Source organism: Phyllobates terribilis, unplaced genomic scaffold (genome assembly GCF_046119375.1).
Source record: "Phyllobates terribilis strain yellow unplaced genomic scaffold, ASM4611937v1 Scaffold_4__5_contigs__length_816908805, whole genome shotgun sequence".
Classification (NCBI taxonomy): Eukaryota; Metazoa; Chordata; class Amphibia; order Anura; family Dendrobatidae; genus Phyllobates; species Phyllobates terribilis.
Window position 1 is genome coordinate 123,883,947 of NW_027362764.1, and position 144,179 is coordinate 124,028,125.

A 144,179-nucleotide genomic window follows, 5' to 3' on the forward strand; every position below is an offset into this window, starting at 1 on the left:
CCTGCCCCCTGTCCCTTCGGCGCCCCACCTGTTGCCACTGGCGGGCAGATGTATTCACCTCGCCTTTCCTCACTGACCCCTCAGCTCCCCTCCTGCCCCCACCTCCAGTTCTAGCAGAGGATGAACCACTGGGGATCCCCCCCACGGCTTTCCCCCGCCTGACCAGAGATGGTGTTGGAAAAGGAACGGGGGCAGCGGCTATACGGGTGACCTAGATCACCACACAGGTGACACCTAATGTCACTACAGGCCGCGGCCAGATGACCTACCCCGCACCTGTGGCAGACCTTCGGTTGCCCCTGGTAAAAGATCAGGATCCTGTCCCTCCCCAGGAATGCCGAGGAGGGGATGTGTGTGACAGTACCACCTGAAACCTTCAACTTCATCATGAAGGTCCAGCCCCCTGACCAAATGCCAAACTCGTCCCGGTTCTTTTTTGGGACCTCCGTGACTTCCCCATAGCGAGAAAGCCACGTCATAATATCAATCCCAGAGAGTGACTCGTTATTTGTTAGAACGGTCACCCTCTTTACGCCATTTTGGCGAGACACCGCCTGTACGGCAAAGTCTCGCCAGCCGGGCTGCCCCTTCACCAGTTCAAAATTCGACCAGAAAAGCTCTAAGCCCTCTGGCCGAACAAAACTGATGTCAAAGATGGAGATACCAAAAGGATGGATCAGGGCAAAGATGTCAATCGCCCTGAAGTCTATCTTCAGGAGGAGCTCCACGACCTTCGCTCTAGGCGGGCACGCTTCACTGCCCCTCCACCGAAGATGGACCACATTCCTCCCGGCCACCCCCTGCCCAGCTGTCGGGAGGGACCACACTGTTTCCCCCTCCCTTTTATCTTGGAAGGCGGCCTGGCCATGCCTGTCCAGCCAAAAGGCCAGGTCCACCTCTCTTCCCTCTACCGTGATCATCCGTTTTCCCTTCTTGAGGGCCCCCAGAAAATGGCGTCGCAAGTCACCGTCCCTAAGGTCCAGAGGTGAGGAAACCCCCCGAGAGGACCCCGAGGCCCCGGCCACTACCGGGGGCCCACGGCCGGGGGGGCAGATGGACCAGATGGACCAGACCCTCCCCGTGCTCCCCGCTACCAACAGACACACCATTCACACACCTTACCGCAGACACACCCCCATTGGTATCCTCAGCCACCAGCACATCCATACCCACACCATCCCCATTTGCATCCACAATCACCCCACTCGCCCCGCTCCCACTCCCATGCGCACTGGGGTCGATGTGTTTTGTTTTTTGGGCACACTTACTATGCACTGCTTTATTTCCACCTTCCACGTTACCAGTGCTGTTGGTATTGCCACCTGCAGGTGGCGTCTTCTCTGCCGGGGGGTTCTGTACACAGTGTGCTGCCGGCCCTTTAAGGACCACACTGCATGCCTTAAGCAGTGCAGCACCACTGCTCCCAGTATTCCTGGAGCTTCCTGCTTTACTGGCAGGAAGAGAGCTAGGTGTAGCTCCTCCCCCTGCACCTTCCAGCCCTGCTGCAGCTTTCCTGGACACCTGCACTGCCGGAGCCCCTGCCCCAGGTAAGCCCCCAGACACAGGGGACCCCAACACGCAGGCACCCGCAGCAGCCCCCACATTGGTGCTGACCGCAGACGCGGTCCGTACGGCTCCAGGAGCTAAGCCATGCCCTCCGGGCGTGGCCACGCCCACTTGGGCAGACCCGGCCCGGGAAGCCACGCCCCCATCGCCCGGCAGCACAGCTCTCAGGAGCTACTCCTATATGGGCGGGCCCCGCATACAAAGCCACCCCCCCTGCACCTGGCAGCACAGTGCGGCCCTCTGAGGCCACTCCTACATGGGCGGGGGACACCAGGGAGGCCACGCCCCCCAAAAACGGCCACGACGGGACCCCCAAAGCTGACCCGAAGCCGGGTCTACTCTCAGGGGTCCCCAGTCCAGCGGCACCAATTCCCGGAGGCACAGCACCCCCCACCATCACTCCCTTGGCCACAAAGAGCTTGGCCACAGCAACTCCAGTGGCCGGCCCCAGGCTAGGCCACTCCCCCTCGGCATCCACCAGCGGCGGAGCCCCCAGCGCCGACCCACTACTGGGCCCCTGCGCCGGGGGCCCCGACTTCGCCGCGGACCCCGCCAGGGGAGTAGGCCCCACCACCTTCTTTTTATGAGCCTGCTCTGCCGGAGTCGCCGGCCACGCACCTTTTGCCTTGCCAGATGCCTAACCGGGTGCCTGGGTTCCCAAAGGTGATCCAGTTTTTTAACGGATCCGTGAGGGGGGGGCCCAGACACCTTCCCAGCACATGCCGCCGGAGATGCAGCCCCGGCTGCCGGTGTGCCACCAGCAGTGCCGCCCCCCGCACGCCAGCAGGTACACCAGGTGCCAGGCCAGTCCCTTCCCTCACAGGGGACCCAGCCTGGGCACCACCACAGGTTTTACCCGCCGGGCCACCTTCCGTGCCATGCTCCATGTCAGACACATCCGACACACCACCTTCGTTACTACAAACAGAGGCGGTGCTCTGCATGCCATGGCCTACATTCTTCCCGCTCCCTCGCTGCGGACCCACAACAGAGCCCGGGCCCCAGAGAGGGGGACATACACAAGCTTATGTGCCACAGATGTTTTTTGCTTTTTCTTTACTTTCTTCTTCTTCGTCCCCCTCCCAGTTGCCTCGTCCTCGCAGATCTCGTCCCCGAACATCAGCTGGTTAAAACGTACCAGGGACTCGATCTGCCTGATCTGCTTCATGACGAGGCAACCCCCCTCACTGCTGCTACTACCGCCCTCCTCATCCTCCCCTTCGCTCCCGCTGCCCTCTGAAGGGAAAGAATCAGACGGGAGAGCCATCTGCTCAGGGGCTATCCCGCTATGCGATGCCTGGAGATCACTTACCAGGCCACCAGATGACGGGTAGGGCGCGACCTCCTCCTCACAGTCCTCTTCCTCCTCCTCATCCTCCGCCACCGCCACCTGGCTGGAGCTCCTTGACCCCTCCAGAGATCCACCGACCATGGCTCTGAACCGGTCATCATTCTCGAGTTTCTCCCGGAATGGCCCGCTGCCGGCCAGGATGGTACACCGCTGGCTCTCCACCTCCTGAATGATTTCCTTGATCTTCCTGACCGCGGCGGATAGCTCAGTCTTTTTGCTGCTAGAGGCCCTTTCAGACCTCTCCTGAGCTACCCTCAACTCCCCCCAGAGGGATTTTAGCTTCCTAGAGGCGTCCTCATACTCGCAGAGGTGCGCATGGATGCGGGAGCCATAGCTGACCGTGGACTCCTTCGCCACCTTGGTGCCCCAATCAAGGGGCACCGCTGCAGCATCCCTGCTCGTACTCGGCCTACCTCCGGGGGGAGGAGCCGCCGCGGCCGTGGCCTCGGGGGTCCCTCTGGCCTTCATGCCAGACCCCTTGCCTTTTCCAGGCCTGGTCCTGCTCATCCCGGCCGGGATGGTATTCCTCCCGCCCCCTGCCAGCTTGGACCGGGGGGCAGGAGCCGGGGGCCCAGCCCCGGAGGCCAATCCAAGAACAAGCCTGCTTTCCTGGGAAGGGGGCAGACAAAAAGTCACAGATGGAAAAACAAAACCTCCCTTCCCAGGAGCTCTCTCCACACCCCAAACACAGCAGCACACGGCAGGCTCCTCCTCTTCCTGCTACCGCGGCTGCTGGCATGAGACTTGCCCTCCAATAGATCCTTGTGAAAGGATTTAAAGTGTACTCATTCAAATTACAGAGCCAATTTAAATTACAGAGCTTAGACCTGCCTCCACCGCTGGGGGTCTCAACACACCAGCGGACAGGCACCAGTATTGGGAGATGGGGACTGGCCGTCAGGGTCCACCGCGGCTCTGGCACAAACCCGGCGACACGGAGGTCGCACGGGCAGGAACAGCCTGGCTGTGTCGGCTTCGCACTCCACCGTAGTCCCTCTGCCCGCTCGAGCCTGTAACCTCAAAGGGATGCGCAAGCGGCTTTTCTTCCCAGGGCTGTTCCCTGCCCTGCAGGAATGTGGGGGAGCTCAGGTCGGCCTTCTACCGTACTCCCTTACCTCCCTCGCCCTCTTTCCTTCTTCACTTCCCCATCTAACTCCTCGGCTCTGTGGTGTCCGCTCTCCCTCCAGCTCTCTCCTTCTCACAGGTGGACTACCGCGTGTATTCACACTGTGGCAAATCTTTTGGGACCAGGCATAAGAAGTTGTCGAGGTAATGGATAATATGTGCGCCCTTAGAAACGTCCATGATGACCCATTCGAGGAAGCAACTAAACGCCTCAAATAGTGAGCAGGATATGGAGCACCCCATGGGCAAACAGCGATCTATATAGTATGCTCCTTCTCAGAAGCAGCCCAATAGGCGGACACTATTCGGAGGCACAGGTAGTAAGTAACCGGAACGCCCCCTCAATGTCTGTTTTGGCCATTAGGGTGCCCCTTCCCAACTTCTTGACCCGCCTGATTGCCTTGTCAAAGGAGGTACAGTATATACTACTGTACTTGGTTCCGCGTCAATGTTGTCGTTTACGGACCTGACCCTTGGATATGACAAATGGTGGATTAGTCCGAATGTATTGGGTTCCATTTTTGGCACGACTCCCAACGGGGATACCACTACGTCTTGTAAGGAAAGTGTTCTGAATGGAACCGCCATTCTACCTAAAGATATTTCTTTTTTTAATTTTCTTGTCACGATGTCTGGGTGTTGGTAGGCTGATTTTAGATTTTTACTCCAGCCTTTCTTGATTTTAGAAGGGCATGACATGCCTATATCTGGGTCTCCTCCTCCTTTTACTCCTCCACCTCTTTTCTTTTCGCATGACTATATGTACTTGTCACTTTTCCATGTGTTAGTTGTGTCTTCTGAGCAGTTTGTCAGCTTTTGGACACCTTTGAAGGTGTTTTCTATGTGTTTTCTATGTGTTTCTATGTGTTTTTGTTTGCCCGCCATTGGTTTTAACGGTGTTCGACAGTGTTCGACGAACCATTCGACGAACCGTTCGGCAAACATGCCGGTGTTCGACGAACCGAACCCGAACACTACGGGGGTGGCTCAACACTAAGTATGAGCCCCTCTTAGCTCCCTATATACAGTATGAACCCCCAAATGGCCTCCTGTATACAGTATGAGCCCCACATAGCTCCCTATATACAGTATGAGCCCCACATAGCTCCCTATATACAGTGTGAGCCCTAAATAGCCTCCTATATACAGTATGAGCCCCCAAATAGCCTCCTATTTACAGTAAGAGCCTCCAAATAACCTCCTACATACAGTATGAGCCCCAAAATAGCCTCCTATATAGAGTATGAGCACCCGCATAGCTCCCTATATACAGTATGAGCCACCATAGCCTCCCTAGATACAGTATGAGCCCCCCATAGCCTCACTATATACAGTATGAGTCCCCCATAGCCTCCTATATACAGTATCATCCCCCCACATAGCCTCCTATATACAGTATGAGCCCGCACATAGCTCCATATACAGTATGAGCCTGCACATAGCTCCCTTCTCTGATTGACTGTCAGTTCCACAGCCAGCTCAGAGAATGGTTGAATTCCTCTCTGGGGGTGGCAAAATGTAGCGGCTTGGGAGACACCTCTGACCACGACATGAAGTGGCCCGAAGGCACCTCTCTGACGGCTGTACCCAGGTCACATGCCCCTCCTCTTCCCCTAGGTACGGCCCTATACAGTCTATATGGGAATACATGACTGGTATCTATAATATAACCAAGGATGTGTCCGTCTGTTCGAACCCTCTATAGACTGTGCACGCAATGCGCCTGCGCAGTCTTGCCAGAGATAGAAGAACACATCAGACGTTATAGGTGAGAGGGAGAAGGACGAGCATAAAGGATTGTGATGCTGGAGATCGCGGTATGCGTAAGAGCTGACCGCATACCACTATCTCCGGCGCCATTAAGACACAATCCTCGATCTCCATTTTGTTGAAGACACTGTGTGCAAATTTGTCTTCAACAAAATGCCGCAGGAGAGTGCACTATGCGCAGGAACAAACTCTAGTGCCTCACTCCTCTAGCCTCGCCAGAGATCGAGGACGCGATGCAAGGGAGAGGGGAAAAGGTGAGTCGGAGTGTTTTTTTCTTTTTTATGGATGGAGAACAGCAGAACAGGCAGGATGGGGGAGCATATACCAGTATGGGAGACCTGGATGGGGGAGAATATACCAGGATGGGAGACCTAGATGGGGGAGCATATACCAGGATGGGAGACTTGGATGGGAGAGCATATACCAGGAAGGAGGAGCATGTACTAGGATGGGAGACCTGGATGGGGGAGCATATACCATGATGGAGGAGCATGTGCCAGGATGGGAGACCTGGATGGAGGAGCATATACCAGGATGGAGACCTGGATGGGGGAGCATATACCAGGATGGAGGAGCATGTACCAGGATGGGAGACGTGGATGGGGGAGCATATTCCAGGATCGGGGACCTGGACGGGGGAGCATGGACCAGGATGGATGACCCGGATAAGGGGACCATATAACAGGATGGGGGGGTGATGTACCAGGATGGGGGGAGCATATACAAGGATGGAGGAGCATGTACCAGGATGGGAGACCATGATGGGGTAGCATATACCAGGATGGAGGAGCATATACCAGGATGGGGGACCCGGATAAGGGGACCTTATACCAGGATGGGGGGGAGCATGTACCAGGATGGGGGACCTGGCAAAGGGGACCATATACCAGGATTTGGGGCGAGCATGTACCCGGATGGGGGACCCGGATAAGGGGACAATATACCAGGATGGGGGGGGGGCATGTACCAGGATGGGGGACCTGGATAAGGGGACCGTATACCAGGATGGCGGAGCATATACCAGGATGGGGGAGCATACACCGGGATGGGGGAGCATACACTGGGAAGGGGGAGCATTCAGTTTCAGTCATGGGGTCTGGTCCGGCGCCGGTTCAGTCATTGCTTTGAGAATATAAAGCGGCCGATGTAATCCTGGCCCTGACTGACAGCCGGCCTCAATGTAGAGCCAGTGTAAGTCAGTGTAGGGGGAGCGGTTATAGGGGACGCTCTGTATACTCAGAGTGGTGACCGAACTGGCACCGTCCCGCCCCCATGACTGAAACAGAACGCTGGCGAGGAGAATAAAGTTCACACAACACAGTTAGCGGGCACAGCTTAATAATTAGATATATGAATACATGAAGGGGTGCTACAGTAAACCCACGCTTGGGATCAATTAGTATAAAGAAGAGAAAAGGACATAGGGCAAAACAAAGAGCCGTGCACTCCCAGATATAATGCAAAATATCCAAAAATCTTTCTTAATAATACACCAGCAACACACAGACAAGCAGATTTTTTAAAAAACACTTAAAACACATATCATGTACAAACAATATTCAGATACAAGAGGTATGGGCAAAATAGCCCAAAAGTGCAAAAAAAACTCTTAACTTTGTAGGCACTGTGAAAAATCCTCTATTTATTAAGTCTGGATAGAAGACAACACCTTAGATCACTGACCACAAGATCAATATCTTAGTAAACAATCAATGTGTGTGGTAACAACGTGACCTAGGCAGATGGAAGAACCATATATAAAATTAATGCATATAGTTACCTGCAATGTAAATGGACCCAACGCATGTCGCTGCTCACCAGCAGCTTCGTCAGGGGTAATGAGACAGTGCGTCGCTCATGTTTAAATACCTCAGATCAGAAGAAAATGTGACCATTGTCAGGTGTAATAGATTAGGGGGGAGGCATTTGCGGTCCTGGTACGGGTGTACGTACCAGTACACAGACTGCAAGGTGTAAATAACCCGCCGTGGAGGTAGCAGCCGGAAGTACCATGCGTTCCACCATATATCGCGGTGGAACACAACCGGAAATGACGATCCAACGTCACTTCCGGCCTCCTTGTGTCTGGAGCGCCTGCGTTCCACATACTGACCGCAGTGGAACGCAAGCAAAGAAGTGTGATGGATGACACCCACGGTTCGGTAAAGGAAGGGGGGGGAGAGAAAGGGATGGCGCGTCCACCAGGTAAGTAAAAAATGTATATTACACTTATAAAGTGGAAAATATAAACAAAATACAAATAAAAAACATGAAACAAATAAAAAAAAACAATACTAAAGATCACCAATAGTGTGAATAAAGATCAATACCCCAAGAGAGAAAAACTCAGCAAAACAACATATAACAGGTGTACCATCGGGAGCCAAAAATAAAATTACAGTATAGCTCAATCAGCTACTTAGATAAATCAGACACAAAGGAAGGGGGTTAGACTGTCAGAAAAAATAAATGTTAAACCAAAAAATTGAAAAATTCCCATTAGACAATCAGATAGACAACATACATGAAGTACATAAAGAGGGACCACTGGTCACGTCATCCAAGAGGAAAACCAGAGATCACCTAATCAAGATACCCCGTGAATGAGAGGTCCTCATTAATTCCCTTTGGGGAAACAGAATCAAGCGAAAAAATCCATCTGGACTCCTATCTCAACAGGTCATTAGTATAATTCATTTTACGAAAGGTTGAATTTTCTGCAAACATATTACATGCAGATATTTGGGATTAGCCGAATGAAAATGCAAGAAATGTGATGCTACCTTCGTGATTACTCGACCTTTCCTTAGATCCTGTTCTGCAAGATTAGAGATATGCTGTTGTACCCTTTTCCGTAGCTATTGAGAAGTTTGCCCCACATATAACTTGGGACAAGTACACCTCAAAGCATAAATAACATTCGATGTTCTGCAATTGATGTAATCCCTCAGGGGATGCTGTTGATTATCCCCTGGGTTTGTCAGGATAGGTCCTGGCAAGATACGTGGACACACAGAGCAATCGCCACATGGAAAGGTACCCCTAAGACGTGTCCCTCCAGCAGTGTTATACGTGGGGCGTGTATAATGGCTTCTTACGATCTTGTCCCTAAGACTGGACGCACGTCTAGCCGTCATAAGTGGTCGCTCGGGTATCAGACCTGATATGCATTTATCTGTTCTCAGGATATCCCAGTGCCTACAAAAAAGTTTATTAAGCTGACCCCATTGGTTGTTAAACCGTGTGATAAATCTGATTTGATTATTATCCGTTTTGGCATGAGACTGCAACAAAACTTCACGAGGTTTAGCCAAGATCTTCTGATGAGCCCTAGAGTCCACGGCCTTGGGGTAGCCCCGTTGACGGAATCTCATGGACAAGTCTCTAGCCTCACTTCTATAATCATCATAGATAGTGCAGTTCCTCTTAATCCTTGAAAATTGTCCAATAGGTATCCCATTCTTTAGGTTCCGAGGATGGAAACTATTGTAATGTAGGAGACTGTTGGTTGCCGTCACCTTTCTATTCAAAGGTGACGACTGTTGGTCGTAAGGATGTTGTCCTTTACTTTAATCTCCATATCTAAAAAATTGACTGAGACAGAGGATATTTGGTGAGTCAAATGAATATTTAAGTTATTATTGTTTAGCTCCTCAATGAATGTCAGTGCTTCCGACTCGGTACCGGTCCAGATGACAAGGATGTCATCTATGAACCGAATCCATCTAAAAATATATTTCCGAAAACCCATCAAGGGGTACACATGCTCACCCTCCCACCAACCCAAAAATAGATTGGCAAAGGAAGGTGCACAACGTGCACCCATTGCGGTACCAGAAACCTGACGGTAAAAGTTATAGTCGAAAACAAAATAGTTGTGCGTTAGTACGAAATTCAAGAGATCAACAATAAAAAGACTATGTGCATGATTACCTCCATTGGTAGATCACACTATGCGCAGGAACGAACTCTAGTGCCTCACTCCTTAGGCCTCGCAAGGGAGAGGGGAAAAGGTGAGTCGGAGTGTTTTTGGGTTTTTTTATGGATGGAGAACAGCAGAACAGGCAGGATGGGGGAGCATATACCAGGATGGGAGACCTGGATGGGGGGGTATATACCAGGATGGGAGACCTGGATGGGAGAGCATATACCAGGAAGGAGGAGCATGTACCAGGATGGGAGACCTGGATGGGGGAGTGTAAAGATCCAAGGTTGTGGGTTGTAAGTAAACACCTAGGCAGATTAACGATGCAACAATATTTTATTGATCACAGCCATGGTAATTAGCAATTCCAGGTAAATGGCTAAAAACAGTTCTCTCAGTCCTCAAATTCCCAATCTGGGTTCAGTAGTTCCACGGGCTTTGTATAAGGCCATACTCACTGTCTCCCAACTTTTGGTTGGCCCACAGATTTCGTATCTCCAGCCAGTATAGTCTGTAGCCACAGTCCATGATCCTCTTCCTTCAATCCTTCCACCCAACTCTCCTAAAACATGTCTGTCCTTTCTTCCACTGGGCTCAGTCCCTTCCCAGGTCAGAAGTGATCACACCCTCCCCCTTAAACATTCACTGTTCACTAAACAATGAAGAATATTCTAGAAGCCTTCATCTGAGACTGCATGTAAGACCCCCTGTGGTGACGGCTCCACTGTGTCTCAATCTACACTCACCTAATGAGATTATTGACTGTTGAAAAAATAGACTCCTGAGTAGTGTTGAGCATTCCGATACTGAAATATCGGGTATCGGCTGATATTCGCGGTATCGGAATTCCGATACTTAATTCCGATACTTTTACAATATCGAATACCGGAATCGGAAGTTCCCATAATGCCTGCGCTCTGCAGTGTCTCTGAACGATGACAAGATGGATGGCAGCGCTCAGCTGAGATCCAGCCTGTCATGAGAATGCCATCCCAGCATGAGAGAATTCTCCTGATTGTTTAAAAGACGGCGGGCGGTAAAAAGCCGCCGGCTTTTAAACAATCACACAGCCCCATACTGCTTCCCCGCAGCCTCCCACCCCGATCCTCCGCTCCCCTCGCCACCTCCCATCCCGATCGTAAGTTAGGACCGGGCGGGGAGCGCAGCACCAAGGAGTGGGGAGCGAAGGACCCGGGCGGGGAAGCCGGCAGTGAAAAGACTTCACCGCCGGCTTTCCCGTTCTGTGCTGCGCTTTCCCGCCGGTTATTTCAAATGAACAGCTGAGGTATCAGGTGATGCCGATCAGCTGTTCATTTGAAGTCGCCGCGGTGCCCTCAGAGGGTTCATGTGAGTTCATGCTTGACTGCATTGCATGAACTCACATGAACTTTCCCACCGTCGCACAGGTCAGCCTCACCTCCCAGACCGGTCATGATTGGTGTGTGTGGGTGTCTGTGCGATGTCTGCGGGTGTGTGTGTGCGGGTGTGCGCAGTGTCTGTGCGATGTCTGGGGGTGTGTGAGTGCAGGCAGACATAGGCCGATGTGACACTACTACTCCCATCGGCCTATGTCTGTCCCCCGTCCACTCGTGCCAGCAGGATCAGCTCGATGGGAGCAGTAGTTCCCATCAGCCTGATCCTGCTATTTAAATTGCCCTACTGTGTCCCCAATAAATTTTAAATACATGTCATTGGTGGCCAGTGGTTACCTACAATTAATTAGTTTATACATTACCTGTCCCCGCCGATCGCCACCTAAAATAAAGTAAAAAATAAAAAACTACACCTATACTCACCTAGACACCTAATTCCCCGAAGCCATCGATCTCCTGTAATAAAATATAAAATAATAAACCACAACCTTATCCTTACCCCTCCGTAGTAGTCCACGAGTGTCCCACGATGATCTCCAGTTCAGAGCAGCCACATAGAATGTGACCGCTCTGAACCGCCGCCGCCGCTAGAATGATGGGGCCGTAAGGGTTCGCCGGAGTTCAGGCAGCGCTGCTCCGGTTAGCTGCTTTACGGCCCCGCTGTATCGTGAGAAATTCCCACGGTACAGCAGTGCCGTAAAGGAGGTCTCCGGAGCTGCGCTGCCTGAATGCACTCCGGTGACCTCAGTCAGTGGCTCCCGCTGCCGGGAGCGGACGTGTTCCCGGCAGCGTGAGCTTACAGCAGCCATGCACAGCTGTCACCATCTCCAGATGTGACAGCTGTGCATGGGAGATCAGCGCAGGAACGTGGAAAGGTAACTATTTTTTTTTAGTAAACTAAGAATTAAATAAAATGGTGTGTTTTATTTCAAATAAATTATTTTTTTCTGGGTGTAGTGTGTTTTTTCTTTTTAACACTTTGTAGGTTAGTAATGGGGGTGTCTTATAGACGCCCATCATTACTAACCTGGGCTTCATGGCAGCTGGCGCTGACATGAACCCCAGCCCTATTACCCCCTGCCACCGCACCAGGGCAGCGTGGAAGAGTGAGGCTAAGTGCAAGAATTGGCGCATCCTATGGATGCGCCATTTCTGGGGCGGCTGACGGCTGGTGTTTCTAGCCTGGGAGGGGGCCAATATTCATGGCACCCTTCCTGGGCTATTAATATCAGCCCCCAGCTGTCTGCCTAGCCTTTGCTAGCTATTAAAATAGGGGGGACCCCACGTCATTTTTTTGGGGGGGTCCCCCATTTTAATAGCTAGTAAAGGCTAGGTATTCAGCTGGGGGCTGATATTAGTAGTCTGGGAAGCTCCGTGGGTATCAACCCCTTCCCAGGCTTCAAACATCTGCCCCAGCCGTCTGCTTAACCTCCGCTAGAGACTAAAATTATGGGGGATCCCACGCCAATTTTTTTTTTAAATAAATCCTTTATTTTAACACTAAATGACATTTGAGGAGTTTATAAAGATGCAGTCCCTAAATTATTATTTATTTTTTAATTAATTTTTCCCAAAAATTTTGACATGGGCTTTGCCATATTTTTGTATGCCAGCCAGGTACAGCATCCAGCTTCTATGAACGCGCCATTTTCCGGGGTGGCTGTGGACTGCAATTTGCAGCGGGGGGGGGGGGCAGAAAGCTTGGGTCTCCCTGCGCTGCAGATTCCATCCCCCAGCTGCCTAGTTGTACCTGGCTGGACACACAAATAGGGAGAAGCCCCACGTATTTTTTTTTTAAATTATTTCATGAAATTCATGAAATAATTAAGAAAAAAAGGGCTTCCCTATATTGTTGTGTCCGGCCAGGTACAAATAGGCAGCTGGTGGTTGGGGGCAGCCCGTTCCTGCCTGCTGTACCTGGCTGGACACAAATATAGTGCAAAGCCCCACGTCAATTTTTTTTTAATTATTTCAGGAAATTCATGAAATAATTTTAAAAAAATTGATGTGGGGCTTCATCCTATATGAGGAGCGCAAGCATGCCTGCGCTTCTCAGTGTCTGCGGGATGACAGGCTGGATGGCAGCATTCTGCTGCGGTCCAGCCTGTCATCTCGATGAAGCAGAGCTGGAGCCATCGTGGGAACCATTGAAAGGTAAGGATGAGGTTGCTTTATTATTTTTCTTTTATTGCAGGAAATCGTTGGCTTCAGCTGGAATGGGCGTGACGGTAAGTATGGTTTAATTTAGAACAATAAAGAATTGTGTGTTTATTTCAATTAAAGGACTTTATTCTGGGTGTTTGTGTTTTTTTTTTAACTTTCACTATGGGGTTAGTAATGGGGGTCTTATAGACGCCTCTCCATTACTAACCTGGGCTTGATGTCAGCTGGCATTATAAGCTGACATCAACCCCAGCCCTATTACCGCACTGCCACCACTACAGGGCAGTGGGAAGAGCGAGGCTAAGTGCCAGAATTGGCGCATCCTATGGATGCGCCATTTCTGGGGCGGCTGACGGCTGGTGTTTCTAGCCTGGGAGGGGGCCAATATTCATGGCTCCCTTCCTGGGCTATTAATATCAGCCCCCAGCTGTCTGCCTAGCCTTTGCTAGCTATTAAAATAGGGGGGACCCCACGTCATTTTTTGGGGGGGTCCCCCATTTTAATAGCTAGTAAGGGCTAGGTATTCAGCTGGGGGCTGACATTAGTAGCCTGGGAAGCTCCGTGGGTATTGCCCCCTTCCCCGGCTTCAAACATCTGCCCCAGCCGTCTGCTTAACCTCCGCTAGAGACTAAAATTACGGGGAACCCCACGCCAATTTTTTTTAAAATAAATCCTTTATTTTAACACTAAATGACAAGTACAGTAATCAACACTGTCACTGTACTTCATATATATGTGACTGACATGTTTCTATCTATCTTATCTATGTGTGATTCTCTATTCCTTCTATTCTAAATTGTCGGGTACCGCTGCTGAATTGCCGGCCGGCTTTCTTAAAGAGACGGTGCATGAAAACACTATTATTTTTTTAAATAAATCCTTTACACTAAATGACAAGTACAGTAACCAACACTGTCACTGTGCTTCTTATATGTGTGACTGACATGTTTCTATCTATCTAATCTATGTGTGAAGCTCTATTCTGTCTGTTATAAATTGTCGGGTACAGATGCTGAATTGCCGGCCGGCTTTTTTAAAGAGACGGTGCATGAAAACACTATTATTTTTTAAAATAAATCCTTTACACTAAATGACAAGTACAGTAAGCAACACTGTCACTGTACTTCATATATATGTGACTGACATGTTTCTATCTATCTAATCTATGTGTGAAGCTCTATTCTTTCTGTTGTAAATTGTCGGGTACCGGTTTATGCCGCTGATGAATTGCCGGCTTTTCGCATAATACATTCTACATTATTCTTAGTTGTTTTACTTCATGTAGAATTAACCTACAAGGAAAGAAAGGGTTTATTTTCATTCCGATATTAGTGTCCCATTGACTTGCATTGGTTTCCGGTATCGGAATCGGCGATATCCGATACTTTTTGAGTATCGGTCCGATCCAATCCGATACGATATTTCCTGATATCGGAAGGTATCGCTCAACACTACTCCTGAGATAAAGATGAGATTAGTGGAATACAGGACATTTTACAAGTGAATCTTACATACTGACAAGTAAGCAGAACTATATAAAACATAACAAGTAAATCACTAATAACACACAATAATAATATTGAGGAAAATGGTGGTCCATGCTGGAAAAGTATCATAGTCTTTAGTAAGTGGGCAGCTCCTCACATACCTCCCCCACTTTTTCAGCACGGACACGAATGTAAGAGGTCTCACCTTTATGAGAACCAAACTTTGTATCATCCAGTTTCCTCAAAGCATAATCCATGTCGTTCTTGCGAATATACTCTACAGTCCCCATTCCACCCTGGTATACGTCAGTGTAATAGACATCTCCAGCTTCTCTCATATGGTCTTTCAGATCCTGCCAACTTCCTGATGGAGGAAGCCCTGAGACGAGGACTCTGTATTTAGTTCGCTGGATCAGGGGTCTGTCCCTTCCACGGGGTCCTCCATATCCTCCCCCTGATCCCCAGTTTGTCCTGGGAAACTCCACATGTGCCCGATGAGAACCAAACTTGTATCCATTGCGACCAACCCCAGAGTGCTGACACCCAGTTAGGGGGATGATGACTTGGCGGCCTGGTAAAGGGAGCTCTGGGGAGACAGTATCTGGGCTGACCAGGGTGAGGGTAGATCCAGTGTCCCGAAGTCCCTGGGCCTCCTCCCTGATGTAATTTACCTCCCCCAGATTACATTCCTTCATTGTGACAGTCATGGCATTTTGTGTATTTCTCACCACAGGTGGGGGGTTAGTCTGCAGACAGTGCCGTTCCCTCTCAGATGAAGCAGTGAGAACTGGTCTTTGGCTTTGGGTTACGACATTGGCCCAGTGACACACCAATCCTCGTCCTAGGTTGTGATGTGGGCTAGAACGTTCCCAGCATTCCGTGGCAAAGTGTCCCATACGTCCACAGTTATGGCAGTTAAGCCTTCCTCTCCCCAACACGGGCCGTACTTGGGGGCTTGGGCAACCTCCCCCTCTTTGTGAAGTCTGAACTCCCTGCCGTTCCTCATCTGGCCGATCCATGGGTCTCGATGGCCTCCCTGTAAAATCCTGTTCCTGACTCACTGGGGCTGTACTTCCATGTTGCCCTGGTTGATTAGCAGACCTATCATCAGCCAATCTTGCAGCCTCATCCAGGCTCAGTGGTTTTCTATCTGCCACCCATTCTTTCAAATTACCTGCGAGCTTTGACAGAAATTGTTCCAGCATGATTATATCCATTACATGTTCTGCTTCCTGAGCCCTCAGTCCTTCTATCCACCGAATGCATGCCATAAGTAGTGTGTTGGCAAACTCCCGATGTGTGTGTGCAGCGGGCCTGTCAGTCTCCTGAAACTTCCTCCGGTAGGTTTCCGGCGTGAGTGCATACCTCTCTAGCTATGCACTGCGAATGGTAGAGTAACATCTCTGATCCACCGAAGACAAGCTATTAAAAGCTTCTCTTGCTTTTCCGGTCAGGCCAACACTCAAATATCTGGGCCAGTCACTGACTGACACCTTATGCAGCAGGCAGAGGTTCTCAAATAACCGGAGATGTTCATCAATATCCGAGGTGTCCTCATTGAACTGTGGTATATCCCGGTATCTTAAAGATGTAGGCCCCTCTGTCCTGTTATCCATTGTCCTCTGCACTGGGGAGGGTGGGGGTATCGCTACATGCACACCCAGAAATTTGTTTAACACTGCCGCCCGCTCCATCTCCGTGGCCCACTCTCCTAGCGTGTCCAGCATCCTGCTCAACTCAGTTGGTCCATCCTCCATCATCTCTTCTGCCAAGTCACTGCTCGGTAACTTTCCCTGGTATGCTCTCCAGAGATAGGTGATCTCACCGCTTTCCACCACTTGCAAAGATCCGAGGTTGTGGGTTGTAAGTAATCACCTAGGCAGATTAATGATACAACAATATTTTATTGATTACAGCCATGGTAATAAGCAATTCCAGGTAAATGGCCAAAAACAGTTCTCTCAGTCCTCAAATTCCCAATCTGGGTTCAGTAGTTGCACTGGCTTTGTATAAGGCCATACTCACTGTCTCCCAACTTTTGGTTGGCCCACAGATTTTGTATCTCCAGCCAGTATAGTCTGTAGCCACAGTCCATGATTCTCTTCGTTCAATCCTTCCACCCAACTCTCCTGAACCATGTCTGACCTTTCTTCCACTGGGCTCAGTCCCCTCCCAGGTCAGAAGTGATCACACCCTCCCCCTTAAACATTCACTGTTCGCTAAACAATGAAGAATATTCTAGAAGCCTTCATCTGAGACTGCATGTAAGACCCCCTGTGGTGACGGCTCCACTGTGTCTCAATCTACACTCACCTAATGAGATTATTGGCTGTTGAAACAATAGACTCCTGAGATAAAGATGAGATTAGTGGAATACTGGACATTTTACAAGTGAATCTTACATACTGACAAGTAAGCAGAACTATATAAAACATAACAAGTAAATCATTAATAACACACAATAGTAATATTGAGGAAAATGGTGGTCCATGCTGGAAATGTATCATAGTCTTTAGTAAGTGGGCCGATCCTCACAGGGAGCATATACCATGATGGAGGAGCATGTATCAGGATGGGAGACCTGGATGGGGGAGCATATACCAGGATGGGAGACCTGGATGGGGGGAGCATATACCAGGATGGAGGAGCATATACCAGGATGGGGACCCGGATAAGGAGACTATATACCAGGATGGGGGGGAGCATGTACCAGGATGGGGGACCTGGCAAAGGAGACCATATACCAGGATTTGGGGCGAGCATGTACCCGGATGGGAGACCCGGATAAGGGGACAATATACCAGGATGGGGGGGAGCATGTACCAGGATGGGGGACCTGGATAAGGGGACCATATACCAGGATGGCGGAGCATATACCAGGATGGGGGAGCATACACTGGGATGGGGGAGCATACACTGGGAAGGGGGAGCATTCAGTTTCAGTCATGGGGTCTGGTCCGGCATCGGTTCAGTCATTGCTTTGAGAATATAGAGCGGCCGATGTAATCCCGGCCCTGACTGACAGCCGGCCTCAATGTAGAGCCAGTGTCAGTCAGTGTTGGGGGAGCGGTTATAGGGGACGCTCTGTATACTCAGAGTGGTGACCAAACCGGCACCGTCCGCCCCCATGACTGAAACAGAATGCTAGCGAGGAGAATAAAGTTCATTTTCTCCCCTCTGCATTCAGCTGCTGGGCAGTATAATAATGCTATTAACCTGCAGGTTAATAGTGTTCTTTCTGATGAAAGGATCCCTTTAATTTTGTAGCACAATACTTCAATGAAACAGTGCCAGAGTAAGCGCATCACTTTATTGAAGACACTGCAAAGTCTATGCAAATTCAAAGACAGTGTCATAAAAAAAAATGGCGCCGGAAATGTACTAAGAAAAAAGCTCGCCACCCAGGTATAGAACGAGTTCAATAGCTAGTATGATATAGTGTGATACAGACAATAAATGTTAAATACTATACACAGTGTTATATCCCACCTGATGTCTGTACCACAGTATACCATACTTTAATCTGTACACGGGATGTGACATTTTGTACACGGGTATACACTGTACTGATCACACCTGGACCTGCCTACAGAACCTCACATATTATATATGGAGCAGTATAGTATGTGATGTCCTGTAGGTTCAGGGTTGATCAGTCAGTGTAGGATCCTGTATGCTGATGTCTGTGGCCGCTCTGCTAGGGCTCAGTGTAATTTATTGCAGGACTCTGAATTTTCCTGCAGATCTGGTGATGCTGGAGCCGATGACCGAGAGGGACCTGATCTGCAGCAAAGGTCAAACCCCTGCAATAAGTCACACAGAGCCGAAGCAGAGCGGCCACTGACCTGACAGTATGGAATCCTGTGTGCACTCATCAGGAGGGGAGCAGCATCCTGCAGCCCCCTCCTCACTTCAGACATCCTACCCCTGACCTCATTTACTGCCATCCACTGAGGTCTGATGCACGAGCTCCTCTCCAGCAGGATGAAAGTGAAGCAGCTCCAGGCGCCGCTGTGTGGCGTTACTCCTTGAGATGCAGCCATAGCGTGCAGTGGGTGCGTCTGCCTCCCTGTGATGTGACAGGCCAGCGTCTAACAGCATGTAGGTACAGTGCTGTCCCCCTGCCTCTGCCCTGGTGGAAACATTATAATGAGGGCAATCTAGCCATGGGCCTCCCCGGAGCCTCGGGCCACAGGCGGTAGCCCAGATTGCCCTCATTATAATCCGCCTATTCTCATAGGACTGATGTGACTTTTCTTGTGAAGGTGTTCTATTGACCTCATGTCACCGCTCTCAAAGGCTGTCATTATGCAGAGCAAGACAGCAATGGAGGCTGGAATGGAGGTCTATATTCTAAAGAAATGAGTCCTGAATGTCTTGAATACAATGCTAGCCGAAGATTGGTCTGGAGACCACATGGGCAATGCCATGAAGAGGAATTCACAAGGGAATGTCGCACTGGTCCTACTATTGGGATTGTGGTGTGGCATAATGTATTGTAGCCAAACCCCTCTAGTCTTCATTCTATGTACACTAACAGCTCGGCGTTACTTTGCAGTAAAGTAAAAATGCTTTAAACAATGGAAATGTTAATAGTTTATTTTTATCACTTATTAAAATGCAAAGAGAATGAGCAAGCATAAACATGTCTTCAATACAGCTTCAAAGCATCAATTCTTCTAGGTACACTTGCACACAGGTTTAGAAGGAACTTGGCAGGAAAGTTGTTCCAAACATCTTGGAGAACTAACCACAGATTTTCTGTGAATGTTGGTTTGTACAAATCTTCCTGTTCCGTCATATAATCCCAGACTATGTGGTGGCCATATCATCACTTCCAGGATTTATTGTTCTTAATGACTTATGCTGTATGTTTGGGGTCGTTGTAATATTGCAGAATAAATTTGGAAACAATAAGACGCCTCTATTAGGGTATTATATAATGGCTTGGTTTCTGCCTACATAAACAATAATTAAGGAATCATTTTTCATTTTTTACGCCATTCACCCATTTTGAGGTACATCATATTTTATGAATGCGTTTACTTTGTTTTTTAGGGAGGCAGAATGTTTTCTGTTTTTTTATGCCAATCACCAAGTGGTAGTAGTCAGTACAGTGTCAGCAATATCAGAAGTTCATAGTTTTTTTGTTTTGTTACTTTTTCCATACTAAAAGCCATTTAAGTCTCAAAAAAATGTTCCTGTGCTAAGATATTCTTATAAATGTGCCCCTGCTGTGTACTGTGTAATGGCTGTGTCTGACCATGCACAAAAATCTCAGCACAAAAACATTTCTGAACACATCGAAATGTGGAACTTATTTTTATTCCAAAATCTATTGATTAATGTGTACTTTGTTTGTGGGACAACCCCTTCAAGTAAAAATCTAAGTCTTAGTTAAGGGGGAATTTTTATTCCTGACCTCAGAACCATAATAAGTCAGAAAAAAAAACTAATTTTACCACTCAAGAAATTGGATAAAACTAGAAAGTCCCTTGACACACTCCAGCCACATGAGGTCTGGCATTGTCCTGCATTAGGAGGAACCCAGGGTCTGTCACATGTGCTCAGTGTGAACCTGCTTTCATCTGTGAAGAGCACAGGGTGCCAGTGGCAACTTTGCCAATCCTGGTGTTCTGTGGCAAATGTCAAGCGTCCTGCACGGTGTTGGGCTGTGAGCACAAGCCCCATCTGTGGACGTCGGGCCCTCATATCACCCTCATGGAGTCGGTTTCTAACCATTTGTGCAGACACATGCACATTTGTGGCCTGCTGGACGTCATTTTGCAGGGCCCTAGCACGGTTCCCCCTGTTCCTCCTTGCACAAAGGCAGAGGTAGCGGTCCTGCTGCTGGGTTGTTGCCCTCCTACGGCCACCTCCACGTCTCCTGGTGTACTGGCCTGTCTCCTGGTAGCACCTCCAGCCTCTGGACACTACTCTGACAGACACAGCAAGCCTACTTACCACAGCTCGCATTGATGTGCCATCCTGGATGAGCTGCACTACCTGAGCAACTTCTGTGGCTTGTAGAGTCCGTCTCATGCTACCACGAGTGTGAAAGCACAACCAACATTCAAAAGTGACCAAAACATCAGCCAGAAAGCATTGGTACTGAGATGTGGTCTTTGGTCCCCACCTGCAGAACTACTCCTTTATTGAGTGTGTCTTGATAATTGCCAATATTTTCCATCTATTGTCTATTCCATTTGCACAACAGCATGTGAAATTGATTGTCAATCAGTATTGCTTTCGAAGTGGACAGTTTAATTTCACAGAAGTTTGATTTACTTGGAGTTATATTCTGTTATTTAAGTGTTCCCTTTATTTTTTTGAGCAGTGTATATATACAGTACAGACCAAAAGTTTGGACACACCTTCTCATTTAAAGATTTTTCTGTATTTTCATGACTATGAAAATTGTACATTATCACTGAAGGCATCAAAACTATGAATTAACACATGTGGAATTATATACTTAACAAAAAAGTGTGAAACAACTGAAAATATGTCTTATATTCTACGTTCTTCAAAGTAGCCACCTTTTGCTTTGATGATTGCTTTTCACACTTTCGGCATTCTCTTGATGAGCTTCAAGAGGTAGTCACCGGAAATGTTCTTCCAACAATCTTGAAGGAGTTCCCAGAGATGCTTAGCACTTGTTGGCCCTTTTGCCTTCACTCTGCGGTCCAGCTCACCCCAAACCATCTCGATTGGGTTCAGGTCTGGTGACTGTGGAGGCCAGGTCATCTGGCGTAGCACCCCATCACTCTCCCTCTTGGTCAAATAGCCCTTACACAGCCTGGAGGTGTGTTTGGGGTCATTGTCCTGTTGAAAAATAAATGATTGTCCAACTAAACGCAAACCGGATGGAATAGCATGCCGCTGCAAGATGCTGTGGTAGCCATGCTGGTTCAGTATGCCTTCAATTTTGAATAAATCCCCAACAGTATCACCAGCAAAGCACCCCCACACCATCACACCTCCTCCTCCATGCTTCACGGTGGGAACCAGGCATGTAGAGTCCATCCGTTCACCTTTTCAGCATCGCACAAAGACACGGTGGTTGGAACCAAAGATCTCAAATTTGGACTCATCAGACCAAAGCACAGATTTCCACTGGTCTAATGTCCATTCCTTGTGTTCTTTAGCACAAACAAGTCTTTTCTGCTTGTTGCCTGTCCTTAGCAGTGGTTTCCTAGCAGCTATTTTACCATGAAGGCCTGCTGCACAAAGTCTCCTCTTAACAGTTGTTGAAGAGATGTGTCTGCTGCTAGAACTCTGTGTGGCATTGACCTGGTCTCTAATCTGAGCTGCTGTTAACCTGCAATTTCAGAGGCTGGTGACTCGGATAAACTTATCCTCAGAAGCAGAGTTGACTCTTGGTCTTCCTTTCCTGGGGCGGTCCTCATGTGAGCCAGTTTCTTTGTAGCGCTTGATGGTTTTTGCAACTGCACTTGGGGACACTTTCAAAGTTTTCCCAATTTTTCGCACTGACTGACCTTCATTTCTTAAAGTAATGATGGCCACTTGTTTTTCTTTACTTAGCTGCTTTTTTCTTGCCATAATACAAATTCTAACAGTCTATTCAGTAGGACTATCAGCTGTGTATCCACCAGACTTCTGCACAACACAACTGATGGTCCCAACCCCATTTATAAGGCAAGGAATCCCACTTATTAAACCTGACAGGGCACACCTGTGAAGTGAAAACCCTTTCCGGTGACTTCCTCTTGAAGCTCATCAAGAGAATGCGAAGAGTGTGCAAAGCAGTCATCCAAGCAAAAGGTGGCTACTTTGAAGAACCTAGAATATAAGACATATTTTCAGTTGTTTCACACTTTTTTGTTAAGTATATAATTCCACATGTGTTAATTCATAGTTTTGATGCCTTCAGTGTGAATGTACAATTTTCATAGTCATGAAAATACAGAAAAATCTTTAAATGAGACAGTGTGTCCAAACTTTTGGTCTGTACTGTGTGTGTGTGTGTGTATATATATATACAGTACAGACCAAAAGTTTGGACACACCTTCTCATTTAAAGATTTTTTTGTATTTTCATGACTATGAAAATTGTACATTCACACTGAAGGCATCAAAACTATGAATTAACACATGTGGAATTATATACTTAACAAAAAAGTGTGAAACAACTGAAAATATGTCTTCTATTCTAGGTTCTTCAAAGTAGCCACCTTTTGCTTTGATGACTGCTTTGTACACTCTTGGCCTTCTCTTGATGAGCTTCAAGAGGTAGTCACCGGAAATGGTTTTCACTTCACAGGTGTGCCCTGTCAGGTTTAATAAGTGGGATTTCTTGCCTTATAAATGGGGTTGGGACCATCAGTTGTGTTGTGCAGAAGTCACAGCTGATAGTCCTACTGAATAGACTGGTAGAATTTGTATTATGGCAAGAAATAAGCAGCTAAGTAAAGAAAAACAAGTGGCCATCATTACTTTAAGAAATGAAGGTCAGTCAGTCTGAAAAATTGGGCAAACTTTGAAAGTGTCCCCAAGTGTAGTTGCAAAAACCATCAAGCTCTACAAAGAAACTGGCTCACATGAGGACCACCCCAGGAAAGGAAGACCAAGAGTCACCTCTGCTTTTGAGGATAAGTTTATCCAAGTCACCAGCCTCAGAAATCGTAGGTTAACAGCAGCTCAGATTAGAGACCAGGTCAATGCCACACAGAGTTCTAGCAGCAGACACCTCTCTTCAACAACTGTTAAGAGGAGACTTTGTGCAGCAGGTCTTCATGGTAAAATAGCTGCTAGGAAACCACTGCTAAGGACAGGCAACAAGCAGAAGAGACTTGTTTGGGCTAAAGAACACAAGGAATGAACATTAGACCAGTGGAAATCTGTGCTTTGGTCTGATGAGTCCAAATTTGAGATCTTTGGTTCCAACCACCATGTCTTTGTGTGACGCAGAAAAGGTGAACGGATGGACTCTACATGCCTGGTTCCCACCGTGCAGCATGGAGGAGGAGATGTGATGGTGTGGGAGTGCTTTGCTGGTGACACTGTTGGGGATTTATTCAAAATTGAAGGCATACTGAACCAGCATGGCTACCACAGCATCTTGCAGCGGCATGCTATTCCATCCGGTTTGCGTTTAGTTGGACCATCATTTATTTTTCAACAGGACAATGACCCCAAACACACCTCCAGGCTGTGTAAGGGCTATTTGACCAAGAAGGAGAGTGATGGGGTGCTACGCCAGATGACCTGGCCTCCACAGTCACCAGACCTGAACCCAATCGAGATGGTTTGGGGTGAGCTGGACCGCAGAGTGAAGGCAAAAGGGCCAACAAGTGCTAAGCATCTCTGGGAACTCCTTCAAGATTGTTGGAAGACCATTTCCGTTGACAATCACTTGAAGCTCATCAAGAGAATGCCAAGAGTGTGCAAAGCAGTCATCAAAGCAAAAGGTGGCTACTTTGAAGAACCTAGAATATGAGACATATTTTCAGTTGTTTCACACTTTTTTGTTAAGCATATAATTCCACATGTGTTAATTCATAGTTTTGATGCCTTCAGTGTGAATGTACAATTTTCATAGTCATGAAAATACAGAAAAATCTTTAAATGAGAAGGTGTGTTCAAACTTTGGGTCTGTACTGTATATATATATATATATATATATATATATATATATACTTCAATTGCAATTGTTGATATGCATATATTATTCTATTTTTAAGTATATGCTATCAGTAGGGGTATACTACATGTTGGGAATAGGCCTGTTGTGCTGTGCATGGTTGTAGTGTGGTTCTCATTTGCTTAAAATTCACTGTCGCCCTTCCTAGTTTATAAAGCCACTAGGTGGTGCTCGTGCTCTAAACAGTTGTGTCTTCAGCCTGCAGTATGTTTGGATCTAATGTTGCAGAAAACGCTTCATAATAATGACTGGACTTTATTAGTAAACAACAAAATACATGTAAAAAAGACTAATATGGCATCACAGATCCTAAACGTACATGTTTATATACATGATATGCTTCCAATATACCATATAATATGATTTAATGTACCTCTCATTCTAATTTTTTATACACTGTATAGGTTATTTTAATTCCTTACCTTCACAGCCAATTCAATTTTAGTTTTTTCTTAAACATCTGAGCTAAGTGGTTTATTGATACAATTTTTGGGTACATATAATATTTGCCGCAATTTAGGAAGGGGTAGTGACCGAAAAACCACAATTCTGGGTTTTGATTTTTTTCTCTTTATGGCATTTACTTTCTAGGTTGATTAATGTTAGATATTGATAGAGCAGACTTTTATGGACACAGAAATACCAAATATGTTTATTTTTAATTTCTATATTTTAATGTGAAAAAAGGGCAGTAACTTGAAGTTTAATTTTTTTTTTAATTCTTTACTTTTTTAGTCCACTCAGGGGATTGGAACTTGCAATTATCTCATTGCTTGTAGTATACCACAGTATTGCAGTACCAGTATATTGGCCAGGAAAAATCAAGCCCTCAAACAGCTTTATTGATGGAAAAATTAAAAGGTTGCAGGTCCCAAAAAATGGGAGCACAAAGTGTAAATTGTGGTCTCCTATGGAGCTCAGCCATAACAGGAGTACCAGGATGGCAGTGACGGGGACCACCAGCCATGGTTATAAATCGATGTTCCATCTGACTGTCAGCAGCTTCTAAATGGTTAACAGTTTTAATCATTGCTGCTAGTGACAGATGCCATCTATGTTAAATAGCCGGCATCAACTACATGTACAAATAACTCAACTGACAAACAAGAATGGTCAATTGCAAAAAGAGGTTAATATAATTTCTACACATCAATTCATCAAGGTTTTCAAGATCTCACCTTTTTATTTTACTAGAACCCTTTATTGCATAAATACAGCATGCTGTATCAGTCACCAAGTTAAATTCTTGATAACTGGACCTAGGGACAGCAACTGTCTGCTGTACAAACCAAATGTCTAGGTTGTTGGTAAAAGTCCTGGGTACGATCAGTGACCAATAAAGTTGATCTCCACTTGTTTAAACCCTTATAGAACATGGATAAATGTGACTGTGGCATCCCTTTGTCAGCCCTCCATAATAGGATTGCAAGATCCCGATTCTAATGCTTTTGGCCCAATAGATTGCTTGTCAATTTAAAGGGAACCTGTCATCAGGTTTTTGCTATGTAATCTGAAGACAGCATGAGGTAGGAGTTAAAACACAGATTTCAGTGATGCCTCTCTTATCAAGCTCTGTAGTTTTGTTTGCTTACAATGATTGTTTTAGCACCAGTAGCTTATCATTGCTGAGACTAGCTGATCCTGTGAGCCTTGGTCTGACACGCCCCCTCCTGTGATAGGCAGCTCACTGTTTATATACATTGTACATACAGAGCCTGGTGTGGATGGTGGCAGCTTTCTTAGCTCTGCTGCATTGTGGCTGCACACAGTAAACTTAGTGATACATCATTGGATTCAGCTTCTCTTTGCCTACATCAAGCTGCTATCAAATGAGGTAGCAAAAACCTGCTGGAAGATTCCTTTTAAGGCTAGTTTCACATTTGAGAAATGCTCAGTGCTGCACTAGTGATTGCATATATAGACCTTAAAACTATATTCAGACATACCCCCTGATGTGTCCATTCACTGCAGTGACACAAAAGGAATCAGAAGGATGAAAGTTTGGATTCTGTTTCACTTCCTTTGCATTGTTGAAACTCAGTTTGCGGAAAACAATAGCGTGATAGTGGAGCGACAACACTGTGACAAGCATTAATGCTTCGAAATCCCATGTTTTATAATGAAATGCAAAACTAATAGGCTATGTGCCCACGATGCAGAAATGCTCCGGATTTTTCCTGAGCGTTTCTGCATCTCCCTGGCAGAAAAAACGCATGCGGATTGTACATGCGGATTGTACATGCGTTTTTCCTGCCAGGGACATGCGTATGTGAAGCGTTCTTCACATGCATTTCCGCATGCGGGTTGACAAGCGCTTTCCGAGCGATTTTAGCATCACTTGGAAAGTGCTTGACAACTTGGTCACACTATATAAATCCATACAACCGGCATGGATTTATATACTGTGACCGAAAGAATGTTTAAAAATAAAAAAATAAATCTATACTTACCGTCCGATGGCCCCCGCAGTCTTGCTTCGCTCCGTCCTGGCTGCCGGCAGCTCGCGGTACACTACACTGAAGGACCTGCCGTCACATGACTATGACGTCAGTGAAGGTCCTCCAGTCCATCGCGATCTGCCGGCAAGGGAGGACAAGCACACCGGGGGCCATCAGAAGGTAAGTATAATGTATATTTTTTATTTTACTCTTTTTTTACAGTTTTCTATGGTACCCGGGTCCAGAGGAGAGTCTCCTCTCCTCTAGACCAGGGTACCATCCGCACACTGAACGCATGTATTCCGCATGTGCTTATCTAGTGAAGCGGAATACATGCGTTCTAATGCAAGTCAATGGCGGCGAAAACGCAGCACTTCCGCAAAATAATTGGTGCACAGCACATGCGGATTATCATTGGGGAACATGGCAGGCCTTCTACCATGCGTTTTTTAAGCGTTTCTGCAGCATTTTTGCCGCTGCTTAACCGCTTAAAAACGCATCGTGGGCACACAGCCATAAATAGATTCTAGTTTTAAGTAGCATTATTGGTCAAAAGAGGTATGATTTAGTTTAATTTTAGTGGTAACTGTTCATTCAAGTAACTTTTCAGAATGAGCTGTCCTGTATTGTATGGTGAATATGTGGCGCCCCTGCGGGTTCAGTCACCACAGAGGTACTGCATCTCACCCAGAGGTGTAGTATCTCACTCTCAGGTAAGGATGGAGTACTGCCCGGGACCCAAACACCTGCATCCAACACTACACTACTCCAGACCAGCAAGAGGGGCAAGATGCACTGCTGCGCTGCTGAGCCCTGTCCCTGGCTGGAGTGGGGGGAACCAAGAGAGGGGGAACCATGTAGTGGGTGTGGGTGGAGGAAGAAGTTCAGGGGAGCACTTGAGAAGGAGGATATAAAAAGGGAAGCCATCTTGGGTGTGTGTGGAGTGGTGTTCAGTCAGAGGAGGACAGTGAAGGGAGCAGGAGCTCTGCTCAGGAGGAAGAGAGACTGAAGAGAGGAGAGGAGCAGGGAGGAAGGCTCCAAGAAAGAAAGAGTGGATCCTAGGGGTACGGGAAGTGCTGGAGGCCACCAGTACGCCCGAATCTACCAGGAGTGGAAGGATCAAGCTGCAGAGGGGACCGGCCCCTAACTAGTGAGAATTGCATATTCAACTAGAAACCGGAGGCTTCTGCACATTCAGGGTATAGTTGCCACAGCCACAATTAATCACCAAAAAGGTAGCTGCACAGGATCCAGGGAACTCCAGGTTGCCCGCCAAGATCTGAGGTTAATGGTTTGGGACACTGATTGTGAGGCGCAGGGCAGGAGGGTGAGAGCCAGCGCAGGAAGACGACTGAGAAAGGCACACAGAACGGGGTCCCGTTAAGTACTTCTGACGTACCTGAGGGATTGCTGAACCTCTGCCTCGGTTACCAGGAGCAACGTGATAACTGTGAGTAAACCCTGCCACTGTGACATCTCCCCTAGAAACGACCGGCCTGGCTACCGAGTACCCCATGGCCCAGGGGGCGCATCATATTTTGGCGTCACAAACAGGATATGAGCCCACCCATTATCACCGGGTATTGTGCGCCTAGAGATTGTGTTCTATACTGAATGTGGTGCCCGCCCCAGAAGAACGGGCGCCATTATGTGCGTTATCAAGGATAACAAGGAACCTCCCATCATGGGCTGGGTCCCAGAATGGCGCCAAAAGTGCAACCCGCCCCATGCGCCTGTGGCCATATACCTGGATCTGTCAATCAGTCTGAGGAAGCCGCCTCCGGGTGTGGCCGACAGCAAGCAGCGATGGGACCGCCCAAGAAAGGGGAGAGGAGAGAAGAAACCTTGGAGACAGGGCGGAGTCTCCAGCAGTCTAGACAGACCGCACCCGGCAGTATCCCTCAACCTGGAGGGAGTTGTGGCTAAACTGTCCCTGGAGGATACAGGATTCCTTCATGATGAGGTACAAGAGCTAGGCCGGCGGATGGAGGAGGCCCAGCAAGCTGCCGTTGCCATATGGAGAAACGAGTTGCTGGAGAAGTTGGTGACCCGGCAGCAGTTGGCGATGCATGTGAATGGCAGTGCCACAGCCCCGGCGGAGCTGCGTAAGGACCAGGAGGTGTCAGGCTGAGCTGAAGGGGTCGCGGGAGCAGGTAGGAGTGAAGTCCCTCTCCCGGACGCGGCTAACGCTGCTCCATCCCTGGTCCCCCTGCAGGAACCTCCGTCCCCGGGCGCTCACGCCTCAGATCTGCTCCTGGACCCAGAACCATCTATCCCGGGCACTGGTGAGGCGGACCTGCTCCTGGGCCCCCTGCAAGTGCCACCTACCCCTACACCCGAATGGGTGTACGGGCACACGCCCTGTGACTGATCCTTGGAGGTGGAAGATCAGAGCCTCCCGTTACTGCCCGCTCCTGAGTCCTCAGTCGCCCACCAGGAAGAAGGATATCAATTCCTGTGGGATAACCCGGGGGGAACCTTATGGGTTTTCCCCGGGAGACCCGTAGGGAGGCTACACGCCGGGAGGAGCATTGCCGGTGGGAACTCCTGCAGCTAGAGAAGGAGCGGCGCATCAGGCGGGTGCTCTGGGAGAGAATGGAGGCCCGTAACATGGAGGAGAAGTCCCGGGCCCACAAGGCAAAGCCGGCTACGCCCGAGCCACGTGCCGAAGGAGTGGTGGTCAAGTTCGACTTGGATGGAGGATGGGGGTTCATCCGCGAGTCCCAACTTGGCACCAACCTTTTTGTCAACCGGCGGGACGTGGAGTCCATCTCCAACAGGGACATCCCGACCGAGATTTGTACCCCGGTGACCAAGTCACTTACACCCAGCACAGAGGGGAGCGGGGCTGGTATGCTCTCTGTGTACAGAGGGTGGTGGAGGAGAGTGCAACCTTGCCATCCGAAGAAGATGACTCGGTTGGGCCATCTAGTGGTGGGTCAATGTTCCCACGGAGGGGACCCCACTACTGATTTGTTTGCTTTAAAAGTGAACTAAACTGTATATAGTTAACCGTAGGGGTAAAGCAAGAATGCTGTGTGTTTAAAAAGTTTTTGTTGTCAGTTTTGTGTGTACCTGGTAAAGGTACAAGTACACTTAGCCTGTGGACGGTGAGCAGCTAAAAACTTTCCGTTGTAAATAGTTTGCACTTCTTAAAGTGGCTCTTATTGGTTTTATATTAAAAAGACCACTGAACAAAAACCCGTTTGGCATGGCCGAAGACGTGGTTCAACAGCTGGATCACCTATGCCTTGCAGCCACGCCCAGGGCCTACGTTGAGGGTTTTCGGACGGGTCCCTCATGTTCATCAGATTGCACCTTGTTCAGTGGAATGGACACCCAGCTATAGATTTCACTGTAGTCTATTGAAAAAGTTTTATGTGTGAGGAAAAATGTTATTTAAAAAGAAGTTTTATGTAGTAACTAGTGTTGAGCGAGTATGTTCTATTAACCCTTTCACCGAGTATGCTCGGGCCGAGCTCCGAGTATTTATAGCTGCTCGGTGATAAGGTTAAATCGCTCCCGTGTGCATGATTTGCGACTGTTTGACAGTTTTATTACATGTGAGGAATGTCTATTTCTTACACATTCGTCACATGTAATAAAACTGTCAAACAGTTGCAAATCATGCATACGGGAGCGATTTAACCTTATCACCGAGCAGCTATAAATACTCGTAGCTCGGCCCGAGCATACTCGGACAGAACATACTCGCTCAACACTAATAGCAACCTGTAACATTTAAGAAATGTGCCTCCCATAAAGGGAAGAAAAAGTTTTGAATATTCTTCTATGTGAGTGCATTCTAAAAATTTGCATGTCTTTAAAATACTTTGTGTTTTTCCTTTGTTCCAGCCCGCGGACGTGCTGTGTTTTACCAGGTGCGGGTTTGTGGCGCCCCTGCGGGTTCAGTCGCCACAGAGGTACTGCATCTCACCTAGAGGTGTGGTATCTCACTCTCAGGTAAGGATGGAGTACTGACCGGGATCCAAACACCTGCATCCAACACTACACTACTCCAGACCAGCAAGAGGGGCAAGATGCACTGCTGCGCTGCTGAGCCCTGTCCCTGGCTGGAGTGGGGGGAACCAAGAGAGGGGGAACCATGTAGTGGGTGTGGGTGGAGGAAGAAGCTCAGGGGAGCACTTGAGAAGGAGGATATAAAAAGGGAAGCCATCTTGGGTGTGTGTGGAGTGGTGTTCAGTCAGAGGAGGACAGTGAAGGGAGCAGGAGCTCTGCAGGAGCTCTGCTCAGGAGGAAGAGAGACTGAAGAGAGGAGAGGAGCTGGGAGGAAGGCTCCAAGAAAGAAAGAGTGGATCCTAGGGGTACGGGAAGTGCTGGAGGCCACCCATACGCCCGAATCTACCAGGAGTGAAAAGATCAAGCCGTAGAGGGGACCGGCCCCTAACTAGTGAGAATTGCATATTCAACTAGAAACCGGAGGCTGCTGCACTTTCAGGGTGTAGTTGCCACAGCCACAATTAATCGCCAAAAAGGTAGCCGCACAGGATCCAGGGAACTCCAGGTTGCCCGTCAAGATCTGAGGTTACTGGCTTGGGACACTGATTGTGAGGCACAGGGCAGGAGGGTGAGAGTCAGCGCAGGAAGACGACTGAGAAAGGCACACACCTGAGGGATTGCTGAACCCCTGCCTCGGTGAACGCAGAACGACGTGGGTGGTGATAATTGGCCGTTGTAACAAGGAGCAACGTGATAACCGTGAGTAAACCCTGAAGACTGCACCCAACTGTCTCTGTGAATTATTGCTGCACCATCATCCCCTGCACCACACTGCACAACAACATCTACCTCATGTATAATCACCACAGCAACGCCTTGGAGCTTAGCTCTACCTGTGGAGAGCTGAACCAACTCTGCTGCATTACCAACAGCTCCAGAGGACCTGCTCCGCAGCAGAGGCTCCCTTTAGCCGCATACCACAGGTGGCGTCACGAACATTATATAAAAACTATAATCCCCTTTCAATAATCCCCCTTTAATTGACCGCCCTGGGTCACGGCCCGGGTCACCGCCACTGTGACATCTCCCCTAGAAACAACCAGCCCGGCTACCGAGTACCCCATGGCCCAGGGGGCGCGTTAAATACCACTATTTCTGGTCATAATATGACTTGTATCCTGCATTTTCACAAATTTGCCCCTCTGCTGGCTCTAGCTCTCCTTTGCAATTGGCTCTGATCTGGTGGGAAGAGACTAGCTGCTGTGATGCTCCAATACACAGCACAGTGAGTAACTCCTATACTTGACTCCTTTTTAGAACACAGAATGATGCAGCAGCAGCATGGAGGGAATTGTACCTCAGTGCTAAGCTGTGTTGATGTGAATCCAGCTCTGGGCTGAGGTAAAATACTATGTGGAAAGCTCAGCATGATCTTTCTGTGTCTCCCTCTGCTTGTTTTCTCACTATGCTCCTCATTCCTTCTCCCCTCCCTTCTCCATACAGTATAAAAGGAGGTGTAACCTGGCAGCTCACTTTGCTGGCAGTCTGTGTTACAAGATGTATTTGAGATGTTTTTCCGATTAGATGTTAGGCTATGTGCCCACGATGCAGAAATGCTGCATATTTTTTACGCTTCTCCCTGGCAGGAAAAACGCATGCGTTTTTTACATGCGTTTTTCCCGCCAGGTAGAAGCGTTTGTCAAGCGTTTTTGCATGCATTTCTGCATGCGGGTTATCAAGCTCTTTTCCAAGCGATTTTAGCATCACTTGGAAAAGTGCTTGACAACTTGTTCACACTATATAAATCCATACAGCTGGTGTTATCTCCGCTGCGTCCGGTGTGTTGGGCGGCTCGCGCTGTTGTGAAGGACCTGCGATGACGTCATTTAGCCATGTGATGGGTCACATGACTAAGTGACGTCATGGCAGGTCCTTCACAACAGCGCGAGAATTGCAAGAGACCGGACGGAGCAGACAAAACACCGGGAGGACATCAGAAGGTGAGTATAAACTTTATTTTTTATTTTAAATTATTTTTTTACAGTTTCTATGGTACCCAGGTCTGGAGGAGAGTCTCCTCTCCTCCAGACTTGGGTACCATCCGCACATAGAAACGCATAATATCCGTGTGTACAAATGTACTGACACGGATATTATGCATTTCAATGCAAGTCAATGGCGGCGATTACGCTGCGTGTCCGCAAAATTAATGGACATGCTGCGGATTTTTGAGCGCAGCATAAATGCTGCGGAAAAATCCTCAGCATGGTGTCACGCTGTCTCTGTATACTGGAGGTAGGGGGCCTAAGCTGACCCTAAGCTGGGGCCCTGACTAATCCCTCAACCTGGAGGTACTGTTAAAGGTACAGAGGTCCAGGCCGCCAGCGTAACCCCTACCTCCTGAGGATCCCTGCACCTAAGTAATCTAGTCCTGAGAAGGACCCCGATCACAACAAAAGGGGACAAGAAATAATATGCCCACACACAGTACTTAGACGAACGAGACAGTACAAGGGAAAAACCAAAACCACCTTGCATACAATAACTACACAACTACAACAGAGGGAACACCAACGGGAAAGGAGATAAATGATAAAGCGAGGAAAGGGAAACAACACTCCAAATACACTTATCTCAGAAACTCCAAACACCACGATCCGCTCTGTAAGTCTGAATGAAATGCTTTCACCGACACTTCCCAAACAGACCAGCAGGCATTTGAAGGAGTCTCACTACAGAAGTATTGATTGCAGCTGGGCGAGGCTGGACCTCATCTAGCACAGAGAGAGAGAGAATTAACTCCCTCACTGCCGAAAAACACAAAGCACCAACAAGTCAGCTGCGAGAAGTCAGGCTGTGTACTCGTGACGATCTTCGTGGCGACACACCCGTGACAGTACCCCCCCTTCTACGAGGGGCCTCCGGACCCTCAGGGCCAGGTTTATCCGGGTGAGTCATGTGGAAGGCCCGAACTAATCGGTCTGCCTTAATATCCGACGCAGGAACCCACATCCTCTCCTCAGGACCATACCCTTTCCAATGAACCAGGTACTGAAGGGACCGGCGATTAAAGCGTGAATCGATGACCCTTGATACCTGGAACTCCAAGTTACCATTGACCACCACTGGAGGGGGAGGTAAAGGTGACGGTACCCGGATGGACTGCCCCCTCCAAAAAATGGCGCCACTCCTCAAAAGCTAACTTAATGGCCAAGAGTTCCCTATTGCCGACATCGTAATTCCTCTCAGCGGACGACAATTTTTTAGAGAAAAAGGCGCACGGATGCCACTTACCAGGGGACGAACCCTGTGACAATACTGCTCCCACCCCTACCTCGGAAGCGTCTACCTCTACAATGAATGACTGTGACGCATCAGGTTGAATGAGTATGGGTGCCGAGGCAAAACATTTTTTCAAGGAGGAGAATGCTTGACAAGCCTTGTCAGACCACCTAGAAAAATCCGTCCCCTTTTTAGTCATGTCTGTGAGAGGCTTAACCATGGACGAGAAATTACGAATGAACTTCCGGTAATAATTAGCAAACCCCAGGAAACGTTGTAGTGCCTTAAGATTCTCTGGCCGATCCCACTCAAGAACTGCCCGCACTTTCCCAGGGTCCATACGAAAACCGGACGCTGAAACCAGGAAGCCTAAAAACTGGAGTTCCTGTACGGCGAACACACACTTTTCCCATTTGGCATACAGTTTATTATCCCGCAAGATCTGTAACACCTGCCTAACGTGCTCCTGATGAGACACCAGATCCGGCGAGTAAATTAAGATATCATCCAGATATATGACAACAAACTGTCCCACCAGGCGGCGAAAAATGTCATTAACAAAGTGTTGGAACACCGCCGGGGCATTAGTCAGACCGAATGGCATGACAAGGTTCTCATAATGCCCCTCCGGAGTGTTAAACGCCGTCTTCCACTCATCCCCCTCCTTCATCCTAATCAGATTGTACGCCCCCCTGAGATCCAACTTAGAGAACCATTTGGCGCCCACGATCTGATTAAAGAGATCGGGAATAAGTGGGAGCGGATACGGATCTCGGACCGTAATCCGATTAAGTTCACGGAAATCCAGGCAAGGGCGTAGGCCTCCATCTTTCTTCTTAACAAAGAAGAACCCCGCAGCCACCGGTGAAGATGAAGGTCTAATATGCCCCTTAGCCAGACTTTCTGAAATATAATCCTTCATGGCCTGCCTCTCAGGACCAGAAAGGTTATACAACCTAGCTTTAGGTAACTTGGCCTCAGGGAGCAGTTTTACAGAACAGTCATACTCGCGATGAGGAGGTAGTTCCTGACACCCTTTCTCCGAGAATACATCCTCAAAGTCCGCCAGAAATGGAGGTAAGACCCAAGGAGTAACCGCACCGATGACCGTGTTCATGCAGTTTTTATTACAGAATTTACTCCATTGGCTTATCTCTCTGGTTTGCCAATTAATAACCGGGTTATGCTTCGCTAACCAAGGAAGGCCCAACACTATAGGAGTGGGAAGACCCTCCAACACGTAGCAAGACAACAGTTCTTTATGTATCGCCCCCACTTGAAGTTTTACGTCATGCACAGCTTGCAAAAAACTTCCCTGACCGAGAGGCCTGGCATCGATCGAGAATATGGGGATGGGTTTAGCCAACTCACTCAATCGCATACCTTGAACCCGGGCAAACCGAGCATCAACCAGATTAGCCCCGGCCCCACTATCCAGAAGAACAGATATCCTCTCAGTTCTCGTACCCACCACCACCTCCGCCGGTACGAGAAACTGAGACGAACCTAGGGACAAAATACCTACTCCCAGATTGCCGTCCACCACACAACCTGGGATCAACAGTTTTCCGATGACTCTTCACTCTGCAAGGGACGGGATGGACACCCCCCAATAAAATGTCCCTTTCTCCCGCAGAAGAAACACCTTCCTGTCTTATGGCGCACCACCGGTCCCCTCCCCCGAAATGATGTCCCTCCTAATTGCATAGGCTCCTCTGGACTGACCAGGGGAACCACCATATGAGGGGACCTTGTAGGAGGTGGAGTCATCACAGGGGGTAGAGTTATCCCGCACCTCTCCCGAAGCCGTCTGTCAACGCGAATAGCAAGGGCCATAGCGGCTTCCAGTGACGCGGGAGAGTCATACTGTGGCAACACATCCTGTAATTTGTCGGATAAACCATGACAAAACTGGCTCCTAAGAGCCGGGTCATTCCACTGGGTGTCCGTGGCCCACCTACGGAACTCCGAACAGAATTCCTCCGCCGGACGATCTCCCTGCTGGATCCTACGTAATTTAGACTCAGCAAGGGAGATCCGATCTGGGTCATCATATACGAGTCCCAGAGCAGCGAAAAACCTATCCACTGACTGGAGAGCCGGGGAGCCCGGGGGAAGAGAGAACGCCCAAGATTGTGGGTCCCCTTGTAGGAGCGAGATGACAATTCCCACCCTTTGTTCTTCACTCCCCGATGACCGAGGCCGCAGCCGAAAGTACAACTTGCATGCCTCCCGGAAAACAAAAAACTTGTCCCGCCCCCCAGTGAACCTGTCAGGGAGAGCTACTTTAGGTTCTGGTCCGGCTTGCTCCTGAGGATGCAAAACCTTGGACCTAACGTCCGCCAGCTCCATGGACAAACTCTGCAACTGCCGAGCTAGACCGGCTACTGGATCCATGGTAGCTGGAGAAAAACTAAGTGGGTCGGTGAAAATGTCACGCTGTCTCTGTATACTGGAGGTAGGGGGCCTAAGCTGACCCTAAGCTGGGGCCCTGACTAATCCCTCAACCTGGAGGTACTGTTAAAGGTACAGAGGTCCAGGCCGCCAGCGTAACCCCTACCTCCTGAGGATCCCTGCACCTAAGTAATCTAGTCCTGAGAAGGACCCCGATCACAACAAAAGGGGACAAGAAATAATATGCCCACACACAGTACTTAGACGAACGAGACAGTACAAGGGAAAAACCAAAACCACCTTGCATACAATAACTACACAACTACAACAGAGGGAACACCAACGGGAAAGGAGATAAATGATAAAGCGAGGAAAGGGAAACAACACTCCAAATACACTTATCTCAGAAACTCCAAACACCACGATCCGCTCTGTAAGTCTGAATGAAATGCTTTCACCGACACTTCCCAAACAGACCAGCAGGCATTTGAAGGAGTCTCACTACAGAAGTATTGATTGCAGCTGGGCGAGGCTGGACCTCATCTAGCACAGAGAGAGAGAGAATTAACTCCCTCACTGCCGAAAAACACAAAGCACCAACAAGTCAGCTGCGAGAAGTCAGGCTGTGTACTCATGACGATCTTCGTGGCGACACACCCGTGACACATGGGCATTGACATTGCGGCTTGTCATTGGGGACCATGGGGGGCGGATTACCAAGCGTTTCCCAAGAGTTTATGCTGCGGAAATTCCGCAGCATAAACGCTTGGAAAACGCATAGTGGGCACACAGCCTAAAGTTTAGAATTCAGGGGGAGGGAAGAAAGTGATTCATAGGTAGAAAAAAAGCAGAATCCCCAGATAAGATATATTACAAAGTTTATTTTATTTTCTTGTGCTTTTTATTTATACAGTTTGTTGAAAGTACAGTTCCAAATTAAAGAGGTTTTCTAGGACTTTTATATTGATGGCCTATACTTAGGATAGATCATCAATATCGAAATTGTTGGGGGTGTGATCCCCAGAAACCACACCAATTAGCTGTACCTGGTGACAGCTGAGACTGAATGTATTTAGTTGCAGAGCTGCACAACACAGTTCTGTCAACTGGATAGTGTCCACGATTGGGTACATCCGCCCCTTAATGATTTGCCCACCAATCAGATATTGTTGACCTATTCTAAGGTCTTAAGGAAAAGCCAGCAATATATAAGTTATAGACAACTCCTTCAAGTTTGAAACCTCCCCGCCTTAAAAAAAAAATATAGAAAAATATTTTTTTCATTAATTTTACAGATACTTCAGTATAACAAAGTACACACTTAGTACTACCATAACCATGTACACATGTAGAACAAAATTAAAGTGTTATGTTTAACAATAAACAAAGATAAGAATGCAGAAATTGTTTATTTTACATATCCCCCACATATACAAAAAATATATATAAAAATCAATAAATTATATACACGCCAAAATAATACAAATAAAGAATTTAAGCTATCCAGCAAAAACTTGCCCCCATTCAGCTATACTGACAGAAAAATAAAACAGCTAGGAGTCTCATTATGTACCATAACAAGAATTGCTTAGTTTCACAAAATATGCTTTTGTAGCACAAAACTAATAATGTGTAAAAAAACGCCTAATTTGGTATTGTTATATTCAAATCGACCTATAGAATAAATGTAACGTATTTTTACTGCACAATAAAGAGGGAAGGAAAAACAGAATTTATAAAAGTAAATCCATAAATTATATGAACCCAAAAATGGTCACAATGCAAAATACAATTCATCCCACGGAAAGCAAATCTTCATACAATGATATCAGAAAAGTAAAAAGTTATGGCTCTTGAAATGCATCAATGGAAAAAAACAAAAATTATGTTTGGTCTTTAAAGAGAACCTGTCATATTAAAAATGGTATCTGATCTGCAGGCAGGATGTTATAGAGCAGAAGGTGCTGATCAGATTGATGGACATTTTTGTTGGAAAAGTTTCAGTAAAGCTCATATTTTATTAATTGAATTCCCTGGTGTCCCTGGCAAAGTGCTGGACAGGAGGTATGTGTGATATGAAACACAGAAGTTTTGCTCCATCACATTAAGTGCTGCAAGAGGTTAAGCTGCTATTTTAAGGGCTGGGTTTTTGAGAACAACCATAGAGCAGGTGGGAGGTTGTTCTCCATATCTACACCCCAGGGTGTGGTCTAGGGTTTAAATAAATGGCCTGCTGAGGCATTAGTCGTTCAGTATGTCTGGAGAGGCTAACTCCAGAGAGGTTCTGGTGTTTGTGTTGAAACTGAACCAGTGTTTATTTGCTAAACCCTGAGTGGGAGGATCCCCACTACCACAAGGTCTGTGCTTTGAGTTACCACATTGTTTTGTTTTCCTGTTTTGCCCAAATGCCGTGCTTACTTTAATGGACTCTATGTAGGTTTATGCCGCATTCTAATAAATCAACAAGAAATTAAGAGACAGTGTACCTGTGTCTACCTCCGTGTGCAGTTGAGTGTGGTGCACTACAACAGTGTATATGAGTCCAGTGTGTGGTCCGATTCAGTGATTGACAGTATTTCCTGTATGACTATGTGATAGCTGTCAATCACTAGTAGGACCACCCACTGGACTAATGCATAAAACACAAGAGATTTCAATTAATAAGATACAAATTTCACCAAATATTTTCCAACAAACCAATATATCATTCTGCTCAGCTTCTCCTTTATATCGTGCTGTCCAGAAATGGGGCTTCATATACAATATGACAGATTTCCTTTAGGGTATGTGCCCAAGATGAGGAGCCCCGTCTCATGCTGCACATAACACATCTGCATCTCTGGCTGCTATGGGCATAAAAGGGGACAAACTTATGGTGTGACCCCCATGCTCCCCTGACCTCAACCCCATTGAGAACCTCTGGAGCATCATCAAAAGGAGTGTCTATGATGGCGGGAGGCAGTTCACATCTAAGCAACAGCTCTGGGAGGGTATTCTGTCCTCATGCAAAATAATTCAAGCAGAAACCATCCAAAACCTGGCAAATTCAATGGACGAGAGAGTTCAGAAGCTCCTTTCGAACAAGGGGTCCTATGTGCAAATGTAACATCACCTAGAATAAAGTTTTGAGTTGAAAACTGTTTGATTTCAGTCTGTAATAACCTGCTAATGCTTATAATTTCAAAAATGACCATTTTTTTGTTCGTAATTAAAATGAAAAGGTTGAAAACTCTGCTGTGCATAATAATTTGGAACATGCATTTTGAGTGCAGTTTGAGTTTTTCATTTTTTTAAAAATATACTGTTGTCATAGGCAGTTTGTACAAAAACCTTTCAATTGTACTCTAATAGTTATTTGACTGGAAAATTACAATGACTGCAATTCATATAGGTAATTTGGGAAAATCTGAGAAAATATTATTTGCATAATAATTTGGAACACAGTGTAGTGGAGAACAACCAGGCTCAGCTAGATAACCGGAGACTGTTGCATTTTCAAGGTGCTGCAGCCAACAACCACAATTACATCGCCGAAAAGGTGGCCACATAGGGTCCAGGGGACTGCATGTCGCCCGACAAGACCTGAGGCTACTGGTTTGGGACACTGATTGTGAGGTGCAGGGCAGGAGGGCGAGAGCCAGTGGAGGGAAGACGACCAGGAAAGGCACATAGAACGGGGTCCCGTTTAAGTACTCCTGAGAGACTTGAGAGATTGCTGAACCCCTTCCCCGGAGGACACAGGACGACGTGGAAGGTTACACATTGGCCCTTGTAACCTGGAGTCTTGAAAAACTGTGAGTAAAACCTGAAGACTGCACCCCACTGTGTCCTTGAATTATTGCTGCGCCATCACCAGCCCTGCATTACACAGCACCAATAACATCTACCTCATAAAATCACCATCTACTGCCCTGGAGCTTAGCTCTGCCTGTGGAGAGGTGAACCAACTCTGCTGCGTCACCATCAGCTCCAGAGGATCTGCATCGCAGCGGCGGCCACATATAGCCGCATACCACAGGTGGCGTCACGAACATTATCTTTAAAAACTTTATTCCCCTTTTACTTTCCCTTTAATTGACCACCCTTGGTCACGGACCGAGTCCTTGCCACCGTGACATCCCCAGCACTGACCAGCCCGGCTACCGAGTACCCCACGGCCCAGGGGGCGCATCAGGCACATACCCTTAGGCTATGTGCCCACGTTGCTGAAATGAAGCGGAAAATTTGCGCTTCATTTCCGCATGTCCTTTCCCGGAAAAACGCATGCGGAATTTCGCAAGCGTTTTTTATTGCATTGAAAAGGCAATTGCGCATGCAGAAACGCAAAATTAATTGACATGCTGCGGAATTTTGTGCGCATCAAAAACGCTGCAAAAAAATCCGCAGCATGGGCATAGAACTTGCGGATTCTCATTGGGGACCATGGGGTGCGGATTAACAAGCGTTTTACAAGCGTTTCCGCTCGGAAATTCCGCATCAAATACGCTTGTAAAACGCTACGTGGGCGCATACCCTAAAGGTCAAAAATACTTGTGATACTATGGGTTAAGCATGATAAGCAAATGAATAATGAACTTTGCACTGTTTTCCTAGGCAGTGAGCAGTGCAGTCTAAGCTCACCTATTCAGAGGAGAGCTAGGAGTGGAGTGCAGGGAGTGTTATCTAAGTACACAAGTGTGTAAACCCAACCCTACTAATGTAAATTACATGACCTTGGGGTTCACTTATGACAAAGTGTACCATACCCTCCAATATTTGAAAATTAAAAAAAGGTAAAACATGAACTCCCAGAAAGTAAAATAAAAGTTAATAAGATGCCCCCAGTGTGCCTGTCATAGATGCCCCACTGTAGTCACAAATCACCCTATAGTTACAGTCACAGATCCCCTAGTACGCAAGCAGCGATACTTTTGATATTGCCTGCCACAGATGCAGCCATTCCAGTTGCAGGAGGCTGTCATTAATGCACCCTTGCGCAGATATGGCAACGTGTAGATCTTCACATGGGCACATGAGGATATTGTGACTTCAATAGGATTTTGTTTCCATGGCACGTCCCAAGTACACTAGAGCCACTACCAATAGACACAACAAATACTGGTTTGTGAGCAAAATCTAAGTTAGATGTTACAAGATAATAATTTATCATTTATACAAGAGTAAGGGCCCTGCTCACAAGAACTTACAATCTACGAGAAAACCCAAAAGGTAAAAGTGTGTGTTTTTTACACTGGTCTAGCCATCTATTATACACAAAATGCTGCATGAGCTGAACATTCAGTCAATATCTGTGTATGTCCAACTATGATATTGGCTTTATTAATTTTGGGAGACACTGTTGACAGAAGGGTCAAATGCTGAGAAATATTGTTCAAGGGGTTAAATGAGGAGTAGTTAAATTTAGGGAATGTGATATTCCAGACTAAAATGATATTGTTTTAGGGAACACATAAAACTGGATGTTGGGAATTATCATGATAGTTCTTGGTAGCTCATTCCGGAGAACTGTTGCAGCACAAGGAAAGTCTTGAGGATAGGAAGGGGAGGTTTAGAACATGAAGAATGATAGTCTAAAGGTGCATTTACAATGAGCGACCTGTGGCCATTAAATGACTGCTGGTCAGTTACATGTTTGCCAGTCATCACTTAAAAGCCTTCTGATGCACGTACAAGGATCGGTAATAGGTCTTTCTATGCACCTAGGAAATCATTGTTCTTGGTAGCACATGTCCTGTTACCATGCGGTACCAAGAACAATGATTTTTAAGAAAGCTTACAAATCAGTTTACCCAACGAAAGAGCGTTTTTCTAATTCATCAGGCAATTGGCAGTCTGTTTACACTGCCTGATTATTGGGAAACGAGCCTTCCTAAGAATGCTCATTTTTGATAATCGGCCAGTGTAAATGTTCTCTTAGATCATTGTATTGTGGAACAGAAATGCAGGAGAACATATAGGGTGGTACAGCACTGTGAAGAGTCTTGTGGGTGAGAATGATACGTTTAAGTTGAAATCTAAGGTGAACAGGCAACCACTTCAGTGATTGGCACAGGGTATAGACTGTAACGGACTGCGTGGTGGAACCACTGGTAAACCAGGAGGGAAGTGACTAAGTGAACAGCCGACTCTTTGCTAGAGCCCCTGATGGTGGGGTTAGACTTGGCTCCAGATGGACGCCAGGTGCTACTCCAGGACAGACCACGGATGCACAGCAGCCGACCCCCAAAGGGGCAGGTAGCTGGAACAGCAGGTAAAGGCAGGTACAGCTGGTATACAGACAGGCGTGGCAGGTGCAGACAAGTATTGCTGGTATACTGCCTGGCACAGCGGATACACAAGCAGGCAGGTGCTGATCAGTACGGCTGATATACAGGCAGGCAGGTGCTGGCAGGCACGACTGATATACAGGCAAGCAGGTGCAGTCGGGCACAGATGATATACAGTCAGGCAGGTGCAGACGGGCACATCTGATATACAGGCAGGCAAGTGCTGGTGGTCACGGCTGGAATACAGGAACACAGGGCAAGTACAAGCAGACAGGTGCGAGCAAGTATACTGGCTGGTGGGCACAGGGGGCCTGAGAACTAGCAAGCATGCAGACTACTGTCATAACACGTTGCTCCGGCACCTCCCAACAGGTGGCGGTGCCTTAAATAATAAGTGTTTCCCAGCCATTGTCTGGAGACACTTTAAGACGACGCGCGTGCTTGCTTTAAGCATAGGCACGGGGATGTGGAGCCATGAGCAGATCTTGGGCAGCAGCAAGAAGAGGAGAAGCGGGACGAGGGCCACGGCAATGAGTAAGTAAGCGTCTCTGCCGGGGGAGGGATGAAACATACTGAGACGCCAGAGCTACATAGACATTGGTGTAGGAGTTGGACAGAAAGATCTTCAGAATAAATTGAAGAAACTTTTGGATAGCAGAGTTACTTTAATGAAGACAAGAATGAATCAAAGCAACAAATAGAGTTTTGAACTTTCTACAAATATGGGCAGATTTTGTAGTTGTTCTTGTAGTGATTTTGAAATGAACATGCAAGTGATTCAGGAGAAAAAGAGACATAACATAAGTGTGCAGAATATATATTTAATTTGCAATTAACTCTGAGTTGGTGAGAAGAGATTAGCTATAGTGATGCCTGCCTTACAGAGCACATAGAGATGCCTACTCTTCATTCCTTAATTAGCACACAGCAAGAAGCAGAAAGCATGAAGGAAATTATACAGTGGTACTGAGCACTGCAGATGTGAATCCAGCTCTGGGGTGAAGCAAAAGACTTGTTATAAAGTCCAGCATGATCTTTCTGTGTCTGACTCTGCATGTTTCTCTTTCTGCTCTTAACTTTGCCTCACCCTCCGCAATGTTTATACCTCATTGCGCTTGTAGTCCTTCTTGTCTTGAGCAAGACAGAGCTGAGCTGTTTTTTCAGAGTAAACAACAACTTCGGAAGGCATGGTGGAGGATTAAAAATGCCTCATAAGTGGAGAAAAAAGCAGAACTTCCTGAAATTATATATTAAAAGTTTCTTATATTCATCTGTACCATTGATGTATGCAAACTTTATTGAAAGCACAGTTCCCATTCAAAGAGTTTCTATGAAAGCCATCACAATTCCACTGCTCTTCCTTCTCTTTTATTTTAATTGATCAGAAAAGAAGGTACCACAGCCATAAAAATCCCAAGTGTTCACATAGACATATTTTAACATCCTTAATCTATACTTTACTGTTCCTAAAGCTCTTTCTTACATTCTCTCTTCTTGACTGATGTAAGAAATACATTTGGCTTATCACTATCAACATGGGAGATGTCATGCCCTTGACTCTTAGAGACAAATCCAATTAGGGAAGCCCAATGTTAGAGACACTGCTGTCACAAAAATAACTTTGTAATTATTTTATTAATTATGAAAGTGACAGAAATGCTTCACAGGGCAAATAGAAAACCAGAGGACATTGTCTGTTGTCACTTTCTGTACCTGTACCTGATTTGACATAATGTGATCTGACTTGTTGTAATGCCTATTGTACACACTGACAATTTCATTCAGTTGTACACAATTCATGTAAATGTAAAATGCTTTACTAGATTGGGTAAAATGAAATCAAGGGTGCTTTTTGGTTTTGATGTGGATTGGGGAACTATTCTAGAAGGTATAAGAATGTGTTTTGCTGCCCATTAACCATTTCTGAATCCAATGTGTACCATAAGCTTAAAGGGGTTGTCCGGTCAAAACCGATAAGTTTGCAGTCACTCTGTGTGACTGCAGACTTATGATTTCCCCCAGCGCATGCACTGTGTGCTGCAAGGATTCGGCAGTTTCAGACACGGTAACGGAGGGTGTGTATTTTAGGCAAAAAAAAAACATATATTTTCATCTTTTACATTTTAGAAATTACAAAACCAAAAATGGCCTGATGCAAAAGTTTGGGCACCCTGCATGGTTAGTACCTAGTAGCACCCCCTTTTTAAAATATCACAGCTTGTAATCGTTTTTTGTAGAGGGATTTTCATCCATTCTTCCTTGGAAAATTCTTCTAGTTCTGTGAGATTCCTGGGTCATCTTGCATGCACTACTATTTTGCAATCTAGCCACAGATTTTCAATGATGTTCAGATCAAGGGACTGTGAGGGTCTCAATGTAAAACCTTCAGCTTGCACCTTTTGAGGTAGTCTATTGTGGATTTTGACGTGTGTTTAGGATCATTATACATTTGTAGACGGTGGACCTTGGACCCATGGAAGTGTTGTGAGCGTGAAACGGCCATAGTCCAACACCTCTCTTACCTGCACCGCCTTTCCCTGATCCTGCACGCCGCTAATATGTCCTATATGCAACAACAAAGGATGATCTTATCTTCTGGATTTTGTGAGTGCTGCCTTTCTTCCATCCTTATCCGTTAACTAAGGTCTGAAACCTTGGTAAAAGTTATCTGAGCACACAAATCTCCAAGGGTGCCCAAACTTTGGCATTGGCCCATTTTCCTTTTTGTAATTATTAAAATGTAAAAATTGCCAATATATTTTTTTTTTGCCTAAAATACAAATACAAACTTTAGGCCTTCTAGAGATCATTTTGACGCGCCCCTGGGCCTGTGTCGCGCTGCGTTGCGCACGCGGGAGCTTACCCGGAGCCGGATCTCTTGAGGGTTGTAGTCTCGTGGCGGTGATCCGGTCCGTGCCCAGGGAGTCAGACTAAGTGGCGCTGTATTAGCGGTAGATGTTGGACGACTACGCCACCCGTTGAGTACAGCTAAGGAGCTGCCGCTGCAGGGCAGACCGCTGAGGCCGGTGGTAGGATTGTGCAGCGTGATAGTATAACCCCCAACGGGAGGGGTATGGCCTCAGGGCAGCCGACGTGGATGATGGGGGTAGCAGGAACCACTCGGAGACGGTACGGTGTAGTTCAGGGTCTTTACTGGTGACAAAGATAGACCCTCCCGGAGTACTGGTTAGCGATTGGGGCCTGGTCAGTCCTTGAGCAGATGGGATCTCCCCTGGCCAGGCGGAGTTGTAGGCCTCCCAAACTAACGATACTCTTCCGGCTACCTTGCTAGAGGCGGGTATAAGTAGCCCACGTCCCTGAGTGTACCGTGTGGTGCTTACCCGTATGGCCGGTGACTCGGGGCCTTCTAGTAGCTTCCGCTCCACGACGGCGGTGCTGGTCCTACGCGTGTGACCGTGCCTTCGGGTTTCTGGGCCAGAGGACCTGCAATCCCCTGCCGGTCGGTTTCTGCTGCTGGATAGGAGTTAGTCCCCACAGCCTCGGACTCCGGGTCCGGTGATAACTTTCCAGTCAGGGCGAGCTCTGCAGCTGCCAGCCCCTGACTCCTTGTAGTACTGCTCCCACAGAGCTCCTGATGTTCTTTTCCTATATCTGCTTCTCTGTCTCTACTTCTTCTCTACTCACTAACCCTGCCTCAGCCCTAGGTTTATATAGGGGAAGTTCTTCCCCTCCCAGGACTGGGCAGGAGGTGTGGCATGCACAGGATCCCTGACCAAGAGACCTCCCACCTGCTCTCAGACATAACATTGCTTGTTACTGTGGAAACCAGACCCCTGGGGTGCCACATTCCCCCCTAGTGAAATTTAGTACTCCGGGACTAAACATATTTTTAGAAAAACATAACAAGGTATAAACAATAATAATACAATAAGAAAAACACATAAAGATGGTTACGGCGTGTCCGCAACCGGGTGCAGTCTTTGAAGAAAACAAAGGTGTCCATTTCACCAAAACAGGGAGACGTAACCAGGTAGGGGTCTGTCCTGCCCCGAGTCCTTAACAGTCTTTTAGTCCATTCCTGGGTTACGCTCCAACCAATTGTACAAGGATTCCCGGTAAATCCACCAAGGACTCCTAAAAATAACTAGAAACACATAATTATTTACAAGTAACAGACAGGTGACCACAAATAAAACAATTTAAACACTTCAAATCCTCCAACGTGCGGGTAACTGGCCTCTAGTGGCCCTAGTGGACCTACGGAGCTGACTGTCTGGCCCTGAACTACAGGGTGTAGGAGCTATCAAGGATAAACTGGGCAGCTGTCTACGGGCTCTTTGGCTCACTAGGGGTATGGCAGGCTCACTATGAGCAGAGGGTTGATCCTCCTGTTCTGCTTGTGTGGAGTCTGCTGCCTCCTGGACCGGCTGCTCTTCCAGCTCTACCTGTTGCTCCGTAGGCACTTGGGATGCTGGTTGGAGGAACGTGAGGACGGGTACCACAACTCCACCATTGACTTGAGTCCAGGATCGAGGGAAGTCTCCGAGCACAGTACTAACCATATCTTCCCTTTCCTCTACGGGTCGAGGGTCTTCTTGCTCTCCTTCTGGGTTCCGTAGCTGTTCGGGACACTTCTTCAGGTGTTCCCGGGATACAATGGCTGTGGTTTCCCCTCCGTCTTTACTGATGGTACAAACCTTTGGGTTGTCGTGGCTTGAGGGCAGTACGGTGTACGGGTCCTTCTCCCACTGGTCGTCCAACTTGTGGAGCCGTCTCTTCCTCTTCAAGACCTGCTCTCCGGGTACCAGGGGAACAGCGGGAGCATACTGGTTGTAATTTTTCTCTTGTCTTTCCCTAGCGAGACAGAGACTTCGCTCCACGCTCTCTTGTACTTTCCGGTACTGCTGCTGCCTCTCTGTGTCCCAGTCTGTTTCCGGTGAAGTGTCCTCGGGTGTCAGGACTCCCATTTCCAGGTCAACAGGTAACTTACCAGGTCTCGCCCTCATTAGGTAAGCTGGGGTACAGTTGGTGGAACCTACCGGGATGTGGTTGTATAGGTCCACCAGATCGGGCAGCTTCTCAGGCCACAGACTGCGTTCTTCCAGGGGCAACGTTTTCAGGAGATCCATTACCACCTGGTTCATTTTCTCACAAAGTCCATTAGTTTGCGGATGATAGGGTGTCGTCCTTATCTTCCGGCAGCCATACAGATTGCAGAATTCTTGGAAGATCTCCGCTTCAAAGGCAGGTCCCTGGTCCGTCAGCACTTGGTCCGGGTATCCGTGTGGACGGCAGAAGTGCTGCTGGAAGGCTCTAGCTGCTGTTTGAGCCGTTAAGTCCTTAACGGGGACGACAACCAAGAACCGGGAGTAATGATCCACAATGGTTAACGCGTAGACGTAGCCACTTCTGCTTGGGGTCAGTTTTACATGATCCAAGGCTACCAGTTCCAACGGCTGCCGGGTGACGATGGACTGCAGGGGAGTCTTCTGGCTGGCACGGTCCTTCCTTCTTAGGTTGCACGGGCCACAGTCTCTGCACCACCTCTCGATGGTTCCCCTCATGCCTACCCAGTGGAACCGCCCACGCAGCAGGAACTCCAGCTTCTTCCATCCGAAGTGTCCAGCCCCGTCGTGGTATGCTTCTATCACCATGGCTGCGTCTCTCCGTGGCACCACTACTTGCCAGATTAGTTCATGCGTCCGGGAGTTAACCATTCTGCGGCACAACTTCCCCTTGTAAAGGAACAGTCGACTCTTCTCAGCCCACAGTTGCTTGGCTTCCTCCGGAGCGTCTGGGTCAAGGCGAGCCTCTGGCTGAGTCAGCATCTCCTTCACCAGCCGGACGGCAGGGTCACTGTCTTGCGTTTCCTCCCAGTTGTAGTGAGGCAAGGGGTTAAACGTAGCGGCTTGCTTACTCCTTACCCGATGGGAATACTGGATAGTCCCATGACGGTGGAACGCGGGGAGTTCGACTTCTTCCAGTCCCTCTGGATCTTCTCCTTCGTCCGGTAGGTTTGGCATCCTGGACAGGGCGTCCGCGTTGGTATTGGAGCGTCCTGCCCGGTATTTGATTGTGAACTCGTAGTTGGACAGACGGGCCATCCATCTCTGCTCTAGGGCACCGAGTCTTGCCGTGTCCAGGTGTGTCAACGGGTTGTTATCCGTGTACACGGTGAACCGGGAAGAAGCGAGGTAGTGCTTAAAGCGTTCGGTGACTGCCCACACCACTGCCAGGAACTCTAGCTTAAATGAGCTGTAATTCTCAGGGTTTCTTTCGGTGGGTCGCAGTTTTCGGCTAGCGTAAGCGATTACTCGTTCTTTCCCCTGCTGGATCTGGGACAGTACGGCTCCTAGCCCGATGTTACTTGCGTCGGTGTAGAGGATAAAGGGCTGGCTGTAATCAGGGTACGCCAGGATTTCATCCCCCGTGAGGGCCATCTTCAGCTGGCGAAAGGACTCTTCTTCTAACTTCTCCCATTTGAAGGGCGGCTTCTGGTTCTTGGCCTTCCGGGACTGGCCTATCAGGAGGTCCTGCATAGGAGCTGCCTTTTTGGTGAAACCGGGGATGAATCTGCGGTAATAGCCTACCAACCCGAGGAACTGCCGCACTTCCTTTACACTGGAGGGACTTGGCCATTCCTTAATTGCGGTGATCTTATCAGGGTCGGGAGCCACTCCATCAGCGCTCACCACGTGTCCCAGGTACTGCACCTTTGGTTTCAGGAGGTGACACTTGGAGGGTTTCACCTTTAGGCCGTAGCTTGCAAGAGCTTCGAACACTTCCGCCAGGTGTTTCAGGTGGTCCTCATACGTCTTGGAATATACGATGACATCGTCCAGGTACAGCAGGACGTCTCGAAGTTTCTGTGGCCCAGACAGCACTCCATTAATCGTTGGAAGGTTCTTGGTGCGTTGCAGAGTCCGAACGGCATGCAGGTAAACTCGCTAAGTCCCATCGGGGTGGTGAATGCGGTCTTCTCCCGGTCCGCCTCTGCTACAGGAACCTGCCAGTACCCACTAGTGAGATCCAAGGTAGAGAAGAAGTTAGCAGATCTTAAAGCAGCCAAAGACTCCTCTATCCTTGGTAAGGGGTACGCATCCTTGTGTGTGATACGGTTGATTCTCCGGTAATCTACACACATCCTCATGGTGTTGTCTTTCTTTTTGACTAAGACTAGTGGAGCTGCCCAGGGGCTACAGCTATCCCTGATCACCCCAGCCTCCTTCATGTCTCTAAGCATCCCCTTGGCATGTTGGTAGTGTGCAGGGGGTACGGGTCGATACCTCTCTTTTATGGGAAGATGGTCTCCCGTGGGGATGTGGAGTTCTACCCCTTTGACTCGCCCGAAGTCTAACGGGTGTTTACTAAACACTCTCTCGTACTCTTGAACCACCTGATAGACTCCCTGTTTCTGGTGTGAGGGAGTGGAGTCAGTACCCAAATGTAGTTGCTGACACCAGTCCTCCATTGTTTTCTGAGAGCCGTTACCTTCCTCCGGGGAAGATGGAGGCAAGGGTTCTACGGACTGTATGGAATCTTGATTGATGGTATACAATTTGGCTAGCGTGGCATACCGGGGCAGGTACACTTCCCTCTTCCCGATATTTATTATGCGAACGGGCACCCTCCCATGGCGTACATTGACCACCCCCCGTGCTGTCAAAATGGTGGGCCTACTGTCTGAGTAAACTGGTTCTACCATTGCCTGGTAATCTCTACCTCTCAGACCAATAGCTGCCCGGCACCAAATCATCATTTCACTTTTCGGGGGCATGGCAATAGGGAAATGGTCACACATTCGCACGCTACCAATCTCACCACCGGAGAGTTCTAGCTGTTGCCGTCGCATCAGTGCCCGGATCTCTTTCTGGACCACTCGCTGCTGGCCGGAGCTGGCGTTCTTGGCAACCTGCTGTAAAAGGAAAATCACCTCTGCAAGACAATTTTCAATTACATTAGTTCCTAGAGTTATCTTTGGGTGACTCTCGTGTTTGTCAATGTCTACAATGATCAGTCCCTGTGCTGCCAGTTCGACTCTACCGATTTTAATGGTCACCTCTTTAAATCCAATCTGTGGCACGGGCTGACCATTGCTGGCGATGATACTCAAGTCGTCGTCAGGGTAGCGGGTCATATCCGAGTCATTCCAGTACTGCTTGAAGAGCACGTACGGGATGGTGTTGACCTGTGACCCGGTGTCCAGTAGGGCACTCATAGGAATGCCATCCAGTACCACGGGTAAGACTGGACGTCCTCCCACATATTTGTCGCGCCAGTTCGATGGGCCTGGTGATCTTTTTCCTGGGGTTGGCCCTCTACCCCAGGTTGTGCCAGTTTAAAGGACAGTACCTTGCCATATGTCCGGGTTGATTGCAGCGGCGGCAGATGGGTCGTCCGTCCTCGTTGTATCGGTCGCTGGGTCTTCCTCTGGCCGGTGGGGTCCTCCTTGGTCGACGCCACGGGATGTCCTCCGGTCCGGATGCCAGCTGGATCTTCCCTGGAGTGGAAACCTGTAAAGACTGCACAGTTCGGGTTAGCGCAGCAACGCTTTTAGCTAGCTCTTGGACCTGATGGTGCAGGTCTGGAGCCGGGTCATTGTTCAAAGCCTGCGCATCAGCCCCCACAGGCCCTGCCGACAAGGGCGCCGCCTCCTGGTGGTAAGTGGCAGTGGGGCATCTGGGGGTCACAACGCCACCTGGTGCCGGTTCTCGAAGCACCCGGATGGCTCTGTCCTTGAACTGTGCAAATCCCAGATGAGGGTCCTGTAAGGCCATTGCCCGCAACTGGGTTCGGTGGGCATTGCAATATAAACCCTCTATAAATTGTTCAGTCAACAGCCTGTCCTCGTCTCCCACGCCGTCAGGGTCGGTCTGCTTAATGGCTCTCAGGGCCTCTTGTAGGTTCAGGGCATAGTCCCTTATACTCTCATGTGCCCGCTGTTTGCACCCGTAGAATCTAAGCTTGATCTCGGCTGAGGTGCGGGTATCAAAGGTGTCCCTCAGCCGGGTTAGTATCCCTGCGACAGTCCTCCCCCCAGGTGGCCAGGACTTTACCTCCCTTTGGGCTGCCCCGGTTAATTGGGCCACCAGGATGCTCACTTTTTGCTCCTCTGTGAGGGGGTACACCTGGAAGAGGCTATCCAGCTTTTCTCTAAAGTCATGCAGGGTATGTGACTCCCCTGAGTACTGGGGTAGCCAGGCTGCCCCCGGTATATAGGGCATGGTGAAAGGCATGACCGCAACAGCGGTGGCGCTGGCGGGGGTTGAAGCGGTGAAGCTCTCCTCCGTATCCGACATCCTTCTCCCCCCTAGTGGACCGTGGCCTACCTTGCGATGATCCTCTTCCGTAGGCCGCGGCTCCGCAGTGGATCGTCAGGGTTGAGGACCTTCCGTCGCGCTCCTGTGACGTCGGCGTCTGCTGGGCTCCTTCCAGGACCTTACGCAACGTCCGGACGTGAGGCGGGGCTTCAGTTCTCGCGCGCTTTCGGAGTCCACGCCCCTGTTCTTCCCGCGCGGCGTCTTCAAGATGGCGTCCAACGGCGGGAAAACTCCACGGAAGGCGGGAAGAAGGCTGAAAATGGCGCCGGATGGCGGGAATCTTCACCGATGGCGGGAAGAAGGCAGAAGATGGCGCCGGATGGCGGGAATCTTCACCGATGGTAAGTTTAAAAGTCTCTTTTTTTTTTTTTTCCAGGCACGCAGTACCCTGTGGTTGCGGGCACGGAATCCTGCCGACTACGCCAAAAGTTGACGCGCCCCTGGGCCTGTGTCGCGCTGCGTTGCGCACGCGGGAGCTTACCTGGAGCCGGATCTCTTGAGGGTTGTAGTCTCGTGGCGGTGATCCGGTCCGTGCCCAGGGAGTCAGACTAATTGGCGCTGTATTAGCGGTAGATGTTGGACGACTACGCCACCCGTTGAGTACAGCTAAGGAGCTGCCGCTGCAGGGCAGACCGCTGAGGCCGGTGGTAGGATTGTGCAGCGTGATAGTATAACTCCCAACGGGAGGGGTATGGCCTCAGGGCAGCCGACGTGGATGATGGGGGTAGCAGGAACCACTCGGAGACGGTACGCTGTAGTTCAGGGTCTTTACTGGTGACAAAGATAGACCCTCCCGGAGTACTGGTTAGCGATTGGGGCCTGGTCAGTCCTTGAGCAGATGGGATCTCCCCTGGCCAGGCGGAGTTGTAGGCCTCCCAAACTAACGATACTCTTCCGGCTACCTTGCTAGAGGCGGGTATAAGTAGCCCACGTCCCTGAGTGTACCGTGTGGTGCTCACCCGTATGGCCGGTGACTCGGGGCCTTCTAGTAGCTTCCGCTCCACGACGGCGGTGCTGGTCCCACGCGTGTGACCATGCCTTCGGGTTTCTGGGCCAGAGGACCTGCAATCCCCTGCCGGTCGGTTTCTGCTGCTGGATAGGAGTTAGTCCCCACAGCCTCGGACTCCGGGTCCGGTGATAACTTTCCAGTCAGGGCGAGCTCTGCAGCTGCCAGCACCTGACTCCTTGTAGTACTGCTCCCACAGAGCTCCTGATGTTCTTTTCCTATATCTGCTTCTCTGTCTCTACTTCTTCTCTACTCACTAACCCTGCCTCAGCCCTAGGTTTATATAGGGGAAGTTCTTCCCCTCCCAGGACTGGGCAGGAATCATAGAATCATAGAATCATAGAATGGTAGAGTTGGAAGGGACCTCCTGGGTCATCTGGTCCAACCCCCTGCTCAAAGCAGGATTCACTAGATCATCTCAGACAGATGTCTGTCCAGCCTCTGTTTGAAGACGTCCATTGAAGGGGAACTCACCACCTCTCGTGGCAGCCTGTTCCACTCATTAATCACCCTAACTGTCAAAAAGTTTTTTCTAATATCTAATCTGTGTCTCCTCTCATTTAGTTTCATCCCATTGCTTCTAGTCTTTCCTTGTGCAAATGAGAATAAAGATGATCCTTCTACAATGTGACAGCCCTTGACATATTTGTAGACAGCTATTAAGTCTCCTCTCAGTCTTCTTTTTTGCAAGCTAAACATTCCCAAATCCTGCAACCGTTTCTCATAGGACATGGTTTGCAGACCAGTCACCATTCTGGTCGCTCTTCTCTGAACTTGCTCCAGTTTGTCTATGTCTTTTTTAAAATGTGGTGCCCAAAACTGTACACAGTATTCCAGATGAGGTCTGACCAAAGAGGAGTAAAGACCGATAATGACTTCACGTGATCTAGACTGTATGCTTCTGTTAATACATCCCAGAATTGTATTTGCCTTTTTTGCTGCTGCATCACACTGTTGACTCATGTTCAGTCTATGATCTATTAGTATACCTAAGTCTTTTTCACATGTACTGTTGCTTAGCTCTATTCCTCCCATTCTGTATATGCTTTTTTCATTTTTATTGCCCAGATGTAGTACTTTGCATTTTTCCCTGTTAAAAACCATTCTGTTGGTTGCTGCCCACTGCTCCAGTTTATTTAGGTCTTTTTGAATCCTTTCTCTCTCTTCTCTAGTATTAGCTATCCCTCCTAGCTTTGTTTCATCAGCAAATTTAATCAGTTTACCCTCAATTCCTTCATCTAAATCATTGATAAAGATGTTGAACAATACAGGTCCCAGGACGGAGCCCTGTGGTACCCCACTTGAGACATTCATCCAGCTGGATGTGAAGCCATTTACAACCACCCTTTGAGTCCGATCACTAAGCCAGTTATGAATCCACCTAACAGTTGCCTGGTCCATTGCATACTTGGTCATTTTTTCAATAAGGATGGTGTGAGATACTTTGTCAAATGCTTTGCTGAAGTCAAGATATACTATATCTACAGCATTTCCCTGATCCACCCAGTCAGTGATTCTGTCATAGAAGGAAATTAAGTTAGTCTGACATGACTTGTTAGTTACAAACCCATGCTGACTCTGGTTAATCACTTCATTCTTATCCATGTACTTACATACATGTTGTTTAATAATTTGTTCAAAGATCTTTCCTGGTATAGAAGTCAGACTCACCGGCCTATAGTTCCCTGGGTCCACCTTCTTCCCCTTTTTGAAGATAGGAACAACATTTGCTCTTCTCCAGTCTTCTGGGACTTCTCCTGTTCTCCAAGAATTTTCAAAGATTATGGAGAGTGGTTCTAAAATTTCTTCTACGATCTCCTTCAGTACTCTGGGGTGTAATTCATCTGGACCTGGAGACTTGAACTCATTTATGTTAGCTAAATATTCCCTCACAATCTTTCTGTTTACAGATAACTTGGATTCCTCTATTCCTTTAAAAGGACAGTGAAGATCAGTTGATGTTACATTTTCTTTCTGAGAGAAAACAGATGCAAAATAGGAATTAAAAAGTTCAGCCTTCTCAACATCCTCTCTTACCATTTCTCCATTTTCATCCTGTAAAAATCCTATAGCATCTTTGACTTTTCTTTTACTTTTGACATACCCCCAAAATCCTTTTTTATTGCTTTTGACATCTCTTGCAAGCCTTAATTCATTGTCAGCTTTAGCTAACCTGATACGTGCCCTGCAGGATCTGCAGACTGCATTATAATCTTCTTTAGATATGCCTCCCTCTTTCCATTTAATAAACATTTCTTTCTTTCTTTTTAGCATGTGTTTAAGTTCTGTGTTCATCCATCCTGGTTTCCTTAAATGCTTCCCATTCTTCCTACTTTTCGGGATTGTTAACGATTGTGCTTTGAGAATCTCATTTTTAAAAATTTCCCATCCTTCCTGGACATTTTTGTCCTTAAGGACATCCAGCCATTGGATCCCTCCTATTCTCTTTCTGAGTCTCTTAAAATCTGCCTTTCTAAAATCTAACCTTGAAGTTTGAGTCTTCACATGTCTTCCTCCTCTAGTTATCCAAAATTCTATAATAGCATGATCGCTGCCTCCTAGGGTCCCAGCCACCTTTACCTCCTCAACCATTTCCTCCCTGTTTATAAGGATTAGATCCAAAGTAGCAGATCCCCTTGTTTTCTCCCCTACCTTTTGGAAGATAAAGTTGTCAGCAAGAGAGGATAAGAATTTGCTTGACCTGTTAGTTTTACTTGAGAGAGATTTCCCAAGGTGTGGCATGCACAGGATCCCTGACCAAGAGACCTCCCACCTGCTCTCAGACATAACATTGCTTGTTACTGTGGAAACCAGACCCCTGGGGTGCCACAATTTCATCTTCCGCTTTCTTAACTGTTCACAATAACAGTAATTTTGACTAGGGGTGCCCAAACTTTAACATGTTGCTGTAAGGGATCCTTCACACTTCGGTGATTAAACACGTACGTGAAAAAATGGTACTGGTGCCGTCAGTGTTTTCCATCTGTGTGTCATCCATGTTTGTTTTTATCATCAGTGTTTTTCCAGTATAGATAAAGAAAGAAAGAAATTTCAAAGATTACTATACAAACATGTACAGCACACATATACATGTTTTTCACGGACCCATAGACTTGTATTGGCCCTTGTCATCCATGCTGCCGGAAAAAAAAACAGGCCTGTCTGTGTGTTTTGCATGGACACACGGTTAGGTTATAATGGGTATATATAACGTATGAAGTAGGCCTTATATATATGTATTGTTTGCATGTTTATAATTCTGCACGTTAACATTAATATGCTGCGTACTAAAGGAGTGTAATATGCGCTCTGTTAGGATTTCGCTCTACTTGCTAATTTGAGCGGTCATCACGTGATTGCTCACATGCAATATGCAGACTTGTGGTCATCTGGCTAACTAAAGTTCTTCCTGCCTCTCTCTTTGTTCTAATTTAAATTGAGAGAAGCAGGAGGTATGTCAGTTGACCACATGACCACAAGTCTGCGTTATACACTGCTCAAAAAAATAAAGGGAACACTCAAATAACACATCCTAGATCTGAATGAATGAAATATTCTCATTGAATACTTTGTTCTGTACAAAGTTGAATGTGCTGACAACAAAATCACACAAAAATCATCAATGGAAATCCAATTTATTAACCAATGGAGGTCTGGATTTGGAGTCACCCCCAAAATTAAAGTGGAAAAACACACTACAGGCTGATCCAACTTTGATGTAATGTCCTTAAAACAAGTCAAAATGAGGCTCAGTATTGTGTGTGGCCTCCACGTGCCTATATGACCTCCCTACAATGCCTGGGCATGCTCCTGATGAGGTTGCGGATGGTCTCCCATGGGATCTCCTCCCAGACCTGGACTAAAGCATCCACCAACTCCAGGACAGTCTGTGGTGCAACGTGACGTTGGTGGATGGAGCGAGACATGATGTCCCAGATGTGCTCAATAGGATTCAGGTCTGGACAATGGGCGGGCCAGTCCATAGCTTCAATGCCTTCATCTTGAAGGAACTGCTGACACACTCCTGCCACATGAGGTCTGGCATTGTCCTGCATTAAGAGGAACCCAGGACCAACCGCACCAGCATATGGTCTCACAAGGGGTTTGATGATCTCATCTCGGTACCTAATGGCACTCAGGCTACCTCTGGCGAGCACATGGAGGGCTGTGCGGCCCTCCAAAGAAATGCCACCCCACACCATTACTGACCCACTGCCAAACCGGTCATGCTGAAGGATGTTGCAGGCAGCAGATTGCTCTCCACGGCGTCTCCAGACTCTGTCACGTCTGTCACATAAGCTCAATGTCAACCTGCTTTCATCTGTGAAGAGCACAGGGCGCCAGTGGCAACTTTGCCAATCCTGGTGTTCTGTGGCAAATGCCAAGCGTCCTGCACGGTATTGGGCTGTGAGCACAACACCCATCTGTGGACGTCGGGCCCTCATACCACCCTCATGGAGTCGGTTTCTAACCGTTTGTGCAGACACATTTTGCAGGGCTCTGGCAGTGCTCTTCCTGTTCCTCCTTGCACAAAGGCACAGGTAGTGGTCCTGCTGCTGGGTTGTTGCCCTCCTACGGCCCCCTCCACATCTCCTGGTGTACTGGCCTATCTCCTGGTAGCGCCTCCAGCCTCTGGACACTACGCTGACAGACACAGAAAACGTTCTTGCCACAGCTCGCATTCATGTGCCATCCTGGATGAACTGCACTACCTGAGCAACTTCTGTGGGTTGTAGAGTGCTACCACGAGTGTGAAAGCACAGCCAACATTCAAAAGTGACCAAAACATCAGCCAGAAAGCATTGGTACTGAGATGTGGTCTGTGGTCCCCACCTGCAGAACCACTCCTTTATTGAGTGTGTCTTGATAATTGCCAATAATTTCCATCTATTGTCCATTCCATTTGCACAACAGCATGTGAAATTGATTGTCAATCAGTGTTGCTTCCTAAGTGGAGAGTTTGATTTCACAGAAGTTTGATTTACTTGGAGTTATATTCTGTTGTTTAAGTGTTCCCTTTATTTTTTTGAGCAGTGTACATTACACACTGCGATCTCCAAAACACCATGTAATGGCTCAATGTGGAAATTAAAGCCATTCTATCAGTAAAATAAGAATAAAATAAAGGAAAAGCTGATGAAATTTTCCCAGACTTGCTTTATTTGGACCTGGTTTTCCCTTCTAATGGAGAGTGTGAGAATTTAATACTCAACAGGACTCCGATGGACAGCAGACCAAGCTAAGCCATCAGTTTATTAAGTGGTTATCAAACAAATCAACATCACAGATTTGATTTGTAATGGTAATAGGAAAGAAATGGAATAAACTCAAGGGTTAAAAATCCACTTAATCAGCATTCAGGAATTCATTCTAATAAATAGGAAATGTCCTGCTATTATGGCAATATTCAATATTCAACGATAACAGCCAAAATGTATTATAAGGTTCTGCAGCAGCTGAAGAACGTATTAGGAAGTTCTGCAGCAGCTGAGGTGTGTATTATGAGGTTCTACAGTAGCTGAGGTGTGTATTATGATATTCTGCAGTAGCTGAGGTGTGTATTATGATGTTCTGCAGCAGCTGAGGTGTATAATGAGGTTCTGCACAGCTGAGGTGTGTATTATTCTGTTCTGAATTTTGTTTGTGTGTGGGCTAACATACAGTACATATACACATATGTAGACAGATACACACACATATATACTTACATTCTTGCACACACACACATCACTATATACTCTTCACAGTATTCCTATGTCAGGAGTGATGTGGGGGACATGTGATGGCTCTGTCACTAACGTGGATGTGATGTGGGGGACATGTGACAGCTCTGTCACTAACGTGGATGTGATGTGGAGGACATGTGATGGCTCTGTCACCACTGTGGATGTGATGTGGGGAACATTTGACGGCTCTGTCACCACTGTGGATGTGATGTGGGCAGCGCTGGACTGGAGTACCTGGGGCCCACCAGGAAAAAATCAATCTTGGGGCCCACCAGCACCATGCAGTTACCGTATATAGGAATAACATAAGTACACAAACTCTTTCAAAATGAATCAACTTTATTAACCAATAAATAACCAATATAGTGAATAAATAACAAACTAAAGAAACACTCCTGGCAAAAGAGGAACACTGTTATCTTATTCACATTAGTGTGTGATAAAGTGCCATAACAGAACAATAACAATAAATACTTTCAAGGTACATTCTCTTAAAGTATAAGTGCATTGTAGCAGCACCAAACTTGGCCCACTGGTAAAACTTAAAGAATTCTGTAAGCATTTTGGAAGTTTGTATTGCACGTTTTCCTCTCCTCTATGGCTGTGTGCCCACGTAGCGTTTTTCAAGCGTTTATGCTGCGGAATTTCCGCAGCATAAACGCTTGTGAAACGCTAGGTAATCCGCACCCCATGGTCCCCAAGGGGATTCCGCATGTTCTATGCACATGCTGCGGATTTTTCCGCAGCGTTTATGCTACGTACAAAAATCCGCAGCATGTCATTTAATTTTGCGGAAGCGCAGCGGAACTCCCGCCATTGACTTGCATTGAGACGCATAGAAACCGCGACTGTACATTTTTACAAGCGGCTTCTATGCGTCTCTATGTGCGGATGGTACCCAGTTCTGGAGGAGAGGAGACTCTCATCCAGACCTGGGTACCAATGTACCTGTAAAAAAAGAATAAAATAACAAATAAAGTTTATACTCACCTGTCCGGCGTCTTCTCTCTGAATGCCAGCAGCGCTGAAGGACCTTCGGTGACGTCACAGTCATGTGACCGCAGGCCCTTCACCGCTCTGTCTCGCGATATGCCGGCAGCCGGGAACCAGACAGGAACGAGCGCTGCTGCACACACCGGGGCCTCGGGGGTGAGTATAGCTTTATTTGTTTTCATTTTTACGGTTCACACTGTATAAATCCATGCTGTTTGCATGGATTTATACAGTGTGACCTAGTTGTCAAGCACTTTCCAAGTGATGCTATCGCCTGGAAAGCGCTTGTCAATCTGCATGCAGAAACGCATGTGAACCCGCATTTGGATCCGCATGTATTCTGCAGGAAAAACGCATGCACAATCTGCATGCGTTTTTTTCTGCCAGGGAGATGCAGAAATGCTGCAGAAATTTTCTGCTTCATTTCTGCATCGTGGGCACATAGCCTATAACACAGTACCATTCAATTGTTAGTGAAAGGCCCAAAACAACAAATAAACACACACTACTATGTGCCCACGTTGCATTTATGAAGCAGAAAATTTCTGCTTCATTTCTGCAAGTCCTCTCCCGGAAAAACGCATGCGGAATTCCGCACGCGTTTATCGCGCATTTTTCGCGCGTTTTCCACATGCGGAATTGCCTTGCGTTTTTTATGCATTGGACTAAGGCAATTCCGCTTGCGGAAACGCAAAATTAAATGACGCTGCGGATTTTTGAACGCGGCATAAACGCTGCGGAAAAATCCGCAGCATGTGCATAGAAGTTGCGGAATCCCATTGGGGACCATGGGGTGCGGATATACATGCGTTTTTCAAGCGTTTACGCTGCGGAAATTCCGCAGCATATACGCTTGAAAAATGCTACGTGGGCACACAGCCTAACAGTCATTCAGCAGCAAAATTACAAAAGTTTTTTTTCAGAACAGAGGATGACTTTGCATACATATTAATAATGTCATCATAGTCTAAGTTCGTTGAAATGTCATATTCAATGTTCAACAGAAGGAGTGACTCTAAAAGCTCCTGTCCAATCGAAGACCTCAGACGATTTTTTACAATTTTCAGCTTTGAGAACACTCTTTCACATGAAACCTGGGTGCAAGCAAGTGTAAGAAGTGTCTTGTAAACTGCAAAAATGTTTGTGTAAGCAGTAGAATGTAAATTGTAGTCATATAAAAGTCGGTAGCAGCAGGAAAGACAGTTTTTTTGCTGGACGAGTTGTACTTTCAGATTCAATCATTTATTTTACCATATAGTGTACAGGGAAATGGCAACAAAAATTCCAAGTGCAGTAAAATTGCAAAAAAAGTGCAATTACACGTTTGTTTATTGGGTTTTTTAGTCACCATGTTCACTATATGGTAAAACCGACGTGACAGGGTGATGCCTCGGGTCAGTACGAGTTCGTAGATACCAAATATGTATACCTTTACTGGTATCTAAGTGGTGAAAACAAATTCACAAGTTTGAAAAAAAAAAATCACACTTTTCGCGCCATGTTCTGCGCACCGTAGTGTTCGCATTTTTTTGTATCTGGGGCTGTGTGACGGCTTATTTTTTGCGTTTTGAGCTGACGTGCTTCTCTGCTGCTGTTTAGTAGTCACAACACAGGGAGAGGTTAAACATCCAAGTATTTAATATGTATTGCAAATAAAGAATGTTCTCATTCTTAATATCCGAAAAAACAAATGACTTACAACAATCCACTATACCTAGACTAATAATACCATATAGAAGAGAGAAATACCGCCACACCATGACCAGAACACATACCACCACATAGTGATCAAATACTACCAAGTACAAGGTATATATACTGCCACACCATGAGAAGACCACATATTACCACCACATAGTGACTGTCCGAATAATACCACATACAAAGGACAAATACCGCCACCCCATGACCATGGCACATAATGGCACCAGATAGTGACTGATAATGAAAATGTAAAAAAGCTCTGTGTATAGAGTCAGTGTACAGATAATGTAGAGATTATCAGTGACATTATACACAGGAGCTCTGTGTATAGTGTCAGTGTAGAGGTAATACAGTGATCACCAGTGACATTATGCACAGGAGCTCTGTATATAGTGTCAGTGTACAGATAATACAGGGATCACCAGTGACATTATACACAGGAGCTCTGTATATAGTGTCAGTGTGTGTGTATAGGTAATACAGTGATCACCAGTGACATTATGCACAGGAGCTCTGTATATAGTGTCAGTGTGTGTGTAGAGGTAATACAGTGATCACCAGTGACATTATGCACAGGAGCTCTGTGTATAGTGTCAGTGTAGAGGTAATACAGGGATCACCAGTGACATTATGCACAGGAGCTCTGTATATAGTGTCAGTGTGTGTGTATAGGTAATACACATACTCACCAGTGATGTCTCTAGGTGAAGTTCTTTATCTGCTGCAGAAAATAACATAGTTAGCTATAACTGATCACTTCCAGAGCACAATCCATACTTTTCCCAAGATTTCTACACTGCGTGAAATGACAAAACAAGAAACATAGTGCCGCACTACACAGTAACAGTGCTCCAGCGTCATTCTGTGCCTGCTCATCTCTGTCAGCAGACATTTTTGTCTGATGGCAAAGATGTAGCAGAGCTGAAGACAGAAGACCTATGGATTACGTTGGAGTGAGGATTTTTCTTTACTAAAGATGGAGTCCGTAAATTTGTTTTACTTTTAATAAAAAAAAATGTTTCTATCTTTTTTTTTTCTGTTTACTAGAAATTCATGGTGGCTATGTCTAATTTGGAGTGACACCATGAATTTCGGGCTTAGTACCAGCTAATAATACAAAGCTGGCCTGGTACTAACCCTATTATTACTCAGGGTGGCACTCACCACCAGGGCCGCTGGAAGAGCTGGGTAAAGTACCTGGAAATGGTGCTATGATGAATGCGCCATTTTCAGGGGTGGCTGTGGGCTGCGATTTTCAGCGTGGGGGGCCAAGAAAGCTTGGGCTTTACCATGCTGCGAATCCCAGCCCCCAGATGCCTTGTTTTATCTGGCAGGAAATCAACATATGGCGGGAGCTGGGCAATGGGCAAGATTCTAAAATAATATATACCTGATAGGAGCTCATACATTCTCCTGCCTCCAATAATATATACCTGGTAGGAGCCCACACATTCTGCTGCCTCCAATAATATATACCTGACAGGAGCCCATACATTCTCCTGCCTCAAATAATATATACCTGACAGGAGCCCATACATTCTCCTGGCTCCAATAATATATACCTGACAGGAGCCCATAGATTCTGCTGCCTCCAATAATATATACCTGACAGGAGCCCATAGATTCTGCTGCCTCCAATAATATATACCTGATAGGAGCCCATACATTCTCCTGCCTCAAATAATATATACCTGACAGGAGCCCATACATTCTCCTGGCTCCAATAATATATACCTGGTAGGAGCCCACACATTCTGCTGCCTCCAATAATATATACCTGACAGGAGCCCATACATTCTCCTGCCTCCAATAATATATACCTGACAGGAGCCCATAGATTCTGCTGCCTCCAATAATATATGCCTGGTAGGAGCCCATACATTCTCCTGCCTCCAATAATATATACCTGATAGGAGCCCATAGATTCTCCTGCCTCCAATAATATATACCTGACAGGAGCCCATAGATTCTGCTGCCTCCAATAATATATACCTAGTAGGAGCCCATACATTCTCCTGCCTCCAATAACATATACCTGACAGGAGCCCATAGATTCTCCTGCCTCCAATAACATATACTGTACCTGACAGGAGCCCATAGATTCTGCTGCCTCCAATAATATATACCTGACAGCAGCCCGTAGATTCTGCTGCCTCCAATAATAAATACCTGACAGGAGCCCATACATTCTGCTGGCTCCAATAATATATACCTGACAGGAGCCCATATATTCTGCTGCCTCCAATAATATATACCTGGTAGGAGCCCATACATTCTCCTGCCTCCAATAATATATACCTGACAGGAGCCCATAGATTCTGCTGCCTCCAATAATATATACCTGGTAGGAGACCATACATTCTCCTGCCTCCAATAATATATACCTGGTAGGAGCCCATACATTCTCCTGCTTCCAATAATAAATACCTGGTAGGAGCCCATACATTCTCCTGACTACAATAATATATACCTGACAGGAGCCCATAGATTCTGCTGCCTCCAATAATATGTACCTGACAGGAGCCCATACATTCTGCTGCCTCCAATAATATATACCTGGTAGGAGCCCATACATTCTCCTGCCTCCAATAATATATACCTGGTAGGAGCCCATACATTCTGCTGCCTCCAATAATATATACCTGGTAGGAGCCCATACATTCTGCTGCCTCCAATAATATATATGTGGCACCCCAGGGGTCTGGTTGCCACAGTGGTAGAAATACCATGTCTGAGAGCGAGCATGGGTTTTCCTGGTCAGGAGCATTATTGCATGCAACGCCTCCTGCCCCAGTCCAGGGAGGGGAGGAACCGGCCCTTTATAAACTGGATCTGGGGCGAGGTTAGTTGGTCAGAGTTCCAGAGGAAGGGACAGAGCAGAGCAGGAAGGAGCTCTGTAGGAGACAGGAGCTGAAAGCCAGGGATTGGAGCTGATAGAGCTCATCCTGGCAGAAGACGCAGAGAACCGGACACAGGAGTCCGAGGCTGTGAGGATATCCACATCCAGCAGCAGAAACCACCAGGCAGGGGATTTCAGGTCCTCTGGCCATAGAAAGCCCGGAGGCTCAGTCACACGCAAGGGACCGGCACCGCCATCGAGGAGCGGAAGGTACCAAAGGCCCCAAGTCACTAGCCATACGGGTGAGCACCACATGGTACACTCAGGGACGTGGGCTACTACACGACTACAGCAAGGTAGACAGGAAGAGTGCAGTCAGACGGGAAGGCCTACACCTCCACGTGGCCAGGGGGACTCTTGTTCGCTCACAGACTGACCAGGCCTCTAATGTTAGCCAGTACTCCCGGCAGGGTCTTCTTCATTACCAACAGTAAAGACCCTGAACTGCACTGCACGGACTCTGAGTCATTTCTGCTGCGCCCATGCACCACGACCCTCACCATCAATACACGCTGCCCTGAGGCTATACTCCTCCCGTGGGGAGTTATACTACTCTCTGCTGCGCACACAACATCAGCCTCAGCGGTCTGCCCCGCAGCGGCGGTTCTCAGTGACCGCAATCCACGGGTGGCGTAGTCGGACATTTAAACATTGAAAACCAAATAAACAGATCTGCCACTGGTTTGACCACCCTGAGCCACGGGACCAGGTCGCCGCCACGGAGACTACAACATTACACAGAGATCCGGCTCCGGGTATTCCCCCACACATGGCCCAGGGGGCGCGTCAACTTTAGCGTAGTCGGCAGGATTTCGTGCCCGTAACCACCGGGTACTGTGTGCCTGAAGAAAGACTGTGATACTTACCGTGGTGAAGCTTCCCGCCATCCGCAGCCGTTTTCCTGCCATCCGCAGCCATTTTCCCGCCATTGGGCGCCATTTTCGGGACGCCGCGCGGGAAGAAGAGGGGCGTGCGCGCCAGAGCCGAAGCCCCGCCTTACGTACTGATGCTGCGCAAGGTCCTGGAAGGAGCCCAGCGGACGCCGATGTCATCAGTACGCGACGCAAGGTCCTCGACCCCGACGATCGCCTGAGGAGCCGCGGCCTACGGAGAAAAAGCAACGGAAGGTAGGCCACGGTTAACTAGGGGGGAGGAAGACACCGGGAATGGAGGGAGCTCCCACCGCCAGCGCGGCTGCTGCCGCAGTGATGCCGTTCACGATGCCGTATATCCCCGGAGCGGCATGGCTACCCCAGTACTCAGGGCAGTCGCATACACTGTGCGACTTTAAAGAAAGACTGTATAGCCTATTCAAAGTATACCTCCTGTCCAAGGAACAAAAAGTGAGCATCCTGATAGGCCAGTTAATCGGAGCAGCCCAAAGAGAAGTAAAGTCCTGGTGAGCCAGGGAAAAGGGGACTGTAAAGGAAATACTGGCCCGTCTAAAGGACACTTTTGATACCCGCACCTCAGCAGAGATCAAGCTAAAATTTTATGGGTGCAAACAACGGGCACAAGACAGTATACGGGACTATGCTTTGAATTTGCAGGAGGCCCTGAGAGCCATTAAGCAGGCAGACCCTGACAGCGTGCGGAATGAGGATAAGCTGTTGACTGAACAGTTCATTGAGGGTCTACAGTCCAGCGCCCACCGAACCCAGTTGCATGTAATGGCCTTGTAGAACCCTGATTTGGACTTTGCGCAGATTAAAGACAGAGCCATCCGGGTGCTCCGAGAACCAGCACCAGGTGGCGCTGTAACCCACAGGCGCCCCGCTATCACCTATCACCAGGAGGCGGCGCCCTTGTCTGTAGAGCCTGTGGGAGCTGATGCACAGGCTTTGGACAAAGCCACGGCTGCAGACCTGCACCATCAGGTCCAAGAGCTGACCAAAAGCATTGCCGCGCTAACCAGAACTGTGCAGTCTTTACAGGTGTCCCCTCCAGGAAAGATCCAGCCGGCTTCCAGTCCGGAGGACGTCCCTTGGTGCCGACAGAGGAGGATCCCATCATCCAGAGGAAGGCCCAGCGACCGCTACGACCAGGACGGACAACCCATCTGCCGCCACTGCAACCAACCAGGACATATGGCAAGGTACTGTCATTTAAACGGGCCCAACCTGGGGCAGAGGGCCGACCCCCAAGCATAAGACCATCAGGCCCATCAAGCTGGCGTGATAAGTATGTAGGGGGACGACCGGTCTTGCCTGTGGTGCTGGATGGCATTCCTATGAGTGCACTACTGGACACCGGGTCACAGGTAACCACCATCCCCTATGTGCTTTTTAAGCGGTACTGGAAAGACTCAGATATTACCCGCTACCCAGATGACGATTTGAGCATCATCGCTAGCAATGGTCAGCCCGCGCCGCAGGTGGGATTCAAGGAGGTGACCATCAAAATTGGTAAAGTTGAACTGCCAGCACAAGGACTGATCATTGTGGACATTGACCGTCGTGAAAGCCACCCTAAGATAACCTTGGGTACTAATGTTATTGAAAATTGTCTTGCAGAGATAATTGTCATATTACAGCAGGTTGCGATGAATGCCAGCTCCAGTCAACAGCGTGTCCTACAAAAAGAGATCAGAGCCTTGATGAAAAGGCAACAGGTAGAACTATCTGGTGATGAGATTGGTAGCGTTAGGATGAGTGACCCGTTCCCTATCGCCATGCCCCCAAAAAGTGAGATGATGATCTTGTGCCGGACTGCAATCGGGTTAAGAGGAAGGGACTACCAAGCCATGGTAGAACCCGTCTACTCAGACAGTAGGCCCACCATTTTGACAGCATGGGGGGTGGTCGATGTACTCCATGGGAGGGTACCCGTCCGCATCCTAAACATTGGGGAAAGAGAAGTATACTTGCCCGGGTATGCCACTCTAGCCAAATTGTTCACCGTTAACCAAAACTCTGTAAAGGCCGTGGAACCCTTGCCGCCATCTCAACCAGAGGAGGGTAACGGCTCCAAGAAACAAATGGAGGACTGGTGTCAGAAGCTGCAGGTGGGCACTGACTCCACTCCCTCACACCAAAAACAGGGTGTCTACCAGGTGGTTCAGGAGTACGAAAGAGTCTTTAGCAAACACCCGCTAGACTTTGGACGAGTAAAGGGGGTAGAACACCACATCCCCACAGGAGACTATCCACCCATAAAGGAAGGATACCGGCCTGTACCCCCTGCACACTATCAGAATGCCAAGGGAATGTTGCGAGAAATGAAGGAGGCTGGGGTAATCAGGGACAGCTGTAGCCCCTGGGCAGCTCCACTAGTTCTTGTGAAAAAGAAAGATGGCACCATGAGAATGTGTGTAGATTACAGAAAGGTCAACCGTATCACAAACAATATGCGTACCCGTTACCTAGGATAGAGGAATCTTTAGCTGCATTAAAGTCTGCTAACTTCTTCTCCACTTTGGATCTTACTAGCGGGTACTGGCAGGTTCCTGTAGCAGAGGCAGACAAGGAGAAGACCGCGTTCACCACCCCGATGGGTCTCAGCGAATTCAACTGTATGCCGTTCAGGCTCTGCAATGCACCAGGAACCTTCCAGCGGTTAATGGAATGCTGTCTGGGGCACAGGAATTTCGAGACGGTCCTGCTATACCTGGACGATGTCATTGTGTATTCCAAAACATGTGAGGACCATCTGAAACACCTGGCAGAGGTGTTTGACGCCCTGGCAGGCTACGGCCTAAAGGTGAAACCCTCCAAGTGTCATCTACTGAAACCAAAGGTACAGTACCTGGGACACGTGGTGAGTGCTGACGGAGTAGCTCCAGACCCTGATAAGATCACAGTGATTAAGGACTGGCCAAGACCCTCCAGCATAAAGGAAGTGCGGCAGTTCCTCGGGTTGGTAGGCTACTACCGAAGATTCATCCCCGGGTTCACCAAAATGGCAGCCCCTATGCAAGACCTCCTGTTAGGTCAGTCAAAGACCAAGAATCAGAAGCCGCCCTTCAGGTGGGACAAGCTGGAAGAGGAGTCTTTCCGCCAGCTGAAGAGAGCCCTCACGGGGGATGAGACCCTGGCTTATCCTGATTATGCCAGCCTTTCATCCTCCACACGGACGCCAGTAACATGGGGCTGGGAGCCGTACTATCCCAGATCCAGCAGGGCAGAGAGCGGGTAATTGCTTATGCCAGCCGAAAACTACGGCCCACAGAGAGAAACCCTGAGAATTATAGCTCCTTCAAGCTAGAGTTCCTGGCAGTGGTGTGGGCAGTGACGGAACGCTTCAAACATTACCTTGCCTCTGCCAAGTTCACTGTGTACACGGACAACAACCCGTTGACGCACCTGGACACTGCAAGACTTGGTGCCCTGGAGCAAAGATGGATGGCCCGGCTGTCCAACTATGAATTTACCATCAAACACCGGGCGGGACGCACAAATGCCAATGCAGACGCCCTGTCCAGGATGCCAAACTTGCCAGACGGAGGGGAAGATCCAGAAGAACTGGAAGAGATTGAACTCCCTGCGTTCCACCGTCATGAGATTACCCAGTATTTCCACTGTGTAAGGGACAAGCACTCTGCCACGTTCAACCCCTTACCCCACTACAGCTGGGCAGAGACGCAAGACAGTGACCCAGCCGTCCGCTTGGTAAAAGAGATGCTGACACAGGCTGATGCCCGCCTTGACCCAGATGCTCCGGAAGAGACCAAACAGCTGTGGAAGGAGAAGAGTAAACTGTTTCTCTACAAGGGGAAGCTGTGCCGGAGAATTGTCAACTCCCGGACACATAAGCTGACCTGGCAGGTAGTGGTCCCGAGATGGCACGCGGCTATGGTCCTGGAGGCATACCACGACGGAGCAGGGCACTTTGGATGGAAGAAGTTGGAGTTCCTGTTGCGTGAACGGTTCTTATGGGTAGGCATGAGAGGGGCCATTGAGAGATGGTGCAGAGACTGCGGCCCGTGCAACCTGGGAAGAAAGGACCGTGCCAGCCAGAAGACTTCCCTGCAGCGCATCATCACCAAGCAGCCACTAGAACTGGTAGCCCTGGACCATGTGAAGCTGGCTCCAAGTAGGTCCGGGTACGTCTACGCCCTCACCATTGTAGACCACTACTCCGGGTTCCTGGTGGTGGTCCCTGTCAAGGACTTAACGGCTCAGACAGCAGCTAGAGCCTTCCAGCAGCACTTCTGCCGTCCACACGGGTATCCGGAGCAAGTGTTGACTGATCAAGGTCCAGCCTTCGAAGCGGAGGTCTTCCAGGAGTTCTGCAACCAGTATGGCTGCAAGAAGATAAGGACAATGCCCTATCACCCCCAAACCAACGGATTGTGCGAGAAGATGAACCAGGTGGTGATAGACTTGCTGAAAACGTTGTCCCTGGAAGAACGCAGTCTGTGGCCTGAAAAACTGCCTGATCTGGTGGACTTGTATAACCACATCCCAGTAAATTCCACCAACTGCACCCCGGCTTACCTAATGAGAGCAAGACCTGGTAAGCTGCCTATTGACCTGGATATGGGAGTCCTGACACCCGAGGACACTTCGCCATAGGCAGACTGGGAGGCAGCAGCAGTATCGGAAAGTGCAGGAGAGTGTTGAGAGAAGTCTGTCTCAAGCAAGAGAAAGGCAAGAGAGGACTTACAACCAGCATGCTCCCGCTGTTCCCCTGGCACCCGGAGAGCAGGTCTTGAAGAGGAAGAGACGGCTCCATAAGTTGGATGACCAGTGGGAGAAAGACCCGTACACAGTATTGCCCTCAAGCCATGAAAATCCGCAAGTATGCATTATCAGTAAGGATGGAGGAGAGATCACAGCCACTGTCTCCAGAGACCACCTGAAGAAGTGTCCAAAGCAGCTGCAAAGCTCTGATGAAGACCAAGATAGCCCTCAACCCGCAGAGGAAAGGGAAGAAATGGTCAGTACAGTACTCAGAGAATTTCCCCGGTCCTGGACACAAATTAACAACGCTATTGTGGTACCCGTCCTTACCTTTCTCCAGCCAGCCCCTCAAGGGCCTATAGAAGAGCAAGTAGTGTTGGAAGAGCAACCGGCCCTGGAGGCAGAAGATTCCATACCAGCAGCCCAGGAGAATCAACCCTCTGCTAGTAGTGAGCCTGCCGTGCCCGTGGTAAGCCAAAGAGTACACAGAAAGCTGACCAACCTACCCGTAACAGCTTCAAACACCTGTAGTGCAGACACTAGCGAGCCCACTACACAAGTACGTAGGTCCACCAGGAGCATTAGAGGTCAGATGCCCGCTCGCTGGAGAATCTAAAAAGTGATATATACCTGTACATTGCAAATGTTGAAGTGTTTAATGTTTGTTGCCTGCATAATAATTGTATTTTTCTAGTTACCCGACAGGGTTATGGACTGACAGGTTATGGACAATGAATAACCGGAACTGTACCTTATAAATAGTTGCACCTGTTAAGTGCCCCTTTTTGTCCGGACCACAGAACAAAAACTTGAGGTGGCTGAAGACGTGGTCCAACTCCGGATCATCGATGCCCTGTAGCCACCCCAGGGCCTACGTGGAGGGTTTGGGACGGGTCCCTCAAAATACATCTTGGGTGACATGGACACCTGATTACGGAAGCGCCGTGACCTATAAAGACTAAACTTCTTGTATATATGTTGTGTTAATGCTTATACCCTGTTAGGTATGTTTTCATAAAATGTGTTTAATCCCGGAGTACTAAAATTCACTAGGGAGGAATGTGGTACCCCAGGGGTCTGGTTGCCACAGTGGTAGAAATACCATATCTGAGAGCGAGCATGGGTTTTCTTGGTCAGTAACATTATTGCATGCAACGCCTCCTGCCCCAGTCCAGGGAGGGGAGGAACCTGCCCTTTATAAACTGGATCTGGGGCAGGGTTAGTTGGTCAGAGTCCCAGAGGAAGGGACAGAGCAGAGCAGCAAGGAGCTCTGTAGGAGACAGGAGCTGAAAGCCAGGGATTGGAGCTGATAGAGCTCATCCTGGCAGAAGACGCAGAGAACCGGACACAGGAGTCCGAGGCTGTGAGGATATCCACATCCAGCAGCAGAAACCACCAGGTAGGGGATTTCAGGTCCTCTGGCCATAGAAAGCCCGGAGGCTCAGTCACACGCAAGGGATCGGCACCGCCATCGAGGAGCGGTACCAAATGCCCCAAGTCACCAGCCATACGGGTGAGCACCACACGGTACACTCAGGGACGTGGGCTACTACACGACTACAGCAAGGTAGCCAGGAAGAGTGCAGTCAGACGGGAAGGCCTACACCTCCACCTGGCCAGGGGGACTCTTGTTCGCTCACAGACTGACCAGGCCTCTAATGTTAGCCAGTACTCCCGGCAGGGCCTTCTTCATTACCAACAGTAAAGACCCAGAACTGCACTGCACGGACTCTGAGTCATTTCTGCTGCGCCCATGCACCACGACCCTCACCATCTATACACGCTGCCCTGAGGCTATACTCCTCCCGTGGGGAGTTATACTACTCTCTCAACATCAGCCTCAGCGGTCTGCCCCGCAGCGGCGGTTCTCAGTGACCGCAATCCACGGGTGGCATAGTCGGACATTTAAACTTTGAAAACCAAATAAACAGATCCGCCACTGGTTTGACCACCCTGAGCCACGGAACCGGGTCGCCGCCACGGAGACTACAGCCCCCAGCATTACACAGAGATCCGGCACATACGGCCCAGGGGGCGCGTCATATACCTGACAGGAGCCCATAGATTCTGCTGCCTCCAATAATATATACCTGACAGGAGCCCATAGATTCTGCTGCCTCCAATAATATATTCCTGACAGGAGCCCATACATTCTGCTGCCTCCAATAATATATACCTGGTAGGAGCGCATACATTCTCCTGCCTCAATAATATATACCTTGTAGGAGCCCATACATTCTTTTGGCTCCAATAATATATACCTGACAGGAGCCCATAGATTCTGCTGCCTCCAATAATATATACCTGACAGGAGCCCAAACATTCTGCTGCCTCCAATAATATATACCTGGTAGGAGCCCATACATTCTGCTGGCTCCAATAATATATACCTGACAGGAGCCCATAGATTCTGCTGCCTCCAATAATATATACCTGACAGGAGCCCATAGATTCTGCTGCCTCCAATAATATATACCTGGTAGGAGCCCATAGATTCTGCTGCCGCTGCCTGGGACGACGCCGGGTCCGTCCTCCACAGTGCGCACAGGAAACAGTCCCAGGGCGATGACGTCATCGCCCTGAGACTGACCTCCTGCACACACGCCGGCAGTGTCGCGCTGCGCAGAGGAGGCAGAGGGGCACTGCGGCAGCAGGCAGAGCAGGGAGATCACTCTCCCTGCTTTGCCGCTGCAGAGAGCCCATCACTATTCATATCGGCAGTGCTGCCGATATGATTAGCGAACCGGCGGAGCCCTCTGTTCTCTGTACAGGGCCCAGGGGGGTAGGGGGCGGGGCTTGGGGGCATGGCCATCGGGACCCGGGGCCCACCAGGGGTTTTCCCGATCCTCCGGTGGGCCAGTCCGCCCCTGGATGTGGGGGACATGTGACGGCTCTGTCACCACTTGGATGTGATGTGGGGGACATGTGATGGCTCTGTCACCAATGTTGATGTGATGTGGGGACATGTGACGGCTCTGTCACCACTGTGGATGTGATGTGAGGTAGATTATTGCACTACAAATGAGGACACAGCATTGCTCCTTTGTCACTTCCAATGCTGGGATGAATGAAAGAGGTCAGTGCATTGGCAGATATTAGCCAATAAGTGTGCAGTGGGTGGGCAGAGGGTGCAGTGAGTGGGCAGAGGGCGAGGCTGGACACTGAGGCAGAGGGCGGGGCTAACTCTGGCTGTGAGCTTAGGAAAAAAGCCGGGAAAGCTGCCTGGTCTATAAGACCAGATGTAAACAAACTGGGTGCAGGGAATGAAGTGAAATTCAGGAGGAACGAAAGGTAGAAACAAAAAACAAAATGTATAAGGATGTTGTATGTTACAATGCAGCACAGATTAGCTGAAAAATAAAAATTTGGATTTGAGCGTCGGACAACCCCTTTAACAGTAGAACAACAAATGCACATTATTAAATGCTCCATCTAAAGCCACTTTCATTAATTCAGCTATGCTATACATCTTTAGCCTTGGGTTCAAAGTTTTAAAATAGCATAGCTAGCTATTAGCCAAAAATGGTTGGTGATAAGACTTGGAGACAGGGGGATGATAAAGGCAAGGCGGTTAATTGTACTTTAGTTCACATCAGGATGATTATCTAGTTTGGCTAAAAAGATGTTGATCTGCTAACCCAGTAAAGTTGCAATTTGTCAGCTTGAATGTTACAAAAAAGTCCCTTCAAAGTTTTTAGTGAATTAACCATGTGAATTTCAGACAAGTTGTTTCTTTGAAGGTGGCAAAACACAATAAAAAAAACAGTTAGGGTAAGTGCACACGGTGCGGATTTGCTGCGGTTTTGACACTGCGTTTTTATGCTGCGTCAAAACCGCAGTGGCCAGATATAACGGCATAGTCGATGGGATTTCAAGAAATCCCATGCCCACTATACATTTTTGTGCACCTGCAGATCACCTGCGGAAACTGACATGAAGTGCGTTTTTCAGATCCGCAGCATGTCTATTTCTCTTGCGGAAATGTATGCGGATTTTCCCCATAGACTTGCATTAGATGAGGAAAATCGGCATGCATAAAAATTGCATGCATGTTTTGTGTGCGTTTCCGCAGCGGAAACGCTCACAAAAATGCTACATAATGATCAATAAAGTTTGTTTATAAAAATATATATTCTCTGATGTCAACATGAAGACATGAAAAACGCATGCATAAAAACTGCATCAAAAAATCCATGCGGCAAAACCTCATGTAAAAACCGCACCAAAACCCGCAAGTAACCTAATTTGCATATTAGGTGCGGAAATGGTGCAGAACTTCTGCAGTGTCAAAACCGCAGCAAATCGGCACAATGTTCACATACCCTTAAAGAAACAGTGTTTATTAAATAAAGTCCCAATGGAGGGACTCTACATATTCAATATTTATGGCATTTACTTAGCACATATCATACATGTCAATTGTTAAGAGGACCCTTTCAAGCTTAGTATCAGCTGTTAAAGGGACAAGATACATCATGCTGTTGGCCAGTTCGGGCTTTGGAAATGCTACACAGGTTTTCAAATGTGGTTAATGAAATGCACAAAAATGTTTGCCCCATGATCCTACAAAATCCCAAATATCTCTAGCCCTGAGGAACTTTAGAAACCTCAAGGTTTGTTCTTTAGGTTTAGTGGTCAGTCATCTGCAAAGGTTCAATGTGCATAACCGCATTGCAATTTTACGTGTAAAATTTGAGGAACAGAAGAAAAATATATCCTGCCCTTGAAATGTCATTGCAGATATTTGTCATCAAACAGATCAATTTCTATTTGAGAGCATTCTGGAAAATGTTATTACATGTCCCACGTGGGTACTGGAGCCAAGACCCTAGCAGAACTTGGCAGAGATGGCTTTAGTAATCGAGGGAAAAAAAGCGAAACTAGAAATGTACACTCCAGATGGGAAATAGTTTTCACAATTTAGATTCTCACCAAATATTACAAAACAAATGTGTAGAATGAGTGTTCCATACTGCAAATGGTTTTGGATCAATTTAGCTTGAAATCATTAGTGATACTCTTGAAAATCCATGACAGATTGACGGCTTCATGTAAACTGTATCAGAAATAATCTGCACATTGGCGCCTTATAGGTAGAACACATGGCAGATTATCCTATATAGACAATTCTGCATACAGTATTTACTACAGTGGATTTTCTGCAAATTTAGACAAATACTGAATGCTCAACAGAAATACAGAACACAATGGATATAGAATGAAAAGCATGACTATTGCATTATGTTATTGTTATACAGTACAGTGCAATGTATAGAATTTTTTTCAGACTTTCTGCCAACAGAGGGAAGTTCTTCTTGTCTTTTGATCAAGCAGATAAGCCTCACATGATGCCAGTAATTTATTCAAAAGAAGTGATTGGTTACTAACCATTCCCAGCAAGGGCATTATCCAACCATATTCAGCACAAGCAATGGAAATGATGTGAAGGAGTTGGCCCTTCACATGTCACTTCTTGACATAAAGCAACGATACTGTTGAAAAAGTACTGTACTTGGATCAACAGCTTGAAAAGATAGAAGTCACACCTAGACCATGTAACTTAAGGAGGTCCAGAGGTCCATTTGTAATATGAGTGTCATGGTACTGTTGCAGGATTTCTAGGGGAAAGGGGCTCCTTCACTATCCCTCTCACTAGGAGGCGCCATAGTCTATCCCTGTCCACTGAATTACCCCGGAAGGTGGAGACGTCGAGGTCACGTGCCTTGTTATGCTCCTGACTTACCCTTACCTGTTCCCTCCCCCACCCTGGAAGGTGTGAGGCCGAAGTATATCTGTGAGAGTATTTTGTAGTATGGTATCCCATAGAAAAGGGTGGTTATGAAAGGAAACTAAAGGTTTGCTGACAAATCTGTTGGCGTATACTCATTTATGCTGATTACTGTATGTACTAGTAAAAATTTAATTTATTATACTAAAAAATAATTATCATATCAAGTAGAGCTGGGTGAATTTATTAAATTGGAGTTGAATTCTACTCAAATTTTACAAAATCTGTATTCTCCAATATTCAGTCAGGCTGGCGGACTGGACTGGTAGTCAGGCAGGCGGACTGGACTGATAGTCAGGCTGGCGGACTGGACTGATAGTCAGGCTGGCGGACTGGACTGATAGTCACAAAGAAAATGACGGCACTTCCACTACAAAAACTAGGTGTGAACAGGTGCTTACTAAGAGCAGCTACCTCCATATATAATGAACAAATAAAGTAGCACACTGTAACACTGAGTATATAGATATGAAATATGAAATATGAATAGCTTAACTGCTGTAGAAAATAGAAATAAATGAAAAAAATTTTTTGAAAAATTTTTTTGCGCATGTAAATATGAAGTATGGAAAATGAATAGCATTACTGCTGTAAATAAATGAGAAATCTTAGCGCATAAATTGGCCAATTCATGTGTACCTGACAGCCGCGGTAAGGCGTTTCTCGATGTCAGGACCTATAATGTGAATACCTCTCTAAGAGACCTCCGTCTGCTTATGTGTGGGAAAGACAGATCCTGATGCATTTAAAACCACCTGCGGCATGGGGGTGGGGGTGGAGTGCTCAGTCAACGCTAAATCTAGTAACAAAGAAAATGACGGCACTTCCACTACAAAAACTAGGTGTGAACAGGTGCTTACTAAGAGCAGCTACCTCCATATATAATGAACAAATAAAGTAGCACACTGTAACACTGAGTATATAGATATGAAATATGAAATATGAATAGCTTAACTGCTGTAGAAAATAGAAATAAATGAAAAAAATTTTTTGAAAAATTTTTTTGCGCATGTAAATATGAAGTATGGAAAATGAATAGCATTACTGCTGTAAATAAATGAGAAATCTTAGCGCATAAATTGGCCAATTCATGTGTACCTGACAGCCGCGGTAAGGCGTTTCTCGATGTCAGGACCTATAATGTGAATACCTCTCTAAGAGACCTCCGTCTGCTTATGTGTGGGAAAGACAGATCCTGATGCATTTAAAACCACCTGCGGCATGGGGGTGGGGGTGGAGTGCTCAGTCAACGCTAAATCTAGTAACAAAGAAAATGACGGCACTTCCACTACAAAAACTAGGTGTGAACAGGTGCTTACTAAGAGCAGCTACCTCCATATATAATGAACAAATAAAGTAGCACACTGTAACACTGAGTATATAGATATGAAATATGAAATATGAATAGCTTAACTGCTGTAGAAAATAGAAATAAATGAAAAAAATTTTTTGAAAAATTTTTTTTTGCGCATGTAAATATGAAGTATGGAAAATGAATAGCATTACTGCTGTAAATAAATGAGAAATCTTAGCGCATAAATTGGCCAATTCATGTGTACCTGACAGCCGCGGTAAGGCGTTTCTCGATGTCAGGACCTATAATGTGAATACCTCTCTAAGAGACCTCCGTCTGCTTATGTGTGGGAAAGACAGATCCTGATGCATTTAAAACCACCTGCGGCATGGGGGTGGGGGTGGAGTGCTCAGTCAACGCTAAATCTAGTAACAAAGAAAATGACGGCACTTCCACTACAAAAACTAGGTGTGAACAGGTGCTTACTAAGAGCAGCTACCTCCATATATAATGAACAAATAAAGTAGCACACTGTAACACTGAGTATATAGATATGAAATATGAAATATGAATAGCTTAACTGCTGTAGAAAATAGAAATAAATGAAAAAAAATTTTTTTGAAAAATTTTTTTGCGCATGTAAATATGAAGTATGGAAAATGAATAGCATTACTGCTGTAAATAAATGAGAAATCTTAGCGCATAAATTGGCCAATTCATGTGTACCTGACAGCCGCGGTAAGGCGTTTCTCGATGTCAGGACCTATAATGTGAATACCTCTCTAAGAGACCTCCGTCTGCTTATGTGTGGGAAAGACAGATCCTGATGCATTTAAAACCACCTGCGGCATGGGGGTGGGGGTGGAGTGCTCAGTCAACGCTAAATCTAGTAACAAAGAAAATGACGGCACTTCCACTACAAAAACTAGGTGTGAACAGGTGCTTACTAAGAGCAGCTACCTCCATATATAATGAACAAATAAAGTAGCACACTGTAACACTGAGTATATAGATATGAAATATGAAATATGAATAGCTTAACTGCTGTAGAAAATAGAAATAAATGAAAAAAATTTTTTGAAAAATTTTTTTGCGCATGTAAATATGAAGTATGGAAAATGAATAGCATTACTGCTGTAAATAAATGAGAAATCTTAGCGCATAAATTGGCCAATTCATGTGTACCTGACAGCCGCGGTAAGGCGTTTCTCGATGTCAGGACCTATAATGTGAATACCTCTCTAAGAGACCTCCGTCTGCTTATGTGTGGGAAAGACAGATCCTGATGCATTTAAAACCACCTGCGGCATGGGGGTGGGGGTGGAGTGCTCAGTCAACGCTAAATCTAGTAACAAAGAAAATGACGGCACTTCCACTACAAAAACTAGGTGTGAACAGGTGCTTACTAAGAGCAGCTACCTCCATATATAATGAACAAATAAAGTAGCACACTGTAACACTGAGTATATAGATATGAAATATGAAATATGAATAGCTTAACTGCTGTAGAAAATAGAAATAAATGAAAAAAATTTTTTGAAAAATTTTTTTTTGCGCATGTAAATATGAAGTATGGAAAATGAATAGCATTACTGCTGTAAATAAATGAGAAATCTTAGCGCATAAATTGGCCAATTCATGTGTACCTGACAGCCGCGGTAAGGCGTTTCTCGATGTCAGGACCTATAATGTGAATACCTCTCTAAGAGACCTCCGTCTGCTTATGTGTGGGAAAGACAGATCCTGATGCATTTAAAACCACCTGCGGCATGGGGGTGGGGGTGGAGTGCTCAGTCAACGCTAAATCTAGTAACAAAGAAAATGACGGCACTTCCACTACAAAAACTAGGTGTGAACAGGTGCTTACTAAGAGCAGCTACCTCCATATATAATGAACAAATAAAGTAGCACACTGTAACACTGAGTATATAGATATGAAATATGAAATATGAATAGCTTAACTGCTGTAGAAAATAGAAATAAATGAAAAAAATTTTTTGAAAAATTTTTTTGCGCATGTAAATATGAAGTATGGAAAATGAATAGCATTACTGCTGTAAATAAATGAGAAATCTTAGCGCATAAATTGGCCAATTCATGTGTACCTGACAGCCGCGGTAAGGCGTTTCTCGATGTCAGGACCTATAATGTGAATACCTCTCTAAGAGACCTCCGTCTGCTTATGTGTGGGAAAGACAGATCCTGATGCATTTAAAACCACCTGCGGCATGGGGGTGGGGGTGGAGTGCTCAGTCAACGCTAAATCTAGTAACAAAGAAAATGACGGCACTTCCACTACAAAAACTAGGTGTGAACAGGTGCTTACTAAGAGCAGCTACCTCCATATATAATGAACAAATAAAGTAGCACACTGTAACACTGAGTATATAGATATGAAATATGAAATATGAATAGCTTAACTGCTGTAGAAAATAGAAATAAATGAAAAAAATTTTTTGAAAAATTTTTTTGCGCATGTAAATATGAAGTATGGAAAATGAATAGCATTACTGCTGTAAATAAATGAGAAATCTTAGCGCATAAATTGGCCAATTCATGTGTACCTGACAGCCGCGGTAAGGCGTTTCTCGATGTCAGGACCTATAATGTGAATACCTCTCTAAGAGACCTCCGTCTGCTTATGTGTGGGAAAGACAGATCCTGATGCATTTAAAACCACCTGCGGCATGGGGGTGGGGGTGGAGTGCTCAGTCAACGCTAAATCTAGTAACAAAGAAAATGACGGCACTTCCACTACAAAAACTAGGTGTGAACAGGTGCTTACTAAGAGCAGCTACCTCCATATATAATGAACAAATAAAGTAGCACACTGTAACACTGAGTATATAGATATGAAATATGAAATATGAATAGCTTAACTGCTGTAGAAAATAGAAATAAATGAAAAAAATTTTTTGAAAAATTTTTTTGCGCATGTAAATATGAAGTATGGAAAATGAATAGCATTACTGCTGTAAATAAATGAGAAATCTTAGCGCATAAATTGGCCAATTCATGTGTACCTGACAGCCGCGGTAAGGCGTTTCTCGATGTCAGGACCTATAATGTGAATACCTCTCTAAGAGACCTCCGTCTGCTTATGTGTGGGAAAGACAGATCCTGATGCATTTAAAACCACCTGCGGCATGGGGGTGGGGGTGGAGTGCTCAGTCAACGCTAAATCTAGTAACAAAGAAAATGACGGCACTTCCACTACAAAAACTAGGTGTGCTTATGTGTGGGCTTACTAAGAGCAGCTACCTCCATATATAATGAACAAATAAAGTAGCACACTGTAACACTGAGTATATAGATATGAAATATGAAATATGAATAGCTTAACTGCTGTAGAAAATAGAAATAAATGAAAAAAATTTTTTGAAAAAGCGTTGACTGAGCACTCCACCCCCACCCCCATGCCGCAGGTGGTTTTAAATGCATCAGGATCTGTCTTTCCCACACATAAGCAGACGGAGGTCTCTTAGAGAGGTATTCACATTATAGGTCCTGACATCGAGAAACGCCTTACCGCGGCTGTCAGGTACACATGAATTGGCCAATTTATGCGCTAAGATTTCTCATTTATTTACAGCAGTAATGCTATTCATTTTCCATACTTCATATTTACATGCGCAAAAAAATTTTTCAAAAAATTTTTTTCATTTATTTCTATTTTCTACAGCAGTTAAGCTATTCATATTTCATATTTCATATCTATATACTCAGTGTTACAGTGTGCTACTTTATTTGTTCATTATATATGGAGGTAGCTGCTCTTAGTAAGCACCTGTTCACACCTAGTTTTTGTAGTGGAAGTGCCGTCATTTTCTTTGTTACTAGATTTAGCGTTGACTGAGCACTCCACCCCCACCCCCATGCCGCAGGTGGTTTTAAATGCATCAGGATCTGTCTTTCCCACACATAAGCAGACGGAGGTCTCTTAGAGAGGTATTCACATTATAGGTCCTGACATCGAGAAACGCCTTACCGCGGCTGTCAGGTACACATGAATTGGCCAATTTATGCGCTAAGATTTCTCATTTATTTACAGCAGTAATGCTATTCATTTTCCATACTTCATATTTACATGCGCAAAAAAATTTTTCAAAAAATTTTTTTCATTTATTTCTATTTTCTACAGCAGTTAAGCTATTCATATTTCATATTTCATATCTATATACTCAGTGTTACAGTGTGCTACTTTATTTGTTCATTATATATGGACTGATAGTCAGGCTGGCGGACTGGACTGGTAGTCAGGCTGGCGGACTGGACTGGTAGTCAGGCTGGCGGACTGGACTGGTAGTCAGGCTGGCGGACTGGACTGGTAGTCAGACTATCAGCGGGACCTTAGGGCTGAAGCAGAGTTTAGAACACAAAGCTTCAACCTTGCACGGGCACCTCCATTTTGGAGGAGGTGCCTTTTATATGAGAGGTCCTCCGGCCATTGGCCGTGGACTCCTTAGGACGGCGCGTGCGGCCCCTTTAAGAGGGAGGGAGCGCGCGCGCCCTAAGCACAGTGCCCGGGAAGTTGCGCGCGCCGGCAGCAGCGGCAGGAGATCCTTAAGACGCCGAGTCGGGAGCGTGGCGGTAAGAGGGACGGCGTCTCTGCCTGTCAGGGGGCAGAGACGCCGATACTACACATGCTATCCCCTGTACGCTCCTCTGTGCATTTTCTTGCTGACACCGCGCACTGCATCTTACTGCTAGGCCGGGACTAGACCCACGATAACCCTGCTTTGTGCAGGGTTATCCCAGGCCTAGTTGCGATTGGAAGTCCCGGCGAAGAGTACGCATCGTGAGGTTAAAGCGCATGTCGTAACGCTGTTGTGATCTTACGCAGAGACATCCTTGGCCTAGTCGCGGCTGGAAGCCCATGCACAATTAAGCCTGGGACATCTCTGCACATGCACATTGTAAAGTCGTGTACCCGACTTTCACAAGGGCATTCTATTCCCAGCCTTAAAGGGGTTTTCCCCAGAACAAAAGTTCATTTTAATCAATAGATCTTGGAATGATAAGAATCCACTGTGATCCCATGCTGTAATGTCTGTATACTCTTTTGCTTCCTCCCTTGCCCAGGAGATGTGGTATGATCAGACCGTATTCCGTACACAGTCAGACACAGCCATTACACAGTACACAGCAGGGGCACATTTATAAGATTATCTCAGCACAGGAACATTTTATTTAAACACATCCAACTGTGGAAGCTATTATCATTCCAAGATCTATTGATTAACATGAACTTTTGGTCGTGATAAAACCCCTTTAAGGGAATATGCAGCACACGGCGGCAGTAAGAAGATGCATTCAGGACTGTACGGTGGACAGTGAGTGACATGCCCCCTGGGCCGTGGGGTACTCGGTAGCCGGGCCGGTCGATGCTGGGGGATGTCACGGTGGTAGTGAACAGGTCCGTGACCCAGGGCGGTCAATTAAAGGGGGGATTGTAAAAGAGGAATAAAGTTATTATAGAGATAATGTTCGTGACGCCACCTGTGGTATGCGGCTATATGGGGCCGCCGCTGCGGTGCAGATCATCTGGAGCTGATGGTGACGCAGCAGAGTTAATTCAGCTCCCCACAGGCAGAGCTTAGCTCCAGAGCAGTGTATGATGATTTTGTGAGGTAGATGTTGCTGGTGCTGTGCAGTGCAGGGCTGGTGATGGCACAGCAATAATTCTAGGACACAGTGGGGTGCAGTCTTCAATGTTTTACTCACAGTTATCACGCTGCTCCAGGTTACAACTGCCAGATTATAACCATCCACGTCGTCCTGCGTTCACCAAGAAAGGGGTTCAGCAGCTCTCAAGTATTTCAGGAGTACTTAAACCGGACCCTGTTCTATGTTCCTTTCTCGGTCATAGCCTCGGATCTTGTCGGGCGACGTGCAGTCACCTTGACCCTATGCAGCCACCTTTTTGGCAATGTAATTGTGGTAGCTGGCAGCTGCACCTTGCAAGCACAGTAGCCTCCGGTTATCTAGCTGAGCCTGATTGTTCTCCACTGGTTTAGAGGCCGGTCCCCTCTGTGGCCTGATCCCTCCACGTCCGTGTAGACTCGCACGCATGGGTGGCATCCGCACTCACCGTGCCCCTGGGATCCCCTCTGTCTCTAGAGCCTTCCCGTCTTCCCGTCTTCTTCTCTCAGTCTTTCCTCCCGGGCTTCTCAGACTAGGCCTCTCTCCTTTCTCCACTCCTCTGAGCAGAGCTCCTCCAGAGCTCCTGCTCCCAACTCTCTCTCCTCTGACTGATCAGATTCTAGATGGTTCCTTTTTTTCTTATACTCCTCCTGAAGGTGCTCCCCTGATCTACTTCCTCCACCCACACCCACTACTTGGTTCCCCCTCTCTCGCCCCCCTCCTTTCAACCAGGGACAGGGCTCAGCACTGTACGCATGCATCTTACCCCTCCTGCTGGTCTGGAATGGTGTAGTGTTGGATACAGGGGGGTGGGTCCCGGGTAGTACCCCATCCTTACCTGAGAGTGGGGTACCACACCTCTGGGTGAGATGCAGTACGTCTGTAGCGACTGAACCCTCAGGGGCGCCACATGAGCAGCAGAGTTGATTGGTGAGTATTAGTTGTTGTTTTTTTCAACATCTTATGTTTATTATGCCCTAGGATCTCACCAGACTTCAGAGCATAACAAAGGACATTCAATTTGTGGAGAATAAATTCACTACAAATTGAATTTCCCGGTAAAATCTGCATGATTTCTTAAATTTTAATCTCATCAGATCCACTCATTTCTAATATCAAGTGAAAAAGTTTTTTTGTGGTCCCCCTGGCGCTGTTTCTTTCAAAAATGCCCACAGTAAAGTTGCAATTGTTTTTTTTTTCTCTTTGCTTTACTAGCCAGAAACAGAGCTGTAAACCATATGTCTATTTAAAAGAACGTTAATACTTCTAGGAAGCAATAGCCCTTGATCTAAGCTCACATCCTTCTTTGAACAACACCTCACTGATTAACCCATACCCAAATATCAGAAAATCTAATTCACCCAACTTAAACCTGAAAACCTAATTATCCTGTTCTAAATTGTAACCCCACCGCCCTTCCTTTCTTTCTTGCCTTCTCTTCCTCCCATGTCTGTCTCCCCATGCTTTTTTCCTGGTTGCCCCCCTGCCCTTGTTTCTACCTCCCCCCCAAGTGTTCCTTTTCTTGTTGTTTTTTCTTTTGATTGATACACCTATTTACATAGTATTATAAAATAATAATAATAATCAGTTATTAAAATGTCTGTTTTGTTTTTCTGCAATATATATTGATAATATATAGATGGTGTTCCTTTATTACAATAATACTGTCTTTTGCTGTATTGTTATCTTTTGAAAAAAGTTAATAAAAAGATTTTTAAAAGAAAAAAGAAAGAAAAGAAAAAGTTTTTTGTGGAATCATGAAGGTACAATGATTAATAATACATTAGCAGCACCAACGTGACACCTTGAGCTTCAGTTTTTTGTATAGCCCCTACCTCTTTGACATTCAAATATTCTTGACTCTTGAAAGGCAAAGCTGCTTAATTCCAAAGTCTTATACGCTTTACCTCCGTGGCAGTACATCACTTGGAGACGAATCCTTGTAAAAAGAAAACAACTCAAGACAGAAAGTACCAGAGTGGATTGAATGTTCGGAGCAGCTTTCATGAATTATGGTAATAAAGTTAGCATATATACTTACAAGCGCTTCATTTGATGTGTTCCCCTGGTATAGGCCAATAAAGCTAAAACATGTGCAAATATGACATATTCCCATACTTCTCTCTGAGCAGATACAAAGGTGGCATCTGACGCTGGGACATGAAAAACAATAAGTGTAATGCTTTGGAATAATTCATTAACTTACGTATGTGCAAAATCAAAGATCATCATACGGTGTTGATCTACTACACCATCAGGGCCGACATTAGGGGCAGGCAAACTAGGCATTTGCCTAGGACCCAGGGCCGGCGTCAGCACCCGGCGCACCGGGGCAAGTGCCGGGGCCCTGAGCAGGCAGAGGGGCCCACTGGCGGTCGCGCACCCCGCCGGGCTATGGGCGGAGAAGAGCGATGCTAGCGCCCGTCCTTCTCTCCCGCTTGCTCAGGGCCCCGGATACTTAACTCTCCCCGTGCCTCCGCAGATCCGCTGTCTTCCTGCTCTGTGCTCCCTGTGATGTCTCAGATCAGAGGGTGTGGTGACGTCTTTCCACCGCGCCCTCCCCCTGAGCCGTCACAGGGAGCGCAGAGCGGGAAGATACCGGCGACGCTGGAGTCTGGACCTGGGCAGCTGCAGCAGGTGAGGAGGAGTGAGGTGAGTATTTGATTTTTTTTTTTAATGTATGGAGGAATGGGGCATAATATGGGGGGGGGTGACATCCTGCATGGGGCATAATATGGGGGGGGGTGACATCCTGCATGGGGCAGGTGATGGCGCAGATAATAATTCTAGGACACAGTGGGGTGCAGTCTTCAGATTTTACTCACAGTTGTTCAAGACTCCAGGTTACAAGAGCCAGTGTGGAACCTCCCACGTCGTCCTGCATTCACCAAGGAAGGGGTTCAGCAATCTCTCAAGTATCTCAGGAGTACTTAAACGGGACCCCATTCTATGTGCCTTCCTCGGTCGTCTTCCTGAGCTGGCTCTCACCCTCCTGCCCTGCACCTCACAATCAGTGTCCCAATCCAGTAGCCTCAGATCTTGTTGGGCGACCTGCAGTCCCCTGAATGCTATGTGGCCACCTTTTCGGTGATATAATAGTGGTTTTGGCCAGCTGCGCCTTGAAAGTACAGTAGCCTCCAGTTTTCTAGCTGAGCCTTGTAGTTCTCCACTAGTTAGGGGCCGGTCCCCTCTGCGGCCTGATCCCTCCACATCCGTGTAGATTCGGGCGCACGGGTGGCTTCCTGCACTTCCCGTGCCCCTGGGATCCCCTCTGTTCCTCTTGGAGCCTTCCCTCTGCTCTCATCCTCTCTCAGTCTGTCCTCCTGGGCCTCTCTGTCTAGGCCCGCTCCTTCTTCCTCTCCTCCTGAGCAGAGCTCCTACAGAGCTCCTGCTCCCAACTCTCTCTGTCTTCTCACTCTCTCCTCAGACTGAACTGACTCCTTGAAGATGGTTCCCTTCTTATACTCCTTCTGAAAGTGCTCCCCTGTAGTTCTTCCTCCACCCACACCCACTACATGGTTCCACCCTCCAGCTAGGGACCAGGGACTGTGCTCTTCCTTAGGAGCAATCTCGCCCTTTCCTCTGAAGTGGAGTGTAATGGATGCAAGTGTGTGGGTCCCAGGCAGTACTCCATCCTTACCTGAGAGTGGGGCACCACACTTCTGGGTGAGATGCAGTACCTCTGTGGCGACTGAACCCCAGGGGCGCCACATAGCCCCCTGGTAAAACACAGCACGTCCGAGGGCTGGAACAGAGTAAAAAACAAGATACTTTAGACATACAACATTTTTAAAATGCTTAAGCAGATAAAACAATAAATAGACAACTTTTCTTCCCTTTATGGGAGGTATGTTCTCTTGAACATTTCAGGTTACTATTATTATATAAAACATTATAAAACCATTTTTAATAACATTCTTTCACACATAAAACATTTTTATCACTTTTCAAGTAAGTTCAGCAAACTGTAGCGAGATCTGTAACCGGGTGTCCATCTCACTGGTGAAGGTGCAAAGTGGGGGGACCCGTCCACAACAAACCCCCTAACGTAGGCCCTCGGCATGGCTGCAGGGCATAGGTGATCCAGCTGTTGGACCACATCTTCGGCCACGCCAAACGGGTTTTTGTTCAATGGTCTTTTTATACAAAGCCAATAAGAAGCACTTTAAGAAGTGCAAACTATTTACAAGGGAAAGTTTTTAGCTGCTTACCGTCCACAGGCTAAGTGTCCTTGTACCTTTACCGGGTACACTATATAAGTAAGTAAACATTTTCAAACCTGCAGCATTCCTGCTATACCCCTACAGGTAACTATATACAGTTCAGTTTGTAAAATCGGGAGTTCAATAGTGGTGCTCCCTCCTGGGAGACACCTGTCCTACATAGGCTGGCCCAGCTGTGTCGTCAGCCTTGGATTGCAGAAGCATGTCCTACTCCTCCACTTCCCTGCGTACATGGAGGGCATACCATCCACGTGGTCCATGGTGACTGGTGTAGGTGACATTGTCTCCAGGGTACTTAGCTGCAGCCGGAGCAGAAGCTGCTTGTGGATGGCCAGGGTCAGCGACACCAGAAGTCAGGGGCATGTCCTCCGCGCTTGCCTTCTGCACATTAAGCATGTACCACCCCCTCTCTCCTGAGTATTGTGGTAACCAGGCCGCTCTTGGGATGTATGGCATACATAGTGGCATTATGAGGCCTGCGGCAGCACCCGCTGTTGAAGCTTCTCCTAAGGTGGGCATCTTTCTTCCCCCCTAGTTCACCCTTGCCGGGGTAGGACTCACCTCTCCGGATGCTTATTTCATTGCTCCTTGCACAGCCGGTCACCGAGACTGCTTTGCTGGTCACTGTACAGCCGCACTCTTGCTGTACAGATTCTCACACTTGTGTTGTATTCACAGAGCTGCAGCAGCTAGATGGATGAGATCACATAGCACAGAGCTGCAGCAGCTGCGATGGATGGATGGGATCACACAGCCCTCTGCAGGGGGAGGCGACAATCTGCCCCCCTCAGTCTGATGCAAAGGGGAAGGATGGCACCTTTCAGCCGGAGTGACAGACAACACTGGTACAGTCTATGCAAGTGGAAGGGGCCTATTTTGGCGCCATTTCTGAGGCTCCGCCCACGATGGGGCACCCCGCATATCATTAACTCCGCATGTGCTACAGTAATGGCTTCAGTTTATACAGTTATACACAGTCTTTGTGGCACACAGGACCCGTTGATACCGGCCTTCGAATCCTGTTCGTGACGCCAAAAATGACACTCCCCCTGGGCCGTGGGGTACTCGGTGCCGGGCCGGTCGGTGCAGGGGATGTCACAGTGGCTGTGACCCGGTCCGTGACCCAGGGCGGTCAATAAAAGGGGGATTATTGAAAGGGGATTATAGTTTTTATAGTTAATGTTCGTGACGCCACCTGTGGTATGCAGCTATATGGGGCCGCCGCTGCAGTGTAGATCATCTGGAGCTGATGGTGACGCAGCAGAGTTGGTTCAGCTCTCCACAGGCAGAGCTTAGCCCCAGGGCAGAATATAGGGGTTTTATGAGGTAGATGTTGCTGGTGGGGTGTAGTGAAGGTGATGGCGCAGATAATAATTCTAGGACACAGTGGGGTGCAGTCTTCAGATTTTATTCACAGTTGTTCAAGACTCCAGGTTGCCAGCGCCAGTGTGGAACCTCCCACGTCGTCCTGCATTCACCAAGGAAGGGGTTCAGCAATCTCTCCAGTATCTCAGGAGTACTTAAACGGGACCCCGTTCTATGTGCCTTCCTCGGTCGTCTTCCTGCACTGGCTCTCACCCTCCTGCCCTGCGCCTCACAATCAGTGTCCCAATCCAGAAGCCTCGGATCTTGTCGGGCGACCTGCAGTCACCTGAATTCTATGCGGCCACCTTTTAGGCGATATAATTGTGGTTTTGGACAGCTGCATCTTGAAAGTACAGTAGCCTCCGGTTTTCTAGCTGAGCCTTGTAGTTCTCCACTAGTTAGGGGCCGGTCCCCTCTGCGGCCTGATCCCTCCGCGTCCGTGTAGATTCGGGCGCACAGGTGGCTTCCTGCACTTCCCGTGCCCCTGGGATCCCCTCTGTTCCTCTTGGAGCCTTCCCTCTGCTCCCATCCTCTCAAAGTCTGTCCTCCTGGGCCTCTCTGTCTAGGCCCGCTCCTTCCTCCTCTCCTCCTGAGCAGAGCTCCTACAGAGCTCCTGCTCCCAACTCTCTCTGTCTTCTCACTCTCTCCTCAGACTGAACCGACTCCTTCAAGATGGTTCCCTTCTTATACTCCTTCTGAAAGTGCTCCCCTGTAGTTCTTCCTCCACCCACACCCACTACGTGGTTCCACCCTCCAGCTAGGGACCAGGGACTGTGCTCTCCCTTAGGAGTAATCTCGTCCTTCCCTTTGAAGTGGAGTGTAATGGATGCAAGTGTGTGGGTCCCGGGCAGTACTCCATCCTTACCTGAGAGTGGGGAACCACACCTCTGGCTGAGATGCAGTACCTCTGTGGCGACTGAACCCGCAGGGGCACCACAAATGCAGCTCCAGAACCACCATCAATGCATGAATGCAGCGCCAGAACCACATCAGTTCGTGAATGCTGCGCCAGAAACACTGTCAGTATATGACTGCAGCATCAGACCCGCCGCCAGTATATGAATGCAGCGTCAGACCTGATGTCAGTAGATTAATGCAGTGACAGACCCGCCGTCAGTACATAAACAAACCACCAAGCTTAGCCCCATGTACAATTGTATCGCATGTACCTACAACTCCCAGTATGTCTTTAACAATGGTAAGGAGATACTGAGAGTTATTGCTAACAGTCATCACTATACAGGAACCACAGTACAGATGAGACGCAGTACCACAAATAAGCAAATTTATTTGTTATAAATTTACATCCAGTTACCTTAGAGGTGACATCTTCTCTGATTGGAGCCATTCACATCCCTTTTGTCTCCATGAAGTATATATGCCATGATGAGATTTCATGCCCAGAGCTCATCTCTGCAGACTTCCCTTTTCTCAGTCTTCAGGACCACTTCCCGACATGAAGCTCTTAAAAGTAAGAGTATCATTATACTGCCCAATAAATAACTCCCATGCTGCGCCTCTAAATAAATAATTGTTATGCTTCCTTCTCAAAATGTCCACACACACACTGCCCTTCTCCAAAATATCCCCCCATACTTCCCTTCTCGATAATATTTCCCTTATGCTGCCTCTCTGCAAAATATCCCCCTCTACGCTGCCCCTCTCCAAAATATCCCCCCTCACACACACTTCCCCTCAGAATAAAGTATACCACCCACTGCCTCTCACAAAACTGTGCCCCCTTTCACAATTGTCCCCTAATTATGTGCCCTAACCCCCTCCCTCACTCATCCACATTGATAAAACATTTAATCTTCGGCTCCTTGATGGAGCGCTTACCGGTGCCTGACGTGTCTCTGCGGCACTAGCTGCAGTGTGATAATGTCAGCAGCGTGCTGACTAGAGATGAGCGGTGTTCGACTAGAACTGTTCGCCAATCTCAAATTCGAGCTGTTTTGGGCGGTGTTCGAGTTGTTCGACGAACCCGAACGATTTGCAAAAAATTCGGCTGTTCGAGGTTATGTTCGATAACTGTTCGTACACCAAAAGCTTGTCCTGCATGTCTGGTGCTATTTAGAGCACCAATCATGCAGGGATTGTCTGCCACTCACTGTAATGCCACAGCCATGGTGGTTGTGGCATTACAGTGATTGCCCAAATCGATGGGAACAGTGCCAACAGTGAAACATGAAAAGCCGGCAATTCAGCAGCGGCATACACCGGTACCCGACAATTTAGAACCGAAAGAATAGAGCTTCACACATAGATTAGATAGATAGAAACATGTCAGCCACATTTATATGAAGCACAGTGACAGTGTTGATTACTGTACTTGTCATTTAGTGTAAAGGATTTATTAAAAAAAATAATAGTGTTTTCATGCACTGTCTCTTTAAAAAAGCCGGCCGGCATTTCAGCATCTGTACCCGACAATTTAGAATAGAAGGAATAGAGCATCACACATAGATTAGATAGATAGAAACATGTCAGTCACATATATATGAAGTACAGTGACAGTGTTGATTACTATACTTGTCATTTAGTGTTAAAATAAAGGATTTATTTAAAAAAAAATTGGGCGTGGGGTTCCCCGTAATTTTAGTCTCTAGCGGAGGTTAAGCAGACGGCTGGGGCAGATGTTTGAAGCCTGGGAAGGGGGTAATACCCACGGAGCTTCCCAGGCTACTAATATCAGCCCCCAGCTGAATACCTAGCCTTTACTAGCTATTAAAATGGGGGACCCCCCCCAAAAAAAATGACGTGGGGTCCCCCCTATTTTAATAGCTAGCAAAGGCTAGGCAGACAGCTGGGGGCTGATATTAATAGCCCAGGAAGGGTGCCATGAATATTGGCCCCCTCCCAGGCTAGAAACACCAGCCGTCAGCTGCCCCAGAAATGGCGCATCCATAGGATGCGCCAATACTGGCACTTAGCCTCGCTCTTCCCACTGCCCTGGTGCGGTGGCAGTGGGGTAATAGGGCTGGGGTTGATGTCAGCTTATAATGCCAGCTGACATCAAGCCCAGGTTAGTAATGGAGAGGCGTCTATAAGACACCCCCATTACTAACCCCATAGTCAAAGTTAAAAGAAAACACAAACACCCAGAATAAAGTCCTTTAATTGAAATAAAGACACAATCCTTTATTGTTCTAAATTAAACCATACTTACCACCACGCCCATTCCAGCTGAAGCCAACGATCTCCTGCAATAAAAGTAAAATAATAAAGCAACCTCATCCTTACCTTTCTATGGTTCCCAGGACAGCTTCAGCTCTGCTACATTGAGATGACAGGCTGGACCGCTGCCATCCAGCCTGTCATCCCGCAGACACTGAGAAGCGCAGGCATGCTTGCGCTCCTCAGTGTCTCGCTGTGACGGCATAAAGATGAGCCGACAATGAACTCGGCTCACCTCATGCACGTCACTGACAGCGTGGGAGAATTCTCCTGCACTCAGCGCTTCAGCGTGAGAATTTTCACGCTGAAGCGCTGAGTGCAGGAGAATTTTCCCACGCTGTCAGTGACGTGCATGAGGTGAGTTCATTCATGTCCATTGAACTCAGCTGACCTCATGTACGTCACTGACAGCGTGGGAGAATTCTCACGCTGAAGCGCTGAGTGCAGGAGAATTCTTCCACGCTCTCAGTGACGTACATGAGGTGAGCTGAGTTCATTGAACATGACCTCGGCTCATCTGGATGCCGTCACAGAGAGACACTGAGGAGCGCAAGCATGCCTGTGATTCTCAGTGTCTGCGGGATGACAGGCTGGATGGCAGCGTTCTGCTACGGTCCAGCCTGTCATCTCGATGTAGCAGAGCTGAAGCTGTCTGGGAACCATGGAAAGGTAAGGATGAGGTTGTTTTATTATTTTACTTTTATTGCAGGAGATCGTTGGGTTCAGCTGGAATGGGCGTGATGGTAAGTATGGTTTAATTTAGAACAATAAAGAAATGTGTGTTTATTTCAATTAAAGGACTTTTTTCTGGGTGTTGTGTTTTTTTTAAATACTTTACTAGAAATTCATAGTGGTCATGTCTAATATTGGCGTGACCCCATGAATTTCGGGCTTAGGGCCAGCTGATAATGCCAAGCTGGCCCTAACCCCTTTATTACCCAGTGAGCCACCGCACCAGGGCCCTGGATGAGTTGGGTACAGCGCCAGAAGATAGCGCTTCTATGAACGCGCCATTTTCCGGGGTGGCTGCGGACTTCAATTTGCAGCTGGGGGGACCCAGAAAGCTTGGGCCTCCCTGCGCTGCAGATTCCAGCCCCCAGCTGCCTAGTTGTACCTGGCTGGACACAAAAATAGGGCGAAGCCCCACGTATTTTTTTTTTTAATTATTTCATGAAATTCATGAAATAATTAAGAAAAAAAGGGCTTCCCTATATTGTTGTGTCCGGCCAGGTACAAATAGGCAGCTGGTGGTTGGGGGCAGCCCGTTCCTGCCTGCTGTGCCTGGCTGGACACAAATATAGTGCGAAGCCCCACGTCAATTTTTTTTAAAATTATTTCATGAAACTAGATGGTGGCCCGATTCTAACGCATCGGGTATTCTAGAATATGTATGCGGCAGATCCGGCGCAATCAGCAGAGCGGTGTTTAAATTTGGCGCCAAAATCGCTGACTGGTCGCGGCCAGCAACCGCGACCAATCAGCAAAGCGGTGTTGAAATTTGGCGACTATATCACTGATTGGTCACGGCCGGCGGTCGCGACTAATCAGCAGAGCGGGGTTTAAATTTTGCGCCAATAATGCTGATAGGTTGTGGTTGCGACCAATCAGCAAAGCGGTGTTTAAATTTGGCGCCAATAATGGTGATTGGTCACGACCTCGACCATTCAGCAGAGCGGTGTTTAAATTTGGCGGCAACAATGTTGATTAGTCGCGGCCGGCGGTCACGACCAATCAGCAGAGCGGGGTTTAAATTTGGCGCCAATAATGCTGATTGGTCGCAATCGCCGGCCGCGACCAATCAGCAGAGCGGTGTTTAAATTTGGCGTCAAAATCGCTGATTGGTCGCGGAAGGCAACTGTGACCAATCAGCAGAGCGGGGTTTAAATTTGGCGCCAAAATCTCTGACTGGTCGCGGCCAGCAACCGCGACCAATCAGCAAAGCGGTGTTGAAATTTGGCGACTATATCACTGATTGGTCACGGCCGGCGGTCGCGACCAATCAGCAGAGCGGGGTTTAAATTTTGCGCCAATAATGCTGATTGGTTGTGGTTGCGACCAATCAGCAAAGCGGTGTTTAAATTTGGCGCCAATAATGGTGATTGGTCACGACCTCGACCATTCAGCAGAGCGGTGTTTAAATTTGGCGGCAACAATGTTGATTAGTCGCGGCCGGCAACCGTGACCAATCAGCCGAGCAGGGTTTAAATTTGGCGCCAATACTACTGATTGGTCGCGGACGGCGACCGCGATCAATCGGCAGAGCGGTGTTTAAATTTGGCGCCAATAATACTGATTAGTCGCGGCCGGCATCCGCGACCAATTAGCAGAGCGGGGTTTAAATTTGGCGCCAATCTCGCTGATTGGTCGCGGCTGGAGTCCGCGACCAATCAGCAGAGCGTTGTTTAAATTTGGCGCCAATCTCACTGATTGGACGCGTCTGGCGTCCGCGACCAATCAGCAGAGCGTTGTTTAAATTTGGCGCCAAGCTCGCTGATTGGTCGCGGCCGCTATTTAAATGTGGCGCCCAAATCGGTGATTGGTCGCGGGCAGCGTCCGCGACCAATCAGCAGAGCGGTGTTTAACTTTAGCGCCAAGATCACTGATTGGTCGCGTGCGGAGAGCGCGACCAATCAGCTAATCGTATTGGTGAGGACCGGGGAGCGCCGCTGCCTGGTCGGATACTTCCGTTGCGAGAAGCCGGGAGATGAGCGACTGCTCGTAGCAGAAGTATCCCGACCCGCAGCGCCGCTCCCCGGTCCTCCCTTGACACCCTAGCCGCTGATGTCCCCACAGTATCCGCATGGTGTTACAAAGATCCGGACATTTGTGTTAAAAATCGCCGGTTTGGGCGCCAAATTTAAATATCGGCCGCATCCAATCACCAATCTTGGCTCCACACTTAAACACCGCTGTGCTGATTGGTCGCCGACGCTGGGCGCGACCAATCACCGATTTTGGCGCCACATTTAAATAGCGTCCGCGACCAATCAGTACAGCGGTGTTTAAATGTGGAGCCAAGATGGGTGATTGGTCTCGGAGGATATTTAAATTTGGCGCCCAAATCGGTGATTGGTCGCGGCTGATATTTAAATTTGGCGCCCAAATCGGTGATTGGTCACGGGCAGCGCCAGCGACCAATCAGCGATTTTTAACACAAATGTCCGGACCTTTGTAACACCATGCGGATACTGTGGGGACATCAGCGGCTAGCGTGTGAAGGGAGGACTGGGGAGCGGCGCTGCGGGTCCGGATATTTCTGCTGCGAGCGCCCGCTCATGTCCCGGGTTCTCGCAGCGGAAGTATCCGCACAGGCAGCGGCGCTGACATCCAATTGGTCGCGGCCGCTATTTAAATGTGCGGCACAAATCGGTGATTGGTCGCCGTCTTGACCGCGACCAATCACTGATCTTGCCGCCAAAGTTAAACACTACTGTGCTGATTGGTCGGATATTTAAATTTGGCGCACAAATCAGTGATTGGTCGCGGGCAGCGTCCGCGACCAATCAGCACGGTAGTGTTTAACTTTGGCGGCAAGATCAGTGATTGGTCGCGCGCCAAGACCGCGACCAATCACCGATTTGGGCGCCACATTTAAATATCGGCCGCGACCAATCACCGATCTTGGATCCACATTTAAACAACGCTGTGCTGATTGGTCGCGGCCGATATTTAAATGTGGCGCCCAAATCGGTGATTGGTCGCGGTCTTGGCGCGCGACCAATCACTGATCTTGCCGCCAAAGTTAAACACTACCGTGCTGATTGGTCGCGGACGCTGCCCGCGACCAATCACCGATTTGTGCGCCAAATTTAAATATCAGCCTCATGCACGTCACTGACAGCGTGGGAAAATTCTCCTGCACTCAGCGCTTCAGCGTGAGAATTTTCCCACGCTGTCAGTGACGTGCATGAGGTGAGCTCATGTCCAATGAACTCAGCTCACCTCATGCACGTCACTGACAGCGTGGGAGAATTCTCCTGCACTCAGCGCTACAGCGTGAGAATTTTCCCACGCTGTCAGTGACGTGCATGAGGTGAGCTGAGTTCATTGGACATGACCTCGGCTCATCTTTATGCCGTCACAGAGAGACACTGAGGAGCGCAAGCATGCCTGCGCTTCTCAGTGTCTGCGGGATGACAGGCTGGATGGCAGCTTTCTGCTGCGGTCCAGGCTGTCATCTCAATGTAGCAGAGCTGAAGCCGTCCTGGGAACCATGGAAAGGTAAGGATGAGGTTGCTTTATTATTTTTCTTTTATTGCAGGAGATCGTTGGCTTCAGCTGGAATGGGCGTGGTGGTAAGTATGGTTTAATTTAGAACAATAAAGAATTGTGTGTTTATTTCAATTAAAGGACTTTATTCTGGGTGTTTGTGTTTTTTTTTTTAACTTTGACTATGGGGTTAGTAATGGGGGTGTCTTATAGACGCCTCTCCATTACTAACCTGGGCTTGATGTCAGCTGGCATTATAAGCTGACATCAACCCCAGCCCTATTACCCCCTGCCACCGCACCAGGGCAGCGTGGAGGAGCGAGGCTAAGTGCCAGAATTGGCGCATCCTATGGATGCGCCATTTCTGGGGCAGCTGACGGCTGGTGTTTCTAGCCTGGGAGGGGGCCAATATTCATGGCACCCTTCCTGGGCTATTAATATCAGCCCTCAGCTGTCTGCCTAGCCTTTGCTAGCTATTAAAATAGGGGGGACCCCACGTCATTTTTTGGGGGGGTCCCCCATTTTAATAGCTAGTAAAGGCTAGGTATTCAGCTGGGGGCTGATATTAGTAGCCTGGGAAGCTCCGTGGGTATTACCCCCTTCCCAGGCTTCAAACATCTGCCCCAGCCGTCTGCTTAACCTCCGCTAGAGACTAAAATTACGGGGAACCCCACGCCCATTTTTTTTTAAATAAATCCTTTATTTTAACATTAAATGACAAGTACAGTAATCAACACTGTCACTGTACTTCATATATATATATATATGTGACTGACAAGTTTCTATCTATCTAATCTATGTGTGATTCTCTATTCCTTCTATTCTAAATTGTCGGGTACAGATGCTGAATTGCCGGCCGGCTTTTTTAAAGAGACGGTGCATGAAAACACTATTATTTTTTTAAATAAATCCTTTACACTAAATGACAAGTACAGTAATCAACACTGTCACTGTCACTGTACTTCTTATATATGTGACTGACATGTTTCTATCTATCTAATCTATGTGTGATTCTCTATTCCTTCTATTCTAAATTGTCGGGTACAGATGCTGAATTGCCGGCCGGCTTTTTTAAAGAGACGGTGCATGAAAACACTATTATTTTTTTTGATAAATCCTTTACACTAAATGACAAGTACAGTAAGCAACACTGTCACTGTGCTTCTTATATGTGTGACTGACATGTTTCTATCTATCTAATCTATGTGTGAGGCTCTATTCCTTCTTGTCTAAATTGTCGGGTACCGGTGTATGTGTGACACCCCAGGGGTCTGGTTGCCACAGTAACGTAATGTTATGTCTGAGAGCAGGTGGGAGGTCCTTTAGTCAGGGATCCTGTGCATGCCACACCTCCTGCCCAGTCTTGGGAGGGGAAGAACTTCCCCTATATAAACCTGGGGCTGAGGCAGGGTGAGTGAGTAGAAGAAGAGAAGAAGTAGAGACAGCATAGGAAGAAACAGCAGTTACAAGGAGTCAGGGGCTGGCAGCTGCAGAGTTCGCCCTGACTAAGAAGACTTTTTACCGGACCCGGAGTCCGAGGCTGTGGGGACTAATTCCTGCCCAGCAGCAGAATCCGTCAGGCAGGGGATTTCAGGTCCTCTGGCCCAGAAGCCCGAAGGCACGGTCACACGCGTGGGACCAGCACCGCCATCGTGGAGCGGAAGCCATTAGAAGGCCCCGAGTCACCGGCCATACGGGTGAGCACCACACGGTACACTCAGGGACGTGGGCTACTTATATCAGCTCCTAGCAAGGTAGCCAGAAGAGTACAGTCAGTTTGGGAGGCCTACAACTACGCCTGGCCAGGGGAGATCCCATCTGCTCAAGGACTGACCAGGCCCCATCCGCTAGCAAGTACTCCGGGAGGGTCTTTTGTTGTTACCAGTAAAGACCCTGAACTACACCGTACCGTCTCTGAGTGGTTCCTGCTACCCCCATCATCCACGTCGGCTGCCCTGAGGCCATACCCCTCCCGTTGGGGGTTATACTATCACGCTGCACAATCCCACCATCGGCCTCAGCGGTCTGCCCTGCAGCAGCAGCCCCCTGGCTGCACTCAACGGGTGGCGTAGTCATCAACCATTTACTACTAATGGACTGCCGTCTAGTTTGACTCCCTGGGCACGGACCGGGTCACCGCCACGAGACTACAACCCTCCACAGATCCGGCTCCGGGTAAGCTCCCGCATGCGCAGCGCAGCGCGACACAGGCCCAGGGGCGCGTCAACTTTGGCGTAGTCGGCAGGATTTCGTGCCCGCAACCACCGGGTACTGCGTGCCTGAAAAGCAAAGACTGTTCAAACTTACCAGTGGTGAAGATTCCCGCTATCCGTGGAGGTTTCCCGCCATCCGGCGCCATCTTCTACCTTCTTCCCGCCATCCGCGAAGTTTTCCCGCCATCCGGCGCCATCTTTGACCTTCTTCCCGCCATCCGTGGAGTTTTCCCGCCATTGGACGCCATCTTGAGGACGCCGCGCGGGAAGAAGAGGGGCGTGGACTCCGAAAGCGCGCGAGAACTGAAGCCCCGCCTCACGTCCGGACGTTGCGTAAGGTCCTGGAAGGAGCCCAGCAGACGCCAACGTCACAGGAGCGCGACGGAAGGTCCTCAACCCTGACGATCCACTGCGGAGCCGCGGCCTACGGAAGAGGATCATCGCAAGGTAGGCCACGGTCCACTAGGGGGGAGGAAGATGTCGGATACGGAGGAGAGCTTCACTGCCTCAACCCCCGCCAGCGCTACCGCTGCTGCAGTTATGCCCTTCACCATGCCCTATATCCCGGGAGCAGCTTGGCTACCCCAGTACTCAGGGGAGTCACATACCCTGCATGACTTTAGAGAAAAGCTGGATAGCCTCTTCCAGGTGTACCCCCTCACAGAAGAGCAAAAAGTGAGCATCCTGGTGGCCCAACTAACCGGGGCAGCCAAAAGAGAAGTAAAATCTTGGCCACCTGGGAGGAGGACTGTCGCAGAGATACTAACCCGGCTGAGGGACACCTTCGATACCCGCACCTCAGCCGAGATCAAGCTTAGATTCTACGGGTGCAAGCAGCGAGCGCATGAGAGTATAAGGGACTATGCACTAAACCTACAAGAGGCCCTGAGGGCCATAAAGCAGACCGACCCTGATGGGGTGGGAAACGAGGACAGGCTGTTGACTGAACAATTTATAGAGGGTTTATATTGCAATGCCCACCGAACCCAGTTGCGGGCAATGGCCTTACAGGATCCCCATCTGGACTTTGCACAGTTCAAGGATAGAGCTATCCGGGTGCTCCGAGAACCAGCACCGGGTGGCGTTGTGACCCACAGGCGCCCAGCTATCACTTACCACCAGGAGGCGGCGCCCTTGTCGACAGGGCCTGTGGGAGCTCATGCGCAGGCTTTGGACAATGACCCGGCTCCAGACCTACACCATCAGGTCCAAGAGCTAGTTAAGAGCGTTGCTGCGCTAACCCGAACTGTGCAGTCTTTACAGGTTTCCACCCCAGGGAAGATCCAGCTGGCATCCGGACCGGAGGGCATCCCGTGGCGTCGACCAAGGAGGACCCCACCGGCCAGAGGAAGACCCAGTGACCGATACAGCGAGGACGGACGACCCATCTGCCGCCGCTGCAATCAACCCGGACATATGGAAAGGTACTGTTCTTTAAACGGGCACAACCTGGGGTAGAGGGCCAACCCCCAGGAAAAAGATCACCAGGCCCATCGAACTGGCGCGACAGATATGTGGGAGGACGTCCAGTCTTGCCTGTGGTACTGGATGGCATTCCCATGAGTGCCCTACTGGATACCGGGTCACAGGTCACCACCATCCCGTACGTGCTCTTCAAGCAGTACTGGAATGACTCGGATATTACCCGCTACCCTGACGACGACTTGAGTATCATCGCCAGCAATGGCCAGCCCGTGCCACAGATCGGATTTAAAGAGGTGACCCTCAAAATCGGTAGAGTCGAACTGGCCGCACAGGGACTGATCATTGTAGATATTGATAAACATGAGAGTCACCCAAAAATAACTCTAGGAACTAACGTAATTGAAAATTGTCTTGCAGAGGTGATTTTCCTTTTACAGCAGGTTGCCAAGAACGCCAGCTCCGGCGAGCAGCGGGTGCTCCAGAAAGAGATCCGGGCACTGATGCAACGGCAACAAGTGGAACTCTCCGGCGGTGAGATTGGTAGCGTAAGAATGTGTGACCCTTTTCCTATTGCCATGCCCCCAAAAAGTGAAATGATGATTTGGTGCCGGGCAGCTATTGGTCTGAGAGGTAGAGATTACCAGGCAATGGTAGAACCAGTTTACTCAGACAGTAGGCCCACCATTTTGACAGCACGGGGGGTGGTCAATGTACGCCATGGGAGGGTGCCCGTTCGCATAATAAATATCGGGGAGAGGGAAGTGTACCTGCCCCGGTATGCCACGCTAGCCAAATTATATACCACTAATCAAAATTCTATACAATCTGTGGAACCCTTGCCTCCATCTCACCCGGAGGAAGGTAACGGCTCTAAGAAAGACATGGAGGACTGGTGTCAGCAACTACATCTGGGTACTGACTCCACTCCCTCACATCAGAAACAAGGAGTCTATCGGGTGGTTCAAGAGTATGAGAGAGTGTTTAGTAAACACCCGTTAGACTTCGGGCGAGTCAAGGGGGTAGAACACCGCATCCCCACGGGAGATCATCCTCCCATAAAAGAGAGGTATCGACCCGTACCCCCTGCACATTACCAACACGCCAAGGGGATGCTTAGAGACATGAAGGAGGCTGGGGTAATCCGGGATAGCTGTAGCCCCTGGGCAGCCCCACTAGTTTTAGTCAAAAAGAAAGACAACACCATGAGGATGTGTGTAGATTACCGGAAAATCAACCGTATCACACACAAGGATGCGTACCCCTTACCAAGGATAGAGGAGTCATTGGCTGCTTTAAGATCTGCTAACTTCTTCTCTACCTTGGATCTCACTAGCGGGTACTGGCAGGTTCCTGTAGCAGAGGCGGACCGGGAGAAGACCGCATTCACCACCCCGATGGGACTTAGCGAGTTCACCTGCATGCCGTTCGGACTCTGCAACGCCCCAGGAACCTTCCAACGATTAATGGAGTGCTGTCTGGGCCACAGAAACTTCGAGACGGTCCTGTTGTACCTGGACGATGTCATCGTATACTCCAAAACTTATGAGGACCACCTGAAACACCTGGCGGAGGTGTTCGAAGCTCTGGCGAGTTACGGCCTAAAGGTGAAACCCTCCAAGTGTCACCTCCTGAAACCAAAGGTGCAATACCTGGGACACGTGGTGAGCGCTGACGGAGTGGCTCCCGACCCCGATAAGATCACCGCAATTAAGGGATGGCCAAGCCCCTCCAGCGTAAAAGAAGTGCGGCAGTTCCTAGGGTTGGTAGGTGTAGCGCTGGCGTCCCTGCCCTCTGCTAGGCAGGGACGCTGCTCCCCTCACCGCTCTGCTCCGTGCCCGGCGTCCTCTCCCCGCTCTGCTGTCAGCGCGCGCTCCTGCCCGGCGTCCTCTCCCCGCTCTGCTGTCAGCGCGCGCTCCGTCCCGGCGTCCTCCTCCTGCTCTGCTCTCGGCGCGCGCTCCTTCCCGGCCCCTGTGCTTAGGGCGCGCGCGCGCGCGCTCCCCTCCTCTTAAAGGGGCCGCGCGCGCCGCCCTAAAGAGTCCCCGGCCAATGGCCGGAGGACTTCATCATATAAAAGGCACCTCCTCCAAAATGGAGGTGCCCGAGCAATGTTGTTTGCACCTGTGTCTCACCTGTGCTTCAGCCCTCAGGTCCCGTTGCCAGTTACCTGCCAGTTTCCTGCCAGTTTCCTGCTAGTTACCTGCCAGTTACCTGCCTGATTCCTGCCTGAATACTTGTTACCTGTCTGCCAGTCTTAGGTCCGACGGTCTGCCTTACTACTCCTGTCAGTCTGTCTAAAGGACCAGCCTGCCCGCTCACCTGGGAGCGCATCTCCGTTACCTGCCTGCTTGCCAGCCCGGAGGTCCCGTTGTCACGTGCGGTGACCACCAGCTATTCCAGAGACTCTTGCCCGCTCACCTGGGAGCGCTTCTCCGTTACCTACCTGCCTGCCAGCCCGGAGGTTCCGCCGTCACGTGCCGTGACCACCTGCTATTCCAGAGACTCTCGCTTGCTCACCTGGGAGCACACATCTACCATCTGCCTGCTAGCCTACCCGGAGGCTCCGCCATCACAGGTCGTACCTACCCCTTACCCAGAGACTGCCCTGATCACTTGCCGTAACTCCCTGTCCGTTCACCCAGAGACTGCCACCCGCTCCCTTACAAGGGCCGCCCCCTTGTATAGTAGCTCAGAGGTTCCGCCTCCCGGACCCGTTACAGTTTGCTCGGGCCATGGAACCCGGTGGCACCCAAGCTCCCTCGCTCTCGGACCTCTGTCTTGAACTGTCCCGTCAGAGGTCCCAACAGGAGACCATCCTGGGTCACCTGCGGAATGTTAATACTCGCCTGAACACTCTGTCTGATCCACCAACAACCTCCGCCAGTGCCATGGTATCCTTTTCCGGACCCCGGCTCTCTGCACCTCCTCGCTTCGGAGGCGACTCCGTCCTGGCTCGGGGCTTCATAAATCAGTGCACCCTGCATTTTGAACTATTATCCCACCAGTTTAACTCCGACCGAGCCAAAATTGCCTTTATCATGTCCCATCTCACCGGGGAGGCCCTGGCCTGGCTAAATCCTCTATGGGAGAGAGGAGATCCCCTGGTGTCCGACTTGCCTGCCTTTCTCTTGGCTTTCCGGAAAGCCTTCGACGAACCCGGACGGAGGACCTCATCCGCATCTTCTCTGCTTCGCCTCCGTCAGGGAAGCCTCACCGTGGGCCAATATGCCATACGGTTCCGTACCCTTGCCTCGGAGCTGGCCTGGGATAACGAAGCCCTGGTATCCGTCTTCTGGGAGGGTCTGTCCGGCCGTATTAAAGATGAACTTGCTGGTCGGGACATTCCTACCACTCTCGATGATCTAATAACCCTTGCCACCCGGATTGACCTACGGTTCCAGGAGCGTGCCAAAGAGGTCACCCGTGAGAGAAGGATTCCACGTCTAGCTCCTACTTTCCAGGAACCCGTCATTCCTTCCGTTTCTCCACAGGTACACTCTCCTGAGCCTATGCAGGTCGACCAGACCAAGATGGTCAAATCCCGTCAGGATTTCCGCCGTGCCGAGGGGAGCTGCTTCTACTGTGGCAGTAAGGAGCATCTGATCCGTGCCTGCCCGGAGAGGTCGGGAGAACGCCTGTATCTAGGTTCACTCAGAGGGGTCGATCTAGACAAAAATAAATCCTCTCCATCCCTGCTGTTGTCAGTCTCAATCATCTGCGGGGAGAATCGTTATTCCGAACTAGCCCAACTTGACTCTGGAGCAGCCGGAAATCTTATTTCACAGTCCCTGGTGGAGAAATTCCGCATCCCCACCAAACCTTTGGCTGTACCCTTGTCTGTTGTTGCCGTGGATGGGGGCCTCTTACCTCGCCCCATCCAATTCATCACCGAATCCATTACTCTGCAGGTGGGAATGCTGCATTCAGAGAGTATCTCCTTTCACGTTCTGCCTGGTCTCCCTCACGCCCTCTTGCTAGGTCTGCCTTGGCTCCAGAGACATGCACCCGTGCTTGACTGGCAAACCGGAGAAGTCCTTCACTGGGGACAGGCCTGTCATAAAACCTGCCTGGTTCCCGTCCATTCCGTCCGTCCCTCTCCTATCCCAGCTAATCTACCTGGACTTCCGATTCCTTATTGGTCTAGTGCTGATGTCTTTGTTAAGGAGGAGGCAGAGACATCACCACCTCATAGACCATGTGACTGCCCCATCGATCCCGCCAGAGTAATGCAGGTGGCTCCCGTGAGTCTAAATTGTCTCCCTCCTGGTAAGACGTTCGTATCGGTACCTGATCGGGAGAGAATCCTACACTGGGGTCATTCGTCTAAACTAGCTGACCACGCCGGTCGGAAAAAGACCCTCCAGCTTATTACCCGACACTACTGGTGGCCTAACCTGCACAAGGATGTTATGGACTTTGTTTCTGCCTGTGTGTCCTGCGCCCGCAACAAAGTTCCGAGACACCTGTCGGCCGGCCGCCTCCTTCCTCTGCCAGTACCTGCTGCCCCCTGGCAGCATTTAGCGATGGACCCTCCTCAATTCCGTCCTGGGGATAAAGTCTGGCTCTCGTCCAAATATGTCCGACTCAAGATCCCTTCCTATAAGTTAGGGTCTCGGTTCATCGGCCCACTGGTGGTCATCGGTCAGATCAACCCGGTAGCCTATAAATTGAAACTCCCGGCCAACTTACGGATCCCTAACTCCTTCCATGTATCTCTCCTCAAACCTGTGGTACTTAACTCTTTTTCTAAGTCTACAGGTACGCCTCCTGCTCTGGTTTCTGCTGAGGACAAGTTTGAGGTAGAGAACATTCTTGCCAGCAAAAGGGTAAGAGGAAAGACCTTTTTTCTGGTAGATTGGAGGGGGTTTGGTCCTGAGGAGAGAACGTGGGAGCCCCGGGAGAACATCCATGCCCCTCTCATCCTAGCTAAATTTCTGTCTGGCCTAAAAAAGGGGGGGCCTAAAGAGGGGGGTACTGTAGCGCTGGCGTCCCTGCCCTCTGCTAGGCAGGGACGCTGCTCCCCTCACCGCTCTGCTCCGTGCCCGGCGTCCTCTCCCCGCTCTGCTGTCAGCGCGCGCTCCTGCCCGGCGTCCTCTCCCCGCTCTGCTGTCAGCGCGCGCTCCGTCCCGGCGTCCTCCTCCTGCTCTGCTCTCGGCGCGCGCTCCTTCCCGGCCCCTGTGCTTAGGGCGCGCGCGCGCGCGCTCCCCTCCTCTTAAAGGGGCCGCGCGCGCCGCCCTAAAGAGTCCCCGGCCAATGGCCGGAGGACTTCATCATATAAAAGGCACCTCCTCCAAAATGGAGGTGCCCGAGCAATGTTGTTTGCACCTGTGTCTCACCTGTGCTTCAGCCCTCAGGTCCCGTTGCCAGTTACCTGCCAGTTTCCTGCCAGTTTCCTGCTAGTTACCTGCCAGTTACCTGCCTGATTCCTGCCTGAATACTTGTTACCTGTCTGCCAGTCTTAGGTCCGACGGTCTGCCTTACTACTCCTGTCAGTCTGTCTAAAGGACCAGCCTGCCCGCTCACCTGGGAGCGCATCTCCGTTACCTGCCTGCTTGCCAGCCCGGAGGTCCCGTTGTCACGTGCGGTGACCACCAGCTATTCCAGAGACTCTTGCCCGCTCACCTGGGAGCGCTTCTCCGTTACCTACCTGCCTGCCAGCCCGGAGGTTCCGCCGTCACGTGCCGTGACCACCTGCTATTCCAGAGACTCTCGCTTGCTCACCTGGGAGCACACATCTACCATCTGCCTGCTAGCCTACCCGGAGGCTCCGCCATCACAGGTCGTACCTACCCCTTACCCAGAGACTGCCCTGATCACTTGCCGTAACTCCCTGTCCGTTCACCCAGAGACTGCCACCCGCTCCCTTACAAGGGCCGCCCCCTTGTATAGTAGCTCAGAGGTTCCGCCTCCCGGACCCGTTACAGTAGGCTACTACCGAAGGTTTATTCCCGGTTTCACCAAAAAGGCAGCACCTATGCAGGACCTCCTGATAGGCCAGTCCCGGAAGGCCAAGAACCAGAAGCCGCCCTTCAAATGGGAAAAGCTAGAAGAAGAGTCCTTCCGCCAGCTGAAGATGGCCCTCACGGGGGATGAAATCTTGGCGTACCCGGACTATAGCCAGCCCTTCATCCTCTACACCGACGCCAGTAACATCGGGCTAGGAGCCGTACTGTCCCAGATTCAGCAGGGGAGAGAACGAGTAATCTCCTATGCCAGCCGAAAACTGCGACCCACCGAAAGGAACCCCGAAAATTACAGCTCATTTAAGCTAGAGTTCCTGGCCGTGGTATGGGCAGTCACCGAGCGCTTTAGGCATTACCTCGCTTCTTCCCGGTTCACCGTATACACGGATAACAACCCGTTGACACACCTGGACACGGCAAGACTCGGTGCCCTGGAGCAGAGGTGGATGGCCCGTCTGTCCAACTACGAGTTCACAATCAAATACCGGGCAGGACGCTCCAATACTAACGCGGACGCCCTGTCCAGGATGCCCAACCTGCCGGACGAAGGAGAAGATCCGGAGGGACTGGAAGAAGTTGAACTCCCTGCGTTCCACCGTCATGGGACTATCCAGTATTCCCACCGGGTAAGGGGTAAGCAGGCTGCTACGTTGAACCCCTTACCCCACTACAACTGGGCGGAAACGCAAGACAGCGACCCTGCCGTCCGACTGGTGAAGGAGATGCTGACTCGGCCGGAGGCTCGCCTTGAACCAGACGCTCCGGAGGAAGCCAAACAACTATGGGCGGAGAAGAGTCGACTATTCCTTTACAAGGGGAAGTTGTGCCGCAGAATGGTCAACTCCCGGACGCATGAACTACTCTGGCAAGTAGTGGTGCCCCGAAGAGACGCAGCCATGGTGATGGAGGCATACCACGACGGAGCTGGACACTTCGGGTGGAAAAAGCTGGAGTTCCTGCTGCGCGAGCGGTTCCACTGGGTAGGCATGAGGGGAACCATCGAGAAGTGGTGCAGAGACTGTGGCCCATGCAATCTGAGAAGGAAGGACCGGGCCAGCCAGAAGACTCCCCTGCAGTCCATCGTCACCCGGCAACCGTTGGAACTGGTAGCCTTGGATCATGTAAAACTGACCCCAAGCAGAAGTGGCTACGTCTACGCGTTAACCATCGTGGATCATTACTCCCGGTTCTTGGTTGTCGTCCCCGTCAAGGACTTAACGGCTCAAACAGCAGCTAGGGCCTTCCAGCAGCACTTCTGCCGTCCACACGGGTACCCGGACCAAGTGCTGACGGACCAGGGACCTGCCTTTGAAGCGGAGGTCTTCCAGGAATTCTGCAATCTGTATGGCTGCCGGAAGATAAGGACGACACCCTACCATCCGCAAACTAATGGACTTTGTGAAAAAATGAACCAGGTGGTAATGGATCTTCTAAAAACATTGCCCCTGGAAGAACGCAGTCTGTGGCCTGAGAAGTTGCCCGATCTGGTGGACCTATACAACCACATCCCGGTAGGTTCCACCAACTGTACCCCGGCTTACCTAATGAGGGCGAGACCTGGTAAGTTACCTGTTGACCTGGAAATGGGAGTCCTGACACCTGAGGACACTTCACCAGAAACAGACTGGGACACAGAGAGGCAGCAGCAGTACCGGAGAGTACAGGAGAGCGTGGAGCGAAGTCTCTGTCAGGCTAGGGAAAGACAAGAGAAGACTTACAACCAGTATGCTCCCGCTGTTCCCCTGGTACCCGGAGAGCAGGTCTTGAAGAGGAAAAGACGGCTCCACAAGTTGGATGACCAGTGGGAGAAGGACCCGTACACCGTACTGCCCTCAAGCCACGAGAACCCGAAGGTCTGTACCATCAGTAAAGACGGAGGGGAAACCACAGCCATTGTATCCCGGGACCACCTGAAGAAGTGTCCCGAACAACTGAGGAACCCTGAAGAGGAACAAGAAGACCATCGACCCGTGGGAGAAAGGGAAGATATGGTTAGTACCGTGCTCGGGGACTTCCCTCGGTCTTGGACTCAAGTCAATGGTGCAGTTGTGGTACCCGTACTCACCTTCCTCCAACCATCATCCCAAGAACCTACGGAGCAACGGGTAGAGCTGGAAGAACAGCCGGTCCAGGAGGCAGAAGACTCCACACAAGTAGAACAGGAGAATCAACCCTCTGCTTATAGTGAGCCTGCCGTACCCCTAGTGAGACAAAGAGCCGGTAGACAGCTGCCCAGTTTACCCTTGACAGCTCCTACACCCTGTAGTTCAGGGCCAGACAGTCAGCTCCGTAGGTCCACTAGGGCCACTAGAGGCCAGTTACCCGCACGTTGGAGGATCTAAATGTTTAAGCTATTTTATAATGTTTACCTGTCTATAGTTGCTTGTGTGTAATTTTGTATTTCTAGTTGTTTTTAGGAATCCTTGGTGGATTTACCGGGAATCCTTGTATATAGTTGGAGCGTAACCCAGGATGGACTAAAGACTGTCAAGGACTCGGGGTAGAACAGACCCCTACCTGGTTACGTCTCCCTGTGTTGGTGAAATGGACACCTTGCTTTCTTCAGAGACTGCACCCGGTTGCGGACACGCCGTAACCATCTTTATGTGTTTTCTTATTGTATTATTAATGTTTTGCCTTGTTATGTTTTCTAAATGTGTTTAGTCCCGGAGTACTAAATTTTACTAGGGGGGAATGTGACACCCCAGGGGTCTGGTTGCCACAGTAACGTAATGTTATGTCTGAGAGCAGGTGGGAGGTCCTTTAGTCAGGGATCCTGTGCATGCCACACCTCCTGCCCAGTCTTGGGAGGGGAAGAACTTCCCCTATATAAACCTGGGGCTGAGGCAGGGTGAGTGAGTAGAAGAAGAGAAGAAGTAGAGACAGCATAGGAAGAAACAGCAGTTACAAGGAGTCAGGGGCTGGCAGCTGCAGAGTTCGCCCTGACTAAGAAGACTTTTTACCGGACCCGGAGTCCGAGGCTGTGGGGACTAATTCCTGCCCAGCAGCAGAATCCGTCAGGCAGGGGATTTCAGGTCCTCTGGCCCAGAAGCCCGAAGGCACGGTCACACGCGTGGGACCAGCACCGCCATCGTGGAGCGGAAGCCATTAGAAGGCCCCGAGTCACCGGCCATACGGGTGAGCACCACACGGTACACTCAGGGACGTGGGCTACTTACATCAGCTCCTAGCAAGGTAGCCAGAAGAGTACAGTCAGTTTGGGAGGCCTACAACTACGCCTGGCCAGGGGAGATCCCATCTGCTCAAGGACTGACCAGGCCCCATCCGCTAGCAAGTACTCCGGGAGGGTCTTTTGTTGTTACCAGTAAAGACCCTGAACTACACCGTACCGTCTCTGAGTGGTTCCTGCTACCCCCATCATCCACGTCGGCTGCCCTGAGGCCATACCCCTCCCGTTGGGGGTTATACTATCACGCTGCACAATCCCACCATCGGCCTCAGCGGTCTGCCCTGCAGCAGCAGCCCCCTGGCTGCACTCAACGGGTGGCGTAGTCATCAACCATTTACTACTAATGGACTGCCGTCTAGTTTGACTCCCTGGGCACGGACCGGGTCACCGCCACGAGACTACAACCCTCCACAGATCCGGCTCCGGGTAAGCTCCCGCATGCGCAGCGCAGCGCGACACAGGCCCAGGGGCGCGTCATATGCCGCTGCTGAATTGCCGGCCGGCTTTTTTAAAGAGAGCATCTTCTGAGCAGTTTGTCAGGTTTTGGACACCTTTGAAGGTGTTTTCTATGTGTTTCTATGTGTTTTTGTTTGCCTGCCATTGGTTTTAACGGTGTTCTAAGGTGTTCGACGAACAGTTCGACGAACAGTTCCTCGAACATCCCGGTGTTCGACGAACCGAACCGAACCCGAACACTACGGGGGTGGCTCAACACTAGTGCTGACCTCAACACACTGCTGCACGTCGGGGCGGGCTGACTAGCGGCCCTCTGTCCCAGTCCCCATGCTACACTGTTCAAATGTATTCATGGAAGGAGGGAGCGGCGTCTCCTGGACATCTCAGCGGGCCTGATATAGAGGCTTGATCTATCGTCACCTCCACTCTCTCTTCAGCACCATGCACACCAGGCAGCATTAGTTTCCCTTGTGCACACAATCGCGATGCAAAACTGAAATCAGCAGAGCAAGGGGGTGGCACAGAACAGCACAGCACGCCGCCACCTGGTCTTGCTGCTTTCAGCTGTGCAGCACAATCATATGTGCAAGTCATGTTAATGCCGCCTGGCGTGCATGCTGCTGAAAAGAGAGTGAAGGTGATTGAGCGGCCCACTACAGGGTCTGGCCCTTTTGGCATTTGCCAGAAATGCCAGATGGCCAGACCAGCCTTGGGTAGAAGAGAGGTAAACCATGTGGAGGGAGCCCAACAGCCCGCATTATAGTCATTAGCGAAACACTCCGCCGAGTGGGGGAGGGCACAAGCTCTTGAGGCCAGCCTTCAGGGATACCTTTCAATCTCACATTGTTCCGCCTGCCTCTATTTTCCTGATCATCCAGGTGGAATGCAAAGTCTTTTAATTGAGTACTGGATCTCTCATATTCTTCTCCAAAGTAGAAAATCTTTTTGCTAGGAACTTGTTTGCAGGTTCAGATGCAGAGATTCTATTATCAGAAGACCCCAGTTCCTGTGTATAACATTAAGAGCTTGCTGCTGGGATAGTTAAATTCTTGACACAATTGAGTCTAGGTATTTTTTTGTGGGGAGAGCCATCATTAAATCTCTCACAACCTGAAAGTCCAGTTGCATACTTTGTGATCATGGGGGAGGGGAAGGAGCTGGGCAGCTGCCCCCTTGTAGTGTACTGTAGTATCCTCCATGCGAATATCCCCATACCAGGAGATGTATTGCGGACTAAGATTGTGTTTCTTTCTCTCTCCTCCTAAGGTGCGAACAGAGCAGGAGCCGAGGACGCCATCTCTAACTCCTACTGACTCGCCGGTGTCATCTCTGCCTCCGAGCGGGACATGGACAGAGCTACTGAAGAAAGGAATCGCTGAATGTTTCTGAGCATTCTCAATGTCAAAGGCGAGGAGACTGAAGATCCTCTCTATCTCCCTGGCGTCACCAGACTACAGCCCCAGCAGGAAAGGTAAATAACACAGCCAGCCAAGGAACTCTAGAGAAAGACGACCTCACTCCTTCATGGCCAGACAATGCCCCCGAATATTTTTTACTTTGATCTCTATTCTCATGCATTGCAGAACTCGTGTATTGCAGTGCCTGAGGCCTGACTCTGCGCCAGTGAGATCTAACAGGCCACCGTACCCTGGGGTCATCAGATGACCTCAGGGTAACATGGCAATGATCGGCACCCACCTTTACGAACGCGGGGGGAGCGATCCTGACAACCCCCTTTTAACCACTTAGATTGACAGTTGTATTTAAGGGGTTAATCGGCACCGATTATTTCCAAAACTGATTGGGCAGATGTTGCAGAGCATCAGCTGTCAACCGCAGGAATTGCGCCTGTGACGCCTCATGCTCGAAAAAGCCCTTTAGTTTACCCTGGGTGATGGGGGACTCGGAGTCAGGTCTTATGATGAAGAGATGGGGTGCAGCCGTGGCCCGGACCCGACCCGTGCTCAGGGCCGTCACATTAAAAGAGATGGTGTGGGCTCATCCGGGTTGAGTGGCTGATTTAACGACTACGCCACCTGTGACACCTGGTGAAGGCCACCAGTGCCGCCGCAGTCCGCTGAGGCATGGTGTTATGGCGGATAAAGTTATTACTACTCCCCACAGGCGGAGCAAGGCCTCAGGGCAGAGGGACAGGATGGAGGGGATAGTAGTAGAGGATGACGGGCGCCGCGTCGTGCGGTGTAGTGCAGAATAAACAGTCCGGAGGCCATAGGGGTGAACTTCCAAGGCTTTAATCACTTTAGAGATGGCAGAAGGAAGGCGACTCCCTGCTCCCCGCGGAGTCCTGCGGTCACCAGGGACTGGGGTCCGACAACCTCCGAGTAAGTCCAGCATTCAGTCGGGACCCTACACCAGAGTGTTCCTGAACTACAGACCGAATCCTCTCCTGTCCGTGTGTGTGCAAATAGGCCGGGACTCCCTCTGAACTCCTCTCAGAACAAGGGCACGGGTGGCTGCTCCGCTCCGTCCGATACCCGGTGGGATCCTCAGGGCCTACTGGGCTTTCCCGACCAGGACTTGGAGTAACTAGGTTGGGTGTCGGGGGCCGGTACCCCTCTTGCAGCCGGAGTCCCTCTGAATATATCAGCATGGCGAGGACAGGTGGCGTATTCTGCTCCGTCTGCATCCTGCCTGGGATCCATTTGCTGTGGAGCCACACTCTTGAGCTCCGGGCCTTCTTGGTCTTGGTCATTGGCCAGGTTGAGACATTCCTCGTCTGCAACCTGCCCCTCGTCCCAAGGCTGAGGTACGAGGGCTGTGTCCCTTGCCGGTGCAGGCCCACACAGGATCTGTGCACCGGGAGGGAGGTCACATTTCACACAGTATATGACAGCACAGAGAACAGCTGAAAGGCCTTGACTAACAAGGACCGCGAAAAGACCAAGACCAAAGATGGCTTTTTATTAAATATCAAATTTAAAGTGTAACTAACTTGTAAGTCCTCCACCCTCACCCACTAACTGGTTCCCCTAACTCTTGGTTCCCCAGTCTCCCTGCAACCAGGGGAGCAGCACCTAGTGCATACTAGCTCCCTCTGGTGGAGAAATGTGGTGTTGGATGCAAAGGTTGGGTCACGACTATCACACTGTTCTTACCTCAGAGGAGGAACACTACACTCCATTAAAGAAGTGCAGCATCCCTATGGCGGTCGAACCCTCAGGGGCGCCACATTCCCCCCTGGTAAAACACAGCACGTCCGCGGGCTGCAAAAGAAGTAACACCCAGGAAATTTTCTTTTTAATATAACATTAACTATCTTCCCTTTATGGGAGGCACATCTCCTTAAACGTTGCATAACAGGGTATATATAAAATTACAAAAGTATAAAATTATAAAAGTGCTAGCATTTTTCCAGATACATTTGTGCAAACAGACGGGTTAAGGTGCAAAGACGCAGAGTCAGTTCAGAAGTGCGAGGGACCTGCCCTTAACCCTCAACATGGGCCCTGGGGTGGCTGCATGGCATGAAGATCCCAAGTTGGACCTCTCAGAGAGCCACCCTGACAGGTTTTTCTTCTGAGGTTTTGAGGTAGATAATGTCCGCGGTTTTTGTATAAAACCAATATGGAACACCTAAAAAGATGCAAACTATATACAATAGAAAGAGTCTGTCTGCTGCCAGTCCGCAGGGACACATGTCTCTAGAAATCCGGGGATTGAAAATGAGCAAAGGTAGAAAAGTCAACACTCATAAAACTGGTAAACGAAAACTGCAACAGCCGGGGCTGCCTTAAACCTCGGGTTCCCTCCTGGGAAAAGGCTCGTTCCTCCCGACGGAGGCTAACCGGTCCCCTGAGGCTGAGCGCGGGGTGGCGTCGCTCCCGGACACTTTGTGTACGTCCAGGGCGTACCACCCTTGCACCCCCTGGTGACGAGAAAAGGTTACCGTATCGCTCGGTAAGAGGTTCCGGCCAGGGTGTCCCTTCTTTAGACGCGGCTCGACGTCCCGCCGGTACTGGGGACTGCGGATGAACCCCCACCCCGCCTCATGGTGTAAGCGGACGACTTTGCCTTCCACTCGGGGACTGGGACGGGTGGCCTCTTCCTGCCGAGCCCGGGATTTGACAGCTTTGGCCCGTACCTCGAGGCGCTCGCAGCGCTGCTCCCGTTGACGCTGCTCCCGAGCGAGCTGGAAAATCTGGTCGCTGCACCACTGGCTCCTCCTCCGCGCTTCAGCCCGGGTCTCCCGGGGAAAGCCCATCAGGTCGCCCCCCTGGTTTTCCCAGGCCCACTCCTCATCCTCGGGCCAGGTTACTACTGGTGCGGGTAGCGGGGTCAAGACAGGTTGCTGCGGGTCCTCTACTGGCGCGGACCAGTCTGGGTTGGAGCCGGTAGATTCCTCCACAGTTTCAGGCACCTCCGATTCAGGGTTTGGGCAGCATCGCAGGTCCCCACCGAGAGCTGCCGCTTGCAGCTCCGGAGCCAAAGCCTGCTCCCAGGTGGCCGCGTGGGGAATTAAATACTCCGTCATGAGGTCCAGGATTGTCACGGTAGGCTCTGCAGCCAGGGCAGGGGTTGCACACTCACCCGCCGGGGAGCAGCACCTAGTGCATACTAGCTCCTTCTGGTGAAGAAATGTGGTGTTGGATGCAAAGGTTGGGTCACGACTATCACACTGTTCTTACCTCAGAGGAGGAACACTACACTCCATTAAAGAAGTGCAGCATCCCTGTGGCGGTCGAACCCTCAGGGGCGCCACACGCCCATGGCGGGGCGCTATTCACTTATTCCTGGCCGCTATTCTAAAACGGCGATCCGGAATTAGTTCCCTTCACAACTGCAGTTTTAATGCGTATTGGTGGTCATTAAGGGGTAAATCATTTTCTCACACCTACTGTACTGTACTTGTGTCCATTTACTTTAAAAAAAATATTTATTATAATAAAAAAAATAATATAAAACAAAAGCACATTTTCACAAAAGTAAAGAAAAGAATAATCTCAGACCATTGAAAAAATACAACTAAAGTAAACTTATTTTCAAACAAATATTAAAATAGAAAATTCATATTGGCTGGAGACTTTCTATAATCCGATCTCCCCATCAGTAATGTAAACCAACATTATGCAGTGGGTACTCAACTCTATACACCTATACTTGCATGCTAAGATCCAAAAACCACTTGCAAATCATATAAAAACAAAATTCTTTATTAAATATATTTAAAATACATAACAATATGCAGCATCAAAAGACAACCACATGGAGTTGAGGAAAGAGAAAATTCAAGAAACAGTAGGTGAAATGGTCCAGGGTAAGGTCCAGCTGTCATATGCATATATATTGTAGAAAAAATGTAACAGTTGCCCATAGTAAAAAATAGAAGGGTTAGCAATAACCCCCTTCCTCAAAATTATCTGGTCATAGCAGAGTGAGCAAATAATGTCCACTTATCAATCACAGCTCAAAAATATATGTATCCGCTCAAAGTGCCTGTACAAATCACCAATATGGAAAGCAGTATACCATGTAGCAAAGATTATCCCCCCCAAATCACCAAAGGGGAGAGGGTAAAATGATGACACTAGAGCCAGAGCCAACCAGAGCCAACCATGAGCAACCGCCTGCATAAGGCAGGCTATCGCAATGTAAGCAGTAGTGTTGATCGAGCACTAAAATGCTCGGGTGCTCGAAGCTCGGGCCGAGCTCGCCGTGATACTCGGGTGCTCGACCCGAGCAACGAGCCCAATGTTAGTCTATGGGAGACCCGAGCATTTTTGCGGTGGCACTCCCGGCAGTCTTTTAAAAGCCTAACAAGTGCCCAAAACGATAGTGACAGTGCTCAAATGACATGGGGACAGCATGGGGATCGCCCCAGGAAGCATTTCTGACTCCCAGGTCACTGCTGTCAAAAACGTGGTCAGAGGTATTAAGCCACTTTTGCGGGCTCACAATAAAACGTTCAAAAACAAAACTGAAACTTTTTTCCTGTGAAATATGTTAAGAAATTTCTTTTCCAGGGTAAAGACTTGTGTATAAGGTAAAATAAATAACCAAAAACAAAAATACTCCTCCACACCTTGGGCTATGTTCACAAGTAGCATTTTTTATGCGTTTTTGCACTTTTGTACTGCTTTCAACTGTGACAAATGCATTCACCGGGAAATGTCATTTTAACATTTTACAACCTTATCTGGCCATGTGCTGTGTGACACATGCATAAAGTGCTGAAAAGACATGGGAACAGCATGGGGAAGACCCCTGGAAGCATCTCTGACACCCAGGTCACTGTCTAAAAGTGTGCCCATCATAAGTGATCCTTGCCGCATCAGAAGATGCAGACTTGCAACTATCCCCGTGCAAGTTCTAGTCCCAGGGCAGTGTTCAATTATACCTCCCCCATTCCTTGCAATACAAGCGCAAGTATGCAGCCTGCCACCCACCCACCCCCAGGCTGCAATACTATACTGCTTGCTTGCTTGCACTTGAAATTGGGCCTTTTAGGCATGTGGAGGCGGAATCTGGCCACCACGTCATGGCTGCGCTGGCAGCCTGGAATCCATACTCAGTCCCCAGCCGCCCGGCGGCCGGGTGTCCATGCTCGGTCCCCAGCCGCCCCGCGGCCGGGTGTCCACACACAGTTCCCAGCCGCCTAGGGGCAGCCGGGTGTCCATAAACGGTCCCCAGCCGCCCCTATTTCTCCTTGGAACATCCCCCCACACACTTTTCTTAGCCCGGCCTGCTTTAGGGCAGCATTGGACGAGCCCACCAGAGAACCAGACTCATCCGGTGGGCCCTGGCTTCTCCATCAGGGGAGTTGAGAGTGCCAAGGTGAGGAGCATGATGATGATGACAGAAGTTAGCATCTGCTTTGTTTTCTTTTAATGCAAGTGTATTTGTGCAGCCTGCCACCCACCCACCCCCAGACTGCAATGCCATACTGCTAGCTTGCACTTGAAATGGGGCCTTTTAGTTTGGAGGAGGCCGAAGCTGGCCACTACCTCATGGCTGCTTCGGCAGCGAGGTATCCATACTCAGTCCCCAGCCGCCCCTATTTGTCCTGGTGTGCCTTATACATAAGATTAAGCGCGTATACCAAAACATTACCTGTGCCCTCCCCAGTGCATTTAGTGGGAAGGAGAGCCTATTCCGCTGTAGTGTGTGCATGCCAAACCCCTGATCATGGTACATGCGAAGATGCCTCCCACCCTGCACCTGTCGTTGCACACTTGCAACTATCCCCGTTCAAGTCCTTATCCCAGGGCAGTGTTCAATTGTACCTCTCCCATTCCTTGCAATGCATGCGCAAGTATGCAGCCTGCCACCCACCCACCCCCAGGCTGCAATACCATACTGCTTGCTAGCTTGCACATTAAATTGGGCCTTTTAGGCATGTGGAGGCGGAATCTGGCCACCACGCCATGGCTGCGTCGGCGGCCTGGTATCCATACTCAGTCCCCAGCCGCCCGGTGGCCGGATGTCCCCGCTTGCTCCCCAGCCTCCAGGGGGCGGCCGGGTGTCCATACTCGGTCCCCAGCCACCCCTATTTGTCCCGGTAACCTTTCCCACACTTTTCTTAGCCTGGCTTGCTTTAGGGCAGCATTGGCCGAGCCCACCAGACAACCAGACTCCTCCGGTGGGCCCTGGCTTCTCCATCAGGGGAGTTGAGAATGCCAAGGTGAGGAGCATGATGAGGATGATAGAAGTTAGCATCTGCTTTGTTTTATTGGAATGCAAGCGCATGTATGTAGTAGCGGCTAGGCCTGAGGTGGTCAGCGTTTTGGCGCATATCCTACCTCCTCCGAGGATTGCTGGATGTTTTCCTGCTACTATCCAAGTTCTATGACTCCCGTTAAAACAAAGATTCAGGTGATAAATGATGGATAAGGTAGTGGCAAAGGAGAAAGAGCAGGAGGAACAGGGACCATTCACATCAATATCAGGCCAGTCAACCAGATATGTCTTGTAGGATATGTTTCTGTAACAAAAGGAGCGGTTCGGCTACACAGTTATAGGGCATACAGTGAGTGCAATGCCTACCAAAAATTTCGAGGCACTCCAATGCCCCTTGGAAATGACATGGAGGTCAGAGGGCCTTAACTAAACCTTTTTTTCCATTTATAGCAACTGGGTCTCCTGTGCACTGTTGGCCTAAGCTGTGAATGGAAGGCTTTCCAAAAATTATGAGGAACTGCAATGCCCCTTACAAGAGCCATGCAGTACAGCATATTACAAACATAAGTCCCATTATTGGGGAGTGGGTCTCCCAAAGGATTTGCTTATGTCTTCCAAGCAAAAGCTTCCAAAAATTAGGATGGAGCAACTTGCAATGCCCCTTACAAGAGCCATGCAGTACAGCATATTACAAACATAAGTCCCATTATTGGAGAGTGGGTCTCCCATAGTATTTGCTTATGCCTTCCAAGCAAAAGCTTCCAAAAATTAGGACGGAGCAACTTGCAATGCCCCTTACAAGAACCATGCAGTACAGCATATTACAAACATAAGTCCCATTATTTGGGAGTGGGTCTCCCATAGTATTTGCTTATGCCTTCCAAGCAAAAGCTTCCAAAAATTAGGACGGAGCAACTTGCAATGCCCCTTACAAGAACCATGCAGTACAGCATATTACAAACATAAGTCCCATTATTGGGGAGTGGGTCTCCCATAGGATTTGCTTATGCCTTCCAAGCAAAAGCTTCCAAAAATTAGGACGGAGCAACTTGCAATGTCCCTTACAAGAGCCATGCAGTACAGCATATTACAAACATAAGTCCCATTATTGGGGAGTGGGTCTCCCATAGGATTTACTTATGCCTTCCAAGCAAAAGCTTCCAAAAATTAGGATGGAGCAACTTGCAATGCCCCTTACAAGAACCATGCAGTACAGCATATTACAAACATAAGTCCCATTATTGGGGAGTGGGTCTCCCATAGGATTTGCTTATGCCTTCCAAGCAAAAGCTTCCAAAAATTAGGATGGAGCAACTTGCAATGCCCCTTGCAAGAGCCATGCAGTACAGCATATTACAAACATAAGTCCCATTATTGGGGAGTGGGTCTCCCATAGTATTTGCTTATGCCTTCCAAGCAAAAGCTGCCAAAAATTAGGACGGAGCAACTTGCAATGCCCCTTACAAAAACCATGAAGTACAGCATATTGCAAACATAAGTCCCATTATTAGGGAGTGGGTCTCCCATAGGATTTGCTTATGCCTTCCAAGCAAAACCTTCCAAAAATTAGGACAGAGCAACTTGCAATGCCCCTTACAAGAGCCATGCAGTACAGCATATTACAAACATAAGTCCCATTATTGGAGAGTGGGTCTCCCATAGTATTTGCTTATGCATTCCAAGCAAAAGCTTCCAAAAATAAGGACGGAGCAACTTGCAATGCCCCTTACAAGAACCATGCAGTACAGCATATTACAAACATAAGTCCCATTATTGGGGAGTGGGTCTCCCATACGATTTGCTTATGGCTTCCAAGCAAAAGCTTCCAAAAATTAAGACGGAGCAACTTGCAATGCCCCTTCCAAGAGCCATGCAGTACAGCATATTACAAACATAAGTCCCACTATTGGGGAGTGGGTCTCCCATAGGATTTGCTTATGCCTTCCAAGCAAAAGCTTCCAAAAATTAGGACGGAGCAACTTGCAATGCCCATTACAAGAGCCATGCAGTACAGCATATTACAAACATAAGTCCCATTATTGGGGAGTGGGTCTCCCATAGTATTTGCTTATGCCTTCCAAGCAAAAGCTTCCAAAAATTAGGACGGAGCAACTTGCAATGCCCCTTACAAGAACCATGCAGTACAGCATATTACAAACATAAGTCCCATTATTGGGGAGTGGGTCTCCCATAGGATTCACTTATGCCTTCCAAGCAAAAGCTTCCAGAAATTAGGACGGAGCAACTTGCAATGCCCCTTACAAGAGCCATGCAGTACAGCATATTACAAACATAAGTCCCATTATTGGGGAGTGGGTCTCCCATAGGATTTGCTTATGCCTTCCAAGCAAAAGCTTCCAAAAATTAGGACGGAGCAACTTGCAATGCCCCTTACAAGAGCCATGCAGTACAGCATATTACAAACATAAGTCCCATTATTGGGGAGTGGGTCTCCCATAGTACTTGCTTATGCCTTCCAAGCAAAAGCTTCCAAAAATTAGGACGGAGCAACTTGCAATGCCCCTTACAAGAACCATGCAGTACAGCATATTACAAACATAAGTCCCATTATTGAGGAGTGGGTATCCCATAGGATTTGCTTATGCCTTCCAAGCAAAAGCTTCCAAAAATTAGGACGGAGCAACTTGCAATGTCCCTTACAAGAGCCATGCAGTACAGCATATTACAAACATAACTCCCATTATTGGGGAGTGGGTCTCCCATAGGATTTGCTTACGCCTTCCAAGCAAAAGCTTCCAAAAATTAGGACGGAGCAACTTGCAATGCCCCTTACAAGAACCATGCAGTACAGCATATTACAAACATAAGTCCCATTATTGGGGAGTGGGTCTCCCATAGGATTTGCTTATGCCTTCCAAGCAAAAGCTTTCAAAAATTAGGACGGAGCAACTTGCAATGCCCCTTACAAGAGCTATGCAGTACAGCATATTACAAACATAAGTCCCATTATTGGGGAGTGGGTCTACCACAGTCTTTGCTTATGCCTTCCAAGCAAAAGCTGACAAAAATAAGGACGGAGGAACTTGCAATGCTGGCACCCTGGTGGTATAGTGGTGGTGGAGGCTGAGGATAAGGAGAAGAACATAAAACAGCCAAAATGAGGAAGCGCATATCCATGTGTGGGTGTGAAGCGGTGCATGTGAATACGCCTCCCGAAATAACACAGTGGATTTGACTTTATGTTACTCTGCTGTCATTTGGTGGTGATGAGAAGTCTGGCCCAATCCAGCCCTTGTTCATTTTGATAAGGGTCAGCTTGTCAGCATTGTCAGTTGACAGGCGAGTGTGCTTATCAGTTATAATTCCCCCAGCGCCACTAAAAACACGCTCCGATAACACTCTAGCGGCAGGGCAGGCCAGGACCTCCAAGGCGTACAGAGCAAGATCATTCCAAGTGTCCAGCTTGGATACCCAATAATTAAAAGGCACAGAGGAATCACGGAGGATGCTGGTACGGTCGGCAAGGTACTCCCTCACCATCTTTTGAAACTTTCCACTCCTTGTGAGAGTACCCCGCGCCTCAGGGCCTGTAAGCTGGGCGGGTGTCAGAAATCTGTCCCAGAACGTTGACAGTGTTCCCCTGCCTCTGCTGGATTGGAGTTGCATCTCTCTCGCCTGTACGCCTTGGTTGGGCAACGAGCTGTGACCTCTGCCGCTGGCGTGTTCAGATGGGAATTTTTTTAAGAGTTCTGCAGCAAGGGCCTTCTGGTACTGCCCCATTTTTGTAGACCTCTCCACCTCAGGAATAAGAGAGTGAAAGTTCTCCTTGTAGCGGGGGTCTAAAAGTGTCACCAACCAGTAATGACTGTCACCCACCATTTTGACAACGCGAGGGTCACAGTTAAGGCAGCGTAACATAAAGTCAGCCATGCGTGCCAGACTGGTAACGGGCAAGATTTCCGTGTCCTCACCAAGATGACGACTGACCATGCTATCCTCCTCCTCCCCACTGTCCTCAGGCCACCCACGCTGGACCGACGGTATGACTCTTGTACAGGTACTACCGTCTACAGCGCATGATAGCAGCTCCTGTTCTTCCTCCTCCTCCTCCTCCTCCTCTCCCTCATTGTCCCCCAATGCACGTTGGGATGAGATGAGGCTGGGCTGTGTGTAATCGCCCACTACGGCTTTTTGATCCATCTCATCATACTCTGGCTGCAATGCCTCCTCTTTAATTCTCTGCAGAGAGCGTTGCAAAAGACAGACAAGTGGGATGCTGACACTAATGATGGCGTCATCGCCACTCACCATCTTGGTGGCCTCCTCAAAGTTTGTCAGGATGGTACATATGTCAGACATTCAGGTCCACTCCTGAGGTCTTATGTGTGGAGTCTGACCTGAATATCGATGGCCTTGTTGCATCTGGTACTCCACAACTGCTCTCTTCTGCTCACAACTCCTTTGCAACATGTGGAGGGTAGAGTTCCAACGTGTGGGGACATCACACACCAGTCGGTGTGCCGGAAGCTGCAAACGCTGCTGCAACACAGCAAGGGCGGCGGAAGCTGTAGCCGACTTGCGAAAATGAGCTGACAGGCGGCGTACTTTCACAAGCAGATCTGGCAACTCGGGGTACGATTTAAGAAACCGCTGAACCACGAGGTTAAGCACATGAGCCAGGCATGGTACGTGTGTGATCTCAACTCGCCTCAGAGCCGCCACCAGGTTACGGCCATTGTCACACACGACCATGCCGGGATGTAGGTTCAGCGGTCTCAGCCACAGATCTGCCTGCTCTTTCACAGCTGTCCACAACTCACAAGCAGTGTGAGGTTTATCACCTAAGCTTATGAGTTTCAGCACAGCCTGTTGCCGCTTGGCAGAGGCAGTACTGCAGTGCTTCCAGCTTGTAACTGATGTGGTGATATCTGAGATGGAGGCTGAACATGAGGAGGAGGAGGATGATGTGCAGGAGCTATACACTGTGGGGGCAACTATGACTGACATAGGGCCCGCAATCCTCGGTGTGGGGAGGACGTGTTCCGTCCCAAGGTCTGACTGGGTCCCGGCTTCCACTATGTTTATCCAGTGTGCCGTCAAAGAGATGTACCGTCCCTGGCCACAAGCACTTGTCCACGTGTCCGTTGTCAGGTGGACTCTCCCAGTAACTGCGTTGTTGAGGGCACGGCAGATGCTTTGGGACACGTGCTTGTGTAGTGCGGGGATGGCACACCGGGCAAAATAGTGTCGGCTGGGGACCGAGTACCGAGGGACGGCCACTGCCATGAGATTGCGGAAGGATTCCGTCTCCACCAGCCTAAAAGGCAGCATTTCCAACGCAAGCAGTCGTGAAATGTGCGAATTTAGGACTGTGGCCTGTGGGGCGTTAGCTGCGAATTTCCGCTTTCATTCAAAGGTCTGGGATATGGACAATTGAACGCTGCGGTGGGACGTGGACGTTGATGCTGTTTCTTGAGAAATTGCCATAACAAGTGAAGATTGAGAGAAGGGGGCATCTTTACTTGCAGTATGGACAGGGGATTGCCTTGCACACACAACAGGGGGTTCTATTGCACGCACAATAGTGGAAGAAGCAGTGGTGACACCCGCTGACACTGGTCGTGGACCCTGGGTTTCGCCCCACAAAGTCGGGTGCTTTGCTGCCATGTGCCTGATCATGCTGGTGGTGGTCAGGCTGGTAGTTTTGTCACCCCTGCTGATGCTGGCATGGCAGGTGGAACATATGGCCTTTTTGGGGTTATCAGCAGAGTCTTTAAAAAAATTCCAGACTCTGGAAGACCTACCGCTTGTACTGGCAACGTCCCTCGTGTTGGTGTTACGGGGAACGGTTGCCTGCCTTCTGTCTGTGGCCACCACACTGCTTCTTCCTGCCTGTTGGGGTACTCTGCCTCCCTCCCCCTGTGTGCTGCTGGCCTCACTCTGCATGTCCTCCTGCCACGTTGGGTCAGTTACTAGATCATCCACCACCTCCTCCTCTTCCACTTGCGCACCACAATGCTCCTCCTAACTTCCTGGCAATTGTGTCTCTTCATCGTCCACCTCTTGTGACAAATTGCCAGCGTCAACTTCCTGTGGCCGTGGCTGTTCAAATATTTGGGCATCGCTACATGGGATCTCCTCTTCCACCACTTCAAGCGTATCAGGCGAGGGGCACAAATATGGAAATGGACCAGTGAACAGCTCTTCAGAGTGTCCAAGTGTGGGATCAATTGCTGTCTGATGACACTCGGCATGGTGGGAGGAAGGAGCATCAGGGTGAGGAGGAGTATGCGGTCGAGACTCACGGCTACTAAGAGTTGACCATGTGGAAGACAGACCGGAGGTGGTGGTGCCCAGGTAACTGGAAGTATTATCTGCTATCCAATTAATAACCTGTTCACACTGATCAGTTCTCAATACTGGTGTTGTTCTGTGCTTCCCTAGTAATTCGGTCAAGAAGTGGGAGCGAGAAGATGTGGCTGTTGGTTGTGGCACATTTTCACCTTGGCCACGGCCCCGTCCTCTGCACGAACCATCACCAGAACGTCCACTTCCACGTCCCTTGCCACGCGCCTTGCCCATTGTAAAGGAAGTAAAATAGCTTACACTTGCACTATCAATGGAAAAAGGGTAATAAAAAGTAGATTAGAACCGTGGAAGAGGAAAACCACAGTTCTATTTCTCTGGCCTACACCCGACTCTTTTAAACAATCTGAACAATCAGGGAGAAACTATTACTGTTTTTCTTTACGGAAAAAATACCAAAACCTGAATAATAGAGATTTTTTACTGTGGGATGGCAAAACCACAGTTATTGTTTACTGGGGTATACCAGACTTTTTTAAATATATAGATTTGCGGCAGAACAGTGAGCGACACACTCAAACTGTGTTTTTTAGATACCAAAGGCCCAAAACTGGATAGCACAGAGATTTGACCCGTGGAACTGCAAAACCACACTGGGATTTGTCGGGCCTACACCAGACTATTTTCAACAGATATATTTTTGTGTCACAACAGTCAGGAGACACTACTGTTTTTCTTTACGGAAAATATACCAAAACCTGAATAATAGAGATTTTTTACCGTGGGATGGCAAAACCACAGTTATTGTTTACTGGGGTATACCAGACTTTTTTAAATATATAGATTTGCGGCTCAACAGTGAGCGACACACTCAAACTGTGTTTTTTTAGATACCAAAGGCCCAAAACTGGATAGTACAGAGATTTGACCCATGGAACTGCAAAACCACACTGGGATTTGTCGGGCCTACACCAGACTATTTTCAATAGATATATTTTTGTGTCACAACAGTCAGGAGACTCTACTGTTTTTCTTTACGGAAAATATACCAAAACCTGAATAATAGAGATTTTTTACCGTGGGATGGCAAAACCACAGTTATTGTTTACTGGGGTATACCAGACTTTTTTAAATAGATATATTTGCGGCTGAACAGTGAGCGACATACTCAAACTGTTTTTTTTTTAGATACAAATGGCCCAAAAGAGGATAATACAGAGGTTTGAACCGTGGAAGTGCAAAACAACACTTCTGTTTCTCTAGCCTACACCTGACTATTTTCAACAGATATATTTGTGTCTGAAAAATCAGAGACACGCTTTTTTTTGGGGGGGGGGTGAAAAAAGATGAAAAAAAAAAAGATTTTTCCTGTCCTCTGAGACCTGGAGCTAAGTCCAGCAATTTCAGCAACAGGAGCAGCACACAGGACTGTAATGCAGCATTTGCTGGTATAACCACTGCATCTCCTATACAGCCTGCCTGCCTGATATCTGGGATGGATATTAGTCCTGAGAAGGACTGTTTGTTTGATCACGCAGCCTTTACAGACCCTACACTAGCTATTTCGCAGTTTATATCTCTCCCTAAATCAGCAGCGCTGTCCCTACACTGTCTGATCCGGAGCGACTGTGTCCAAGATGGCGGTGCCTGGTTTTAAATACTCGAGGTGACGCTGTGCGGCCAGCCAATCACTGTAATGCCCTCAACCAACATGGCTGCGGCATTACAGTGACTGGCTGGCAATCCCTGCATGTTCATTGGCTCTGTAAAGAGCGCCAAACATGCAGGGCGGAGACCCGAGCTCCCGCCCGAGTAACCCGGAAATGCTCGGTGCTCGCCGAACATCCCGAGTAGCGTGATGCTCGGGTGAGTACCGAGCAGTGTCGAGCATGTTCGCTCAACACTAGTAAGCAGCTTACCCATGTGAGCTTGTGTTAATCTGGACTACCACATAAGAATACCCCGACGCGCGTTTCACACTCTCCAGGCTTTCTCAAGGGGAGTGTTTGAAGAGTAAAGTCCCATCCTATTTGTACCCATTACAAAGGTATGTGCGCCAATAAACACAGCGCATATTCGTGCCGCCTCTGTGTCCCAAGTGTATATAGTTCCTGCACTCCTTTCTGGTATGGATCAGGGGAAATCTCCATTAGACGTCATCGGCGCATACCGGAAGTGACGGAGGCCTTCACCAATGCAGGGATAGACAGGTTTGGCGTGCATGTTCATGCCGGTGCCATCTTAACAGAGTCCCATGTACGCTGCCATCTTGCCAGGTCCATATCTAAATATTCACATATACGCAGGTCAACCCATATGCACAGAACATGTCACATAACCTAACGCACACAAGGCAAGTCCATCCATACCCACCAATCATACAATATATTGTGAAAACTATATATGTACATAAAGAGAATATCTTCATATCGCGCAAGGCAATTTATCAGGGTGTTCCAAGAACAAATAATAACTACCAAGGTCCAAGGGTATTGAAAATACAATTATCCCATAACACCATTACTATCCCTGTACAGCAAACCCAAAGCAATATAGATGGTATATCAAAAGATCATGTCTGATGGTGAACTATCCTCCCATAGTCAGAAATGTACCGTCAAGGAATATTAGTACTAATCAAACCACAGGTCTTTGTCACAGTGTGCAGAATCAGTAAAAGATAGACAATTAGAGCACTATACTCCTAGACCCAATTAAAGTCAGAAAAGTCCCAAAATATTGTAACATCTTCGTATATTTCAGGTTGAGGGATGACACTCTCAGTCATGGAAATATAACATCATCACTCCGACCATGGCATCCGGCTGACACGCATCTCTCTTCCAAGGTAAGTAGGTCCGGTATTCAGTAGAACAATTGGAACTGTATATACAAATTCTTTACTATAATCAAGAAAGGAAGAAAAGGGAAAAATTAAAAAAGGGCACACAACTTAAAAAGCAGGGTTAAAAATGCAGAGATCACAGGAAAGGCGAGAAACTAAGCTTCTCATTCAGCCCACAATGGGACATTGTTCCCAAATCAACAATCCATTTCAGCTCCAGCTGAGCCAGTGCTTTCTTAAGGCCCCGTCACACTTAGCGACGCTGCAACGATCCCGACAACGATACGACCTGTCAGGGATCGTTGCTGCGTCGCTATGTGGTTGCTGGTGAGCTGTCAAACAGGCAGGCTCACCAACGATCAGGGGAGCAGCGACATCGTGGAAAGAATCTTTCCACGATGTCCTGCTCCTGGTTACGAGCCTGCTGAAGCAGCAGCAGGCTGGTAACTATGGTAAACATCGGGTTACTAGGGGCACACGCGCACCTAGTAACCAGCTGTTTATCATGGTTACCACTCTGCTACGGTGAGCGGGAGGTTACCGCTCACTTTAGCAGGCTCGTAGCCATGATAAACAGCGGGTTACTAGGTGCGCGTGTGCCCCTAGTAACCCGATGTTTACCATAGTTACCAGCCTGATCGCTGCTCCCGCTGGTCACACACAGCGATGTGTGCTGACCAGCGGGAGAGCAACGACCAAAAAATGGTCCAGGACACTTTGCAGCGATCAGCGACCTCACAGCAGAGGCCTGATCACTGCAAAGTGTCACACATAGCGACATCGCTGGTGAGGTCGCTGTTGCGTCACCAAAACCGTGACACAGCAGCGATCTCGCTAGCGATCTTGCTATGTGAGACGGGGGCTTTACTCCCCACCTCTGATCCCACAGTGGATTCTATCGATTCCTCTGATTTTGAGTCCCCGTGGGTCAGAGTTGTGGCAAAGTTTAAAATGCTTCGGTATTGTTTTTAAGGAGAGGTAAATAACACAGCCGGCTAAGGAACTCCAGAGAAACACAACCTCACTCCTTCATGGCCAGACCATGCCCCCGAGTATTTTTTACTTTGACCTCTATTCTCATGCATTGCAGACCTCGTGTATTGCAGTGCCTGAGACCTGACTCTGAGTCAGTGAGATCTAACAGGCCACCATACCCTGGGGTCATCAGATGACCTCAGAGTAACATGGCAATGATCAGAACCCGCCATTACGAACGCGGGGTGAGCAATCCTGACAAAGGAGGTCTTTTAACTCCCTTTTAACCACTTAGATTGACAGTTGTATTAAAGGGGTTAATTGGCCCCGATGATTTCCAAAACCGATTGGGCAGATGTTGCAGAGCGTCAGCTGTCAACCGCAGGAATTGCGCCCATGGCGGGGCGCTATTAACTTATTCCTGGCCGCCATTCTAAAACGGCAATCCGGAATAAGTTCCCTTAACAACTGCAGTTTAATGCGTATTGGCAGTCATTAAGGGGTCAGTCATTTTCTAACACCTACTTGTGTCCATTTAGTTTAAAAAAAATATTTATTCTAATAAAAAAAAAAAATAAAACAAAAGCACATTTTCACAAAAGTAAAGAAAAGCATCTCAGACCACTGAAAAAATACAACCAAAGTAAACTTATTTAAACTTTGGAGAGCAAAAATGTTTGATTTTCTTAATAATATTTAATAAACATTTAGCCTATTTTCCTCCTAAGAAATAATTAAAGTACCTTCATCATTTTAAATAAAAACCCACAAAAGAAAAGAAGAAATTATTGGACATCTGAAGGGCTCATAATACCGCACTATGATACTGACAATCATTCATGTTAACAGAATACACATCCCAAGAAAAGATGTCCACCATTTTATTTCCCTGTACACAGCTGTATATTCACCAAGGAATCCTGCCATCATTCAGTAACATTCAGCATTATCTATAACGGCTGAGGAACCTTGTGCTCCAGCGTGACCGCTGCCTCCGGGTGTCACAAGCTTCATGTGAATTTATATGTGTGCTGGTTAGGGAAATTATAAGTAGAAATGCCAGCTACAGAAGATATTGCGGGGGGAAAGTATTATTACATAGTGGCAATTAACCCCTTAATGACCGGAGCATTTCCCATTTTTGCTTTTTTGTTTTTTGCTCCCCTTGTTCCCAGAGCCATAACTTTTTTATTTTTCTGTCAATATGGCCATGTGAGGGCTTATTTTTTGCGGGACGAGTTGTACTTTTGAACGATATCACTGGTTTCACTATATCATGTACTGGAAAACGGGAAAGAAATTCCAAGTGCGGTGAAATTGCAAAAAAAGTGCAATTCCACAGTTGTGTTTTGGTTTTTCTTTTACCACGTTCACTGAATGCTAAAACTGACCTGCCATTATTATTCTCCAGGTCATTATGAGTTCGTACATACTAAATATGTATAGGTTCTTTTTTATTTAAGTGGTGAAAAAAAAATCTAAAGTTTGCTAAGATAAAAAAAAATGGCACCATTTTCCAAGACCCAAAGCGTTTTCATTTTTCAGGTTCTGAGGCCGAGTGAGGGCTTATTTTTTGTGCGCCGAGATGACGTTTTTATATATACCATTTTGGGGTAGATATGATGATTTGATCACCCATTATTGCATTTTATTACAATGTTGCAGCGACGAAAAAAAGGTAATTCTGGAGTTTAGCATTTTTTTCTCGTTACGCCGTTTACCGATCATAATAATAATTTTTTTATATTGATTGATCCGGTGATTTTGAACGCGGTAATGCCAAATATGTGTATGTGGTTGTTTTTTATTGTTTTATTTTGAATGGGGCGAAATGGGAGTGATTTAAACTTTTATATATTTTTTCTTTTTTTAATATTTTTAAAAACATTATTTATTTTTTTTTACTTTTTGCATGTTTCTATAGTCTTGCCTGATCGGCTTTGCTGCATACAGGCGACGAGCAGATAACCTGTATGCAGCAGAAATGCTCACTTGCTATGAGCGCCGACCACTGGGCAGCACTCATAGCAATCTTGACATAACAACCACAGAGATCTGCTGCAGACCCATCGGTGACATGCGATCATGTGACGTGGTCACCGATGGTGGATAACGACACGCATCCGGCTTGCGCGAGTTAAATTCTGCAGTCAGAAATTGACAGCGGCATTTAACTAGTTAACAGCCACGTATGGATCGCGATTCCACCCGCGGCTGTTGCGGCCACATGTCAATTGTATAGATCAGCTGACATGTGCCCGGTTCAGTGCGGGCTCAGCGCCGGAGCCTGCAATGAACAGGGGGTGGCGACGTGATGCGTACTATTACGTACCACGTCGGTAAGGGGTTAAAGAGGACCTGTCACCAGGTCAAAAAAGTGGACAGTTTTTGCTTTTATTTTATTCCTGCTGCTCCTCTAAGTATTTTTTTTTAAATCCCCCATATAGCGCCACAGATATGGGCCTTTTTATTAAGTGCCCCTATTATGCTAATTTTATAGTCCTTATTAGGTCAGATGTGCAGCCGTAAAGAAATGTCTGCAGAGAATTTTGTGAGCCTCTTGGGAAAGACCATAAAAGTTACCATATTGGACCTACTAAATATAAACTCCCATATCTCTGGAACCGTATGGCAAATTTAAAAATTAAAAAAAACCTCAATAAATAAAAAATAAATAGTTATTATTTAAAGAATAAGATAAAAGCAAACACTGGTCACTTTTCACTGGGCTAAGATCCTCTTTTAAAGGTGTACTCCCATGTCGTTCATTTCTACCCACAGGACATGCCATGAATGCATGGTGGGTACAGGTCTCGATAGTCAACCTGCACCAAACTTGATAATAAGCCCCAAGACACGGCTGTCGGTGGAGACATGCAATGAGCAGTAATGATGTGTATGGCAACTCCAACCACCTCTTCCCTGACAATGGTGGTAAAAATCAAGTTTTTCCTTCGGTCACTTCCAGCACTGAATGGACGCACCATCACGAATTAGCTATCAATTTATTCATACATTTCCATGAGGAATAACAGAGGTACGATAATGCATAGACTGCAAGAGTGCAAGTGTATATAACCCCCAATCAGCAAGTGATCAGCTTTTAAAGGATATGACTCGTAATCAATGTCTGTGTGAGGACGCCGGTGAGCACAAACTCTGCATTATGGACATCTGTGAAGAGAAAAAATAATAAAAAGTATTAAACTATTAGGCAACTTTCAGATTGCGTTCTGTGTCTCCGCCGGGGCATTATGTATGGGACTGCCAGAGATGGCGCTGTCATCAGCTATATCCAGCATTATGTATGGGACTGCCAGAGATAGCGCTGTCATCAGCTATATCCAGCATTATGTATGGGACTGCCAGGGATGGTGCTTACCTCCACTATATCCAGCATTATCTATGGGACTGCCAGTTATGGTGCTTACCTCCACTATATCCAGCATTATCTATGGGACTGCCAGTTATGGTGCTGTCCTCCGCTATATCCAGCATTATCTATGGGACTGCCAGGGATGGTGCTGTCATCAGCTATATCCAGCATTATGTATGGGACTGCCAGGGATGGTGCTGTCCTCCGCTATATCCAGCAGTCCCATAGATAATGAATGGAGCGCTGCCCCAATCACATGGTTCCAGGGATCCATAGGATCAGTGATAACTTCTAGATTGCAAGGAGTTTGTATGTTCTCATCCTCCAGGTTCACAGTTTTCCTCCCACACTCCATAGACATACCGGAACTAGACCGTGAGCCCCAATGGGGACAGTGACGAGAATGTCTGTAAAACGCTGTGGAATATGATGGCATTATACAAGTACAACATAAATAAGATTGGTGCTCTGATCATCCTATAGAAAGTTAATAATTTCTGTAATGCAGCAGCTTGCGGCATTACTGTAATGGTCCAGGATGTGTTTTGGCTGACCATGTACCTCCCCCTCAGGTGACTGGTCACATGACTGTGACATAGCACAGGTCCTGTGCACACAGAATGTCTGATCACATGACTGTGACATCAGCACAGGTCCTGTGTGCGTTGGAAGATACATAAACCCTGGTCGTTTTGAGACAGGGTATGTAAGGAGTGAGGCCTCTTCTCGTGTGGGACACCGCTAGAGTTTGAGGCCTAGTGAGGCCTATTGAAGCCTGGTGAAGCCTGAAAGGCAGAGGCTGGATCCTCAGGTGTAAGCGATCCCAGTAGCCTTGGAGGGCCAGCGGCTTGGAAGGCAAGAGTCCTGGAAGGCAAAGGCTGGATGTGAGGTGAGACCACATACCAGTAGCCTTTGAAGGAACGAGGTCTGGAGACCCCCATCTGGGAAGCCGTAAAGCCACAGTCTGAAGTCTGAAGTCTGAAGCTGCTAAAACCCAGCAAAGGTAAAAACACTGCTTGATGTGGACATTTCTATAAGTGACTTTGCTGGGGGCTGCAACTGGAGCCAAGTGGGCCTGTCTGCCACTTGAAAGGCTCCTGGACATTATAGCTAATATGTCGGCGAGCCACTGAGTTGGACTCGGTTATAGCAGTTATGATGTATAATAAACTGCTGGAGTGTGAAAACTGGAAAAACGTGGCTGGTGTGCTTTAATTGACCCGGTGCAGCGAGTATCCCCCAGTATGATGACTAGCGCTGCCTTATACTTCTTAAGGGAATACCTCTATAGAAAGGTTGTACACAATATCTTATAGTCAGCCATCACTACACAGAACCACACAAGGAATACAGACCTGGATCTACTAAGGCACATAAGATTAAAATAAAATAACGTGAATTTCGCTATTACTTCAATAAGAGATAGTGTAAATGGATATGCAGAATCCATCTGTGGCCAGCAGATGAGATCCACCTCTTACCTGAAGGCTTCTCCTTTGAGCAGCCGCCTGGCTTAGTGTCATTGCCCGTACAGGATGCACATGTGACATGGCGCCAAGCTGACTAATCTAAAGAAGAGCCGGAGATCTCAGATTATGGATGTGGCTGCTAAATCGGTTCCTGGAAATCGATTTCCATCATCTCTAATTGAAATATATTATGTTTAGTGATTTATCAAATTTCAACAAGTTTTCTGTAAGTGGAAATCCCATTTTAATCAGCTTGAACGAGCCCTTTAAATTATATTTGGGAAATCAGAGATGAACAGAAGTCTACATCCAACTTACTTTGTTTTGTTTATGCTCCATAATTTTTCAGAAAGAAGGGGGTTTTGTTAATATTTTCCTGCCGGCACACTGATGATGTAAAAAATACTTTCCCTAAATGAAAAGTGAAACATTTACCATATTTTTCAGACTATAAGACTATAAGAAGCAACCCAGGTTTAGACAGCAGAAGATAGAAAAACATTTTCTCCTAATTATTGAAACTTCCCTGACAGTGTAAGGTGGAGAGGTCATTATCACTAATTGTAATGTACAAGGGTAGAATAGGGAAGCAATGTGCTTTGTGTCTGCCAGCAAAGGGAATGGGAAATTCACTTTGCCGTTCAGACACTGTGTAATTTTACGCAGCGGGAAAGCGCAACTGCGTAAAGAATTGGCATGTCAATTCTTTACGCAGCTGCGTCCTGCGCTTTCTCTCTATTGTGCCCATTATAAGCGATGGAATTACGCAGCGGTGTTCACACACTGCGTAATTCCATCGCTTTTTTACGGAGGCGCAGGATGGATACTCACCTACCCGATGTCAGGGGAGAGGCGTCCGGTCCGGTCCGCTCCAATCCCGCGCTTCCAGCATCTACCGGTGAGCCGATCAGCTGTTAGCTAACCAGCTTGTAACCGGCCGGTCAGCTGATTACAAGTCGGTCACGTGACAGTCAGCTGATCGCTTCACGGCAGATGCTGCAAGCGCGGGACGGAGCAGACGCGTCTCTCATCCATCGGGTCGGTGAGTATCCATAGTCTATACACTGCTAGGGACACACACACGACACATAGACACACAGTACACATAGACACAGACAGTACACACACACGACACACAGACAGTACACGTCACCCTTCATTTTCACACTGCGTTTTTTGCTGCGCTTTTTTACGCAGTGTGTGAATGGAGGTGCTTTTTTTGCCTGCTTAAAAAAACGCAGGTAAAAAAAGCAGGAAAATACGCAGCGTAAAAAAACGCAGGGAAATACGCAATGTGTGAACGCAGCCTTATACATACTGTATGTAGCAGAGCTGTATTGTATGTACATATACATACACACACAGCTCTGATACATGTGCATATATGGAGACACACAGCTCTGCTGCATATGCACATATACATACATACACACAGCTCTGCTACATATAGTATGTACATATACATACACACAGCTCTGCTACATGTGCATATATGGAGACATACAGCTCTACTGCATATGCACATATACATACACACAGCTCTGCTACATGTGCATATTGTAAGGCGGCGGTGTACACACCGTGCAGTAACTGAGGCAGTGACCCAAGCAAGTCCAACATAAACAGCTTTTATTCAGCAACTCCCGGGTAAACAGAAAGTCCTCCGGTTCGCAGCCGGGTTAACATGAGTCCATAAACAACGGTTGCCGGGGAAAACGGCCAAGCCGGGGCCGCTCAGAGCCTGACAGGTGCAGAGCCTTCCTAGGCGGTGGTTCAGCCACACTCAGTCCTGCTGAGCTAACCTGCTGTGCTCCTAGCAGGTTGCAACATAGAACAACACTAATAGTTAGTGCAGGAGTTTTAAAGGACCTGTGGCAAGAGCCACTGGAAAATCCGGGTTGGAGGGAGGAGGCCGCCCCACTGCCTTCTGTGACATCCTCCAAGAAATGAAGGCCCTGCCGGGTTTTACTTAATCTGCCTTAGCCAGGTAGTCTGACCAGGTCATTGCTCACCTTCATTCCTGCATTGCAGCCGCAGCTGTGTGTGTGACTGCAATGCACTCCAATGGATTTAATAGGTCTCTGTACACATTCTGGGGATATATAACGTCCCTCGTATATGATCCCGGTAACTGCCTCACAATATATAGACACACACAGTGCTCTGCTGCATGAATTTATAGACACACAACTCTGCTACATATGCACATATACATAGACACACAGCTCCACTGCATAAACAAAGACACACAGCTGTACTACATGCGCATATGTGGCACCCCAGGGGTCTGGTTTCCACAGTAATAGCAGTATTACGTCTGTGAGCAGGTGGGAGGTCTCCTGGGCAGGAATCCTAAGCATGCCACACCTCCTGCCCAGTCCTGGGAGGGGAAGAACTTCCCCTATATAAACTGGGGCTGAGGCAGGGTTAGAGAGAGGAGTTCCAGACAGAGACGGAGTCTGGTCTGGACACGCAGAAACAGGGACAGATAGACCTCAGGAGCTCTGTAGGAGCCAAGGAGAAGCGCCAGGGGCTGGAGCTGTGCAGAGCTCGCCCTGGGAGAAGGTACAAAAACTGGACACAGGAGTCCGAGGCTGTGGGGACTAAGATATACCCAGCAGCAGAATCCATCCGGCAGGGGATTCCAGGTCCTCTGGCCATAAAAGCCCGGAGGCTCAGTCACAACGAAGGGACCAGCACCGCCATCCCGGAGCGGAGGCTAACAGGAGGCCCCAGGTCACCAGCCATACGGGTGAGCACCACACGGTATACCCAGGGACGTGGGCTACTTGTAACCGCCGAAAGCAGGGTAGCCAGGAAGGGTACAGACTAACGGGAAGGCCTACAACTCCACCTGGCCAGGGGGACTCCGGCTTACTCGCAGACTAACCAGGCCCCAACTACTAGCCAGTACTCCCGGGGGAATTTGCCTTGTACCATCAGTAAAGACCCTGAACTGTACCCTCGCGTTTCCGTGCTTCCTTGTCGCACCGTTAGTGCTGGGACATCCACACCATCACTCCCAACATCATCCACATCCGCTGCCCTGAGGCCATACCTCTCCTGTTGGGGGTTATATCAACATTGCTGCACACCTATACCACCGGCCTCAGCGGTCTGCCCTGCAGCGGCGGTTTCATAACCGCATTCAACGGGTGGCGTAGTCGGACACTAATACCATCATACCAATAACCGCCACTAAGTTTGACCACCCTGGGCGCGGACCGGGTCACCGCCACACGAAGACTACTACCCCCATCGGATCCGGCTCCGGGTATCCCCGCGCGCACGCGCGCCGCACTACAGCACTGGCCCAGGGGGTGAGTCAATTTTGGCGTAGTCGGCAGGATTACGTGCCCGCAACCACCGGGTACTGCGTGCCTGAAAAAAGAGACTTTTATACTTACCTGTGGTGAAGTTTCCCGCCGTCCGGAGTCGTTTCCCGCCATCTGGAGCCGATTCCCGCCATCCGACGCCATCTTCTGCCTTCTTCTCGCCATCCGTGGAGTTTTCCCGCCATTGGACGCCATCTTGAGGGCGCCGCGCGGGAAGAAGAGGGGCGTGGACTCCGAAAGCCCGCGAGAACTGAAGCCCCGCCTCACGTCCGGACGTTGCGTAAGGTCCTGGAAGGAGCCCAGCAGACGCCGACGTCACAGGAGCGCGACGGAAGGTCCTCAACCCTGACGATCCACTGCGGAGCCGCGGCCTATGGAAGAGGATCATCGCAAGGTAGGCCACGGTCCACTAGGGGGGAGGAGGATGTCGGATACGGAGGAGAGCTTCACCGCCACAGCCGCCGCCAGCGCCACCGCTGCTGCGGTCATGCCTTTCACCATGCCCTATATCCCGGGGGCAGCCTGGCTACCCCAGTACTCAGGGAAGTCACATACCCTAAATGACTTCAGAGAAAGGCTGGATAGCCTCTTCCAGGTGTATCCCCTCACGGAGGCGCAAAAAGTGAGCATCCTGGTGGCCCAATTAATCGGGGCAGCCCAAAGGGAGGTAAAGTCCTGGCCACCTGGGAGGAAGAGGACTGTCAGAGACATACTAACCCGGCTGAAAGACACATTTGACACCCGCACCTCAGCCGAAATAAAACTAAGATTTTATGGGTGCAAACAACGGGCACATGAGAGTATAAGAGACTATGCTCTAAACCTACAAGAGGCCCTGAGAGCCATTAAGCAGGCAGACCCTGACAGCGTGGGAAATGAAGATAAGCTGTTGACTGAACAATTCATTGAGGGTCTACTGTGCAATGCCCACCGAACCCAGTTGCGGGCAATGGCCTTACAGGACCCTGACCTGGACTTTGCACAGTTCAAGGACAGAGCCATCCGGGTGCTCCGAGAACCGGCACCAGGTGGCGCTGTGACCCACAGGCGCCCTGCCATCACTTATCACCAGGAGACGGCGCCCTTGTCTGCAGGGACTGTGGGAGCTGATGCGCAGGCTTTAAACAGTGACCCGGCTACAGACCTGCACCATCAGGTCCAAGAGCTAACTAAAAGCGTTGCCGCGCTAACCCGAACTGTGCAGTCTTTACAGGTTTCTACTGCAGGGAAGATCGAGCTGGCATCCGGACCGGAGGACATCCCGTGGCGCCGACCAAGGAGGACCCCACCGGCCAGAGGAAGACCCAGCGATCGATACAACGAGGACGGACGACCTATTTGCCGCCGCTGCAATCAACCCGGACATGTGGCAAGGTACTGTCATTTAAACGGGCACAACCTGGGGTAGAGGGCCAACCCCCAGGCATAAGACCATCAGGCCCATCAAACTGGCGTGATAAATACGTAGGGGGACGTCCAATCTTGCCTGTGGTACTGGATGGCATTCCTATGAGTGCCCTACTAGACACTGGGTCACAGGTCACCACCATCCCGTACGTGCTCTTCAAGCAGTGCTGGAATGATTCGGACATAACCCGCTACCCAGACGACGACCTGAGTATCATCGCCAGCAATGGTCAGCCCGTGCCGCAGGTGGGATTCAAGGAGGTGACCATTAAAATCGGTAAAGTCGAACTGGCGGCACAAGGACTGATTATAGTGGACATAGACCGTCATGAGAGTCACCCTAGAATCACCCTGGGAACCAATGTAATTGAAAATTGTCTTGCAGAGGTGATTCTCATTTTACAGCAAGAACGCCAGTTCCGGCCAGCAGCGTGTGCTCCAAAAAGAGATCCGGGCACTGATGAAGCGGCAACAGGTGGAACTATCTGGTGGTGAGATAGGTAGCGTGAGAATGTGTGACCCGTTCCCTATTGCCATGCCCCCAAAAAGTGAGATGATGATTTGGTGCCGGGCAGCTATTGGTCTAAGAGGTAGAGACTACCAAGCAATGGTAGAACCCGTCTACTCAGACAGTAGGCCCACCATTTTGACAGCACGGGGGGTGGTCGATGTACGCCATGGGAGGGTGCCCGTTCGCATCATAAATATCGGTGAGAGAGAAGTACACCTGCCCCGGTATGCCACGCTAGCTAAATTGTTCACCATAAACCAGAATTCTGTACAGGCCGTGGAACCCTTGCCTCCATCTCAACCAGAGGAAGGTAACGGCTCTAAGAAACCAGTGGGGGACTGGTGTCAGCAACTACATCTGGGTACCGACTCCACTCCCTCACACCAGAAACAAGGAGTCTATCGGGTGGTTCAAGAGTACGAGAGAGTGTTTAGTAAACACCCGTTAGACTTCGGGCGAGTAAAGGGGGTAGAACACCACATCCCCACGGGAGACCATCCTCCCATAAAGGAGAGATACCGACCCGTACCCCCTACACACTACCAACACGCCAAGGGGATGCTTAGAGACATGAAGGAGGCTGGGGTAATCAGAGACAGCTGTAGCCCCTGGGCAGCTCCACTAGTCTTAGTGAAAAAGAAGGACAACACTATGAGAATGTGTGTAGTTTACAGGAAGATCAACCGTATCACACACAAAGATGCGTACCCGTTACCAAGGATAGAAGAGTCCTTAGCTGCATTAAAATCTGCTAACTTCTTCTCTACTTTGGATCTCACTAGCGGGTACTGGCAGGTTCCTGTAGCAGAGGCAGACCGGGAGAAGACCGCATTCACCACCCCGATGGGTCTCAGCGAATTTAACTGCATGCCGTTCGGGCTCTGCAACGCACCAGGAACCTTCCAACGGTTGATGGAATGCTGTCTGGGACACCGGAACTTCGAGACGGTCCTGTTATACCTGGACGATGTCATCGTCTATTCCAAGACCTACGAGGACCACCTGAAACACCTGGCAGAAGTGTTCGAAGCTCTGGCAAACTACGGCCTAAAGGTGAAACCCTCCAAGTGTCATCTCCTGAAACCAAAGGTGCAATACCTGGGACACGTGGTGAGTGCTGATGGAGTGGCTCCTGACCCTGATAAGATCACCGTGATTAAGGACTGGCCAAGACCCTCCAGCATAAAGGAAGTGCGGCAGTTCCTCGGGTTGGTAGGCTAGTACCGAAGATTCATTCCCGGTTTCACCAAAATGGCAGCCCCTATGCAGGACCTCCTGATAGGTCAATCTCGAAAAGCCAAAAACCAGAAGCCGCCCTTCAGGTGGGAAAAGCTGGAAGAGGAGTCCTTTTGCCAGCTGAAGATGGCCCTCCAGGGGGATGAAATCCTGGCATATCCAGACTACAGCCAGCCCTTTATCCTCCACACGGACGCAAGTAACATCGGGCTAGGAGCCGTGCTGTCCCAGATCCAGCAAGGAAAAGAACGGGTAATCGCTTACGCTAGCCGAAAGCTACGACCCACCGAGAGGAACCCTGAGAATTATAGCTCATTCAAGCTGGAGTTCCTGGCAGTAGTGTGGGCAGTGACCGAGCGTTTCAAGCATTACCTTGCCTCCTCCAAATTCATCGTGTACACGGATAACAACCCGTTGACACACCTGGACACTGCAAGGCTCGGTGCTCTGGAACAGAGATGGATGGCTCGCCTGTCCAACTTTGAATTCACCATCAAATACCGGGCAGGACGCTCAAATGCCAACGCGGATGCCCTGTCTAGAATGCCGAACTTACCGGACGTAGGGGAAGATCCAGAAGATCTGGAAGAAGTTGAGCTCCCTGCGTTCCACCGTCATGGGATTACCCTGTATTCCAGCCGTGTGAAGGACAGGCGCTCCGCGACGTTCAATCCCTTGCCCCACTACAACTGGGCGGAGACGCAAGACAGTGATCCTGCAGTCCGCCTGGTGAAGGAAATGCTGACCGAAGCCGATGCCAGTCTGGACCCAGACGCCCCAGAGGAGACTAAGCAACTGTGGAAGGAGAAAAGTAGGCTGTTCCTCTACAGGGAGAAGTTGTGCCGGAGAATGGTTAACTCTCGAACGCATGAGTTGACCTGGCAGGTAGTGGTCCCCAGACGAGACGCGGCTATGATTCTGGAGGCGTACCACAACGGAGCAGGACATTTCGGGTGGAAGAAGCTGGAGTTCTTATTGCGTGAACGGTTCTACTGGGTAGGCATGAGAGGAGCCATCGAGAGGTGGTGCAGAGACTGTGGACCGTGCCACCTAAGAAGGAAGGACCGTGCCAGCCAGAAGACTCCCTTGCAGCCCATCATCACCCGACAGCCACTGGAACTGGTAGCCCTGGACCATGTGAAACTGGCTCCAAGCAGATCTGGGTATGTCTACGCCCTCACAATCGTAGATCATTACTCCCGGTTCCTGGTGGTGGTCCCGGTCAAGGACTTAACGGCTCAAACAGCAGCTAGAGCCTTCCAGCAGCACTTCTGCCGTCCACACGGGTACCCGGACCAAGTGCTGACAGACCAAGGGCCAGCCTTCGAAGCGGAAGTCTTCCAGGAGTTCTGCAACCTGTATGGCTGCACGAAGATAAGAACAACGCCCTATCACCCACAAACTAATGGACTCTGCGAGAAGATGAACCAGGTGGTGATAGACCTCCTGAAAACATTGCCCCTGGAAGAACGCAGTATGTGGCCTGAGAAGCTGCCTGATCTGGTGGACCTATACAACCACATCCCTGTAGGTTCTACCAACTGTACCCCGGCTTACCTAATGAGAGCGAGACCTGGTAAGCTGCCTATCGACCTGGATATGGGAGTCCTGACGCCCGAGGACACCTCGCCAGAGGCAGACTGGGATACAGGGCGGCGGCAGCAGTATCGGAAAGTGCAGGAGAGCGTGGAGCGAAGTCTGTCTCAAGCTAGAGAAAGGCAAGAGAGGGCTTATAATCAGTATGCTCCCGCTGTTCCCCTGGTACCTGGAGAGCAGGTCTTGAAGAGGAAAAGACGGCTCCACAAGTTGGACGACCAGTGGGAGGAGGACCCGTACACCGTACTGCCATCAAGCCATGAGAGCCCAAAGATTTGCGTGATCAGTAAGGATGGAGGAGAAACCACAGCCGTTGTCTCCAGAGACCACCTGAAGAAGTGTCCCGAGCAGCTGCAAAGCCCTGAAGAAGAAGATCAAGAAAACCCTCGACCCGCAGAGGAAAGGGAAGAAATGATCAGGACTGTACTCGGAGACTTCCCCCGGTCTTGGACACAAGTAAACGGTGCTGTCATGGTACCCGTCCTCACCTTTATCCAGCCAGTCCCGCAAGTGCCTACAGAAGAACCAGTAGAGCTGGAAGAGCAGCCGGCCCAAGAGGCAGAAGAATCCACACCAGCAGTACAGGAGGATCAACCCTCTGCTAGTAGTGAGCCTGCCGTGCCCCTAGTGAGCCAAAGAGTGCGCAGAAAGCTGCCCAGCCTGCCCATAACACCTCCTACACCCTGTAGTGCAGGACCAGTTAGTGAGCTCCGTAGGTCCACTAGGGTTACCAGAGGCCAGATGCCCGTACGTTGGAGGATCTAAGGTGGCTAGTTGCTTTAACTATTTTATGTTTACCTGTTTTGTTGTAGCCGTTGCTAATTATGTTTTTCAGTTACAGGTTTCTTTATATGGACTGACAGGTTATGGACAGTGAGTAACCGGAACTCTGTTGTAAATATGTTTGGAGCGTAACCCAGGAATGGACTACAGACTGTTAAAGACTCGGGGCAGGACAGACCCCTACCTGGTTACGGCTCCCTGTTCTTTGGTGAAATGGACACCCTTATTGCTTCCCGGTTACGGACACGCCGTGACCATCTCATGTATTTAATTGTTATTGTTTATACCCTGTTATGTTTAGTCCGGGAGTACTAAATTTCACTAGGGGGGAATGTGGCACCCCAGGGGTCTGGTTTCCACAGTAATAGCAGTATTGCGTCTGTGAGCAGGTGGGAGGTCTCCTGGGCAGGAATCCTAAGCATGCCACACCTCCTGCCCAGTCCTGGGAGGGGAAGAACTTCCCCTATATAAACTGGGGCTGAGGCAGGGTTAGAGAGAGGAGTTCCAGACAGAGACGGAGTCTGGTCTGGACACGCAGAAACAGGGACAGATAGACCTCAGGAGCTCTGTAGGAGCCAAGGAGAAGCGCCAGGGGCTGGAGCTGTGCAGAGCTCGCCCTGGGAGAAGGTACAAAAACCGGACACAGGAGTCCGAGGCTGTGGGGACTAAGATATACCCAGCAGCAGAATCCATCCGGCAGGGGATTCCAGGTCCTCTGGCCATAAAAGCCCGGAGGCTCAGTCACAACGAAGGGACCAGCACCGCCATCCCAGAGCGGAGGCTAACAGGAGGCCCCAGGTCACCAGCCATACGGGTGAGCACCACACGGTATACCCAGGGACGTGGGTTACTTGTAACCGCCGAAAGCAGGGTAGCCAGGAAGGGTACAGACTAACGGGAAGGCCTACAACTCCACCTGGCCAGGGGGACTCCGGCTTACTCGCAGACTAACCAGGCCCCAACTACTAGCCAGTACTCCCGGGGGAATTTGCCTTGTACCATCAGTAAAGACCCTGAACTGTACCCTCGCGTTTCCGTGCTTCCTTGTCGCACCGTTAGTGCTGGGACATCCACACCATCACTCCCAACATCATCCACATCCGCTGCCCTGAGGCCATACCTCTCCCGTTGGGGGTTATATCAACATTGCTGCACACCTATACCACCGGCCTCAGCGGTCTGCCCTGCAGCGGCGGTTTCATAACCGCATTCAACGGGTGGCGTAGTCGGACACTAATACCATCATACCAATAACCGCCACTAAGTTTGACCACCCTGGGCGCGGACCGGGTCACCGCCACACGAAGACTACTACCCCCATCGGATCCGGCTCCGGGTATCCCCCGCGCGCACGCGCGCCGCACTACAACACTGGCCCAGGGGGTGAGTCACATATACATACACACAGCTGTGCTACATGTACATATATAGACACACACAGCTCTGCTACATATGCATATATAGACAAACAGCTCTGCTAAATGTGCACATATACATAAACACACAGCTCTGCTGCATGCACATATACATATACATACATACCACTCTATTACATATGCATATATAGACAGACAGCTCTGCTAAATATGCACATGTACATACACACACAGCTCTGCTGCATGCACATATAGACACACACAGCGCAACTACATGCCCATATAGACATACACAAAGACATACACAGCTCTGCTACATGCACATTTAGACATACACACTATACATTACCACATCCTGCAGTTCCTGATCAGCATCTGTACAGAGGCTGAACAAGCTGAGAATTTGTAGAACCTTCCACTTGATCAACTCAAGCACCTTCCAAGTCATGTGATCTGTCCTGGAATTACTGGCGCAGAATATCCTGCAGCCTACATTCAGTCCCGGTTGCTTCCTCTCATGCTCTGCACCGATCACATAGATCAGTGTTAGACAGGAGGAGAGACAGCAGAAGGACACAGTGTCAGCATTCTCCTCCATCATAGGAAGCTGCATTAGGACTATAAGACGTACACACTTTTTAACAAGAGTTTTTCTTGTTAAAAAGTGTGTCTTATAGTCCGAAAAATACTACATGCATCCTACTTATTATCACTTGATAGAAATTCCACGTATGTATCTTATACAACCCTAATGACCCATACAAGTATTATTAATGAGTGAATCATGGACTGTGGCCATGCCAGCAGTCCATGACTGCCGGATGGGAGCTTTGCAAACCGCCTCCTATCTGCCGCAATTCCCGGCCCCTCTTTTGATTTATAAGCTAGGAGTGACGTCACTTTTGTGGCATGACACACACATGATATTGTGCCGGGCTCCACTAATCAGGAGAGGAGCTGGGGACTTAGGCAGGTGAGAGGTGGTCCACAATGCTCCCATCTGACAGTCAAGGACCAAGTTCCTGTGGATCAACTTGCTCATCTCTCCGGTTGATCATAGGTAACCAATAAGAATAATAACTACAGATCTGTATGCTCTTCAGGGGAAAAGTAACATTATTCTAGGACTCATTAGGATGTCCACTTTTTTTTGTTAATGCAAAAAACAGACCGCTGGATCACTTTTTTTTTTCTTATGAAAAAAGACGTGCAAATCCCTATAGTAATGGAGTGCGTGAAACATGAACGTCTGAATGATTTCATGTCTGAAAAGAGTAACGTAAAATACCCTAAAACAGCAAACTAAACATGTGAGCAAGACGAGAGAGTCGTATGTCACCAGAGTAGTAGTACATTACATCCAGTGATCCGTTACCTTGAAGAGAGCGGCCACTCGCGCTCTTTTTAGAGACTCTTCTAAACTAAAGCAGAAGAGAACTTCCACTTCGGCGTCTCGCAGGATGTAGCTCTGTTTCTCTATGAATGGAAACACAGAAAGCGAGAATTTGTGAACAAAATTAAACAGGCAATATAAATGGACAGTTTGGTCACATTTTTCTCTCCATGCTTAATGACAATCTATTAGTCTGGTTGCAATGTATTCTTATATCCCATTGAGCCGAAGAAATCTGGGTCTATTCACACCTCTCAACAAAATGATGTGCAAGTACATTATCAGGAGAAAATGATCCCGGACATTTCTCTCTTAGGCACAATGATCCATTCCGATTTTACTGTGGGCAAATAGAGGAATTTCCTTTGTCTCGTCCCAATCAACCTCAGAAACATTATACAAGGGCTGAGGGGGGCCTTAATATAAAATCACCTACAATACCCCAGCCTCTGCAATCACTGTATGCATATGGTGATCATTGCAGAATGGTGCGATGTGATCCTACCTTCACATACTGCAGTACTTGATTTCGGTCAAATCCAGTGAACAATACATGTGGCGTCTGATCAGGTGAGTTTTTAAGTTGGAGGAAGAAGGTCTTCAGTTCTGGAAAGAGCAAAAAAATTAAGAGTAGAAGAGAAAAAAAAACACACAGATACAAATAAAGTTTTTTAAAAATTCTGAAGGTAATCCAGGAAAACCGTGGTGCTTTGGTAGATCTACATGTGTCCTCTGTCTCACCGGCTTCACCCAATGATTATATTGTGCGCACATGCCCAGAGCCGTCTTCTCTGTGGTAACGCAATTGTGGCGCCCTGCTATGCATTGGTGCCACAGAACCCAGAAGGGTGCATGGATGGACTTCTCCACAAGAGGCCCTCACACATTCACACCCCTCCACCCTACCACCTCAGACCAGCAGAGTGAGCCCGTTAGGGATATATATAGGGAGGGTGGAGCCAGGCAGCTCAGTTAGTTTCAGTCTTGTTCTTAGTTTCTGTTCAGTCTGTGAGTGTCCAGACAGGAACACAGCTCTGA